Here is a 144179-nt window from a genome sequence, read left to right as displayed (position 1 = left end):
TTTTTCACATCTGTAGGATTACATGTAACAGCCACAATCTCCGTAATTTTCAATGTGACACAGACACAGACTTGATTGCTTCAAGTTTAAGTAAATAAGTTTGGTTTAAATTAGTTCCTTTTGTTCAGAATGTTTTTTCATTTAATCTTAAGTCCAAGAAATGGATATTTTTCTAAGATACTTGTTCATCAGTCAAACATAAGTTATTCCTACTTATGAAATAATCACTGATGAATATTTATTTGTTTTTCTTTTATAAGTACTACTATCCCAGAAGAAAAAAATTCCACATCCATATAAAAAATGTTGAATTGTTAACATTAACCAGACTGTTTTTGTTTTCTACTAATGCATGCTATGAGAAGAAGGGCAGGGTTGGACAGTTAAACTTCTAAAATGTGACAGAATTAAATTATTACATCATGTGGTGTATTATAAATGTTCAAGACTATATAACCAAACAATTTTATTTATTTTTTAGGAATCGGGCAACTTAAATTTATGTGTTTTCAAACATGAATCATGTCTTGGCAATGTGTTTCATTAAATTGATAATTCGTACAAATTTGTCCTACCATGTTCCTATAAGATGCAGCGAAACAACTGTCCAATACTCCCAAAGAATGATAGATGAATGAAATTACTAGCGTGAAACAAAGCAATAAGAGTTGTTAATAACAGATAATTTATGATTTACTGGTTCTAAAACTGCAGAAAAATGTTTAACATTAATGAAAGCTCAGGATTCTGCAACCCTTGTATTTTCTTAAAGTATTTTTACTAAACTTTGCAAATGAACAAACTTAATTTTACTAGTTAAAAATACAAGTACTCGCATATTGTAATGCAAGAAATTGAATGCATCATTACTAATTTCAGAAAAAATAAAGAGGCAGGCTGATCTGAAAAATAAATACATGGAAGATGTAGAATATGCTAAATCTTTGAGTAAAAACAAACCGGCACCATCCCATACCTTGAGTTCACAGAGCCCTTCAGCTTGTGAAGAGGTACCTACCACAAGTGATAAGCCGGAACAAGAGAGGACACCACCCCACACCTTGAGTTCACAGAGCCCTTCAGCTTCATGTGAAGAGAAGCCTACCACTAGTGATAAGCCGGAAGAAGAGAGGGTACCACCCCACACCTTGAGTTTGCAGAACCCTCCAGCTTCATGTGAAGAGAAGCCTACCACAAGTTATAAGCCGGAACAAGAGAGGGTACCACCCAATACCTTGACTTTACAGAGCCCTTCAGCTTCATGTGAAGAGAAGCCTACCACAAGTGATAAGCCAGAACAAGAGAGGGCACCACCCTACACCTTGAGTTTACAGAACCCTCCAGCTTCATGTGAAGAGGTGCCTACCACACGTGATAAGCCGGAACAAGAGAGAAAACCTACCCACACCTTTAGTTCACAGAACCCTCCAGCTTCATTCGAAGAGGAGCCTACCACTAGTGATAAGCCAGAACAAGAGAGGGCACCACCCCATACCTTGAGTTCACAGAGCCCTTCAGCTTCATGTGAAGAGAAGCCTATTACAAGTGATAAGCCAGGACAAGAGAGGGCACCATCCCATACCTTGAGTTCACAGAGCCCTTCAGCTTCATTCGAAGAGGAGCCTACCAAGAATTTCAAAAAGGGGTCGACACTGACTGAGGCAGTACTTATTACCTATAACCGACGGCGTCCAGGGGAAATTCAAGCAATGAGGTATTTTTAAGGCTATTAATCAAATTTATAAATGTACAATTATAATACAATATGGATATACTCCTTGAATTTAGGTGAAAATATTATGTTTTGATAGACATTATCTTCATATCAGTATTTTTAAGCTTCACATGGGAATAGAAGTCCTTGTTACTTTTCTAGAGGTCAGATTGCTGGAAAGGATGTGTAACTGGTTCCCTTGCTTTTCTGGAGGGATATGATATTAATATTTTTTGTAATATTATTAAATTGTGTTGACATAATCATTGATTTTACAGGTTGGTTGATTACCACAACAGGAAGACTGGAATAGATCCTGGTGTTGGAGAAGAAATAGTGAAATCACTGTCAGAATTTGAAAGAAAACTTGTAGAAGAACAAGATGTGATTGAAATAAGGGGAAAGGTTAGCAACTTTTACATGCATATGTAAGCTGTAACTGAATTTTTTTTAGCATTTAAAAGTATATTGTGTATAAAACAATTATTTTGTGTATGTGTTTTTAATTTTTGCTGTTAATTGTACTGTTGTAGCTGTAGACACATACATGTACATTAAGACATCATTCTTTTGGAAGTAAATGCACTTAAAATATGTATCATGCAATCTTGTGCATTTAATTTTGATCTTTTTATTTTCTAACAGTGTGGAAAATGTGTACCAGTGATCATTCCTAAGCATGTACGGGGGATTCTGGCACATCTATGTAATCAACGTGTAAGAGCAGCTGCAGGAATACCAAGCTCAAGTGTCCATATCTTTGCAACAAACAGTGAGTTTTAACAAATTACAGTTGATCTGGCTTTATCTATATATTTTCAATTGATCTGGTATTCTCTTTATATAATTTGTATACTACACAATTACAGACCTGTTTATTCTTATGATTTTCGGTGTATTTTGTACTGATTTTAAGTCCAAAATACATCTCATGGTTTGCTGAAGTGAAAATAAAGAAATCTGTTTTGATTTTAACAGCTAGTTTTCATTATGATCCGTCTCTGTTTGACACTTTCTGATCGCTAAAACAAGAGATAGTTTTCAAACACTTAAGTGATGTCAGTTGGCCAAAATGCAGTGGTTTAAAAAGATGAGAAATGTAGTTGTTCTTTAGTGATATATAAAAAATCGATGTAAATTGTAATCTTTCTTGCAAATGCCAAATCTTGCTGACAAATCTAATAAAAAATACTGAGAGACAGCAATACAGGTAAACAGGTCTGTAATACCGTATTTTTCCGACGATTAGTCGGTATTTTTTTCCTCTGAAGCAGAGCACCCGACTAATCGTCTTGTTCGACTTGTCGTAGGCTCGAAGTCAGAAAATTTTTAAAAATAGCATTAAAAATCTTGGTTTTAATCATCTTGAGTTGGCTGTGTGATTGAAAATTACGTTGTTGAATTCACTGTTCATCTTTAATAATTATCATTTTCACTCATCTGTCAACACTTAAATACATAATAATAACAACAGTTTAATATTAAAAAATGTTACCTTGTCTTTAATCAATTAAAAGTTTTACCGTTCCGTTTTTATAAACACATCGTCACATGGTTCTATGTATCACTAGTAGGAAGATAACATTGCGCAGTAAAATTGAAACCAAGTTTGAATGGAAGAAAATATTGCAGTAGGTCCGGGGATGTTTTTTTTAAATTTAATTATTTTATTTGTAAAGAGTTGTTAGTGGAAAGTATAAATCAGAAATATTTAATGGTCAAATTCAATCTTAAAATACGTAATCGGCAAATATCAATACTACTGTTTATACAATAGGCTGACACCGGTTGTGTTAATAATCTTGCCCTAAGGCTGAGATCTTTACGGCAATTTCACTCCCTGTGTATATAAAGAGTACCGTTATAAGAGTGATTATAGTTCATTGATTAATTATTGTCCAATTCTTTGATTATTGTTAGATAATTTTTTTTAGGAAACGTATGTATGTCGTATATCGTCATTATCAAGTCGTACAAATGATCGATCTATTTCTAACAGTGTCTATGTAAAACAATAGCGTGTAACTGCATTACTGGATACAAAGTAAACAAGTTTCATCAAATCATAGTTATTGCTAAGCTTTCTGCACTTGAGATCCCCCTTTGAAGTCCGACACGAGACAGGTGCATGCCTATGACACCGGAAATTGTTAAACAAACATTGACCACGCGCTAAGTCAACAGGTGGCTGGTTACGTAATGGCGAATACACTGGCGATAGTCAGAGTGGATACTTATTTTAATGCTTGGGAATAAAATATTTCTGACAAAGTAAGTTTAGTTTTGCATAACACGCGATATCGGGAATTGTTTAAAATGCAAGCGACTTTGTAGAAGTTGCCGGTGTTTGAAAATTTGATGCATAAGTATAAAGCGTAATTGTTTAAATGTTAATCATTAATAATAATTGGTAGAAATATCGGTGACATCGTGGCATCATACACTGATAATATTACTGCAGTTTTATAGGCCATTTTGAAGTGATAAGATCGACGTATGGTCTGAGATCGACGTATCATAGGATTTTGTTAAAATTTTGGCTAAAAATGGGCAATTCGACGAGTCGTCCGCATCGACGAGTCGTCGGGAAAATACGGTAATCATAACCTCATTTCAACTAGAAACTAAAGGAGTTAAATTTTAGTATTCAAAATATAACTTTGCATTATGAAAAAAATTGTGGCAAAGATGGGGAAAAGAGTTTTGGGGAAAGATGCCTTAAATTTGCTTTCAATCTCTACTGCAGATGACAGTTAATGCTTTTGATTCTGTTATAATTGTCAAAGAAAAAAAAATGGAAACAAAATACTGAAACATTCATTCCTGATTATGCCATCATTGAAATTGATGAAAAATAAATATTGTTTGTAGGGGCAGGTGTTTTTAGGGGATATGATTCTGTACAATTTGTGACACAGAATGCTGATCTTCAATTTCCGGAACGCATAAGAGGAACAAACATGAGACGTCTCATGGCAACTTTATGCCAGGTAAGTTTAGTTTTTATCCTTTTAAACATACAGTGAAATTTAACTTTTGTTTAAACGCCCTACTTAAACCATGTTTTGTGCTAAAGACTGTAAACCCCTTCCCTGCAGTCCCGCATTTTAATGCATATGCCATTTCCTATTTCTAATGCGAAATCACGCATATACTGTTTCCTGCAATCACACATTTTCACGCACTTTAAAAAGTTCATTTAATCTTCACTTTATTGCCAAAGTCCTTTTATTTTATACCTAATAAAATCTAATAAAAGAAGAAAATTTATTTTCTTATTGAAATGTTACGTCATAATATTATTTACACTAAACTTAGAGAAACTTGTACCAGGCTATAAAGTGCTTGTGGGGAAACAGTAACGTCATATTCTATTACGTGACATTAAATGTATGTTGCATAACAATTCAAGTTGTAAAGAGTTAAACTTAAGTCTCAGAATTGTATACCGCTCTGCAATTATAATCAGTTTCTCTCTTGTAAAGGTTTAAATACAGATTTTAAGTATCTTTTTCTTTAGGCCTTGGATGTGACACCACAGCAGCAAAAGTGGATCATCGATCACATGGGCCATACTCTAGATGTGCACAACATTCACTATAGATGTACATCAGATATCATAGAGAGATCAGACATTGCAAAATTATTAATGCTCATGGACAGGAAGCAGGTTGGATATTTCAAAAATAAAAGATTGGAAGAAATTAGCTTGGAAGGTAAGTGCTTAGCAAATGTTTTATATTATTCATAAAACTATAAAAAATTATCCCATACATGTAGTCAAATGAATACCAACTATACATAAAACATATTTCTTATTTCATTATTGCTAACTCTTATTAAATAAGGAATCATTCTTTGAGTATTATGAGGTGATAATTTGGTCGGGGCGTGATCAAATCCAATAAAGCCCGAAGGGCTTTATGTTAGATTTGATCACACCCCGACCGAAATTATCATCTCATAATATTCAAAGAATGATTCCTTATTACTTATATTTATATAATTTTAAGCCATCGTACCATTATACATTTAAATGATAGATTAGCAAACACCGCTGGCGCCTCGATTTGGCGTCATTTGTATTATGGGTTATATAGTACAAAATCGATATGTAGTGTTATCACAGGCGAAGACACTGGAAAATGTAAATATAATAGGATAATGTTCAAAATGATATGACCAAACATTTTTATTTAATAAATGCAATAAAATCATTCTTTTTAATCATAGAATTAATTGAAGAACCAGACGAAACAATGATGTTGATGAGAATGATGACAGATTCTTGGACAGAGATGAAGTGTTCATCCCAAACCTGTTAGAAGATGAAGAGGAAGAAATTCTAGTCAGTAAGTAATATGAATCCATGGTGAGAAATATTTGGCCAAAAAATTATTTTTTTTTATTAATACAGTAGTTGTTTTTCAAGACTGGTACAAATTTGGAAGAATTTGAAAAAAAAAAAAATTTATTAGTTGAATGAATTTAGCCAACCATCATATAATTCATCTTAAAAAGCAGCATAAATAATGTGAGATTTCAACAATCTTTGAAAGGGGGACTTTTTTTTTTTATATATGTTTTCAATCTTGTGGGGTGGGGTGGGGGGTAGTATTACTTTAACATTTACAAATTTATTTCACATGTGCTTTATCAGATAACTGTTAATCCCATTGGTCTCACGATTTTCTTGCTGGTAATCACTGTATGCAAATTGTTTTCCATCAATATCTTTTTCTTATACACTGTTCTGTGAAATGGTAATGATTGAAGTATTTCTTACAGAGACAAGCAAGAAGAAAAAGGCCAGTTTTACGAGGAAGAAATGGACAGTAGCAGAAGAAGAAGAAATAAAGAAGAGGTTTGCAGGTTTTCTTGCCCGGGACAAGTGTCCTAGGCAAAAAGACGTTGAGAAAGTGATGGCCCAAAGCAAGAAATATGGGGGTCTACTGCATACAAGACCAAGGGACAACATTAAGAAGAAAGTCAGTTGTATGCTGGTTAAAGCTAGAAAAAATAATAATGATTTGTAATGACATAATTGAATCATTCCGAAAAATGCCTCATATTGCAAGTGAATAGAGTTTTAAGAGCTATTATATACTAATATACTAAGATACTTAAAACTTATTTGTTTTTTTTTGTTACCAAAAGTTAAGGTCATTGTATATTCATTTTTCAAGGGTTGTATTAGATTTTTTGTAAAAACGAAAGAAGTCTATCTAGACTTTAATTGACAAAAATAACTGGAAGTTTCAATTCAATATTAGCATTAAAAAATCGATAATAAAGTCCCCATTATTTCAAGTACATGTAAAATGCGAAACATAGTTAGTTTGATATGTTTTGTTAAATTAATGATCAATTGTTTTGACCCACCTTTTAGTATGATCACCTACAAGTACAAACTAACTTTCGCTAATATTAGAAATAGAGAAAGTCCACTTTTCCTTTCAATTCAACATGGATGAAAATATAGTGAATATTTTTTTTTCACTTTTTGTTGACCAGTTGACTACTTGATTTTTTACTTTTGCTCACTGATTCCTGAAGTTAGTAGCACTGGTGATGATTATTGCACATCCTGTTCATTACATATTTTTGCTGTGTAGGTTTTGTACATGTACAAAAGCATCATTTCTGAAAGATGGTATTATTAAATGTGAAAGTGATGTTTATCACAAGTTTTAAAATATTTCATCTTAACTTTTTGTCTTGCACTTTCTTTTGTCAGATAATTGAATTTTTTCAATTGTCTATATTTAGAATAATACAACGAAAACTTGGTTTAAGGTAATTCAAGGAAATACCCTTACATAAGGGCTTTAAAAATAGATTTTTTTTTAAGAATTAGGCTGTGGAATAGTTGATAGAAAGCAGTGCAGTATTGCCACATGTACACTTTTTTTCATGTGTTCATGACTTTCCTTTTCATGTGCTCTCTTAAAAAGATGTTACATTATCTGCTGTCACCACTTGAAACATGTTCAATTTATGCTACATTTATTGATGTTTTGGGAAGAAAATTTTGTTTATAGATTAGAACGAGAGTACACAAATATTTTATTCAATAATTGGTTTAAATATTAAAGATGTGAATAATGGTTGAAAAGAGTATTTACTAAAAAAAAACCTGTGGTCTTTGTAGACCTTGATAATGTAACCCTTTAAATATTTTATTTTTTAACCAAAGAACAGTTTTTCTGTAATAATGATTAATGTTCAATGTGCTTTCATCAAAGGCATGAGAAAGTGTTAAGCTCATTGTGTTACATGTATGCTTGCATGCATTATTTGTAGAGATATACATTTAACTATTAAATTATGTGAAAATTATGTATTGTTGTGTGTCAAATATGTGGCTGACATATTCTTTTCATCTAAAGGATAGAGGGACAATAAATAGGAGACTTAACATGGAGTCAATTTCCATTGCTGTTAACTTCTTCATGGACATATAGTAGGATAAATAATACGAAAAAAATCACTGTTTTGCACAAAGTCGAAATATACCAATTTAAAAGAAGAATATAAAAAGGGAGAATTCATAGTGAAGTGTATTGCACTGGTGTTGGATCAGTTTTTTCTACATATTGAAATCAAAGAAAATAACTTGATGGAGTAACACTTAGAACTAGAACTATCAAAGTCTGCAAGCATAGTACTGTTATACTTGAATCATGTGATTCTCACCCACTGTGGTTTGGAGCCAGAATGGTTACCCAAAATCTGAGTAAATAAACAAAATACTGATTTTGAATGAAAACTGTAGATCACAAGGTTACTGAAGTTGCAAAATGAACATCCATTCTTTCCATTGTCAGTACTAAGGGGACTTGGCAACCCCCTTTTTTGCAAAGTTAGACTTGCATGTAATTACCAGGAAGTAGCTTGTTTGTGTTAGTTTAACCCCCTCCCCCCACATTCATTCAATTTGCTTCCGACGCACATGCTATTGATATTTGCTACATTTTAAAGGAAAGTTACGAAATCACATTAGCGTCAAAAGCAAATTAAATGTAAGGGGTGTGGGGAGGGGTGACTGTCGAAGGGAAAAAAATATTCAAACCTGAAAGAAACTTGTCAAGCTAAAGAAAAAAAGATGAAACTATGTCTATTGTACAACAACGAAAATCCTATTGGGGGAGGGGGGGTCGGAACTTCTTTCAGTACAAAATTTTTCTTTCATACACTACCAATTACACTTCCTCGACTTCACTGCAACGTGCCTGTTGAAAGAGGAGTGGGGGGGGGGGGGGGGCTAAACCTACACCCCAATGTTGGATACCTAAATGATGTCTATTTTGCAAAAACATGGGGGGGGGGGTGGCTAAGCCTCCCTTAGCACCCACAGTTCTGACGCCTATGAATCTAATTAACTTGATAGTTTCATTTAAATTCCCCATAGTACAGACACAACGACGGACATTTCATTTGTACCTATGAATGTGGTACCCACTGTGAACAGACAAGAAATTTTCATAATGACTAATTATACCAACAGAAAAATTAATACCCATACTGATTTTTTGTACCAATCATTCATTCCCCACAAAGTACAGACACCAAAAATCACACAATGTACCTTACGTTGGTACGTCCGTCTGTCTGTCTGTCCGTCTGTCTGTAGACGCAACTTTGTCCCCCCTATAGAATTTTTTATTACTGCATGGAACAGTTTGAAAATTTGTACATATGTTGAACACCATCTGAAGATGTGCACCTGCAATTTTTTTTAAGATCAGACAAGATTTAATGATTTTATGACAGTATTCATTTTCCTTATTCTATATATTGTACACTAATGTTGAAAAGTAAGGGAGGTTATCCTTACAGATTTTATTAATTAATTAATAGAAAACACTCTAAAATATATTTATATAAATACATCCAGATGGAGTTTTTTGTCTTTATGTCTTAATAAAAAAAAAATTATTTTTTATAAGTATTCTATCAACTGACAATGCAAAGTTTTTGTTTGTCAATGATAAATTCTTAGGAGCTAATGAGAACATCAAAGACAAGTGTGGCTGAATTCATTTGTCCTAAGGGAGCCATTATCTGAGCCATGGCTCAGAAGGAGCATGTGTTTAGGGGAAATTGATAATCTGTAAAATGGGTGATGGTTTTGGGGCTATTTTAAAACTGTTTCATGTAAACCAAAAGGTCTATCATTATAAGGAAATAAATAATATAATTATTAATAAAGAAGTTAAACTATTTTTAGAGGTTGTTTAAATTTATTTGTCAAGTAATTTGATGAAGTGACCCTATTGGGCATTAATTTAAATGAAATTCAAAATTACTGATATGATTGTAGTGTTTTGGCAATTTTAAAATTGTTTGTAATATTAAATTTTCTTTTTTACATATTTTTACATAGTATGGTAATTATGGTAATGTTTTGGGAGTTTATTAAATTTAACAAGCTCATCAAAGCAAATCATAGTCCTATGGGATCAATTTTCTGATATGGAGTTCAATTGTGCCATAGGAGAAAGTGAGGAAAATTTGAAACAACTAATTGCATCTGTCAAGACTCTTATTAGAAAGATATTGAAAGTTTTATCAACAGAAGAGCATTGCTTGGCTACCGGTATTTCTATTCACTGCAAAGGGAGGGGTTATTGTCATTTTGTTGGTTTTTCTTTAAATCAATTAAATTAAAAAAAGATATCATCAAATACATACATTTGTAAATGTATTACTGTTATAGATATGTATTTACAGTGAAATTCTGACAATTTTGATTTTAATTTTTCTTTGTTAACTATTTTTTTTTTTTTTACAATTCTAGAATTTTTTTTTTGTATGTGTTCCAAACCTTAATTATTATTCAATTCAATTATTTGTCCCATTTGAAATTAGCCTAGCGGGGGTATTAGTCCCATTAGGACAGTTCTAGTTTAGCATTGTATTGAAACCTGATAAGCTAGCAGGGGCGTTTTGACTGAGAAATCTTGGAAATTTTTCATACTTTTGAATGAACATCGTTTGGATCCTGAGGTATTTATAAATATTAAACAATTAAGCCAAACGTGAATCCAAAATATCTTGGGACAGAGTATAGCCCTGTCTAGGGCATGTGTCCCATAATTGTCTGTGTCCAGTTCATTTTGTGATCAGGCAGGTCGATTTCCAGACAGACTTGTCTGATTAGCAAGAGAATCTTTTTACCTTCGAAGAATATTGTGAATATAATTTTTTAAAAATTAATATAGCCACTAGCTGTCATGCCCGTACCAAACATTCTAACAAATGCTCATGAACAGCTCATGAGAAGCACGAGAATCTAGTAAGAAATGTATGCAAATTAGGTAGGAATTCATTTTGTTCATGTGCAGATTGTTAGTCTCTGTTAGGGAGGAAAATACTAAGCTAAATGCACATGTACAAAAATTTGCTCTCCTGATTGCTCATGAGCAAAATTCTATTCGAATTGCTCGCGTAAGCAACCGGCTATACAGATACATTGACAGTAGATTTTTTTTCTAAGTTCAACTTTCTCACATGAGCAAGAGGTTAGGAAACTGGACTTATTCAGTATATGCAGTATCAAAGTTAAATCAAAATGAAAAAAAAAATTACGTCCTATTTCCTCACGTAAGCAATTGCAAAATTCTGTTGACAAGTACATTTTGACACCCCCTCCCCCACTCCGTTTTTTTTTTCGTGAGCAAACTTTTTTGGGGGTTTTTTTGGGTAATGTAATATTCTTTTTTTTCCTAAATTCAATTATCACTCAACTTACTATTTAGATATGAGTATCTGACAAAACCGCTTGATATTTCAATTTTTCGTAAGCTGTTTGTGTCTACTTTTACTTTTGTTTTAATGTAAAGTTACCTGATAGTCTGGTTCTCGCTCCCGCCCAAAACGTCTAGTTTTGAAATGATGCCATCAGGGTTCAAAAGGGTTTAGTATCATTTCACTATAGATATTGTTAATTGACAATGGTGATCAAGAGTAAGTTGCAGACAGTAATACTGCGTTTGCCAATTGTTTAGTAAAAGCATTTTGATTACGGTAGCTAATGCACTAATGTTTTTAAGGAGTTAAACAAGCATTAACAAGAGTGAAAGCTTTTGATTGTACGTGTCATAAAAAAAATAAAGACGCTAAAACACAAACTTTATTGACATATATTTCTTATAAAAGAAATTTAACAAAAGAAGGTGTTAACATCAAACAATATGCATCATTTGCACTAAAGATAGAATCTAAAATATCTGTTTTATCGGCTCCACTTGCCGATAAAACTCGGTTTGCGACTGTTAAATCAACATTAATGGTTGAAAATAGTAAATGAGAAGACTTTATTCCCCAATTGTTTTGAGTTACAAATTAATGTTGAATAATATTATCGATATATCTTTCAGCTCTTCAAAATTCTTTATATTTGTTCAGATTTGGGCAAGTTAATTAGAAATTCTGACAAATAACATTAATGGGGTTGGAAACTAGATGGATGGACAAGTGGATATATTCACTTATCAGTTACTGGTAATATTGAGGACTGATGAAATTTTTTCCTCTCAAAAGTAGATAATGAAAATGTTGGGTCTTGAATATATTGCTGTTGGGTCTAAGACTCTTGGATATATGTGTATGTAGCACAGTATTATTGGGTCATAAACATGTGACAGGAAGTGGCATGGAAAAGAAAATGGAAGAAGAAAATCTCCTTGTAACTCTCCTTATAACGGAAATAATATCATCCATTTTCTTGCTTTTCATTTGTGTAGTTATCTTCTATGTTAGTGTGAGGTGGACAAGGTTATTCCTTTCATGGAATACAGACATGCAGTAAAGAAAGGTATATGTATCACTATTAAATGTCTTAGTATTCTATCTATGCATTTGAATGCTTTTCCATGCCCTAATGTTCATCTGATGTATGTAAATTTTTCACATAATTGCCTAGAGCATCAGGCAAGTTAAGGATAACCTTTTCTATAGTGTGAAACTAAAGATTGAAAGCTAGGCAACTAAATTTAGTGTGTGCAGATTATTATCTGCATTTTAACAACAGTTAGCAGAAACAATTTTACTGACATATCCGTGTTACCTTTTTTCCTATTTTTTTTTTTACACTATTGGATCAGTCTGTCTCCAACAAAAGGTGTGACACAATCATTTCATGCCAAATTTGTGTGCCTTTTCCTTGAAATGTTCTATTGAATGGTTGTTAACTTGTTGATTGTTAAAAATTACCATAAGAAAAATATAATAGTTGTTGCGGATGAAATTTTAAAAGACGGGTGCATTAAATGACATGAATAACATTTCGGAAGGGTATAACATTGACACAAACAACTCAACAGGCAGAAAATTATCATGAAATTCCATTGACATGAATCCTAGAAGACTGAAAAGATTGAATGTCAGAATCTCAACCTTACTTTTCACAATCTAATAACTAATTTTGTCTTAAAACCAAAGTGAAGGAAGTTATTACTGTATTTCTTCATTTAGCAGTATACTCACTGAATACCATGCCTTATCATAACTTGAACATGTAGTCATAACAGAGCAGAGACATAGTTGTTGTATAATTATAATCACTAAAACAATGTCTATAATATTAAAAAATTCAATAAACTTTCATAGTTCTTCACATTGCCTGAAAAAAAGATGTTGAGTTTGATATTCTAATTCAACATGAACATGTTCGATGGTGTCTAGTCAATTTGAACCCTGCTCCATTTAGACAATAGCATAAGGCCCCTCAACAGTGTTCAATGTAATTTTGACATTTTGATTAAAACTAAAAAAAATTATTAGGTCACCTGAGACACTCAGTTGCTATCTTCAAAATTCAAACTCAAAATGATCTTTTGAAATTGTTTTTTCATGTTCAATGCCATTGAAGACTTTCAGGCTTGTGATTTTTCCTTATCTGAAAATACATGTATTAAGCACACCATCTTTCACTTTCATTTGGCTGATGATATCACATTTGGAATTATCCTGTTTATTGATTTTAAAAATTCCTGTCCTTGAAACTCATTGAAATAAAAACAAAAAACAAGCTAATTCAAAGAATCTGTGTCCCCTGCTTATGGAAAAGAAGAGCATGTACAGATCATTGGGTGTTTGGGGGGGGGGGGGGGGGGGGGGGCTTTAAGAAGGGTGGGCAGGGCCATAGGGAGTTATGGTATAAAACTCCAAAGCTTTTTGAGAAATTGCTGGAAATGAAAGTTACACATAAGACAGTATGAATTTGATAGGGGTCTTCCTTAGGCCATAGGGAGTTGTTGTGTAAAATATTATTGCAAAAACTGAGAGGCTTCTCAAGATGTCAAGTGGAAACACTTAACAGGAAGTGTCACAGACAGACAGAAATATGGACAGATGGATGGACAGACAGACAGACCGTAATCCAAACTTTTATTGGGGGACAAAGGACTTAATTTCTTACGACATACACATTTTCCAGTAGGATCAATTTTAATATCAGCATTTAACTCAATGTTACTTAGTGTGTATATGCAAGTTTTCTTTCTCAGGATTGATGCCTCGGAAGATGACGGCTCCATGGCAAGACTTATAAATGATGAACATATAAGTCCAAATGCTAATATAAAGGTGCTTCATGAGGGGTTTGCAGAGCCCCATCTTTGCAGTTTTGCTGTTAATGACATAAAAGCTGGTGAAGAAATCAGATACAACTATGGAAAGAACGTTGACTTTTCTTGGCGAAAAAAGGTAGTTAAAATTTATTCTTCATAACCAAATTAGGCTCCAAAAAGTCACATATATTTAAATGAAGTCAAACACATTTTTAAGTATGCTCATTTATTTAGATTTCTCATCTTAGCTTCATGAATGTAAAAGGAAACTTTTAGCATAATCATAAATGTCTCAAACCAGGATGTTTTAAACAGAATCTTGTAGCAGATAAGAATTCAGAGAAACATAATTTACACAGTAGATGCAAGAATACATGATATATTTAGGTTTTACTCAATAGTGTTTGAATATTTTTTAGAGATTTTTAAGATCAGGTAAAGGTAAAGACTTGTATTTTGTTGTTGAAATTTTGGTTTAGTTCGTTATAGCTTCGCAAAAATGCAAAATGTCTGAAAGCTTGAACTTTGGAAAAGACAAGTGAGATATTTTTTAAACATGTAGTTTTGCATCTTGTTAGATATACTCTTTTCTTGTCCAGTTCCATTGCAGATACAGTTATCTAAAAAAAGCATTAAGTAATAAAGAAATCCTTGATATTTTATAGTTAAGGCAGCCTCCTTAGACAAAGAAGAAACAATTTTTAGAAATACATGTAATTGTTTTGAAAACAAATTCAAAAAGCAGTGACCAACACAGTTGCCAAATGAAATTTACTAGCTGTTTATCTTTTATGATTACTTGTAATCATTTATAGCATTATATATGAAAAATTTATCAATTATTATTTTAGATTTTTTATTTATACTTGAGTACTTAATATCGTGAAATGGCCCCTAGACGCCTAGCCGCAAGAACGATAATTTGTGAGTAGATGGTTTATGTAATGCTTTTACGTGGATTTCAGGGCCATTAAATTAAAAGCAAGTAATTTAATTAAAGGAGTAGAGATTCTCGTGATATAACAATACATAGTATTTATTTTCAAAAAGTTAGTCAATGATCTATTATCTCGACAATAAGAAGGCTTTCAATACATTTGCATTTTTATGGCAAATGAAATAATTTACAAAGGGTTGTTCTGTTTAAATTTGAAATTTATTTGTTTATGTGTGGTGAAGGTTTCTTAAGATTTTAAAAACTTGAGGTTTAAAAGCATGCTAAGAAATTTAAAATGTAGAATATAACTTTTTATCTAGTGCATAAATGATAATTGATGAAACACAAGTGGATAGCTATAGTGTTCTCGTTCAGTGCCTTAAGAACCAGATCCATTTTTTAAAGCGCTAAGCATAGCTCAGCGCTTTATTGTCGTTAGACAACTACTTCCGGTGCAACGAATAACTGCCCCCTATGAGCAGAAGTTTACATCATTTAAACTGGTTAGGGAACCAGTTTCAGGAGTTTGTGCACATAACTGCACGGGCTAGTACGAGCTATTGTGAATTTATTGTACGGGGCTTACATACATCATTGCAGGGGCTGCCACGCAGTGATGAGGAAATATATTACGCATACAGAAGCTGAAATGTTATATACATATATCTTTTATACTAGTATACAAACAGAAGCTTGGTTAGCGCTTTTCAGTACTATCAGTACTTTGATTTACTTTTGGTGACTAACAATGATTCAATCCATATTGTAGAAATGAGATCTGATGAAACACAGGGTGACCGAGGGGTTTTCAGCATCAGTGAGGAAAACCAAAGGTATATATTGGCAACCTGCACAGGAGAGACTGGGCTCTACACAGAGAAAGATAGTCATGGCTCTAGGACACCCAGTGAAACACTTGCAGAGGATTCCAACAAAGGTGATATATTTAATACATTTGTATGTAATAATACATTTTGAACACGAAAAATTTAATGATGTACTGACCACATACTTGCTCATTCTTTAACCCAAAACCTTTGGTGTGGTTTGACATGTGTGACCCAATAGTTCAGATACATGTTCTAGACTCTTTTTTATTGCAAAACTTGACTCATTTTGTTTTAACTTTCTGACAGTGTATCTAGATATAGGATATGATTACGTATTGTAGAAATGAGAACTGATGAAACACAGGGTAACCAAGGAGTTTTCAGCATCAGAGAGAAAAACCAAAGATATGTATCAGCAACCTGCATAGGAATGTCTGGGCTCTACACAGAGAGGGATAGTTATGGCTCTAGGATAACCAATGAAACACTCATTGAGGATCTTGGCAATGGTAATGTATTTGATACATTCATATGATTCACAATATTGATTAACTATTAGGCCCATGTTTCTCAGCAAAATTGTCCACATGTTGATGCTTAGCAATGGGTTTGTCTTAAATATTACCCCATATTATAGGGTCAATGTTCTTAACAGGTTAGATTAGTATTGGTAATTGATACATGTAAATGTAGGCCCTATAGTGTGGTCTGACATGTGTGACCCAATAGTTAAGATACATGTTCTAGACCTTTTTTCATTGCAAACCATTACTTATTTTGTTTAACTTTCTGACAGAAAATCTCTATTTGGAATATGATTATATATTGTAGAAATAAGAACTGATGAAACAGAGGGTGACCAAGGAGTTTTCAGCATCGGTGAGGAAAACCAAAGAGATGTATCAGCAACCTGCATAGGAATGTCTGAGCTCTACACAGAGAAAGATAGTCATGATTCTAGGATAACCAATGAAATGCTCCTTGAGGATTTTGGCAATGGTAATATATTTGATACATTCATATGATTCACAATATTGATTAACTATTGGGCCCATGTTTCTCAGCAAAATTGTCCACATGTTGGTGCTGAGCAATTGGTTTGTCTTAAGTGTTACCCCATATTATAGGGTCCATGTTCTTAACAGGTTAGATTAGTATTGGTAATTGATACATGTAAATGTAGGCCCAATAGTTTGGTCTGACATGTGTGACCCAATAGTTCAGATACATGTTCTTGCCTCTATTTTATCACACGACTTGACTCATTTTGTTTTAACTTTCTGACAGTGTATATGTATTTTGAATATGAATACTATTGTAGAAATGAGAACTGATGAAATTCAGGATGACCAAGGAGTTTTCAACATCAGTGAGAAAAACCAAAGATATGTATTAGCAACCTGCATAGAAAAGCCTGGGCTCTACACAGAGAAAGATAGTCATGGCTCTAGGATAACCAATGAAATGCTCATTGAGGATCTTGGCAATGGTAATGTATTTGATACATTCATGTAATGTATTTGATACATTCATATGATTCACAATATTGTCTAACTAATAGGACATTATTTTCAGCGAAAATTTCCAAATCTGGATGCTTAGAAATTGGTTTTGTCTTAAATGTATTGGTAATATATTTGATACTTTCATAAGATTCACAATATTGTTTAACTATTAGGCCCATGTTTCTCAGCAAAAATGTCCACATGTTGATGCTTAGCAATATTGGTTTGTCTTAAATGTAACCCCATATTATAGGGTCCATGTTCTTGACAGATTAGAACAGAATTGGTATTTGATGAATATAGGCCCAATGATGTGGTCTGACATGTGTGACCCAATAGTTCAGATACATGTTCTAGACTCTTTTATTGCAAAACTTGACTTATTTTGTTTAAACTTTCTGACAGTTATTTGTATTTGGGACATGATTGTGTATTGTAGAAATGAGAACTGATGTAACACAGGGTGACCAAGGAGTTTTCAGCATCAGTGAGGAAAATCAAAGATATGTGTCAGCAACCTGCATAGAAAAGCCTGGGATCTACACAGAGAGGAATAGTCATGGCTCTAGTACAACCAAGGAAACACTCATTGAGGATCTTGGCAATGGTAATGTATTTGATACATTTGTATGATTCACAATATTGTCAAACTATAAGGCCCATGTTTTCAGCAAAAATGTCTACATGTTGATGATTAGCATTTGGTTTGTCTTAAATGTAACCCCATAGTATAGGGTCCATGGTTTTAGCAGGTTAGAATAGTATTGGTAATTGATACATGTAAATGTAGGCCCTTTAGTGTGGTCTGACATGTGTGACCCAATAATTCAGATACATGTTCTAGACCTTTTTTCATCGCTAAACATTACTCATTGATGCTGTGGTTCCTCAGGGTTCAGTACTTGGTCCTTTCCTATTCCTGCTTTACATTAATGACATTACTAAAGGCATTTCAAACAATATTAGATTATTTGCAGATGATACTTCTCTATTTGCTATTATTGATGATGATGTCATACAACAAACTTTATCAATTACTCTGTGAGACCCAATAGTTCAGATACATGTTCAAGACCTTTTTTCATCGCAAAACATTACTCATAGATGCTGGGGTTCCTCAGGGTTCAGTGCTTGGTCCTTTCCTATTCCTGCTTTACTCTAATGACATTACTAATGGCATTTCAAACAATATTAGATTATTTGCAGATGATACTTCTCTATTTGCTATTATTGATGATGTTGGCATACAACAAACTTTATCAATTACTAATGACCTTGACATAATAAAAAAATGGTCCAACACATGGGCTGTAGATTTTAATGCAAATAAAACTGTAAATGTTGACTTTACGAGAAAAAATATAAACTATCCTGCAATTCTGTTTGGATATAATGGTGAAATCATAAACAATAAAAAAAAAGTCATGTACATTTAGGCTTGTATCTACAGTCTGATGGTGGTTGGTTCAATCATGTTAATGGTATTGATGAAAAAGCATGCAAAAGGTTGAATATATTAAGATTGCTCAAGCATACAATTGATAGAGAAACACTGGTTAAAATATATATGGCTTTTATCAGACCTATACTGGAATATGGTGATGTTGTGTGGGGCAACTGTACCAAAGAAAACTCTGAATTGCTTGAAAAAGTACAAATTGAAGCAGCCAGAATAATAACAGGGTTGAGAGTTAGAAGTATCTTATGTAGCGAACTTGGCTGGGAAACCCTTCAATCTCGAAGGGATAAACATAAGCTTATTCTTTTCTAGAAAATAATTCATGGTTTAGCACCGCAGTACTTGTCAGACTTAATTCAACCATACTTTCCAACTAAACATGCATATAATCTTAGGTCTAATGGCAATTTTTACTCTCTGCCACTATGTCGGACTACTTCTTATTACAACAGCTTTATTCCGGCTACAATTAAATTATGGAATAATCGTGATGCAGAAATAAAACATTCGTCATCTTTGTCTATTTTTAAGTCAAAACTCAAAAACCAAAATATACCCAAAACTTGCAAACACTACAGCTTTGGCAATAGGAAAGAAAATATTATTTTATGTCAATTAAGGAATAAAGCTAGCAATTTAAATGCTCATTTATTTAAGGATTTCTTAATTTCTGATAGTCGATGTACAAACTGTGGGTCTGAATCTGAAGGTAATATACATTTTTTTCTTGAGTGTCCAAGATACACTCAACAAAGAGTTAAACTGTTTAATCAATTTAATGACATTAGTGTACCTTTTCATATTAACTATATTCTAAATGGTAGTTCTGATTTTTCATACAACTTAAAATGTAAAATTGTTTCTTATGTTCATAGTTATATTATAGCTTCTAAACTGTTTTGATTTTTTTTTTTTTTTGTATATGATTCACAATATTGTTTAACTATTAGGCCCATGTTTCTCAGCAAAATGTCCACATGTTGTTGCTTAGCAGTTGGTGTTGTATTAAATGTCACCCCATTTTATAGGGTCCATGTTCTTGACAGGTTTGAAAAGTATTGGTAGTTGATGCACGTAAATGTAGGCCCAATAGTTTGGTCTGACATGTGTGACCCAATAGTTCAGATACATTTTCTAGACTCTTTTTTTATTGCAAAACCTGACTTATTTTGTTTAAACTTTTACAGTTATTTGTATTTGGGACATGATTGTGTATTGTAGAAATGAGAACTGATGAAACACAGGGTGACCAAGGAGTTTTCAGCTTCACGGAGGAAAACCAAAGATATGTGTCAGCAACCTGCATAGGAAAGACTGGGCTCTACACAGAGAAAGATAGTCATGGCTCTAGTACAACCAAAGAAACACTCATTGAGGATCTTGGCAATGGTAATGTATTTGATACATTTGTATGATTCACAATATTGTCAAACTATTAGACCCATGATTCTCAGCAAAAATGTCCACACGTTGTTGCTTAGCAGTTGGTGGTGTATTAAATGTTACCCCATTTTATAGGGTCCATGTTCTTGACAGGTTTGAAAAGTATTGGTTATTGATACATGTTAATGTAGGCCCAATAGTTTGGTCTGAAATGTGTGACCCAATAGTTCAGATACATGTTCTAGACTCTTTTTTATTGCAAAATTATTTCATTTTGTTTTAACTTTCTGACAGAATATCTGTATTTGGAATATGATTATGTATTGCAGAAATGAGAACTGATGAAACACAGGGTGGCCAAGGAGTTTTCAGCATCAGTGAGGAAAACCAAAGAGATGTAATAGCAACCTGCATAGAAAAGCCTGGGCTCTACACAGAGAAAGATAGTCATGGCTCTAGGATAACCAATGAAATGCTCATTGAGGATCTTGGCAATGGTAATGTATTTGATACATTCATATGATTCACAATATTGTCTAACTAATAGGACATTATTTTCAGCGAAAATTTCCAAATCTGGATGCTTAGAGATTGGTTTTGTCTTAAATGTATTGGTAATATATTTGATACATTCATAAGATTCATAATATTGTTTAACTATAAGCCATTATTTTCAGCAAAAATGTCTACATGTTGATGCTTAGCAATTGGTTTGTCTTAAATGTAACCCCATATTATAGGGTCTATGTTCTTGACAGGTTAGAACAGAATTGGTATTTGATAAATATAGGCCCAATAATGTGGTCTGACATGTGTGACCCAATAGTTCAGATACATGTTCTAGACTCTTTTATTGCAAAACCTGACTCATTTTGTTTAAACTTTCTGACAGTTATTTGTATTTGGGACATGATTGTGTATTGTAGAAATGAGAAGTGATGAAACACAGGGTGACCAAGGAGTTTTCAGCATCAGAGAGGAAAATCAAAGATATGTGTCAGCAACCTGCACCGGAGAGCCTGGGATCTACACAGAGAAAGATAGTCTAAATTCTAAGACAACCAATGAAATGCTCATTGAGGATCTTGGCAATGGTAATGTATTTGATACATTCATATGATTTACAATATTGTTTAACTAATAGGCCATAATTTTCAGCAAAATTGTCCACATGTTGATGCTTAGCAATTGGTTTTGTCTTAAATGTAACCCCATATTACAGGGTCCATGATCTAAACAGGTTAGAATAGTATTGGTAATTGATACATGTTAATGTAGGCCCAATAGTTTGGTCTGAAATGTGTGACCCAATAGTTCAGATACATGTTCTAGACTCTTTTTTATTGCAAAACCTGACTCATTTTATTTAAACTTTCTGACAGAATATCTGTATTTGGAATATGATTATGTATTGTAGAAATGAGAACTGATGAAACACAGGGTGACCAAGGAGTTTTCAGCATCAGTGAGGAAAACCAAAGAGATGTATCAGCAACCTGCACAGAAAAGCCTGGGCTCTACAGAGAGAAAGATAGTCATGGCTGTAGGATAACCAATGAAACGCTCATTGAGGGTCTTGTCAATGGTAATTTTTTGGATACATTTGTATGATTCACAATATTGTCTTACTAATAGGACATTATTTTCAGCGAAAATTTCCAAATCTGGATGCTTAGAAATTGGTTTTGTCTTAAATGTATTGGTAATATATTTGATACATTCATAAGATTCATAATATTGTTTAACTATAAGCCATTATTTTCAGCAAAAATGTCTACATGTTGATGCTTAGCAATTGGTTTGTCTTAAATGTAACCCCATATTATAGGGTCTATGTTCTTGACAGGTTAGAACAGAATTGGTATTTGATAAATATAGGCCCAATAATGTGGTCTGACATGTGTGACCCAATAGTTCAGATACATGTTCTAGACTCTTTTATTGCAAAACCTGACTCATTTTGTTTAAACTTTCTGACAGTTATTTGTATTTGGGACATGATTGTGTATTGTAGAAATGAGAAGTGATGAAACACAGGGTGACCAAGGAGTTTTCAGCATCAGAGAGGAAAATCAAAGATATGTGTCAGCAACCTGCACCGGAGAGCCTGGGATCTACACAGAGAAAGATAGTCTAAATTCTAAGACAACCAATGAAATGCTCATTGAGGATCTTGGCAATGGTAATGTATTTGATACATTCATATGATTTACAATATTGTCTAACTAATAGGCCATAATTTTCAGCAAAATTGTCCACATGTTGATGCTTAGCAATTGGTTTTGTCTTAAATGTAACCCCATATTACAGGGTCCATGATCTAAACAGGTTAGAATAGTATTGGTAATTGATACATGTTAATGTAGGCCCAATAGTTTGGTCTGAAATGTGTGACCCAATAGTTCAGATACATGTTCTAGACTCTTTTTTATTGCAAAACCTGACTCATTTTATTTAAACTTTCTGACAGAATATCTGTATTTGGAATATGATTATGTATTGTAGAAATGAGAACTGATGAAACACAGGGTGACCAAGGAGTTTTCAGCATCAGTGGGGAAAACCAAAGAGATGTATCAGCAACCTGCACAGAAAAGCCTGGGCTCTACAGAGAGAAAGATAGTCATGGCTGTAGGATAACCAATGAAACGCTCATTGAGGGTCTTGTCAATGGTAATTTTTTGGATACATTTGTATGATTCACAATAGTGTTTAACTACAAGGCCATAATTTTATAGCAAAAATATCCACATACTGTGGAATCATTTAAATTTGTGCGGGCCAATTTTCGTGGACTGTGACTATTTTGTTCATTTGCGGGAATGTAATTTCGTGGATGCGTCAGTTACTGTTTCAGTAACGAAGATAACTCGTTCTAAAATTGTTTTCGTTGAGGATTTAAATTCGTGGGGGAGGGCCACCCACGAATTCCACGAAAATTGAGCCCCCACGAATTTTAATGATTCCACAGTATTGATGCTTAGCAATTGGCCTTTGTCTTTATTTAACCTCATATTATAAGGTCCATGTTCTTGATAGGTTAAAATAGTATTGGTATTTGATAAATATAGGCCCAATAATGTGGTCTGACACGTGTGACCCAATAGTTCAGATACATGTTCTAGACTATTTTTTATTGCAAAACCTGACTCATTTTGTTTAAACTTTCTGACAGTATATCTGTATTTGGGATATGATTACGTATTGTAGAAATGAGAACTGATGAAACTCAGGGTGACCAAGGAGTTTTCAGCATCAGTGAGGAAAACCAAAGATATGTATCAGCAACCTGCATAGAAAAGCCTGGGCTCTACAGAGAGAAAGATAGTCATGGCTCTAGGATAACCAATGAAACGCTCATTGAGGAAACTCAACATTCTAGGTCTATTGGCTTTGTGTCAACAAGAAAATACTGTATATATGACGAAGTTAATGCCTTTTGTTATGCAAAAAGGATTGATTCTATGCCAGTGTATGATGATTATGAAGGAGTTTTTCGAATTTATTTATTCTCATCGAAGAAAGCTTTGCAGACCATTGAATTTATTGAAAGAAGAAATTTAAATGCAATGTTTGTAAATTTTGTATAATTTAGCCCAACATGAAGGTATTAAACTAATTAGATTGATAAAACTATTTTTCTGAATATGTTTTGGAATTTTACTGCTATTTCTGTCACAGTTTCTTGATTTTTTTTACTTTTAAATCAATCATCAGTGAGTGAAGATCTTTTTTATTGGGCTCATGCTTTAATTATTATGCTACAATATGGTGTGCAACATGTAACACTTACATGACATACTAGAAGTTTATCAGAAAAACATTGACAATGAAGACCACAGGAATGATGTGTTTGTCAACAAATGAGAAATAAACATGATATTTTGAATGCTAGGTTAAATTGATGAATATTCAATCGAATGCATATAGAACTTAAATAAAATGGAATTGAGAGAAGGGTAAACTTAAACAATTTATTAATTAATACAATATATTAATTTTGTTTCAGGTATCCAAAAAAATTACTGTATACATACAGAACTTTACAAAAAGGTTTTTTTTTTTTCATTTATCAGATTTGTTGATTTTTTTTGAATTTGTGCCTATGCACTTTGACTTTCTATGGAAACCATTATGACATACATGTAGCTACAATTTTAGAAGCTGACCTGGATTTTCATGTACTTTACTGTACAATGTAACATTTTTTTGAATGCATATTGGATTTTGTGATATACACTATTGAAATATTGATTTTTTTAAATTAAGTTTTCTGCTTATACATATTAGTTTAAGTTTTCCTTTTATGCACCAAGTAGTAATAAATGAAATTATCTTTCATGTTGTTATTTTCGATTAAGACGACAGGCAGATAATCCAGATACCCCCCCCCCTTTTCTTAACAAAAATGTCTGTGTAACATGTGCCTGCAGTGCACAGGGAATACTACATGTATGAGAGACAAGTGACCAGAAATGAATAATTTCTGAATTGTTTGACTGTACACTTTTGGAATAATATTTTGCTATTAATAGTACTGGCCATGGAACTGAAGAGTTCGTGTTATTCTAAAGTGTCCATTTGACTATGTAAAACATTTTTTAATTGATGATTTCTCATGTACACCAATAGCATATTGTTGCAGCCCAGTTCAAAGTATTTCGTTGTGGAGGTCTCATCTTATCGACGTAATCTTACCTCGACGTGTTACTCGGTTGCGATGAAATTATCAAATTTTAGACAGTTTTTGCAAGCCAAGAGAATGTAGATATTGCATTAGACTTTCCCTACGGTACCAACAATTTGACCTTCGAGTTTGACCTACTTTTGAAAAATTTACCCTTGGCCATAACTTTAGAACGGTTGGTACTTAAGGGTTTTCATATTTCGCATGTATATTCCTTAATTGTGATAGGTCAGGTACACGACCTTTTATGGAAAGCATTTTTCAACACATGACAATGTTTTCGTCGAACCCATTCTCCAATCAATTGAATGAATCGCAAAGCATGGCGGTCTACTACGTGTTTACGACTAATAGCGACATGTGATTCTCGTTGGTTTACTGCATAATATTAACGTGGTCCCCGGAAAAACCGTACAGCTTCTTTATTTTATAAGGCTGACATTGAAAGTAATAATTGCGCACCTTATATGTTTTTAAAGTAATGCACAGTTTCTTTTTTTAGCTAATATATTTTTTATAATTGGGTCAACGACACAAAACTATGATCTAAATGCAAAACCATATAAACAGTAACTGTTGTAAATTAATTTATTTTTAAATAATATAATGATAGCTTTCAAGAATGGCAGAAATTAACGGAAATACAAGTATAAATCGATCATAATTGATTAGACCCAACAACTTATTTTGGAATATATATACAATTTTCAACAATAGGGTCCAAGACCCACTTCTACAGTTTAAATGCAATAGGCATATATACAGTTGGTTAACAATTTAGTCTCGTTTTTATGCTATACATAGCTTCCTGACGTGAATTTGGATATTATCATTCTGATCCCGTCTTCGCATAACTACAGACAACATTTGGCCCAATAATTCATAAATACAGGGCAGACCCAATAAATAAGGAAGTTTGAGTATATATATATATATATATATATATATATATATATATATATATATATATATATATATATATATATATATATATATATATATATATATATATATATATATATATATATACTATGCCAAAACTATTCATCCCATTAATAGATTATGAAAATCAAACAAATACATAAAATATTAATTACACAGCGATTTCTTTAAAAGTTTTATATCTGTATGAGATGTAGCGGGTTTGAAGTAGTAAAATTACAGAAAAATATTTGAGTTATCCGTGTAGTGCAATTACCATATCTTCTTAGTCCTTTTAAAAAAGCAAAAAAGCATTTTGCTCCATAAATCTGCATCAATGAATAAACTGTCAAAGAATTTGAGAATTTTTGAATTATCAGTATCATTAAAAAGCCCATAATTCAGAGGGATTACTAGTTCCAGTTTTCGATGTACATTCATGTATGAGGGGGTCTGCAACATCTACTGATGTCTCTCTCTGACAAAATACATATCTAGAGAAAGGTAATCTTCCATTAAATCTCCCGTACCTGCAAATTTATTTGCAAACAACATTTTAGCGATATATATGAAATAAATGCATATGTCGATTTAACATGATCATTAGAAATACATTCCTTAAGCATTGTAAATGATCAAATCAGTAAAATTGAATTTGACCAAAATCGTGACCATGTCCCTTTAACTTGTGATTTGAAAGTACTCTGTTAATCAAAAGAATGTAATATACATATGTTTTAGACATGTTTTATTGTTATTATATACTAAAAGGAATAACCAATTCATAAAACTTCTTTTTTCAACATTATAAGATAAAAGGAGAAAATATTTATTTACAAAAATCAAATCAATTGAAGCTTATATTTCAGAAAGAAACGGCTTACTTTTATTATTTTGATATTTTTTCCTGTTCACTGTCAAGGTCTTTTATGTTTAACAATAGTCAATTTATTTCTCTATTTGTATAGTGTTTGGTGTTTAAAATATCATACTATTGAACAATTCCCTTGTCATTGAAAAAAAAAATAATGTAATTCATTATCATAAACTTCATAAGAACTTTAATTTGTGTTCTGTAAATTCAAAGTCTGTGATTAACATTTAATTATCTTAAAACTATGTTCGTAGAAACTTGATATAAACATACATCGTATATGGGTTTCTCTATTATCATTTCGTCAATATGCCCTTATTTCGTAATTTTTATTTAGAAATGGTGAAATTCACTACATATATTTTCTACAAAACCGTATAGGTACTAGCATTTGGTTTGTACATTGTAATACTTTTTTTCTAACAAACAATTACAATTAAACGTTTATATCTTTTTCATGCAAATAGTTTGTATTGTACTGATGTGCGTTTACATGATTAAAATCAATATCTAGTAATTGATCAGTTTTGTTGCTACTTGTTATTTCTAATTAACAAAAACAGAGTATAAAAGATAATCGAAGAATGAGTTTTATACAAATCAAGATAGAAATTTTGACATACTAGAACTATAGAAAATCATACATTATAGCAATAACATGATTTTTTTCTTATTTATTTTTAAGAAGTATTCAAATTAACTAAGCGGACTCTGGAATTATAATTAAAGTTCATCTCACTCTAGCTTAAGCTCTCGCCAGTACAATCAGACTGAAACTAAGAAGTTATTTAGAAACAATAGAATTTGTTCGGCTCAATTTTCATAAATTTTGTGGAATTCTTCATACACGTATTTAAATATCCAACGAATTATAAAAATAGAATTAATTTAGTTATCATACAAGTTTTTTCACATAAATTTGTTCGAATAAATAACCTTATTTGTAATGGATTCCAAAGCTTCACAAAAGTCCTTACGAACAGAGATATATAGCAGGTTCCAATAAATGTTCTACCAAACCTCTCTCTTCACTCCTTACTAAACTTCTTGTAGTAGTGAAGGAGAAACTTCAAGAGTATTGTACCACAATTTACTCCAGAAGTGGTGTGAATCAAATACTAACGCTATGTATTTTTGAGATGGTGGACAGTTTGTTTTTGTCATTTTTTTTTATCTATTTAAAAATTGCAAACTTTGCGAAAATTGGCATCCCAAATTTCAATCCATAAAAAAAGAAATTCAAACATTCGAATGGCCATAATGTAGTGTATGCATTTGAAATTAGTGGCGGTAGTCTTGAGAGGTCCTACCTCATTTTACATTTTAAATGAGGGATGGGTTGTTATCCAAAAAGATTTTAACCTCTTTGTGTACGTCGAGTATACACCCGCATGAAATCATAATAATGCAAAAATGCAACGCTGATGAAGTATCTCCAACTAGTTCTTAAAATTCATGATAATCATGAAAAATTCTCTGTTATCCTTTTTTAAGTGTTACTAAAATGTATCATATGTACATGTACCTTACTATTATTTAAATACATGCATTGTTTTTTAATTACAAAAAACAGCCTATGCCATAAGATGTATGTCTTGTGCCAAAAAGAATGATAGTCAAAAGAACAATTCTAAATTTGAAAAGATATTATTCAATATGGGCTTTTACTCATTTATGCCATCTGATTTTCCCATCCTCTTTGTATACAGACTTTCATCCTTTTTTAAAAATAATTTTAGAGAATCTCCACCTGTCATTGGATAATATATGCTGGTTTCTTAATCATTATTAAACATCACACAAGGGTTCTTTTAGTTTAATAAAATTTCTCTTATATATTTGATTTAAAGATAAAAGTAAATGGTCGCCATATTACTTGCCAGATTACTTGCGTTCGCTCCTCAATTGGTACTGGTATATATGCTGGTCGTGAAAGTTACGGTCGGTTGAGTTCCGATCGATGCATTTAAATTGCACAAACTTCTAAATATATAAACTACACTTTGAGGTAATATGAAAAAAGGAAATACAAGAAACAACAATCAATATAAATTAAAAGAGTGCACATTTTCTTCAAAAGAATCGCCAAGGAATCCGCATTATTATGCAGATAATGATATTTTTCTTCGCGTCCACATCGAACAAGTGTTTTCAAAATATATATGCTGGCTTCTTGATCATTATTTAACATCACAAAAGGGTTCTTTTAAGATTAACAAAATCTCTCTCTTAAATGTCTGACTTACAGACGAACTTATTTGGTCGCCATATTATTTTCGATTCTTCCTACAAAATGTATAACATCTGCATCATATTGTAAAGATAACCCTGGTTGTATTCCCTTTTTATTGATACGCACACAGGTGCCAAGCCTGTTTTGGTATTGATTTTAATGTAACCATATTCATTTATGGTTACAATAAAATTAATGCCAAAACAGGCTTAGCTCCTGTGATTACGCATGCATGTCTTGTGTAGTTTTTATAGTTGTAGTGTTCAGTTGAAGCGTTGTCGGTGCATAAGAAGAAAAAAGGAGAAAAAACAGAAGCTCCACATTTTCAGTTAATGCCTGCGCTCCCAATTCGGAGACGGTTAGTCTCTCCAAACATCTTTACATTTCACGCTATAGTTATCGGCCTTTCCTAAACTTGACCATTGGCTTACCAAAATGTTATTACACTGACCGTAACCACATGTTACGCATTTTGTTTATCTTTATTAAAATATATATCACACTCTGGTTTTCACCGTCGTGATGTTTGGGGAATAGCTCAGCAGATTTGTGGCTATGTGAGGAACTCACGTTCACAATACCTGAGGAATCAAAACCAAAATCCGTAGAAATTAATTAAAAGATGTTTATTTCGATGAGCCGCATTTGGAAAGTGGTTTCAAATCACAAATATAAAAATATAAAGTTGTACAATTTCAAAGATTAAAAGCATTATCTAAAACACAAATGATGATGTAAACAAACATGTAAACACGAGTGAAAATAACGTACAGTACACATAAAAAGAAATCAAAACAAGATCAAGCACACGGCTTACCTATAAAATGTTTCCTTTGTAATAACATAATGGATCGAAAATGAATTATCGAAAGAATAAAATAATTACTTAAGATTTTGACATGTTTTAGAATTTAGCGGATAAAATTTCTATTTTCGTTTTGCATAGGTTAACTTGTTTATCTCTTAGCACAGAAGAGTTCTTTTAATTTAGCGCGGTAAAATTTAAAGTTGAAATATGAAAAATTCGTGAAACTAATTAATTTATTAAGGATAACGAATTACTTACGTTATTTAGTTCAATAACAAAATTAATATAAGTTGAACAGAATCTTTATAGTTAGATTTGATAATTCAAGAATTGTCATGATTTATTAATCAAATTCCTTTACAAGTAAATAATAATAAAAAAAACTTTTCAAAATAGTCTTAAAATAAGATTTCCTAAATAATAAATATTATTAAAAAGTACTTAGAAATAATTTTGAGCTTACCTGAGGAATCAAAATCAAAATCCGTAGAAATTAATTAAAAGATGTTTATTTCGATGAGCCGCATTTGGAAAGTGATTTCGTAAAAATCACTTACCAACGCGGTCACTCTACGGACTTGAAATTGACCAATCAGGTAACTCATTTTAAAAAGGTTAACGCCCAATTTCGGCAAAATTTCTTTGATGCTTGACACTGTTAACTAAGCCAAAAAGGTGTTACAACAATTACTCGCATTTCCGCAAAGAAGACCTGTAACAAAGACAGGATTAACTTGAAGCCGAAACAAAATAAATAAGTTTATCTACGTGGAATTTCGAAGTGTCAAGCTAATGCGCCAAAGAATTTATTTCCAAAGAAACCGAAAAACGAAATGTTTACATTACTACCTAACAGCCTGTCAAAAATTCTTTAATGTAAAATGACATTCTATGTGTTACATAAGATGTGCTAGTAAACCCTGGGAGTGAAAATTAGTCTAAATAAGATTTATGTAAGAATACCATTTTAGGTTAAAAGAATGTACAAGATATTTCATCGCACTAAACAAAATAAATTAATTAAACTAATTTCAATTATCAAATTTTGATACGTAATTAAAGGTCATAAATACACGAATTTCTATTTCAAATAACAACATTTTTCAATTAATTGAACAGTTAAATATCATGAATTGCTGATTCATGTAATTGATAAATTTTAAACTTTTAATGTAACATATACACTGAAGTTTTTTTGATTTGATTAAAAAGGTGTTGCAAAACAGTGGGACTATTCCCTAACGTGGTAAGGGCCTTTAACTATCCGTATCGCTTGAGAGCCACATCTAAATATAGACACATTACGTAGACGACTATATTTGCATAGCGGGTATGTTCCCTACGGAGGCAAAATAAACAAACATTTTACGCGCATTTCTATCGAACACGGCAGCCAACAAATACAGTTAGAAAGATAACCATATACATGTTTTCTGTATTCGAATGTTAACATATCTCAATTTGATATCTACTGTCCAGCGTGTTTAAAATATCATTCTTGAGATACATAAATAAATCTTATTCTGGCTCTTCAAAACCGTCAGAGTTGTAATTATAATCATCCTATGTTTCTATAGTATCTAAATAAATGCTAAGTCTAGTAAAAAAGTACAATTTTCCGTCCATATTTTCAGTAACCTATTGCTTCATCACCGATTCAAACTTTCTAAAATGATTTTGTTTGCTTTTAACAACCTGTGCATGTATAACTTTGAAATCAGCATATCCGTTTATTTCATAAAAAGGGTGAAAAATCAACTTTCTACATTGATGCATACTAAGTACATTGTTTTAAAATCTTTTGTTCAGAAGAAAATGATTTTCAAGTTTATGACGGGGACTTCACACAGTAATGTTGAAAATAAGCTGACATGCACATTATTACATTGACACGCGTTTAAATAACTTTATTCTGACATTCTTAAATTATCTCTACACATTGCCTTTCCATGCGATTAAGAGAAATAAAATCTTTAAAAAATTCCAACTTTTTCGGGATTCGAACCCAGTCAAAAATATAAGACACGGTTAAAGTCTATTCTAACTGCGTTACAACTCGACTATCCTAGACATGAATTAAGAAGGGAAAATTTAATAATCGTTTTTAGATTTCAAAGATATTAATGATTTTTTTTCTTCCAAAAGTCAGATTTATTAAAGATATGCCTCTTTGAAACAAAAATCGGAAATGGCAGTTTTCAAGAAAATGTCTTACTCCAAACGTTAAGATTAAATTAATTTTGTTTCAAGGAGGCATTTTTTCACAATAATGAGGATTCCCCTTTTATATAGCGTGAATTCTGCCACATTTGTCTGTGTAACCATTTTCAAATTTATTTCATGGTCTTAAAATAAGTTGGTACAAACTTTCCAAATAAAATTCTACACTGCTTTATGTACACCGTTGCATGAAAAAAAGATTTACATCGAATTCTGTAACTTTGATTTCTCTATTTTATCTGCAACTCCTTTAGGGAAAATTAGCATAGGGATTGCAACACCTTCTTTCATAATTTCAGTAATAAAATCCTTTTCTTGTCACCAAATGGCATGACAGTGGGATGGTAACATCGTCCCCAGATGTACGTGGATTGCTTCTATAATACTTTTCCAAACGTTGTAATCTTTTCTTTGATATAGCATATTGAGTTTTTATACCTATTTTTGAAAATTTCAAAGATATATTTTTATCCTGAGTTTCTAAGTAACAATTAAACTTTTTTCCGTTAAGAACGTCAAAATCAATGCGTGCACATAATTCCACAGCAGCCTCTATGAATCTGGTAAAGCCGTACTTTTCCCCTGCCAATATGTAGTCAAGCAGTGTATTGACGGTCAGCCTTTTGTCTGGTTTACACATTGCTATCATGAAGTCTTCACAGTCTGTCACCAGAGAAGACTGGTACTCGTGTGCTATAGGTAGTACCTGCAGTACATTTTCCGCTGAAAAAAGGAGAACTTTAATTTTAAGCTGACATTTCAATCATGTGTACGTTTGGTCGTGTATTTGTTGTTTTCTTCTTTTTAAAGTTCCTTAATATCAGAATTAATATTTTAAATTAGTTCCCTTGGAATTTCACTTTATATACTGTTAATATGTATTTCTCTCGAAAAGTTCTTTTATCACTTTCTTATACAAAACAATTTTTTAAAACAATTTTGTCCTAAATGTTTCCATAAGCACACAGTGCATGTATGACTGATTATTTTGTTTTGCATACGTGTAAACTGATTTCTCTCTAAAAAAAAAAAATTAGTATATTTTAACGGATTTAAGGTACAAATTTAATCTTAGATACCTTTTACAGGATGCTTCATTTTAGGATAGAAACAACTTAAAAATTCAACAACATCATCTGCCTTCTTGTCCTCCAATGGAATCTCTTTTGCAGTACTTTCCTTGAACTGACTTTTAAACATGGTATCAAATACAGGTGAATGCTCAGAAAGGACTGATTTGTTGACATGGATCTTCTGACCCTCTACCACCAGAGTAAGGTCGGTTTCTGGAAAAGCTAGATTTTCTGTCAGCTTGGTCATCTCTTTCTCCATCCTTTGACGTGCCTTTGAGTATAACAATATATTTACATTCAGTGTATATTACCTATTATGTTTGCATTGGAAATCTGCGACGTTCAATTTTCTATGAAAACACTTTTCTAATTCAAGCAGAATTTTTCTAATTCAAGCAGAAATATAAACGTCTTTCAGGTGTTTTGAGTATATTCATTTTTGTAAGATGAAATGAAACGTTCAATCTTACATAACCAATTTGATATGTACTTTTGAAATAAAATTTTTAAATCATCTGTATTCCATAATTAAAAGAATTTTTCTCTACAAAGTTTCTGGCACTATATTTTAGTCGCGGACGCGAACTAGATAACATGATATTATGGCTGGTCCATGGTTGTTTCATATCCCTGACTGAGAGCGTATATAATGGCTTTACAGCGACAATACACATATATTTCATACAAAAAGACATCAGTTTGAATATACATATATTAGGCATTCAATGCTTAAATAAAGGAAACAAAATCTGTGAACCGAAACGTCATTTATACACTTTTTTTATACAAGGATCAGAAAATGTTCAACTTTAGATACACTTTGTAAAGGTTCGAATAGAAATAACAAGTTTTTATTTCATTTTATGAAAAATATTTTACAAATATTCTATCCTTATCAGTATTGATATAAATCATATACCATACCAATCACGTTTCATTAAAGTTCATTTTCCTTACCTTTTTGGGTTAACCTAAAGTAAACAGTATGTTTTTGAATGAAGGAGCTTTAATATATTTACTACCGTGTTTCTTTTAATTGTGTAATCGCTCAAATGGATGATGAGTTTCTAACAAAAGACAAATAGTATAATCTAATATAGTATAATTCCAAGAAAAGAATTTAAAAGGCGACAAAAGACAACCAAAAATCTTATCTTAAAATCAAAGTACATCAATCAATTCAATTTTTAAATATAGCCATTTCCTTCAAAATAGGGTAAAATCTGAAAATGATTTATTTTTCTTAAGTGTGGTAGGTAAATTATCGAACCAGTACCAAATTCGAACTTACCCGCATTTTCTTTCTTTTCTTTTTTTCAGATTTGAAGTTCGAAATATTAAACTAAAGACTTATTACATTGACATAATTTGTTAATTTCAAGCGGAAATATATATGTTAAGATTCATTATAACTTAAAGGATGAATAAAATATCACTATATAAATAGATTTCGTGTTTGTTACAAAGTGGTAACTAAGGTGGCCATCTTGAATTCGATGCTTAGCATAAAATATTTAGGCTACGAATATCTACCTAGCGGCTAGGCTAGCTTACCGTTCAACAACGTAGCCCTACCTAGCCGCTACGATCTTGAACGCAGCCCTGGGCTTAATTATGGCTGATGCAATGCAAAATCCCCATAGACTTTCTATTTCGGGATGTGTATTGAAAAATGAAGCGGTAGAGGGGGGCGTTTCAAAACAGATAATCTGGACATTTTTCATATTAGTGGATGAACGTAGTTTAAGAACAAAGGTATTTATTATTATCGAAATATCAAGCGAAAAATGGCGGAAGCAAAAACTCGGGACAGAGTTTAATAAAAAAAAAAAAAAAAAAACATTGAGAATATGTTAAAAATTATGCAATTTCAACTTTACTTTAAACTTATGAACGTTACAAATCTAGTAAGCATATGTTTAAACATCAACGTTACTTACAAATTTGACACAAATCAATCATGCATTCGATGTTTTACACAGTTTGATGATCATAGTCAAAAGTCAAAATCGTCTAGTTTCAGTTTTGCGCGAAAGGAAATTATAATTGCGAAACCGAAAGAGCCGAGAAATGAATTTCCGGCTCATACAATTCAAAATTAAGATGATTTAGCAATCAACAGAAAATAAGAAAATTAATCATTGCAATATGATTGTTATTAAAAATCAGTAAACCACGGATATCATAAAAGTTTAAGCGAGTTCACACTTGGTAAATAGCATCAGTTTATTTTTACATTCAGAGTATATTTCCCCTTATGTTTACAACGAAAATCTGCGACGTTTAATTTCCTATCAATACTTTTTGCAAATCCATTCGACATGAGCACAAATATAAACGTCGTCACGTGTTTTGAGTTTATTTATTTTAGCAAGTTAAGGATGACGTTTACTCAGAATGAAAAAAAATTCCACTGATGATAATGAAAAACCAACTATTGAGTGTTATAGATCTTTTATTGTAGTGTTATTTTTCATTTTCAAAAAAGTAGGTCAATGACCTACTTTTTGAGTTAATGGCCATTGTATATTTTTGGAAAATAAAAGGAAAATCACTTAAAATTTTACACTATGATTGAGATTTTCTTAATTGTGAAAATAATACAAATTGCTCAACACTTTTGAAAATGAAATACAATTTATGAATGGCAGTTACACTAAGTTCATACAAAGCATTAAGTTTTCCTTCGCAATTTTTATAAATATTCCAGTCCGAATTTCCTCTATCACTTTTCAAATTTCTACCCATTTTTGATCCAATTTTACAAAAAATTGAATGATGATAATACAAAAACATTTATAGTATTAAACTACTTATATTGATATTATTCTGTTGGCATATAATTTATATGAGGTCAATGATCAAAATTTTGAGATATGGTGTCTTTTTCGTTTTTAAGCATATTTCAATATTTCTTAAATTCATGCCATACGGTTATTATAATGAATGAATGAGGAAAAACTACCAGAAAATATGCAAAATTATATAGACTAAAATATAAAATCTTAACTTTTAATATTAAAGTACTTCCAAAAATGTTTTAGCAGAAAACCAAATCTGCAAAATTTAGTCCGAATTTCCTCTGTTTGGCTAAAAGTCTATTTTTGTTTTGGCATAATTCCATAATATAGTAGAAATATCGAATGTTATGTCAATAATAATTCATTTCACAGATACTTTTTGTGTATAGAACAAATATTACTTATGACATTGAACTTTATAACAATCCGAATTCGAGAACTCAAACCCTGAGTAAACAACACCCTTAAATGAAATGTTCAATTTTATGTAACCAATTTGATATGTACTTTTGAAATAAAATCATTAAATTATATCTATTCCTTAATAAACAAAAAATTCTCTACAAAGTTTCTTGCGCTATTTTTTATAGTCGTGGACGAGAACTAAATATTATGTTAATATATATGGCTGCATGTTCCATGTTTCCCATGAGATTTCCTCTGATTGTGAATATGATTAAGTTGGGGAATAGCTTGGTAGGATGCCACTCGGCTTTCTACTGGTTGCTAATGGAAAACAAACTTAATATAAAAATTACTATTGAGTATAGTATTTCAAGGCTTATTTCAGTGAAACTATAATTATATCATATGGTTCTATTTATCTCTGAAATGACGTTCTGAATTGTAATGCGCAAGGTCACAATAAACGCATGACACAACGTTGCATCACCGTTTTGTCTTTTAAAAAAACCCCAATAAATTCGGATCATTAAATGGGCTGTCTCAAAAGCTCCAATATATAAATCAAATCGTATAAGATGAATAGAACAAACTACTGACAAACAAGTTGAAATAACAGGACTATCAACAGTCTCGTTTGAAGTCATCTTTTCGTAAGTTCTATTGTCATTAGTTTACAACGACCTTGTCAGCTAATACAATCTTCCACTGGGTCGCATGCTGACTGACGTTTTTCATACTAATTGTTCGACTATAATTAATCACCTAATGGTCTACGGACTTTTCGTTTTTCCCTATTACACCAAGGAGCACACGGCGGGTGTGACCGGTCAGTAGAGGATGCTTACTCCTCCTAGGCACCTGATCCTACATGTCCAGATGTCCGTGATTGCTCTGCTCTGGACTATTGATTGAATACCTAATGGTCTACGAATTTTTCTTCGTTTTTCTCGATCATGATATATTCCCCACATTACGACATTTTCCCCGATAATGACATTTTTACCGATAAGACAAAGAGCACACGGCGGGTGTGACCGTTCAGCAGAGGGTGCTTACTCCTCCTAGGCTCCTGATCCTACAACTTTAACAATCATATTGGTATATAGTGTGTTTAGAACTTTAACAATTTTATTTTATTCTGACAACTCAAATAAACAACATCCTTATTTAAGGTTTTTATATACAGAACGTGTCAGATATAGCAAATATCATATGTTATATGTTAGTTGTTATCATTTCGTTAATTATTTTAACAGTTTTAAACGAAGAAGTAGCTTACACAGCATCGATTTTTTAGATTACAGACATTGATGACATTGACCCAAAATTTGACTCTGATTAATTTATTTTTAATATTACCGAGGTAAGAACAAAGTGAAACTAGTTTTAATTAATAACATGAAAACAATGTATGCTTCTTTATCTGGATTATCCTTCGTATAACCAAACTTGGTTCCAAGAAGAACAATGGTATTGACAATATTCCATGATATTCCCTTGTGACCCGTCCACCAATACACGCCACAGACAGAGATACAGGGGTTGGTAGACAGGAAGTATACTATAGATTTTAAGGTCTGTAAAGAGATATACTTTGGATATCACATGTTGGCAATATTTGAGATTTTTTAAACCTCTTATTTGATTGCAGTTTTCTTGCATGTCAACATAGTTATGTTGCATGTTGACAAAACTATCTTGCATGTCAACATCTTTATCTTGTATGTCGACATAATTAATAGTAAAATAACTTGCACACAAGGGGCAAATATATGCCACCATGGTGGCGTATCTCGGCCCCTTGTGTGCAAGTTATTTTTCTAATAAATATGTCGAAATGCAAGATGAATATGTTGACATGCAAGATAATTATGTCAACATGCAACATAACTATGCTGACATGCAAGAAAATTGCAATCAACAATGACATCCAAGATGCGAGATGCTACCTTTTTATGTCGACATGCAACTTATTTATGTTAACGTGCAAGATAAATATGCTGACAGGTAACCGATTTGTGTCAAAATGCAACTTATTCATGTCGACATGCAACTTATTGATGTCAAAATGCAACTTACTTATGTTGACATGCGAGATAAATATGTTGACATGCAACTTATAAGTTGTATGTCAACATAACTAAGTTGCATGTCGACATAAATATGTTGCATGTCAACAAATTTATCCTGAATGTCGACATAAATAAGTTGCATGTCGACATAAATAAGTTGCATGTCGACATAAAGAATTAAGTTGCAGTTTAACATCAATAAGTTGCATGTTGACATCAATAGGAAGCGTATCTAGCATCTTGGATGTCACATGTTGGCGATATTTGAGATTTTTTAAACCTCTTTTTTGATTGCAGTTTTTTTGCATGTCAACATAGTTACGTTGCATGTTGACAAAACTATCTTGCATGTCAACATCTTTATCTTGCATGTCGACATTATTAATACAAAAAAAACTTGCACACAAGGGGCAGATATATGCCACCATAGTAGAATTGTATGCAATAAACTCTAAAACATGGGACATTCAGGAGTAGATGTAAATATTACAAGAACGAAAAAGTGAAAGATATTAATTGTATGTACATGTATAAAGAAATTTATTCAATAGTATTGTTTTTTCAGTTTTCAGCTATGCGCCTTCGCTGATGGTACCTACATCTCGGAATACTAGTGTTATTTGATTATATATACGGATTTAATATAGTTTTTTCTTAGTTTTTATCGATAGTTTTATCGGTTTTTCCCTTAATTTATGACAGATATGATGTTATATTTATCAATTTAAAACCAGAAACAGTTCAATAATTCCAATATGCCAGGTCTAATTTTAGCAAAAATGTAATTCTTGTTAAAACATAAATGTAAGCAACATAATGGATAAAAGTGTTGACAAAAACCATGGAACTTAATGTATATAAGTGTATATAAACAATTTTAAAGGGTTTCTAAGGGCATTTGTGTGTTTAAAATTAATTATTTTTCGTATTTTTATTTTCAGATGACAAAAATACTAGTGGTTGCTTTGCAATCAACGATATATTAGGAAACATTTCAGTGACTTGTTCACTTGATAGAGAGCACAATAGCTATTATAAGCTTATTTTAAAGGTATATTAAAAAAAAGGATGATAAAAAGGAAATAACTCAGTATAGCAGATTGAATTATAACATGTGTTGATGCAATTAGATAATTATAAAATTCATTCAAACTGTTCTCTGTATATAAGCACTTAACTAGTGTTCTTGAGAATAACCAACAAATTACAATTATGCTGTAATAGTCAAGAAATATATCTGCATTGGAATAATCGTTAAAAAAAACCCCACAAACTTACCGTGTCAGCGTGAATTAACCACCTGGTTACTTTTTTAACTCGGAAAATATATCATAATGTTGTGTTTTGTAAATTTTATTGCAATGTGTTTGTTATTCATCTTTAATCGCTTATATTACTACTACGAATAAATGGAAATGATAAGCGATATAACTTTGATTGCAAGAGATACATCTATATATTTAGAGTAAAGAATGTCAACGAAATCTGTGTTTGGATATTGACATCAATGAAGACTTTAGAATACTGTGGAATCATTAGATTTCGTGGTGGCTCAATTTTCGTGGAATTCGTGGGTACCTTGCATCCACGAATTAACATCCTCCACGAATTAATAAATTAGGGTAATAAAGTCATATATCCTTTGTAGGTTTAAGAGAATACACGAAATTTCGTCCCCACGAACCTGTAAAACTTAAGGTATTCGATGTATAACGACCACATTTTGTACCTAATAAATGAATGGCCCGATATTCTTAATCATGATATCATTTTGAAGGTGTTATCAAATAAAAATACTCCACCAAAGGAATTTTCAAAATATTAATTATGGTCCAAGTAATTATACCTTGAATTTTGCATTGAAGTCTATGGGCAACGTATGTTTTAATGAGATATTGTAAAAAGTAACTTAAAATTTGTAAAACTCTCTTGGTTACTGCATGCATAAATGTTCTCTTTATAAAATATGAAATAAAATGAATCATTTACCACAGATATTTTGACGAAATTGAAATTTTCTTTTTTTTGACAAGGGGAGATAACTCTTTAAAAAAAAATTTAAAGTGCAAAATGACCGGTTTCGTATATAATGTCAGTCATGTGAATTTGGTTCATTTTACGTTCATTGTTATCTAGCAATACATATTTAATTGATTTAAAATGATTCAAAATTGTTCAATATCCCTTCATTATACATTGAATACCTTAAGCAATCCACGAAAATTGGCCCCCACGAAATTTAATGATTCCACAGTATAGCAAACGCTTTTGTATTTATTTTCGTCTGAGATGTTTTAAAACAATCTGTGAATATTTTGTCGACTGTCACAGATATCTTTTAAAAAAATCTTTTTTTTTTCAAAATAAGGCATCCCTATTTTTTAAATACGATAAAGTTAAATGTTTCCGCTTGAAAACTATTCTATGAAATGTGATTAAAAGCTTTCAGTTTTATCAGTTTCATTTATCATACTTGTTGTTTTAAAAAGAGATAGTTATTTTGTAGACTGTTAGGTAAACTACTCTTCAAAACTGAAGTCGATTGATAACCTAGACACGCGATGCAACAGGGCGATGAGCATTATAGTGACAATCAAAACAATATTTGATTTTAGCGAAATAATATTCTTTTAGGAGATCAGCGTCGAACAACTGTGTTTGATTGTCAGTGATGCACGAGAAAGTCATAATAAAAATAAAGTTATGCAATTCTACAAAAAAAACAGTAAAAGATGTAAATACTTTTAACACTTGGTGCGAGAAAAAAAACCGAAATACCATGCAACAACATGTTTACATGAAGATTAAAAACCAATGTTTATTATTGCTCACGATTTTTTTAACATGTCTTGAACTATTATAAATATCCCTCGATCAGTTGTACATGCCATTTACAAGATAATCAATGCGAGAATAATGTCTCCGTTGCCAAGTTTCAAACAATTTCTTGCCAAAAATGGCAACAATGGCAAGTACGAAAAAGAATCCAAAACACACTAAGGCTATCAGTCCACCGACCACGGCGGAGGATGGAGCCGTCTGTTCCTCTACGTTGTCAAGGTGACTGTTCGTAACGTTTTTCGTAACACCTGGAAACATACATATCAAATAAAATCCTTTTTGTGCGTTTTTCTTGTACAAATCTTAATTTATCTTTTAATATTTCTGAAGACACTCAAGAAATAAACGGTTTATTTTGTTTTGTTTTAGGTTGTTTTTTTTTTTATTTTATCTTATCATTTTGAAATGAATTTAATATTTTTTTTTCACAGAATATAAACTTATAGATGAAAAGATGAAAGATGAACACCAATCTGATTAAAATCAGATCTTTGATCCGCTCCGACAAATTCTGATATCGCTATCAGAATTTCGGAGCATTACAAAGATCTGATTTTAATCAGATTGGATGAACACACCTTTGTTTTTCATCGTCTTTAACAACTATTATGAAGAAAAGAATTTGCTTTCCGTACAGCAATCGATATAAAATCAAAGCGATCAAAAGTTACCTTCCGTAATATTATGTTGCTTTGTATTGTTTGATTTCATGTTGGTCACATCTGTGGATGTATTCATTAATTGCAGTCCAGACGGATTCGTCGAAATGGTCGATATTGTTGTTGCTAGCTTTATTGTTGATGTCGTTGTCATGGTTGATGATGGTGATGATGATGATGTTGATGATGTTAATGGTGGTGGTGGTGGTGATGATGTTGATGTTAATGATGGTGGTTGTGATGATGATGATGATGATGATGATGATGATGATGATGAGGGGGGCGGTGGTGGTGGAGTTTTGGATGATGTTGTTGTTGTTGTTGTTAGTGATGGTGGTGGAGTTTTTGATGATGATGATGATGATGGTGGTGGTGGTGGTGGTGGTGGTGGTGTTGATGATGATGATGATGATGATGATGATGGAGTTGAGGAAGAGAGTAAACTAACAAACGGTTGTGTTGTTGTTGGAGGGGGTTTGATTTGGAGATTATTGACTACAATGGAAGGCTCTGTGATATTTAAGAGTCGACTTATATCCTCCTCGGACAGCAATTTTGACATTGTTAAATTGGTTTCTTGACCAGCCTCCTCAGTATTGGAATCATTGCTTGGAATGTTGGGATAATCAACATTGACTGAAGCAGTTTGGTTTTGTACGTTGATATTAGAAGCATTTTGTTTCTGTACTAAACCAGATTCTGTTGGGGGTGTCAACGACTTTTGATCTGTTGAGTTTAATAAACTACTTTTGGTTGTTGTCAAAAATACACTTGACGAAAGAGAGGGTGTTGTTGTCGTTGATGTTTTGTGACCATTTGATGAAGGCGAAGCAACTGTTGATGATGCATTTGTCAACGATGACGCCAAAGTCCCTGCTTTTATTAGCCTTGCATTCTGTGCTGCAGTTGTTGTTGTTGTTGTTGTTGTTGTTGTTGTTGTTGTTTGTGATGCAACAGCAGAAGGTGCTGGCAAAGCAGCGCTTCCTTGTTTGTCTGTAACACTGGGTAACGGTGTGACGGTAGTTTTAGCAGCTGTTGTCCCATTCTGATCAGTGTCATCGTGGTTTTTATCGATGATATAAGCCACCTTGTCGTCTTTATCCTCAAATACACATTTCTGATCCGACAAACATGCCAGAAGGACGCAGTTCGTGCTCGATTGATTTATCTTTGCATCATATATCACCACGGTACATGCGTCTGAAGGTAAAATAATTTAAAAAGGCATGATCTTATCTCAAAATAATTTCATTTTATGAAGTAACATATGTGGGTTTTTTATGCTAATATTTTTCTTATCATTCACTTACGCATCAATATAGGATTTACACATGAACTGATTGAGAATAATACCTCAACATTATGATGATTTACTTTTACCATTTTCCCATTACTATGATATTAAAATTAAAATATTCAAGAGTACGTGTAATTCTTTTTTACAATTGACATAAAATCAAATGCCTTTTAATTACATATATCATAATATGAAGTAATAGAATATAATGTGTAAAATCTATGATTGATTGCACAATAATGCAATTTCAAAAACCAGTAGGAACAATCACAATTTTCTAAATATTTTAGGAATTTGCTGACACAGTCCATCGATCCATGCATTGCTATTTTTTCTATGAACGTGAGCCCCCTTAGTGTCTTCGAATAACGAAAATCATACGCCAAAAGTTTCCTTAAAACGAGAGTTCTTACCCTTTAGACAACACGCTTTCTGGCAGTCTTCCTGGCTACTAACTTGAGTCTCTGACAGATACCTTGGGTCGTGGTCATTTTTCATTTGGTCCACGTTGACCCATTGGTTATTCAGAGTGTCTGTGACGTCACAATGATTGGCCATTGCAAGGCTGATGAAGGCGGTAACGGCCAATATGACACCGTATAGTGACGTCATAATGTTAAATGTGGTGTTGGCATTTGATTAATTTCTAACTTGAAACTTTATCTTACTCCTGTTAAAATGTAAAAATAATGTAAATGTAAAGATAAAATAATAAATTTCATTAACATATAACATTAACATATAACATATACTGTGTAGAAACAAAATCAATACGTGGGGCAAACACAAAACAATTCAAGTAAACAAACCTTATCTGAAAAATATGCCTTTCTATAATTTATAGCGAACATATGTGCAGGAAATCACAGAGCATAAAATTGATTGAATAGCCAGAGCTAATAAAAAAAAACTTAAAACATCTCGCTGTCATTAAATGTAAAGAAAAGGGGAAATCAATGAAAGTCGATAGATGTCAGATTATGAAGATACACGATGGGGCTTTCATGTTGATTAGAGAGTCATGACTCAGATACATTTACATTTGTACGGGATAACATATAATGCACATTTCATATTTCTATTATTTACTGTCGCCATATTCGAAAATATAGGTAGCTAATAGTTGGCCGAAAATAGTTCTCGCTTCGCGCTTATGTTTGCCAAGGGTGGGGTAAATGGCCTTGATGGTGCCCGTTGTCCGCAACAATTTTTTTTTTGGCAAATACCTTATTAAATTGTAGCAAAGTTTTATGACATTGTCATATTATATGTTGACATATATATCAATACATGATTGTTTTACTTTGCCGACATTAAAGGCACTAGGTCTTGAGGAAACGTGGCTGCAGAACTGTAGCTCTCATCCCACCCCACCCCCCTCCCCCCACCGAGAGGCACAGGTATGTATTGAACGCTGATTTGGTATTTTTGAGATAACTTGTGAAATTTAAACAATCCGGCTGGATTATCTATATAGTTATCGGTCACGAAAATCTTTTTTTCTGTTTAACTTACTGTTAAAATGCATGAATGTCATTGCCACAAACGATTAATGAAATATATTTACATCTACCAAGTATTATTCCCTCTATTTCTTACGGAAACTTATAGTTAATTCATAGCTCTATAGAAACAGCCAGATTGAAATCTACACGCCCCGTTTATTGATTGGTCGAAATCTACAGCGGCTGAAACTGACAAGAAAGTGACTGGACCAAACTTGACATGCCCAGTTTATCGATTGGTCGAGACCTACAACTACCTAGGAAAAATCACGGACTGCACGAAATAATCATGACGACGTCAGACTCAAAGTCTCACAGGAGACGATTTGGCTGTTTCTTTTAGTTAACGTACTTACGTACATTAGCAGTAATTTAGTAAATTTTACTTACTTCTCATAATCAATTTATCAATTGGCTAAAAGAAAGATGTTAGTATAAACAATAAAATGCTTTCTTTGATGGTTCATTCGGGTAATGAAGGTAGCGATCATTGCAGAAAAAAATTACATAACCATCTAACGCGGGTTATGTATTTTTTCTGCAATGTCTCTACCTTCATATCCCGAATGAATCACCAAAGAAAGCATTTTATTGTTTAATTAAGTATGCCACACGTTAGCAGCAAAATTTGCTGCAAATCAGCAGCAGGGTTTCCATATTTGGAAAATGAAATGTTTGTTGCAAACTTGCAACAAACATCAGTTGCATAGTAAAACTTTAACTCTAAGCTTCCTGCATACTTGCAACTAATGTGAAGACTCTGTCATGTTGTAAGTTTTGAATTTACCAGTTTAAAACATGACAACTTTGTGAAGGATGTCTCCATTCTCTATCTTCATTATCGAAAGTTTGCAGACAACTTACATCAAATATTTGCAGGAGAGCTAGTTTTAGTAATGGAAGCCTTGCACAAAATTAAAATATGTGAGAGATCTTTTTATTTTTAAAAATAGATATAAAAAAAATTAACGTTATTTCCTGACATCAAAAATCGTTTTATGATCTTAAGGGTTCTTGATTTTCTTATCAGAAAATCATTTTTTTAATCAAATACATGTACACTTGTTCCCCATATCTAAATATCAGAAAATGAATTTGTGATGTCCAAAAATGCCTTATTTGATATCAGAAAATAAGTTACCCGGCGAAAAGTTTATGCCATTCAATAAAGATATTTAAAAACATGTAAAGGTTTTGAGTGCTTTTTAATGCAAATGGCTATGCTCAGATAAAATTCCGTGATCACTGTGACGTTTAAGTTATGATATCTAAATATGGAGAAAATATACAACATCTTGCAATTTCTATTACGCATTTTTTAGTAATCATTTCATGTGATGCACACACAACACTGAGAGAGAGAGAGAGAGAGAGAGAGAGAGCTTCTATTATAAAATCATATTTAAATGAACAGAAATAAACACATTCATACTCACCATTTGCTGTCTGTCCTTTTAGTATGATAGGCAAGTTATCGACTGAAACATATACTATATATCTAAATATATAAAGCAATCGAGCATACATGTATTGAGCGGTGGGACACGAGAATAATACTGAGGCAATATAGCACAGCTGTTACCGGGCTCAGAGAAAGACCAACTCCAGGTGATGCACAATAGCCAGTTATTGGGGGTCTTCAGATAAAAATATGATTTGGTTTTTTCTTTCTGTACAAAGCTCTTGGCCTTGTGCATGTAATTAAGACTTAATGTTTGAAATGAGTCATACGTGAGGTAAATATGCTTATATGGATGTCCAATAGTCAATTCTAGATGGAAAAAAACGAATAAATTCTGAAATTGTTGTCCTTTTTTTATTGCGTAGTCAATATGGACTTCGCAATGTAAATTGCGGGTTCTATTGATCATTTTAGGTACGTTGATCTTTATTTTAGATATCATCTTTAATAGTTGCACGATTGGTTGATAGCGATTAATGGTTTTGATGCAACGTCAAATGAAACCTTCAACGCTTGATTAATATTTTTACTGTGCAGATGCATTCTTCATCATATCTTTTTAATTCCTCCAGATTTTCTTAATTTTTCGTCCGATAACCCCGGCAGGGCAAATGTCAGTTGATCAAAGCACAGAGATGCCTCTCACAACTCATATTTGTTGAACTATAATTTATACTGGGTAATGCAATATTCAGTGCAATTTTCATAGATAAAGTAATTTTTCATGGATAGCTTAAATCTTGTTGGGGGGAATGTAAAGAATTTTCTTTCTCCTCTGTATGAAACAAAACAGGGCATGTATTGCCCTTAAAATAAGGAAAGTAAATGTATAGGGGTCTTGTGCAAAATAGTTACATAGTTTGTCAACATGTCAAATTGCACAAACACTGACAAATCTAAAACTTCAGTGTCAGATTATATCATTTATTGTTACAAGTAATTTTTCAATTGATGCTTTGAATAAAGTTCATAAATGGTACAAAAAATTCCTTTTATATTTTGAAAAACAGCACATCCTCTTAATGATTAGCGGTCTTTCTAATTATCCCACATTTTAAAATTTGAATGCACATAGTAAAACAAAGGTTGAATTTATGCTTTGAATTCATTTATTCACTTATATCACTTGTACATAAACCATTTCTATTCAGAATATATCATATAATAAATATTGATAATTGACAAAAAATCAAAAATGCAATTTTCCAATGTCAAGTCCTTTACATGGAGTAGATTCACAGAATCCCAAATCCCCTACTGTCCTTTGCCAATACTCTTCTGAGAAAGATTGATCTTGTCCCCCATGCTCAAAGCCATGCCCTGCAATAAAAACACAAAATATTACATGGTTCACAATACATTAGCTGCTTTGTATTAGCCATTCTTAAATCATTTGTCTCTTTCAATTGGATTAGGACACATGTGTAGGTATGTTTTATTGATTAATAGTAAGATTTAAACCAAGACTCATGAAGTGCAAATACATGAATAATTTCATAATAATAAAATAATTCCATCATTCAACTTTCATTTTAACAGTTATCATCATTTGCACTTTTCATTTGCCATCCAAAGTTTGAATTGAAAAGTCTACGGTAACTATCAGTATCAATACAAATACACAGGCACCTGTTGTCATCATTTGTACAGACACATTCAATACATGTCAAAGGTTCTTTGTCAAAGGTTCTTCTCTAGTAGTCCAAATATTGCATGAGGAGTTTTGGGGTTGGGCTTACCTGGCTTTTGGCCCGAATACGGATGTGACCCTGCACAGGTGAGTCCTTTGACAGGTGGGCAGGCTTCTCTATACTCAGATTGGCCAGGACATTCTCCCCAAAGATGGACTTGGCGTACATGTTGGCTGCCATAAAACCACAGTCTCCCTTCAATGCCTATAAGGATGATAAACATGTACAAGGTTCATTACAGTAGAAAGAATCGAAAAATTTAATAAAGCAATACAAACTTGAACTTTTTTCATAAATGTGAATATTTCCAATACAAAATCCTTAAATAATGAAAAGTTATAAGAAAACTACAGCTTTTGAAAGCTTATGATTGGAAAGAGTAATGCTCTGCTAACAGTTGGCAAAGTAAACGAATCTTTCATTTAATTCAAAGTCTTTGCAAATCAATCTTTGCCTTCAAAGAAAGATGCATGAAAATAAGTATTCATCAGATAAGCTTTGTATTTTTATTTCCTTAACAGGAAGTGTTCTTCTCTGTTCATTACATGAACAAATAAATTCAAAACATACCTTTTCAGGAGTGAGACATCTCATGTTGGTGATCTTGATGACATGCTGCAGGAACTCGGCGAGATCCGAGACATTGGTGTTGACAGCCACCTTGTTCTCCCACTCAAACTCGGCCCACATCTGTCGGAACTCGGTGTCGTCGCAGGAGGCAGGCACTATGTAGTCCATGATATCGATGTGGATGTCGTTGAGCACCACACAGTTACGATCGCTGCCTGCTCCACTTATGTCGTACACTGCGGCAAAAGAATACAAAAACATTGTGACTACATTCACAAAAATGTCTTCTTTTTTTTTCAAAGTTCACACTTTAACCTACATAGTTATAACTTTTTTCTGTCAAATTAGCATAAATATATGCACATAATTTTCTTTAAAGATCACATAGAAAAGTTGTTATTATTCAAATAAATCCTTTCTAATAACAATTGTTCTAACAAGTAACAAAATATCTATCTTGTTCATCTTTTCCCTTTTTTACAAAGGGGTTAAATTTAAAAAAAGCTCATGATGATTTTACCTATGTTTCCAAATATAATTCCATTTTCTGTGGAGGCCACTTTGACATTGGCTTTGATATTGCAGAAATCATGTGGAGCCATGGTCATTGGTGTGGGTTTTTCCACCAGCTTCAAGTCACCTAGAATAATACACATTTCCTTCATGCAAAGACTAGATTTTGCTTAATTTATTTCTACAAGTTGTCAAAGCTAGGTAATGACAAGAAGCAGATGAAATATATAAAATTCATTACATTGTAAAATCTCAATTTGTTCAAATGAATTGCTAGGAGAATAGGAGATAGCTTTAATAGTCTTACAATTGCAATTTAAATACCAAAAAAATATTTTTGCAGCATATAATTTCAATTTGTAGAAAATTTCAAACATTGAACCAGACACTAACCTAGAGTAGCCAGCTCCACTGTCAGGTTCTGCAGTGTGTCAGATGTCTGGTTTACAACCAGGATATCCAGCACGATGTCAAACTGGTTCACATTGACATAGGCCTCCGAATACACAGGATCCGAGAAACCAGTCAGCTGGGTTACCTAGGAAACAAACAATAGACAATCCATAAAATTTTGTTTTCTTTCAGTTTGACATAATAAACTGACATGATTGTCACAGTATATCAATCATTTATTTCTCATAGAATATATTTTTTTGGGATACAGTTAATTATTTTGAAAAAAAAAAGATTTTTCTTTCATTGAACATTTTATGGAAATATTTTCTTTAAAAAAAATTTCAACATGAAAATTGCAGCTCATATTGCTTTAATGAAAGTATGTCTACCTTGTTCAGTTTAGAAGCTCCAATAGGATCGCCATCTTTCTTGCCAGACATTCCTAAAGCTTGAGACAATGTCAGTTCAAACATGTTCTGAAAAATAAAACATTGTTACAGACAAAGAAGCAAACAAAAATAAACATGTTTTCAATTATTTTGCTTGTCAATTTCAGTCCCTGAAATTTGATTCCCCCTTTTCCCCAGTTTTAGTATCTTTATTGTTTGAGATATGTACCTCAGTAGCTCCCATTTCTGCTTTGTTGACGAGCTGAGCGAATGATATAGGGTCATCAGCTTGAACCTTGACAGTTCTCTTCTCTGAAGCCTGTCAAAGTAGAAAAAATAGCATGTACACTTTACACAATATGTACATTTCATTCCCTGTTATATCTATCACCTCTAATAGCCATGAAAAGCTTTTGTTTTCAATGTACATGTATATCTAATATCATAAATCTTCAGTAATTATAAGAAATGCTTCATTTAAGAAAGAGCTTCTTTTGCCTCTCTAGTTCCCTCTGATGAGAATGGAGGAAGGAAGTAGAAAGAAGTTCTTAAAGCAAAGACAGGTTGTAACACGCATTACTGTACAAAGCCTGACGTTGAAAATACTCATAAGAACAAATAAATGTATCACTGATAAAATGCTGGCAATTTTTACCCTCTGGAGTTCCTTTTCTTCCTCCATCTTGGCTGCCAGCATCAGGGAGAGGGACTGTCTACAGTCAGTGTTGAAGATCTCGCCCATCAGCGGGGTCTTCTCGGCCAGCACCTTCAGACAGGTCGCAATCCTATCCACATCATCATCTGTGATTGGCTAATGAATACAAAGGTATGTGCATTACAGATCCCAGGTGAACTTTATTTTTGTTTTTATCATAAAATTAAAATCCATTCTAGACATTTTAAGTGATTAAAAAAATTATATTTATATAATTGAGATAAGCAGTATATGATTTAATAGTTTACTGAATTTTTTTTTTCTGAAGCACTTAACTTTGGGTTGATTTATACATGTATTGGTAAATGGCTTGTGAGCTAAAAATAGAAATTCATAACACATGTAAAGTCTTACCTTTGTGGGCAATCCAGACTTTCCAAGATGAATAATAGCAGCCATGATTAACATAGATTCAGCCACCAGAGACTGTTAATCAGAAAAGTTAGTTATACACATTATTTCTTTTAATTCTCTTCAAAAACTGTGAATATCTTTTTTCATAAAATACAATTAATTTCTCCCACAATAGAGCATCAAGCTTTTAAAAGCAAGGCTTACATTTTGCCTCTTGACATCTGGAGTGTTAGCGATGTATTTGAGGGCCAGTTTTGTCAGGGTGGTGGCCAAAGCTGCTCCCACAAAGAAATCTCCGTCCATCATGTATTGCCTCATGGGTGGTCTACAATGATTGACACAAATCTTGAATACTCATGGTCAGTTTACATGTACATCTTATGCACAAGCACATAGCAAACTTGTGTTGATTTCATGATTAAATACTTGTACCAATATTTTTTTCTTTTAATTCCTTTTATTTAAATTGCAAAGGAGATACTTCAAACATGTACTGTGATTTTATTTTTCAAAATTCTGGGATTTCGAAAAGCAAACAATTTTGTTTTTCAACTTCACTAATCATTGGGATTACTGACCAATTTAGCCCTAAAGTATGAGAAAATTAAGTTCTCAACAAATTATGTTGAATCTGTTTCTCTTTATGTCTCTCATGGATAAAATCAAACAAGAAACCATACCTCTCCTCCTTCTTTGCGGAAGATGGGGCAGAACTAAATGCACTCTGTGTGGCATAGGTTCCGTCAGCTGTCACCAACTTCTGTACCTGTCCACCGGACTGCATCTCTGTAATTCATAATTAAAATCAATCATCAGGTATAAAATATCATTTCATCTCTTCTTCATTTTGTATTTTGTTTCAAAAAATTATCACATAAAAAATTATTTTTGGCTCTGTAATTTTAAATATAAATTCATGTTGAAATTTTTGTCATCTTGAAATCTTATACACTTATATAAGATGCATACATTGTTTGTAGTTTAATTCTCAGCCAATTTACAATGTACATTGCCAGAACATTTGCTACACTGATGAAACAAAGTCCACTTACCATCATCAGCCACTTCTCCAGCAGCTTTCTTTATTTCATCATCCACAATTGGAATCTACCAAACAACAAAAACTCCAGTGTCCAAAATCAAAGGCAAAGAAATATTCCCTTATAAATGTACATTGACATTGCATTTCCCTAAAACTTATTATCTCAATGAACTATTTATAAAACTATTTACTTCCATATGCTTCTGTATGTAACAAATATCATGCAGCATATTCATAAAAGTTTTGTACATGAGAGCCTTTTTCTTACCTCTCCCAATGCTTGTCGGATCATGGTCATGACATTCTGGATGTCATCATTGGTTTCGCAATATTCTCCTAGAATCCACAATGCAGCTCTGTGGATCCTGCAGAAATAAAAATTGTGCATTTAATTCAATGTATATTAACATCCTACAAAAAATACTGTAGACGTATTATATTTTGCGAGTACAATGTATTGATATTTGCCGGAAAGAGGTTTTTGAACAAATTGGCGTGGATTTGATTTAGCGTATTCCTGAATGTTCCTATTAATTTACATGTGTGCATGACATTTAGCGATGTACTTGATTTAGCAAAGCTGTATTCCGCCAGAATATGTTAACAGTAAACAGCATGTTATTATATGAATTAAACTAAGAAGTCTAAGAAAGGATTACAGTGATCGTTTTTCAATAAATCATGAAACACTAAGTTTTTAGATTAAGCATGCATTTTTGAAATACAGGGCACCATAAAAAGTATAAATTGTGAATAAGGAACTCTACAATGATTTCCAAAAGCTGTATAAAATGGAGACCTTAAAACCATTTATATTTTGGCTCTATGCCTCTGGCGGCCGTATCAGCCAGTGCAGTACAATCTGGACTTACTTCATGGCTTTGATGGAGGGGAAGATTTCCTGCAGTTTGCTGATGATGAGTCCCCTCAGTGACTCGAACCTCTGGATGGCCTCCCTCACAAACACCAACACGTCCAGTGCTGCCAGCTCGTTCTGGTCTCCCAGAAACTCGATCAGCTGCAAAACAAACAAAAAATTATTTATTGAATGTTTTAAGATAGAACATTTCGACAATCCTGTTGAAAACCTTAGTAGCTCTCTGGGCTAGAGTCTCCCAACTAGAAACACTCCTTTTTTTTTAAACTATCAAAATGTACACATGTCAATAGAATTTGCATGGTAGAAAATATATCCTATGGAAATTTTTTTAACCATGTTATAGGAAATGCAATTCTTATCAGGACACTTAAGATTTTCTTTCAGTGTCGTTACACATACCACAGGGATGATGGTGGCAGCAATGTCCTGGAACTTGATACAGCACTGATGCAGTGTGCGGACCAGCAGCTGGCGGTATTTCCCAGTGTCCTCATGTTCTACGTTGTTGGTCTTAACCACTTCTTTTTTCAACACCAATACCATCTGCGTTCAAAAAAGCAAACTTTTGAATACAAGCTTACCAGTTTTTTTTCTTCTTTCTATACAGAGGAGAATCATATAAACAAGAGGTTTTCTTAATGTGATTTTTTATCATCAAGATTTCATAATATTACCTGATTTTATTATATTCTCTCTACATCTGTCAAATTAAATCTAGATCTGAAGACGTCTTACCTCTTCAATGTTTCTGGAGGAGACAAGGTCAAGAGCCAAGGTCAAGGTCTTTTTCCTCACTTCTAAATCTGGAGCACTCAACACTCTCAAAATGTCCATCACCAAATCCTGGAAAAGAACAATATAATCACTTTTCATTTTCAGATCATCTTGACATATCAAGTGTGTAAATCTAAAGTAATTTGACTCATATTGTAACCCAGAGTAAATGCAAACTAGGCAACTCTCTGTCAATATAATTTTAAGTTCAGAAAGAATTCTTACCTGTAAAACCTTCTCATGAGCTGGCACCTCCTTCAGAGCTATCAGACGGTCTAGTACGATCAGTTTGACATTGTTGTCACTTTCTTTGATGATCAGCTCTATGTAACAGCTAGCGGCAGCCTAAAAAGTAGGAAAAATAGGAACTCAATCAATCATTAAGACAACTTTGGTCTTAGAGCACAAGATAAAATTTTGCAGAAAAGCAGTAAATCTGTACTGAGTTTTTAATTTGGCAAGTCATTCTTGCATTTTTAACTCTTTTATTATACACATAATAGCTGACATCATTATGAATGATATATTTTCTGCAATCTAAAAATGATTGTAAAAATGGTCAGACATTGATAATTGCAGTAGGGAGACGGTTATATGGTTTGTACCTTGACTGCGGTAGGAGCACTAGACAGAGTGACTAGGGTACCAGCTGCCTCATAGCGGACCGCGGGACTCTGGGAGTTCAGGAGGTTGTAAATACAACGGATAAATCGAGCCCTCTCTGATGGGTTGTTGTGGCATACCTGAGGAATAAAATAAAAATAATAAAGATTTAGATTCTAATGTTTTCTATAGGTGAAAATTTCTACATGCTTGAGACCAATCAGAGTTAAAATTTTAGCACATTTATATATACTCCAGTCATGTATGTTGAACATGAATAATTTTTAGGAACACTAATCTAATTAATCTGCTACTGCTTCTTCAAGGTACAGTGTGTAAATGTATATCCACAGAACATCTAATTCTAATTAGGTTGCTCTAATTATAGCTGAAGGTAAAAATTTCCTAACGTATTGCAAAGAGACAGTTTTTTGGTATTTAATTTGAGTTTAATCAACTGTAAGTAGGTAAATCAGGCAGAAGTGTACTTGTATCATTATAAAGCTACATTTTGTTTTCACATCAACAATAACTCACCTTGTAGATCAGCTCCACAATGACCAGCTGTAGGATGTCTCCGAATGAGTTGACCTGGTCTATGCAGCTACTCAGGTAGTTCAGGGCTCTCTCCTGGAAAAAGAAGTATATCAAAAATCAAGTTCTTTCATCTTTTACACAAACTGTACACAAGAAATTTACTCTGCTTCTCCATTTGGTAGAACACATTTAACAAATAGCTGATCTTTATGTTACTTTTACAGTGATTCTTAATCCAACTGAATTTCTACCACAAAACATGCATCATGCTGGCTGTGACTTGAATTTTTACCTGATCAGCATGAATCAGCATCATGAAGGCATTTCTCTTGCAGGACATGTCCTGTTCTCCCTCCAGGAACTTGGCAATCAACTCCGGAGCATCAGGGATCAGGGAGTCATGGTTTCTGTTTATTATAAACAAATTTCATTACTAATAAAATGAAATTATGAAATAATTCTCACACAGACCCAATACACATTTATTCTAACTAGAGAGCAAACTAGACATGACTGAGATGGTGTCCATCTCAAGGGGCCCTGCTTAAATAAAGGACATTAAGATGTAAAGTATACAGAGGATCTTGCTCTGACCTTAACCTTTGACTTAGGAATTCAGTTAAAGGCCAATGCACATCCTTTTACCAAAGGCACTCTCTGAGGGAAGTATGGGGCAGATTGGACAGAGAAGAGAAAATATGGTTCAGACAAGTGACGCTGGACAGACAGAATGTTCACTAACACAGCATAGTGGGCCCTTATATAATTCTTCAATATTTGTGATCTCAAAAACGAAATAAACCTTTGAACACAATTTTGTCAACCTAACCTATGCAGTCCTATTTTTTGTACCTGTAAATGGTTTAGATTGTGAATGTTGATGTAAACACTTATACACTGTACCTGTAGATGGTGTAGATGGCCAGGACAGCGTTGCGTCTAACATAGGAGTGTCTGTGTTCAAGACACTGCCTGATGGCGGGCATCAGTGGCTCTAACAGCTCGGCCTCCTTCAGCTTACAAAGGAACCGCAGAGTGGAGCCCCGGATAAACTCATTGGGGTGCTGCAGATCCTGTTAAGTTTAAATATTTTAATAAATAACTAGAACAAAATGATCTCAAACAAATTTAGACCCTTTTACTGTAATTTCACTCAGAGCTCAACCCCATTACCAGAATCTTACTTTGTAGAAAAATAACCATTAACACAAGATGAAGATTAACATTTATTTTCCCTCTTTTCTTTTTGCTATGTTAAGAGATTGGTAGAAGCCATACCTTTCTGTACGCGTCGCACACAAGAATCATTTCGTGCAACATCTTGCCGTCGGGGGTGTACTTGGGCACCACCTCCCAGAAGATGAGCAGCAGCTTCTTGATCATGTGATCTTGGATGGGCATGACGAATCGGATGATGGTCATCAGGAGAGTGGGCAGCTTCTCTCCATTCAGAATCTGCTGGATGGTCTTCTTCAGGGCCTCAGTCTTTGTCTTAATGTCTCCCTTTTCTAAAAATATGATGCAAGATGAAGTTGAAAGAAGTTATCCTACTGGCAAAGTGAAACCAGATAGTGCATAAATGTATTTTGAAGCATTATGCTCAGTATGACATTGAACTTGATGGACTTTACTTGAACCTTACTTGTGAGCTTGACTTTTAAAGTAGAATTTATTTTCAGTCTTATTTCTTACTAATATTTTGTTGGAAACTTAAAACAAATTTAGGGGAAAGAATGCTGATTTTCTTTTATAGGAAATGTGGTCTAGAAGTCAGACCCAACATGAAATGTGAAAATCCTCAACTTAAAAATCACTGTCATATACAGATGAAATAACTCCCAAACACTGACCTAGATCCTGTCGGAGCTGGAGTTCTGTGGGAGGTTCTGCGTCAGAGGGGATGTTGATCAGGGTGTAACACGGCTGTTCTGCCAAAGTAGCCATCTTGTCCTCTTTTGTCTATAATTAGTATTACACATACACTAAAGATCACATCATGACATGATCATCTCAATATCATTTGACATATATGATTCAAAAAAATCTGTGAGGAGACTGAAATGTAATTCATGATTTCTGGCTGTCATGTTATATTACCATATATAGGCAAATTATATAATAATGATGAACATGATGAAAGTACTAAAGTGTATCACTGAATAAAGCATAATATCATCAGAGTAAATGTACTTTTTAATAAAAAGATTCATTTTCACTTCCACCAGGTAAATATGTTCTACTTATCATGCTAATTTAACAGTTAAAAAATGGTCGCAGAAAATGGTGAATGCAGAATTCTGCTTTCATTAAACAAGAGTACTCCGCAATGAGGAAACAACTGCTAAACAAAATCAAAATATAAACTAGCATTGAACTAATGACAGGGTTATTTTCTAAGGGAAGCCTTTGAAACAAAACTAAATAGTTGAAAAAATGGTGTATACATCAAGTCCTAAATTAAAATATTGGAAAACACATATTTAGTTAAAAATCATAAATGTCAATATATTGTCAAAACGATGTCATTGACGAATGATAGCAAAATTTAGTGATTTTGAAAGTCTAGTTTTAAATAATTTATAACCAATGATAGTGGGGTTTTTTTCTTCAGAAATTGAGGTTTTTAACTTTTAATCATATTATACAACACCATCTTAAAATGAGCTGCTCTACAAGATGAATAAAAACTACAATATACATGTAATAAGTTTTCAAAGATGCTATTTTCCCCATCACTTACCATCATTTCCATTCCTTGCTTGCCATGAACAATTTGTGATTAATGATGAAAATAATGATGGTTTGGATTTAACCATTGCCAGATATTTAGCATTTGAGAGAGAGAGAGAGAGAGAGAGAGAGAGAGAGAGAGAGAGAGAGAGAGAGAGAGAGAGAGAGAGATATCAGATAAATTCCGAAAACTATAGAGAGGTTCTCATAAACCATCAAATCAAATCAATCAGAGTATGATTTTATTTCTAAGTATTACGTTATTCTTTACAAAATTGAACATAATTGAATATGCTATGACCAGTTACTCAGTGATACTCTTTTCGCCGGCAACAGGGCAAAATTCCTAACGCCACCATTGCAGTTTACTTAGAATACTTATCCTATCCTACGTACCACATCTGTATGATATATAACAATATGATACTTGATATCGAATTACATCTATCTTAAATGTTAAAAAGAACATAGGCTATATCAAAACGCTTACTTGTTCAGTTGTCGGCAATTTTTTCTTCAATATTATATTATATTGACGTGGCCGACCCACTTGCTATGACGTCACAAAAATTAGTTAAGATTTTACGAAATGTCAAACCCGATAACAAATTGAACAAAATTAAGAGATATACATGTATTATATTTTTGCAAGCTCATAATTCTGTGTTCAATTATTATTTGCTTTTTAGAATTTGTCTTTACAACTGTGTTTTTTGTTTGTTTTTGTTGAAAGTAAACTGGAGCTTTTCCATGATTTCTGAGTGATGTCCCCTTTTTTGGACAATCTTCAATGTTGAGAAGGCTAAAATCTCGAAAGTCATGGCTGCTCTCAGAAGGACAACTAGATTATTGAGACATGTTTTATGCAATTCACGGACCACAACAGTGGTACAGACACGAACAATAGGAGAAATATGGGTCGATGGGAGCTGCATCAACCGTACGTTTTGAACGTTTACTGTAAACATGTTACACGTTTTGAACGGTCCAGTACCATCTCTTGATTTAGCAATATCAGTATATGGCTTGAAAAAACTATATAGCTTTATAAAGCTATTCAAAATAGCTTGATAAAACTATTTATATGCAGTTTTTGAAGAAAACATTTATTGTAAGAAATAGACAAAAATCACAATTAACTTGCTAATCATATTTGCACCATATCTTGACCATTAAACTTAACCCAAATTATAAAGATAGTTTTAACACTGCAGCTTTTAAACATTTTTAAGCAAAAAATATCTTTCCATTGTTAGGGTATCTGTTCACCACCTGCACTGTGCAATGAGGCGTGAATAAGTATGATTCCCCCTCATTGTGATAATTATTATCAAAACACAAAATACTACAGTAAAGTGCTTATATTTTTAATGGTGTATACTTCACATGTAATAAGATTCATTGTATGATTGTTGATACATCATTAGTTATGAAGATAAAATCCTCTGTTGTCGTTATTTCTATAAAGTTGACCTGCACCTAAGATTGGACATTTTGATTTTTTATGTCTTCCAACTAACAGTCCATAAATTAATTAAGATCTCATATAATTTTCAGGCTTTTGATTCTGTAAATTAATGGCTGCAATAATATAAATGCTTCTCAATTTCAATTTTTTTATTCTCTCAAACCATTAAAATACACATGAACAAGAACAATTCTTGATTCCCACATGGCCAACATTTTGATTTACACACCTGAGTGATCAGAAGTCTATAGTACGGCTCTAAAAATGAAATCCACTTAGCCAACACAAATCTACCTCTATTTTACCTATATTTTTTCAAAATGTTGGCTAAGTGGGAAGACACCATCCCCAGGGATTGACAGGTTAACTTCTTCTAACAGGTTGGGACCAATCGCCCAAATGGGACATATTATTTTGTACACAGATTCTGAACATATCGATCTACATCCCAGATTTCATGAATATGCAATGACTCATTTAATCACTGGTAATACTGTACCAATCATTTCCTTTTAGCTGCACTGGGATTAACAGAAGAACAAAAACAGATTCAAAAAGTTGCTACTGATTATGCTAAAAATGAGCTTTTCCCAAACATGGCAAAGTGGGATGAAGAGGTAAATTAATATACTAATTAATTTATATCTGCAAAAGAATAAAAGCTTGCACTTTTAGCAGCTAGCAGAGCCCTAAGCTGCATGATTAGGAGTACCGGTAAGTAATATATTTATTATAGAATTTTTTTTCTGTTTTTTCATACATAAGTCATTTTCCAGACTTAAAATGTTCTTCTCTTTTTAGACGGAGGCTCTATGAGCCTCCTCTATTGCTACCGGTCAGCTCACATGTGACGTCGATAGTGGATTTGACGGACACCACCTAGCGGCAAAAATTGCAATATTTGTTTGGGATTCATATTTCAATATAATTATTGAAATAAATATCTTGTTTGCAATTACAATAAATAGAACTATACATATTGCGATCAATAAACATAATTTCTCTCGAAAATTTTTGTCCATGAGTCATGAGTTTAAGAATAGGAATGGTGTGTAGTCGTTTAGTGGCTATTTATACTTTTTATACAGCTTCGTGTCCGTGACGGCAAATAATGAGGATTCCTCAAGAACCATCTTGTGTTGACCGAAATATTGAATAATCATGAGATTCAATGGATAAACACGACGTGGTTCTTAGTCTGTATCGCATATTACTTGCGCATTATCAATTAATCTCCTGCGGAGATATATCTTTCTATGTATAGTACACTCCCGCCCCCGACATCGATCCAATAAAATGATTATTCAACAAGTTGAACCACTGCTATATGAACTTTAGTATTCCCCCAATTTAGTACAGACAATCGTGATCGTAGCATGGCACATTTTAGTTAAGTTTTACTTGGCATGCATACTAAACCTACTATAAGGATAGTGAAACAAATAAATTAAACATCCAGATTACACCCTTTAACGCACTCCCCCCCCCCCTTCCACACACACATTCAGTGTGTGCACAGGTAGAGTACCCAGGCCACATGCTGTGAAGCTTGATTAATCCTGCATTGTCTGGCCAGCGCTGTCAATTTCAAAGTAGGTTGGGAAGTCAGTGTGTTTTTGCAAGCTGATAAGAGAATTTGCGTGAAAAAAGTGTAAAAACATTTGACAGAATGTACATATTTTCTTTTAAAAGTGAAGTACGGGGTATTACAAGATCCGCCGCGGTATATTATTTAAAATTTAGCTTTAAAGAGATGTTACAGCGAATTCTCTTCATCTTGGATATTTTTAAATATAGTTAGATAAAAGAATAGATCTTGGATATTTTTAAATATAGTTAGATAAAAGAATAGAAGTTGTGCATATACTGAAAGATTGAATCTTTTTACAGCAAAAAAAAAAACTTGCAATTGCGTGTTAAATATTTTTCCGAAATTCTTAATTTATATCTCTAAACTTTTGTTTACACCAGAAGTAAAATCTGTATAAATTCGTGATATTTTCATCCCTTGCAGAAAGTCACGATGAAATGTTTACAGTTGATGCGCAAAGCTGTTGATCAAAAGGCTGAGCTAGCAATATTTACTTATTGGACCGCCTGAAATGATTAAATCAACGGTAATTTTGAGCAAAATTAAGCAAAATGAGCTTTAGCGCGTTTCTTATATATAAATATTTCATCTCCATAACTTTTTGAAACGCTTAGAAATATATTTGATCACTCTCTACAATTGAAACGTACATTCTGCAAAAGAAAAAGAACAACAACTATGCGAGATTAAGATCATGCACGTATTACCTACATGTAACATTAGGGGTTTTTAAGGATGAACGATTTTTTTTCATATGAAAAAAGTTCACTGTTCAAAAGTTTTGATTGATTATGTATCATAAATTTTAGTATATATTGTGAATCATTAGGTATAGTTCTAACTTACAAAATATTTTTTTGTTTGTAATTTGTTGTGGCATATTCCATAAAAGAGCATAGATATGTTATATTTAGTATTGCAAACTCTTAATTGATACTCTACACCTTCTATACCTTAAAATTTGAAGAAGAAAAAACCATTATTATTTTTGGGAGTTGATTTTTATCAACTCTCCTATGCAGTTACTCTGGCAAACCGGAAGTGAAACTGTGTTTGGACCTAACCACAGATCATCGCCAGGGGCGTAGCTAAGGTTTAAGGTTTGTTTGTTATGGAAGCATATTAAGACAGGGAGAAGCCCTGTTGGGGGCCCAAGGGGCGAAGCCCACGGAAGCTGACGAGTTTTCAGCATTTCAGACACTTAATTTTGAGTATCCAGAAAAAGGAGTTCCATCAAAATAACCCTGGTTTTAAATGTGTAAAATTCTATATCTTACTTCATCATCATAATAACATTAACGATAAAGAAGAAAAAGTAGTGTCTGATTTATGATGAGATTAATTTAATTTTATATATAACAAGTACCCCGTCCTTCTCTAAAATAGTAATAAAAAAATTGCTCACACCTCGTAATATCCGCATATTTTCTGAAGGTGGTGCGAAAACAGATTTCACTAGCGCTGAGGGCTGACATTTACATGTATTGTAGTTTATTTCATTTGGTTTCTACTCATTAATTAATTAAGTTCGTTATTGTTATTTTACATTCAAAATTTAAAAAAAAATGAAAATATCAATAGAAATTCAAATGATCAGAAATTGTTTTAAATAGTTATATGTTAAGAACTTGATTTTTTTTTTTACAAAACAATGTGGAAGCACCTACTTCCGCGCTTCAATGGAAGCTACGCCACTGATCGCCGCTGACAAGACCTTGTTCTCGAAAATAATCGATAAATTCGATGTAATGCATTATGAAGCATTAAATATTATTATATTTAAATATTGCTTGAATCCATAAAATTTTTCAGAAATATTTACATTACTGATACATAGTTTGATGGAATTTATTCTATCTTAAAATATTACGCAACATGATTCATATGATGTTTTCCCAGAATTCTTAAAATTGTCGGAAAAGCCCGAAAATTCATATTATGAAAATATGCGTTATTCAATTACGGATAAGAAACTACTTGGCATGCAAAATTACATATCGTTGATTTTAAGATAAATATCAATCGATTAAATCAACTCCCGTTGGTACTTCAATACTTGGAATTATTAGATTAATCTCCTCCGCAATGATGCCTCCGTCTCTCAGTACTTTCAGTACTTTGATTAGATTTATGAACTTAATTGTTATATGTATACTTTGTGCATGCATGGATTAAGAAATAATCATTTCTACGTTTTTTGGCCAAAACTATGGAGTGGCGAATATATGTAACAGAGTTATAGTTAAAGACTTTTGGGTGTCAATTATTCTTTTACTAGCTCTAATGTGGAAGTGAGAGCTTTGATCTGACTGGCAATGTTAAATTCTAGTTGGCAGAAATCTTTCATATCATTTTTTCTTAAATTCTTTTTTTTAACACTTAAATACCATGTATATTCATTAAAAATTTTCTCATTTCAGGAAATATTTCCTGTTGATACCTTGAAGAAAGCTGGAGAACTGGGATTTGGAGCAATATACTGCAGGGAAGAAAGCGGAGGGACGGGTTTGAACCGCCAGGATGCCTCAGTAATCTTTGAAGCATTATCTCAGGGATGTGTCAGCACCACAGCATACATAAGCATTCACAAGTAGGTATCATAGTACATTTTCCAGAAGTTACTGTAAACATACTAATTTGGCTGTGTATTCTTTTAGCGTTTGTGGTGGAATGCGGCTTCCGCTAAATGCTATGCATATATGTACAAGAATAGTCACATTCAGGAATACGCTAATTCAAATCCATACTATTTTGCTCAAAAACAATTTTCTGCCATATATTGTACACACCAAATATAATTCATTTACAGTACTACATATACCACAAACTGAAGATACACATGTACTATCTAAATCTTTTGATTCATGTCCTAATCATTTTGAGTAACTAAAATTATAAATGTATCACGAAACAATTTTTCTTGTGATCTTACATCAGCTAGTATATACATGTAAATGTCCCACTCATTTTACTAATAGCTGTTATGGTTACATGCATGATTTGATTTACATTTCGTTTTATTTGTAAAAAAAAAATTACTTTAGATATTTGTAATATTTTTAAATTCCCTTGTTATCTTCATTTGTTTAAACTTTTTAACATCTATAAACATTGAGGTACCTTTCATACAGTAAAAACGCTAGTTTAAATCTGTTAGAATAATTTAGCATACCAGTAAAGAGTAGATCAATGCCTCCTTCACTGTCCAATAGAAACTCAATGATGTTATTTATAAAGTATATAAATAGATTGATATTCTGTGATAGCATGTGTGCCTGGATGATCGATGAGTTTGGGAACAAAGAGCTGTCTCAGAAATGGATTCCTCAGCTCAGCACCATGGAGAAACTCGCCTCCTACTGCCTGACCGAGCCAAACCACGGGAGTGACGCCGCAAACCTCAGCACCACCGCCAAACAAGTGGGAGACAAGTTTATACTGAACGGATCAAAGGTTAGATAAAAATACTGGTATATGATTATATTTAAAGGCAAAAAAAAATGGTTTTTTTTCTCAGGCACTGCTAAATAAGGTCCAATTCTGTCTCACTAATTATGTTTTTATTTGCTTTATTGAAAAGGAATAACTGAATTTTTTATTTTAGATTTGAAATTGAAAAAAAAAAAATGAAAAATTGAGTTTAAAATGAATTATTCCCCTTTTCAAATCTTGCAATGAAATCGACAAAACAAATAAATAATGATTGCCCAGAGTATTATATTTTAGAATGTTTGCTCTAAGAAAGGAAAGATTTATTTTGTAATTATGTATGAGTATCCATGTTTGCGTATATGAGCATGTCATGTATTACTTGGGTACATCCATATTCGCTAGCCTAGGGTCTAAGATCTGCTTCTGTCGTACAATCATGGACTCTTTGCTATAGTGAAGATGGTGTACATCTTATCTACCGGGTATGCATAATTTGAATGGTTAATTTTTTTTGGACAAAAAATGTTCTGAATGTTAAACGTTGTTGACAGGCTTTTATCAGTGGAGGGGGAGACACAGACGTATACGTCGTGATGTGTAGGACGGGGGAGCAGGGCCCTAAAGGAATCTCCTGTATGCTGGTGGAAAAGGGGTCTCCTGGATTAGCTTTTGGCAAGAAGGAGAAAAAGGTTTGGTGTCTGGATGTTAGAAATAATTCCTCTTTGTGAAAACTGAACAGATTGCTTAAGGGAGACAACTCTTTATGATGATGTGTTTTGAGTGGGTGTTTCTCGAAATTCATTTTATACTTGGTGAAGTAAAAATGTGTTTTCAAAATTCTTAGGCCTAAATAATTTAAAATGACAAAATTCATTAAAAAAAAAAATTCTTGTAGAATTTTTTCAAAGTATTCAATTTTTTTTTTAATTGTCTGAAGGTTGGATGGAACTCCCAGCCCACTCGAGCTGTTATATTTGAAGACTGTGAAGTTCCAGCCTCTAATCTGATAGGGGAGCTGGGGGATGGTTTCAAAATTGCCATGAGAGGACTGAATGGAGGAAGAATTAATATAGGTGGGTTCAGGAAAAGAATGCATTTGTGTATCTACATGTGTGTATCTACATGTAACAATTTTTTCGTGGAAAGCTGTTTTATTTTTTCATTAATTTGAAATATATGTACATTTAATTGAACTTCGATATATTGAACCCTGATATCTCGCATACAATGGATATGTCAAATTTATTTGTAAGTCCCAACCACTTATTCCTTAAATATTTTACCCTCGATATTTCGAATACTGGAATACCTCGAAGTTTTTGAACAGTCCCATCTAGTTTAAGATAACGAAGTTTGACTGTATTCATTTATATATTCAGTACTTCAGCGTGAAAGAAACAATAAATTATATACATGTAGGATTCCAAAAGATTGACTTAAAGTCAGTCTTTTAGAATATAAAAGTCCATATAATGCTCAGCTCTTTCATTCAAAATAATCCATAGTGAATTTTAAATATGTTACATGTACCTCTTTGTTTAGAAAAAAAAGGAAGTTGAACAAGTTTATTTTCTGTTAATAGCTTCCTGTTCATTAGGAGCAGCACAATCCAGTATTGAACTCGCAAGGGATCATCTCAAAGTTCGAAAACAGTTTGGAAAAACATTGGATAGTTTTCAGGTTATTACATTTCATGTAAATCATGGATTTTTTATTTGATTATTTTTTTTTGGGGGGGGGGGGGGGGGGGGGGCTTAATTGAAGGTTAATAAGCTACATTAATATATGGATAAAAACGATAAATGTTGGCAATGCAAACTTAATAGGCCTGCCAGTTAATAAATTGGTGTTTAGTATATATAACCATATTTCTATTTTTTAAAGCTATAACCAAAGAGGTTCTTTTTCTTTGTAGCATCTTCAATTTACCCTAGCAGACATGGCTACCAAACTAGTGACCTCTCGTAACATTGTCAGAATGGCAGCCCGAGCCCTGGATGAGGACTGGTCAGAGAAAGTGGCCCTGTGCTCCATGGCCAAGTACTTTGCAACTGAAGAATGCTCTAAAGTAGGTCCAGATTTTGAGAACATTTTTGCCCCGTTTTCCTATTTACTGTAGTTTCCGTATTTTTCGTGAGTACTTAGTTCTGCAATACAACAGTCTGGCATCAAAACGCTAGAATATAAAATCGCAAATGCCAAATTTTTATCAAAGTTTTCTTTAGCTTGCGTCTGTCTGAAATATAAAAGTGAGATTTTAGAGATATGCTACTCGTGATTTCACGCAGATATTAATCGTATTTAATTAGGAATCTACAGTACATATCATCATTGATATCTCTTTCATACATATTTGAACTTTATTTTGTAGATCTGTAATGACGCCCTTCAACTCCACGGCGGGTATGGCTACCTCAAAGACTATGCTGTACAGCAGTACGTCCGGGACATCAGAGTCCATCAAATCTTAGAAGGTGACTAACTGTACATTGTATATGAAAAATATTCCAAGTTGTTCACATATGTATACAGATTGAATGTAGTATTTATTGAATTATGATAACTTTGTTTAGTCAATCAATGCAGATATTTTTATTCTAAATTGATCTGGATTAATTGACATATCTTAGTCAAGAGTCATGAGAGGAAAAGAAGAGAGAGAGAGAGAGAGAGACAGAGACAGAGAGAGAGAGAGAGATTATAACAAACTCTGAATATGTAATGCCAATTAATTGTTCTTCTTTTCATTTCAGGAACAAATGAAATCATGAGACTTTTGATATCCAGAGATTTATTAACAGATGGGGAAAGGAAATACTCTTGATGATGTCTTAATATTCTGTTGTTTTTTTATGCCAACATGGTTTTCTACTGAAATGAAATTATCTTCTAAATATCTTTCAAACTGGAACATTGTAAGAAACTAGAGTGTGGAACTTATGAATATGGTAATTAATGCTTGAATAAGCCCACATGCACGATATTTGACACTTTTTTTTTGGCAAAACAGTAGCATATACCTGGTACCTTTATTAAAACTTATTACATGTTCATTTTCAATGGCTTTATTTTTTAATATAAAAGTCCATTCACAGTATTATTACAAGTGTACATGTATGTACTTGAAATTGGGTATTTTTTCTTCACCCAGTCACAACTGTTGTACATGTTGTTTTTTATTCAAAGAAAGTTCATGTTTTGTCGCTGGAAATTTGTTTATAGATTTTTGTTTACTCCCACTAGTCTCATTGCTGCTATGAAGTTTTAGAAAAAGTTTTTATTGAAATTTTTGAATTCTGTGTAATAAATTATTTATGCACTGTTTAATGTCCCTTCAATTCATAGTTGTTATTTTTTGTTAATAAACATTTTTATTTTTATTACTGACTGATTAAGTATGAAAATGCAAACAGTAACTAAATGGAAAGTTAAAATATTTTATTTTGCTAAACATCTTAATACATATGTGACTGTGATATTGAATAAATGTAAAACAAATTGATTTTTGTGTTTTTCTTTAATTAAGGAATATTGCTGAAGCGTCTAGAATGTCTTTGACATCGTAAGAATATAGATATATGTTCAGGCCCCATTATCACCAACTTTCCTCAAGTCAATACTCAACCTCAAGTCTAAGTTTTGACCTCAAATTCATGCACTGTTTCTTTAAGGATTTGAGTTGAGGACTGAGTTGAGTGATTAAAAAATGTTGGTGGCGGCGGGACCTGATTTTCTAAAAATCATTATTCAAAAAGAATTATTAAGCCTTCATTAAAATGGGTTCTCATCTTTATACAGATTATATATTCCTAAATGAAATAGGATATTTTGTTTTATTTGTGTTATCTATCTTAAGAAAAAAACATTTAATTCAACAACAACAATTCATGTGCGCCGAGAATAATACACGGAAATAAAACGTTCATCTGGTTTCAACTTTAGACTTTAGCTTTAGGTCAAACAGACGTTTGAACGTCGAAATCTGTGTTATGAAAAACACTCAAGTGATCATCGTGACGTCACAAGATCCGTTGAGGTACAACTGGGCCGTGTAGTCTCGTCAAAACGCTGAGTTGCAGTGACTAGAGGTGATCTTGTGATCTTACGAACAAAACAGATCAAAGGTAAATGAGCAGATCAACAAAATTGTTTTAGCGTTTTAGAAATTCATTTCATTAGTGGTTAACATTGATGCTCTTCACCGACAACCACTTGACATAGAAAGGACTCGTCTGCTTCATGGAAATGTTACATGAAGAAGACGATCTTTGAATCTTTCACTGGATTGATCTGTAGTGATCTGTTACTCTCTAAGTTTGATCGATTAGTGAAATACATACTTTTCTCGCTAAGTAAGATATATATGGCAATGCATATCATTCAGTCATTGCGCTTGCTGTGGGCCAGCCGGCTGGTTTACACTGCAAAGTCAAAGTTGTAGGAAAGCATGTTTAGTGATGGAAAGGAGATTTTTAGAAGGTATTTAACATTGGGAAGACATCTTAAGAGGCAGATAACGAAGTCAATTGTAAAGGGGGAGAGACTGAATGAAGGGGGGGGGGGGTTACAACCACTCCCCCCTTTCAGTTTTTAGAGGAGATATTGTTTAAAATGGTTTCAAATTTATTTTCAAGCATTTGAAGGGGTCTGACATTTGGTGTTTTTTTTTTATTTTATGTTTTAAGGTTCTCCGACCCTCATGTGCAGCCTCAAAATATTTTTTATCTTAAGAATGTTATTCGTAATTCAAACTTTACAAATGAAATGAAATACATTTTGGTGGTATCCATGCATTTTACAAAGTTATCGCAAATTTGCCCATGATAAATATAGTGGAATTGATATAAAATTTTTAACAGGTACTATATTCGTGCATCCGCCATCGGTGGCTCGAATTTTCTTTACCTATATGTGGTTACTGTTGATCTCTTGGACCCACTAATCCAAGCATTTCATTGAATAAATGATCGTAATATTAACACAAGAAGGCTAATTAAAATTTTCTCTGTTTAACAGTTAAAGGCAAATTTATCATGTTTATGGTACAAATAAAAAAATCCAGATACTAGAATAGAGTTATCCAACATGCATGGCAGAGGATCGGAGATTGTTAAAAGTATTGAAGATACTAGATAGCAAGATACAGTGTAACCTGGACTTAGGGAAAGAAAGTGAGAGAGAGAGAGAGAGAGAAGGAATGAATTATATCCATTTAGGGTGTCATATGCAACAGATACATCCTTCAACAAGTTTATTACAGAAATTATTACAGATTTATTTGTAATCAGTCAGGTGTGCTTACGGAGTTGTCACATTAGATATATATGAAATCAATAATTTCACGCGTCGTACAGTTTCATGTATCTGTAAATGTAATGCCCTTGTATGAACATATTAAATGTTATTTCATTTTGATGTTTTCTTGATCCTTCTAGTACTGCATGTACATAACATAATCTTGTATATTATGGGCATAAAAAAAAAAAGTTCATGTAATTTGTACCTATTACATGTAGATGAATATGCATACCTGTATTGTTTATTTAAACTTAGTGTATATTTGTTGACTGTCTGTCAGTGTGACTGACATGTCTACCAGTACAGTATCTGGTGAACGATATATAATGGACAGATATAAAGTGTTTTCTGAACAGTTAAGGTAAATAACACACCTGGAAAAAGTGATTCAAATGAACAGTTAATTATTTGATTATTAAAGTTATGATGATAAATAAATTGTACATATATCAAATAAGTGAAAAATTTGCAGTTTGGAAATACAAAATGAATATCTAAAAATTACAATTCAGTAAGTAACAACAAAAGCCACTGCAGGATTCGAACTAGAGATGTATGAATCACAAGCCCGATACTTTATCCACTCGACTAAGGAGTAAGTTATATGTTTGCCGTCGATAAAATCCTTTTAATATAACAAAATGTCGTTTCGATCAGAGGTCTACCATTTTGAGATGATGTGTTATTCCACCTTAGAGTTATGCATATAAATATTAAGCAGTATGTATTCACAAGGCTGATGCACAATTCTATAGGTCTTGTAGACCTGTTGATCCTTTTGGTGCTTGCTGGTGGCTTGCTAACTTAGACCATCACTTTAAATTAAGTTGATTGTTACCATTTATTAAAAAGTAGAAAGGAGGGTTTTTTGTTTGTTGTGTGATGTAAAAGGATGTCATACACAAAATGTAGTTTCTGTTAACTTATGTCAATTTTTAAAAAAAAAAATCAAACTTTAAACCTTTCTAATGGAACAATAACATTTTTTCTCTTTGGCTCAATATTATATATTACAAGTTCATTGATATTGATCCGTATGATTAAGAAAGAGGCACTAAAAAAGTTAATGAGAGTAAATTTATTCTGCTCTAATTTGAAAACTGCTTTGCTGGTTTAGTTTTTAAATAGTGTACATACCGGTACTTGTAATAAATGAATGCCTCGATCTTAAAAAGTAATTTATGTACATGTATTGTCAACTTTGTTTGAGACTTGAAAAGTCACCATAGGTTGACTGTAAATATTTGAAATTACGAAATACTTCATAAGATAAGCTAAATTTAAATACATATACTAGAATTGGTAAGTTTAATGCATGTAGTGGGATTTAAATCCCTGAAGGTTGATCGTTATATTTGAATAATTCCCCCATGGGGCACCCCTCTCAGGTGTAATGTGTTGGACTTTGGACCCTTACCTTTTAGTGCTGTGCTAAGTTAGTAAGTTTTGATCAGTTGGCATGCAGCTACAGCCAGTGTATACATAATCTCGTGCAGAGGACAACAATAACAAACTCACGTTCCTTTGATGCAGTGAAATTAATTAACTGTATGTATGAAATATTGATTATATAGTTATTTTAATTTTGTCTTTTATTAATTCCTACACTTTTATAGGTTTTTGATGGGTTGTTTTTTTTTTTAATGCAATATGAAAAATCAATTTGATAAAATTTCTTACAATGTTGAACTGATATTCAAATTTGCTAAAATTGACAAGTGCCAAAATTTAACAAAAAATTATAAGAGTCAATATGAATGAATACTTCTTGGAACCTAGGTTATCTGATGTTATACCACATTTATTATCTTAACTTTGCTACATGAAATTTATTCTGCTGTGTGACTTTAAAAGTTGATCTTTTGTATATTAAGTAACACTGCTGTATATTAAGTAGTACTGATTATTATAATTAGACAAAATATAGGTCAAATGATCATGTACTTGACTTGTTACCGTGTCATAAATGTTTACCATACAAAGCAGTCACGCTTAACAAAGCATGTCATGTTGATCAGCTGTTTATGTTTGACCTACTTATTGCCCGTCCCGTGGGGCCCCAGCTCTCCCAGCTGACTCTATCCAGGTGTAAACAAAGGGACTAAAAGTGTTTGCCTTGCTTTATTGGAGGTGTGTAATATTTTTGAAGTAAGAACAATTAAGAGAGTGGACCATGTATGACATTGGGTCTTGTGTTGTTTCATTTGTGGTTATTATTGACTTAAAATTCATTTCATTTAATGGGGCACATGCAGGCAATTTTAATACTTTTTTAAAGAATTTGAAAATACAAATGAAATACTGTTAGTGTAGCTAGAGGTAGGAGAGAGAATCTGTTCATCTATTATAATACAACATTTTTCTGACCAAATAATGGCAGTCCTAAACAATTAATTCATTTTAATTACATGCTTATAAATGATTTTAATTAGTACTTATTCTTAAAGCTGTATGGGTTACAGTATTTAAAAATTGTGGACTTTTTCTCTTGATTAATAGCTATTGCAGCCTGACTTAAACTTTTGATATCCTTAGCTAAATCTTGTAGTTACACGTATTTTAGGACCAAACTATGCTCAAAGTGGTAATAAATGATAAATGTGGAAGAGTAAACCATTTAGATAAAATCTTCTTGACTGCATGATTGCTGTTGGAAACTGTGTTGAAAAGCAGGAATGATTTCTCTGAGAGAGAGAGAATTTAAAACTTTTTTGATGTTTGAGAAAGGGGGCTGTTAGATTGATCAGGTTATTTAGGAAATAATGCACTGGAGGATGCATTAGTTCTGTTGAATTATGCTCACAGTTTGAATGCTTGAGATTGTCCTAGTATGGTTGAATGCATATGAATAAGTGCTCTGTTAATGACGTACATCCCGGATTTTCTAATTTTAGACATTTGTTGTAGGAGTTCATTTACCGCTACTCTATTTGGTTTACATGTTGCTATATACATTGATGTCGTAAGGAATGTATGGTTAGCCCCTTTAGTCTAAAACTTCATGACTTGGTCATTGTAAGTAAAGAAATGAGATGGATTGAGGTTTTCTCATGTTTACCAGTACTGGATGTCAAAAGATCAAATATTGGAAACTGTCTACATGATGATTGCATGCATAGTCAAAATATACCAGTAATTAGAATTTTCATTCATTAACTTGTGTGATTAATATTGTAGGATTTTCTGAGTCTTTCACGTTGAGTGCTTCATTGCATGCATAAATGTAAAACTAGTAGTTTATCAATTTGAAAATGTTTTAAATTTTCTTTCTCAGGAGGATGTACCGGTATGTAGACTGCCCTGTAGCTACTGGTCAGTCAGGCCCTCTGGCTACCGGTAGTTCCCATTGTAATATGTAATATACAAGGTTCACGTATATAGTGGTATTGACTGATACATTTATCGCACGTGTTGAATTAGTGTGCTCCTTTAATGTCTAATATTGGAAAACAAAGTGATGTTTAAACTTTGTAAACAGTAAGTTCTTGTCCTATACAATCTTATCTAAAATGTTTAAATTAACTAAATTATTGCAAAATCAGGTGATCTTGAAGATTTTGTAATGGCCTTGCTTAATTGTTTATTATACTGAGCAGTACACTGTTAATTGATTAGATGGAAAAAATATATTAACTTGTAATTAGCAAAAATATTCAATTTAAAAAAAAAAGAGTAGGATAATTATTTAAAAGAAAAAGTGCTCAGTGATTATATACCGGTACTTATGAAAGTTGAAATTAAGTGAACGTTGTGAGTCCTAGGAGTGTTGACAACAAACTATATATACAACTATATTTACAAGTGCTTTGAGGAGAAATACCTACTTTTATCCATGTGTAGTGATATGAAATTAAATATATACCTGCAATGCTGCATGGGTGAATACTGATGAACATTAAATGCTGATAGACATTATTCATTCGTTTGCAACCCACTGATGTGTCACATGCATTACCGACCTGTACCATACTTTAATATTATGACATCATGTGTATACATTACAGGTGTACATGACCAAAATTACCTATACATGTAATTATGTATTGAATTACAGGTGATAGTACCAGAGATCCCTTGCTGTCACTACTATGGCTGAAGCCCACTCGGCCGTGGCCTTCACCTTCTCGGTCACTCATGAGGGGGTCAACGTGGACGTCAACCATGAGGCCCTCAAGGCCGTCTTCAAGAGTGGTCTACGGTCCATCAAGAAGTCCATGGGGAGGATCAAGGTACTTTATTTATTTAAAAACCTGTGCGGGTAACATTCAGTGGTTGTCATGACCTTAATATTGATTAGTTTAAATCAGTAGACACTGTTATCACCAGCATTGTAAAATTACTCAAGTCAACACAGTTCTCAACCGAAAAACCGAAGACAAATGCTGGGCATAAATGAACTCAGAGAATTTGGGATGAAAGTTTGGGCCAGAAGAACATTTAGATCTTTTATGTTTGTGTTGTTTTATCCACAAATTAATGAAATAACCCCTCCAGTAATATCTTGAAAATTGTTATGTGCCATGCTAAAAAAAAATTTACATAAATATTTTTGAGTAGTCTGTGTTTAGCTTATTTATTTTCCCTGCATGGCCAAACATTTGAAATCCTAAACTGCTTAGCAGTATATGGCAGTTTGTTTAACCAGGAAGTTATTTTTTTGCACAATTAACCAGTTTTAAACACTCAGAGACACAATAGAGATGCAAAAACAAGTAGAGCAGCTGCAGATGTATAAATGTAGCATATAATGAAAAATATTAGGAAAAGTAAATCAAGTTAAAATCATTAAAAAAGAAACGTTCAAACAATTTCAATTTTTTAAAACCCCAAATTCACATTTCCCCCATCCCCACACCAATCACCATATAAATCCATTGGTATGGGGACTTGAGAGCCGTGATCCTAATGTGAGCTTTGTTTGATGTGTATTAAACAGAACCAGATGAAGAATGGTGTGTACCCTGCATCCCCCATGAGCTGGCTGTTTGTGCTGACATTCGTGCTGGCCTTCATCCTGGCTGGAGTGGACCCTTCTTTTGGGGTGATTGGCTGGATCAAGACCCACTTCCCCTGGTATGTACTCACTGGTACCAAAGTCAACGCAGGACTTGGGGGTTTTAAATCCATGGTTACTGGTACATGTATATTCATTAGCTTGACCTTCTATAAACTTTAACAACCAGACATATTTCCGCAGAGAGTCAGTATCAAACCTCGTAAGTCTTTTGTTCTGTCAATAACAAGAACATTCCCTTTGTAAATTTTTTGAAGAAAAAATTTCATCCAATGAAAAAAAGATGTTAGGGCTGCCATGTTGCTGTCTGTAAGTTGCTGCATGCTCACCATCTACAGACATAGAAGCAGGAATCATATTTTAGCCAATGACAGCACATCATTTTAATTAAGTCTCAGGCAAATCAAATAGACCAAGTCAGAATTCATTATGAGTGAAATGACAGCAATGCAACATTCTTTCTCATTGGAGTTTCTATTGCATACTTTGTAAAGATAAATGGTTGCCTGTCAGCAAATTTTCCTGCATTGATTTTTTTTGTCAGCTCAGATAATGTATAGTTACAAAGAAATTACTCTGGAAAACAAAATTATGTCTTAAGTAAATCAGTATCATTTATCTACCTGAATATACTGAATTGATGATCAATCAAAATTAATCTGAAAAGAGGAGGGGGGTAATTCATCTTCATTTGAATGTGCATATGTACTCTTGTATAAATTGAACATATAAGAAAAAGATGAGGTCCAAAGAAGGTTACATTCCATGAAGAGTTTTTATCTGTGGTATTCAGGTTGAGTAGTGCCTCTCCATTGGTGTCCTATTATGGGAGCTGCATCGTGTTTGCTACACTGGTCTGGCTGGCCAAGGCCTTTATCTGGAAGTACACCCTACGCCTGCTCCTCAACTATCACAGCTGGATGTACGAGAGTCGCGGACCGATGTCACTCAAAACCAAACTCTGGCTGGTGGGTTTCCCATCTGAATTGTACATGTATATGCATTTCTGGTCTGTTAGGAAATATTAGATAGACTCATCTAAAACTTCACAACAGAAAAACAAATTGTATGATCATTGTGAATTAATGTGTAGTGTATATGAAAAGTTTTACTGTTGAAAAAATTAAAAATGTACCTACATGTTTATTGTTTTGAACTCAACTCTAGCTGGTTCACTGATTGAAATTAGATTTTAATTAATGAGGGTCTTTTTATATGTGCTCAAAATTGTAAAACAAAATAAAGCTGTGGAAACTATGCAAATAGCATGTACAGAGGTTTGTTCAACAGAGCAACCATTTGCCAAAGATTTCTGTAAATATAATGTACATGTATACATCAATTAATGTTTAAACATATTTTTCTGTCAATGTTTTTCTTTTTTTCATCTATTTATAGGTAACTGTTAAACTGATGGGTGGTAGAAAACCCATGTTGATGAGTTACCAGTTCTCTCTGCCAAAGCTGTCTGTGCCAAGTATTCATGACACCATGAACAGGGTATGCATGCAGCATCTTCTTACTCAATCAGAATTCTTTAACTTGCTCTTTGATAAGCATTGTATTATTGATGAAGGACATTTGTTGGATTTCATATTCATGCATGTAAATCTTCTTTGTTTGGATTGTGATATTGACTTTATGAAATGAAAATAATTTTTCTGTAATCTGAAAAGATTAACATGCTTCAGAATGAATGAAGTTAATGCAGACTTGACCTCATTTTCAGTACCTGACCTCAGTCCAACCGTTATTGGACGAGGAGAAATATTCCAGAATGGAGAAGCTGGCTAGAGAGTTTGAGGATGGCATTGGCAAAAAACTGCAGCGTTACCTGGTGTTGAAGTCGTACTGGGCCACAAACTACGTGTCTGATTGGTGGGAGGACTACGTCTACCTCAGTGGCCGGTCTCCCCTCATGATCAACAGCAACTTCTATGCAGTGGTACGCTGTCCATATTAAGAATACAATTATAGACTAAGATAGAGTGCATAGGCATTCAAAAATTATCCATTAGCCCCTATTATATATATACTTCCAAACTTTAATTTTTGGGGTGAAATTTTTACATAATATGGTTGTAGTAATTTTTGTAGGAAACTTTAGTTTTTAAGGAAGTGCTAAAACAGCAACAACTTTTTAAAAAAAATTCAAAGAGGATCATGCAGAAAGAGTTTGGTTATTTTGCTCTGAATTCAAGGACAACTTTTTGTTGTAGCTTAGAGAAATTGAAGTCAAAATAACAACTTTTTTTTCTATAAAATAATTATCATGATCTTGAACAATTCAACATTTTTTTTGGTCAAATTGTTAGATTTGCTTAATTGTAATATTTTTATGATTCTACGTGACAGTTGGAAAAGCTTTTGTAAACAGAGTCAAAGTAATATACTACATATGTAAGTCTGCTGTTATGAGTTTGTGAAGTAAATGGCATGGAGTAAAAATGTTACTTTGTGTATTATAGAGAGTTTGTCATCTGTTTTGCAGGATGCTGTCTTCATCAACCCCACCTCCAGACAGGCGTCACGAGCAGCCAACATCATATACGCCATGTTGTTGTACAGGCGGGAGCTGGAGAGGGAGGAACTCAACCCAGTGAGTGCTTAAATAAAACTGCAAACAGTAACAGAGCAGTCAGCCTCATTATCATGCAGTATATAATTAAGAAAGTTTCTCATCTTGATTTTATCTGAAGCATTATTATACCCCCGCTCCGAAGGAGAGGGGGTATACTGTTTTACCCTTGTGTGTCTGTCTGTCTGTCCGTCTGTCCGTCCGTCTGTCCGTCTGTCTGTCTGTCTGTCCGTCCGTAACAAAAATTTCTGTCGCATTTATCTCAGCAACTATTTATCGCAGATGCTTGAAATTTTAACACAGTGTTTGTTAAGGCATGCCATATCGTGGGATATATTTTTGTACCAATCGGACGTCAACTTCCTGTTAAATGACGACTTTGCTTATTTTTTAACCAAAATTTTCAAACAAATTTTCGTCAAAGATTTCTCAGCAACTGTTTATTGCAGATGCTTGAAATTTTTACACAGTGTTTGTATAGGCATGCTTTATCGTGGGATGTATTTTTGTACCAATCAAATGTCAACTTCCTGTTAAATGACGACTTCGTTTATTTTTTGCTAAAATTTTCAAACAAATTTCCGTCAAAGAATTCTCAGCAGCTATTTATCGCAGATGCTTGAAATTTTAATACACTGTTTGTTTAGGCATGCCATATTGTGGGATATATTTTTGTATGAATCGGACGTCAACTTCCTGTTAAATGACGACTTTGCTTATTTTTTAACCAAAATTTTCAAACAAATTTTCGTCAAAGATTTCTCAGCAACTGTTTATTGCAGATGCTTGAAATTTTTACAGAGTGTTTGTTAAGGCATGCCATATCGTGGGATATATTTTTGTACCAATCGGACGTCAACTTCCTGTTAAATGACGACTTTGCTTATTTTTTAACCAAAATTTTCAAACAAATTTTCGTCAAAGATTTCTCAGCAACTGTTTATCGCAGATGCTTGAAATTTTTACACAGTATTTGTATAGGCATGCTATATCGTGGGATGTATTTTTGTACCAATCAAACGTCAACTTCCTGTTAAATGACGACTTCGTTTATTTTTAGCCAAAATTTTCAAACAAATTTTCGTCAAAGGTTTCTCAGCAGCTAGTTTTCGCAGATGCTTGAAATTTTAACACACTATTTGTTTTGGCATGCCATATCGTGGGATATATTTTTGTATCTATCAGACGTCAACATCCTGTTAAAAAATGACTTTGTTTATTTTTTGCCAAAATTTTCAAACAAATTTTCGTCAAAGATTTCTCAGCAGCTATTTATCGGAGATGCTTGAAATTTTTACACAGTGTTTGTTAAGGCATGCCATATTGTTGGATATATTTTTGTACCAATCGGACGTCATCTTCCTGTTAAATGAGTACTTTGTTTATTTTAGCCAAAATTTTCAAACAAATTTTCGTCAAAGATTTCTCAGCAGCTGTTTATCGCAGATGCTTGAAATTTTAACACACTATTTGTTTAGGCATGCCATATTGTTGGATATATTTCTGTACCAATCGGATGCCAGCTTTCTGTTAAATGTCGACTTTGCTTATTTTGCATATTCACATCAGAGCGGGGGTATCACTAGTGAGCATTGGCTCACAGATATCTTGTTTTGTAAAACAATGATATATGAGCAGGGTTGTCTCTAAAATTTGAAGTAGAAGGAAGAAATAAAAAAGTACCGGTACAAGGGGGTCTGGGGGTCTTGCTTATAGCTACATTGTGTTTGAAATGCAATAATAGCCAGGTAATTAAGGCATTATAGGTGAGAGAATTCCCGGGGTCTTGGAGACAACCCTGTATGAATGATGGGAAAAAGATGTGTAACTTCCTTACTATATAACTGAAATTAGTCTCTGAGATTGCCTCATTTATAATTTGCAATGTATAAGTGAGCTTCATGGTGGACTGCCTTAAAATTGAGATTGCCTTATTTGTTGACTCACATTGTACAGTGATTGTTTGAATTTGTAGATTTTATTGAACAAAACTGTACCACTGTGCTCAGCTCAATATGAACGTCAATTCCAAACCACGCGTGTTCCTGGACTCGAGAAAGGTAATGGCTTTCTTTACTTCTATATACTGTATACAGGGAAATTATCATTCCTGTTTTTTTAATTTAAGCCCCCTTCGCCCTTGCTGTCAGCAGGCAAATTTAAGACTGGGCGAATTCAAATGTTTCTAATTGTCTCTCTTTACACACAACTTTTCTGGGCAAATTTAAGATGGGGCGAAACTGTTTGCAATTGTAAAAGGGCGAAAATTACAAGGGGCAAAAATAATCCTGTATACAGAAATTAATATACACCTTTTATTTAGTATATTTTGAAACATAGTCTTTAAGTCCTATAAATGAAATATTTTAAATTGAATGAAGAACATGTAGTTGTAAACATTTAATTTCATGGAGGCCATTTTTTGTGGATTGTTCATGGGGATGTAATTTTGTGGATGCCTCTGTTTTCAGTTTCATTAAGAAAGATAACTTTGTTTATTAAGGTGTAAATTTGTGGGGGAGGGCTACTCACAAATACCACAAAAATTAACCCACCACAAATTCTAATGATTCTACAGTAATACCCACTTGTGACTTCTGCTTGGGAATCTTGTTATACATATAGTTTATTGCATGTGTACATGTATAACGTGTGTTTTTACACCAATACTTGTGTTGTGTTGTAGACAAGCTTGTACACTATAAGGACAGCAATCACATTGCGGTGTACCACAAAGGCAGATATTTCAAGGTGTACATCTACTTCAGAGGACAACTGTTGAAACCTGTGGAAATTGAAAAGTAAATTTACTTCATTGTCATTTTTACATTGTAACAACTTTGTTTTAAGAGTCATTTATAGGTTAGAGCAACTCATCAGCCAATATTCAGAAAGAAAATTACATGTAGTAGCTACCAATTCTATTGATTTAGTAATGACTGGGGTTTGGGGTTAATTGTGCTGTTGTGTATTTCAAATGCATTCATTAAATTCACAAATAGGATGATCAGATATGTCTGATCTATACGAAAAATGCTTGAGATTTGACCAAAAAAATTAAGTATGGTATGAGGTAGATTAGATTGTTAAGTCCAATCAATTTACATGTACATGTAACAAGCAGAATTCATTTGTTATTCAATGACTGCTCCTCCGTGTAGGACAATCCAGCAGATCTTAGACGATGACTCAGAGCCCGCCCCCGGGGAGGAGCATCTGGCTGCCCTGACCGCTGGGGACAGAGTTCCCTGGTACCACGCCAGAGAGGAGTACTTCAGGAAGGGCAAGAACAAGGCTTCCCTGGACGCTGTAGAAAAGGTCAGAACAGTCGGCCATCTTATTTTGGGGGTTTCATTATTTAGATAAAATAGAATTATTATAAGAAAGGGTAAAAATAAATATTGAAATACACCTTGATATACCATGTGCATTGATTCATGTCAGTAATGTGTTCATTTTTTGCCACAAATCAATAACCAACATGGACAATATTGGAAAAGTAGCACACACTTTGTCATACAAGCTTAATACATGTATATAGGGTTTTTTCTGAAATAGATTTGTACTACTGGAATCATTGATTTTCATGGGGGCCAATTTTCGTGGATGGTCTAAATTTTACAGGTTTGTGGGGATGTTATTTCGTGTATTCTCATATATCTACAAAGGAAATATGACTTTAATACCCTAATTTATCATTTCGTGGAGGATGTTATTTCGTGGATGATAGGTACCCATGAATTCCACGAAAATTCAGCCAACGCAAAATTTAATGATTCCACAGTACATGTATATTATTTCCAATTTGTTACTTTAAAATTGATTTTATTCTTTATTTCAGGCAGCCTTCTTTGTGGCCCTTGATGATGAACCCCAGAACTATGACAAAGTTAGTACACTAGCACATCAACTGTACATGAACTGTTGCTGCTAAACTTTGTATGAAAAAAGGATAAAACTTAATTTTTAATGTACTACATGTACATTTCTTGTAATTTTATCTCATAATTAAAATATATGTATTGAATGCAATTACATTTATTATTGGTAAGAAAAAAAAAGCAAAAATTGAATGAAATTATACAGAAATGTACACTGCTGTCTTTTTAGAATGATCCTTCTAAACTCAGCCAGTTTGGAAATGCCATGCTTCATGGGAAAGGATATGACCGATGGTTTGATAAATCCTTCACACTTGTTGTCACATCCAATGGCAGAGTGAGTGATGCCCCACTGAGATTGATTCAGTTCTATAAATTTCAGAGTCTTTTGATACTGGGGTTAATTTAAACTGTGCAGAAATGAGCATGTGGACTTGGTGTATGAGATGTGAGTTTTATAAACTTGTTGAATTATTTTTGGCAGGTTGGCTTCAACGCGGAACACTCATGGTAAGTTTGAAATTAAATTTCTGCAATTTAACAATTTTACATGTGTATGTTTAGAGAGGATGGAAACAAGATTAATGTTTACTTTATACATACATGTACTACATTGTATGTTAAAATATTTAAGCATTTTCAATAAATTAAAAAGTGTCATTTTTAAATAACGAACATACATGTATGTACATAATGTATTGCCTTTGGTTTCATCTTTTATGAACATAAACATGTTACCTGAAAGTATCAATGCCAGGGATCAAATGAAATGAATATGGAGAAATCTTTATTTTATCTCCATACTAAATTTTACAAGCATTAAATACTGGTAAAAGATTATAATTCGTTTTGATCTTTAAAAATAAATTCAGAAATGGGCTTCATTTATGTACAAAAAAAACGATGGTTTTGTGTATCATGCAGCAAAGTGAAATGTTGGAAATTAAGTTACATGAAATAACTCCTGAGTAGAATGAATCTTACAGAGTCCTTTTTAAATAACATTCAGAATGAAAATGCACTTTCAATAAGAACCATGATGGTCGTCTTTTTTATACAGTCATATACTTGTTACCATAAATGCAAAAAAAGGTACATTTCTTATTTATTTTGATCCCTGAAATTGATTGGCGAGCAAAAATTTAATATTGTATATGGTACAGACTTTCCTACCTTTAAGAATGTGTAATCATTTGATTAGTGAATGGAATTAATTGATATTCATGTACTTGAGGTGAACTTTTTGTTCAGTGAACAATTTATGCTACATTGTGATTTATTGAAATTTTTTTCCCAAAAGTCAGATATGCATAATTAAAAAAAAAAAGAAGAAGAACTTTTGGTTTATAATGATTGTAAATGCAGTACATAAAATGTAGTTGACAGGAATTTCATCTCATCATTGTTTTGACATAATAATTTTGATTTGATGCCCCCACCTTAAGATAAGACCTAAAGTGATTTAAAAAAAATCTGAATAGTACACTTAAAAACTTGCAAATCTTGGCAATCAAAGGCAAATAACGAAGTGGTTTTTGATGCTTTAAAGAGATGCTTTTGGAAATCTTTCTTCTCTTTTTTGTTCAATGTCATAGTACCAACGTGTATCAAAGCTATACAATATTGACAGGCAATATTTGCTCTGTCAGTTTAGAGTAGGAAATGATTTTAGGTGGGGGTTTTATAATTGCTATTAGTTTATTGGTCTTTAATCTTTGCAACTTGAGTGAAAAGATAAATTAAGGTGGAATAACACATCGTCACAAAATGGCTGACCTCTGATCAAAACGATATTTCATTATATTAAAAAGATTTTATCGACGACTAAATGTAACTTACTTCATAGCTGAGTGGTTAAAGTGTTGGGCTTGTAATCCGTACATTCCGAGTTCAAATCCATTGGGGGCTTTTGTTGTTACTTACTGCATTGAATTTTTTAGATATTCATTTTTTATCCCCGAACTGCAAATTTTTTGCTTATTTGACATTTGTAGAGTTTATTTATCATAATATTTTTCATAATCAAATAATTTTCTGTTAATTCGAGTGACTTTTACCAGGTGTGTTATTCCACCTTAAGCTGTTTGAATGATATGAAAAATGTTTTCATACTGATAATTTTGTTTTTCCATTACTTCATGTTGTGAACCTTTGTGTGTTTGACAAGACTATATTGATTTCTGCTTTCTGACACTGTTAATTTCTGATATTTATCTAATAATCTGTGTGATGCATAGACAGTTATATGCCCATGAAAAAACTTGGCCTAAAAAAATATATCTTTGAGTTTCACAGTGAACCCTTAAGCTAATTAAGCATATTTTGTATACATTTTATTAAATTGAACTTTAATTAATTTCCATTAAATGTATCAAGTGAATACATTCAATATAGAAAACTGACCATTTAAAATATATTAAGTTTCCAGTATTTGTTTATCAAATTAAAATATAATTATTCAAAATAATATGCAGATCGATGCAGCAGAAAATTACAGTAAATAGATTTTATATAAATATTGACTGCATGAGGGTGACATTTTTTAAAACGTTTTATATTTTAATGAAATTTAGTAATTTCTAAATGCATTTGAATTTTTTTTTTTGAAAATTGCATGTGCAATGGGTTGTTCAGATCTTAAAAAAAAAAAAAAAATTTTAAAAATGAGATTTTGATTAAAATAATTAGATATAACTTAAGGGTATGAATTGGTTTTATCGATAATGGTGTATAGGGTTTTTTTAATGTTTTCTTGAATTAAATTTTAGTTCAAAAATTAAATTAACGAAAAATAGTTTGTTTAAAAATAAATGATACAAATTACAATAAAAAAAAAAAAAAAGGGCATGTTACAACAAACTGATTTTCCAAAAAAAAAAGAAAAAAATCAAAAGTAATACATATATTTATTTTATCCTATTTACTATTAGTTAAATGTTTTTGGACTATTTACAAAAATTAACAACTTTCCTACATTTCATACTAATATCTTTCATTTTAGAAAAATTAGAAAAAGAGAAGAAAAAGTACATTGTATATATGTAAAAAGTAATTCTCAGATCAATCTGCTAAGAGTAATTTGAATATTGAATAAATGATCGATGATTTTGATCCAATGGTTAATGTGTTTGTATACACAGGGCTGATGCCCCTATCATGGCCCATCTTTGGGAGTACAGCATGTTCGAGGACTTTTTCGTACAAGGGTATGGCCAGGAATCGTGTATCGTACGGCCTTGTCAGCTGCTACTGCTGGGCTCATACGCGGTCTCCTTGTTATGTTCTAATAACAATTAACAATATTTTCAGTTTTGGACAAAGTATATTTCTGTAATATAATCTTATATATAATCTTACATAATATAATTTGTCCTGAAATCAAATTTCTTTAAAAAAAAATTAATAAAAACTTTAAAAATTTTTTGGCAATGTTATATGAATGAATACATAATCATTAATACAATATTAATGATGATTTATTATTTTTTTTTAAAAATTATTTATGAAAAGTACTAACTGATATTTTTTACACAGACACAAAAAAGTGCAAATATTATTTTCTATCAGGTTACAGAAATATTCTTATCTCCCTTTTACTTACAGTAATATTATTTTTTGTATTGTGGGTATCGTATTAGTTTGCTTCTTGTATTTAGTTAATTTTTTGTTTGCCTACTTTAACATAGGATGGCATTTTGACATATGAGTGTTTACTATAAAATAAAGCCTTAACGAGAGCTAGTTATCTGTAGTGAAGCTCTTTTTTTTTTTAAATTTTGTTGCATCAGAATGCCATCTGCCATGGTTTTATTATTAGCATGTGATTCAGTATTCCCTCTGTTGTATGGCTAACACTAACATCTCCTTGTTTCATCTCTCCAACACAAAATCATGACCCTCGGCTGTCAGTATGCAATGGAATGGGCCATATTTCTAAACAGTACTTACATGCATTGAAACCTAAACATCCAAAATTGGAGGGAAAAAAAAGAACGATTTCTCAGTCAATAAATTTTCAAATGCATGTAGTTATGATAAAAGGTGTATGTCCTATTCTTTTTTATTGTGTCAGTTTCATTACACTAGCAATGGTGGGCTTGCTTAATGAATGAGAGCCCATCATCTGCAATGCATGCAGTACTTGGAGTTTTTTTTCTGTACACTTGTTATAATCATCATCGTCATATGTGAACAGGGCGGACGCACCCATAATGGGACATTTGTGGGAAGTGGCAACGGCAGATGATCGTACCATTGGGTAATGTCTTTTGACCCCACCCCCCTCTCTTCTCTTAAAGCCTCACTATCATAGCGTAGGTGACAGCTAGGGGTGCAAGAAGGTGGGTATGGATCAAGAAATTTTTTTTTTTAATTTAAGTCCTGAGCTTTTTCATGTAGATATGGTGGGTTAATTTTATTATTTTTTTTTTTTGCCTATTGAACCAGAAATGGAAAATGAGCTTAAAGGTGCATAAACCAGTATTAACCAAACTTTCCTGACTCAATATGAATATATGAATTGTGTTTTGTAATGAGTCCTTCTAATACAGTGACAACATCAGCAAGAGCATTCATTTAATTACGTTTTTCATTCAGAACTCCTAAAATATGCAAGCAATATAATAATTTAAAATTTTTTTCAAAGTTCTTTTAAATGATGGTGCAATCATGAAAATAAATACATGTAGTATGATTTCTGTCAAAAGATATATTCAAATCTAACAGTACATAGAATTAGGTTCTGCATGCATGATCTTAGGGAACTGTGGGTTGTAAGACTGTAGTTATAAATTATCTAGAGAATTATTATGACTTGTTCAGATTATGTATGAAGTAGCTACCATTTACTTCGCACCTTGAAGCTCTAATGAAGTTTTCCATTAATTAGCTTCACAATTATCCGGCGCTCAAAACATTGGGTTTTCATATATCACCTCTGTTCAATAATGTTTTCCTAAATCTTGTTATTGTTTTCATATATGTTATAGTTTCCTTGTATAGAGCAACAGTAGTTTGCATTCAAGTTGTTATTAAAATGAAAGAACAGAGAAGATGCATAAAGTTTATCTAAATTTAAAGTAAAATTATTTTCATTTAAAGATTTAATATGTTGATTTTTTTTTTAAATTTTTGAACCTTTATTCACATTCTAAACACAATGAAAGGAATTTACTGTTACTTTCTTTTTGAATACTACTTTTTTATACAACAAACATATTTTGAATGCTGAATGTTTTACATTGTAGATACACAAAGGAGGGATTCTGCAAAGGGGAGATAACTACTCCTCCACCCAACCCCATCAGGCTGGAGTGGGATCTACCTAAACCTGTAAGTGTTTGGATTGCTACACATGTTGCTGAGGGTGAAAGAATTTGTAGTTAAATCATGTTGGCATAACATGACACTGGAGATTTCAATATTGAAATGTAGGCAAGGAAGATAGAAAAGATTTATCATACTTTATTATCAGCTATTTCAAGGGAAATGAAACAATACTGTTGATTCCTAATTGAATAAAATGGCAGGAAGCAGCCTTAGCGAATCTAAAATCTTGCTTTTATTTTTCATGCAGTTTTGAACTATATAAAATTATTTTCTCGTGATTTGATACAAAAGAGCGGAATCACTGTATTAATTACTCACATAAAAAAAAAATGTACGGTATGTCACATATTTGAAGAACAATGATGATAAGGATTCAATTTCTTTTGTACTTTAGTTGAGCTGTGAAATTAATGGTATATTGGCTTTCTTTTAGTGTCTACAGGTGATTGAGAACAGCCTGGAGGCGGCCAAGCAGCTGATAGCGGACGTAGACCTGCAGCTACTGGTCCACAATCAGTACGGCAAGGGCTTCATGAAGGTCTGCCGCGTCAGTCCCGACGCCTACATACAGCTGGCCCTACAGCTAGCCTACTACAGGGTATGTGTTTATTGATAGAAAAATTACAAACTTTAAAACACAAGTATAATGGACTACTTAAGGGCAGGTGTTCATATGTTATCTACAATATATATAGAGCAGTTACACATACTTGCATTCTAAGATTTTGTTACTGTAATAAAAGAGAATGCTTTGTTCAGTGGGGATTTTTTCTTTCTTTGGGGTGGGGGGGGGAATGGTTTTCTTACAAAGGGAAAATAAACCAGAGGAAGAATTTTTAAGATACCTTAAACAACGTAAACAAAAGTGATGTTAAGATTTTGAGCATTGGCATTGGGTTAAGTACACGTACATTATATTTGATTTAACCTCTGCAGATGCACAAGAAGTTCTGCCTGACGTACGAATCCTCCATGACACGTCTGTTCAGAGAAGGTAGAACAGAGACAGTCCGGTCCTGTACCCCCGACTCGTGTGACTTTGTCAAGGCCATGGACAATCCAGAGAAAAAGGTATGCCGAATCAAAGTATTGACTCCACTCTAGCATCTTTTTAAAAGTTACATGACTATGTATTTCAGCCAATTCAATGCGTTTATATCGATTAGTATCTTATAAGTGTATCTAGAAATATTTATCACATATTTTGTTTTCAAATAAACAAAAATAAATTCTTAAGAATCTATAGAACTTGCAAGTACATGATGCATTTTTTTTTTCAATCCAAAAAACCCCCACATTTTAGATATATGTTCTAGACAATTTAGAAATAAAACTATGAATGCCTTAATAATCAACAGAGAGAAGAGTGCATTGGTCTGATGAAGAAAGCTGCTGACGTCCATCAAATAAACTGCCGCAACGCTATGACTGGGAAAGGCATCGACCGCCATCTTTTCTGTCTCTACGTGGTGTCCAAGTATCTCGAGGTCGACTCACCATTTTTATCCGAAGTCCTTAGTGAGCCATGGAGACTCTCAACCAGTCAGGTATTGGAAAGTGCACAGATAGAAAAAATGCATAGTCTTGTGTCAGAACATTTTACATGTATTGAAATTTTGTATGTATTTTCTTTGATTGACTCATTTGTAGAACTTTTCCTGAAAGCATGGAGAAAATATGAGTGTTTTTAAGGGTTTAATGGCAAATCTACTTGCAAAGAAGCCAATTTTTTCAAAGAGGATGAACATTACTGTAGATTCCTAATTAAACGCGAGGAATTAATATCCGTGTAAAATCGCGAGAAGCACCCTCCGCAGATTTTAAAAAATTGCAATTATTATCTGAGAGTTGAGAACCAAAAGAGAAAGAGAAAAAATGTCCATGTTCGTGATTTTATATTCCGACGATTTGATACAAACTGGCGGGATCGTGGAATTAAGTACTCGCATAATATAAGGAATGTACAGTATATTAGAAACAAATGATAAAACATGAAATGTTTCATAAAATTTTCCTTATTTGACAGACTCCTCATCAACAGACCAACAAGTTAGACTTGGCCAAGCACCCTGAGCACATATCAGCGGGGGGTGGGTTTGGACCAGTAGCGGATGACGGTTACGGAGTGTCTTACATCATCGCTGGAGAGGACTGTGTGTTCTTCCATATCTCCTGTAAAAACTCCTGCCCAACCACTGTAAGTCTCCTTGACCTTGCATATATAAGGGAGGGGGTGTGGGTGTGAATGTAGTCAATATAAAGTATCACTTGTTCTATATGACCAAACTAGATGTAAACTATAAGGAAATATGATATACTAAAACCAAATTCAGTAAAAATAGATATTTTCGGTGATTTTTAAAGACAGAAATACAGCCTATGTGTTAGATGGTTTCCCCTGCCAAAAATAAGCAATTTTTTCTGAATTAGAACATTGTTTTCCCTAATAAAAATCAAGATAATTATTTCTTTTCAAGAATCCTGAATTGTTTGGCATATCATCCTCCTCTTAGTCCTGGCAAATCTTAGTTAAACTTCAGCTCAAAGTACATGAATATAGTGTAGCTTTCTTTGTGATAGCAAAACTAGATATAAAGTGTTTTTTCCCAATTTGTCACTGATTTACGAAAAGCAAAGAAATTCGCTTACTGTGGAATTATAATTTTTGTGGGGGCGAATTTTTGTGGATTGCCTAAATTTTACAGGTTTGTGGGAACGTATTTTTGTGTATTCGCTTAAACCTATAAAAGAAATATGACATTATTACCCTTATTTATTAATTCGTGGAGGGTGTTAATTCGTGGATGAGAGGTACCCACGAATTCCACGAAAATTGAGCCACCACGAAATCTAATGATTCCACAGTATTGAAAGGAAATGCTACAGATGTTGCATTTGATACAGTATTGTTTACTGGTACAGGTAATGCAGATTTGAACTTTGTCAAATCAAATTTTTGACACTTGATGAATGAAATAATCTCTGAAATTATCCTAGTATAAAATGGACTGAATTGATGTATTTCAGAGTTCATCAAAGATGGTAGATTCCATAGTCAAGGCATTGGCAGACATAAAGACCATGTTTGAACAACATTAATGCCGGTGACGATTAGTGATACAGAACTGTGTGGAATCTTTATTTATTTTGATTTATTTGAGGATCCTTTTTCTTCATCTAGACTGTGTTCATCAATATACTATGTCCGACCATTATTTTCCCGAAAAACAAAAAAGCCTAGCTACGATCAGTAACTTGATATCATGTATTTGTTATCTGTATTTACCAGGAGAAGTACATGTATTTTGTACTCAGGATTTGTACAAATTTATGATACAGGGAATTCATAAAATGACATTTTACTTATTTTTTTTTTCAAAATGGCACTGGCATTTTTTTTTCTTGGTACTATTGAAGTCCATGTTTTTAAATGAGACATGTTTTAATTATTTTAATAAATCAGAAAAAAGTAAAAATGTGTAAAACGGTAAAAAAGGGATGTAAAGATAAATTCATCTGTATGTACATTATATTTTGCATTTTGAAAACGGCATTCATATGTTAATGATTTCATCTATATACCGATAAAAATATCACTTTTCATAATTCAGGTATAACTGTATGTTTACATTTGTGGCCATGCGTACTGTTGCCTATGATATACATTGTACTTTGTTTTATGTTATTTTAATGTGTTATAGACCACAGTGTATGGAGGCATTGCCAGGTATTCTAATGAGCTATTGGAGCAGAAAATGATATTCTTTAAAACCTAACATGTTAGAATGTTTTCTTCAGGAGTTTTTTTTTTTCTTTTTTGTGTTTTTTTTTTTTTTCAGTTCATTCAAGTTCAGTAATTTTTTTTTTCTTCAGTTCTCTTGATTGAACTGATTTTTCATAGAATATTTTGTAGTTTTACTGAAGTCAGCACAATCAATGCAACTCTAATAGTTTTAATGGTCCATTTGTCTTTATTCACAAGCAAAATGAACAATGATTGGTGTGGTCTTTGTTGAGTTTCATGTAGATATTAAATGTTGGAATCAAGACTCTTATTAGTTTTAAAATATGTAATTCCAAAATGAAATTTTTTTTTAAATAAACATTTTTTAGTGCATGCTTTTCCTCAAAAATTTTTAAATTATATTTTGTATATATACTGTGATGATTTTAAACCCTCACATACCGGTATGTTTGTTTCACTTTCTGTTTTCCCTCAATTCACACAACACTAAAATGTTGTGTACAATTTGTCCTTCGATGGCAAAAGTTTGCAATTATCAATGCAGATTTTTTTTTTGTTTCATTATTATTAGATTATTTTTTTGTTTTTATTTTCTTTTGGTTATGAATGATGAACATGTGTACTTGGCTTCTCACAAGAACAGTGATAGGTCATGTTTACACATGTATAGACTTCGAAACTCTTTCCTGGTGACCCTCCGAAAGTTAATACTAAACGTCTGTCTCTATTATAAAGTGCAATGCCCCAAAGAAATTTTGGAAAAAAATAAAGCCAGTGAGAATACTGTAAACATATCATATTTGACATGTACAATATTTAGTGGAAATTAATTTTTCAACAAGTTGGTGTGGATTTGAATGAGTGTATTTCTGGATGCACCAATTTATTTATATCCATTTCATTTAGCCACGTACATGTACTTGATTTGATAACCCGCTTTCTGTCAAAAACACCAAATAGAATACACAGCTAAATGTAATATGTTTTACAGTATACAGAAGTGTGATATAGATTTATAGTTAATGTGTAATTAGTATCGCAGTTTATATCAATTTAGAAGTGACCAACACAATTTTTATCAAACATAGATATTTGTGATATTATTTGTATTAATGTGTGATAACCATTGTTTTCTCCACAATTAATATTGAATATGTATCTGATTTTTTTTGCTAATGTTAGGGACCTTATGTTTTTAGTTTTAGACATTTTTTTAACAGCATTGTTGAAATGTGTGCCATTTTTCATGTCCACTCTCACTTCGAAAGATTGTAACGTTTTAAATATTTCTTATTTTCCCTTCCTGTACTATAGTATATTTTTTTAAGAACTTGAGATCTAAAACATTTGACAAATATTGATAATCTAGAACTTTTTAATTTGCTGTGTATATTGACTAAAAATTAATTGTCGCTGATGAGATGTAAATATCGCACAAAATGTGTACAACAGAAAAAAAATACATTTTTTGATTCAATTCCTACAATAAATTGTAAATGAGGTCATTTTGAAAAGATGTTTTAATTCAACTATAATTCTGTCAAACTTGTGAACAATAATTCTTTTGGGGGTTTTGTTGAAATATTAGTACTTTATGAGCCGTCATATTTTTCTGGAAGGGGTGGGTGGGGTTAAAAGAAATCTCATTTTCCTCTACACCTGTTGAATTCTATGTACAGTTGATAAGCTTTTGCTCCATGTGTGTATCATTACATTAACAGAAGCTGGTGATTTTAACAAGATGTTGATTAGATAGACATTTTAAAATGCAATTCATTTAACTTTGCATTTCATTTTCCTTTTGTGTTGCATTATGTAATATGTTGAAACTGCTTTCTGTATATTACGTTGATGTTTGAAAACAATAGATAAATTTGCTCTATAAAAGTTTCAGCATGCTTTATTTTATTTCTAAAAATTATGTTACAAATGAAAAAGCAAATGAAAATGCTTTTCAAAGAGTCAGATTTGTGTTTCTTAAGAAAAAAAAATCAGGCCTTTGGTTCATGTGATTCCTCGTGGGGTGCCAAAAGTTTGACCCCCGATGGACCCACTCCCCAGATTTCTGTTGCGTATTCCGTTATGGTACGGTCGCTGGAGAATTTACCGGAAGCTGCGATATTGCGCAGACACATACGCGCCCATTCCATGGGATTCTGGTACAGCTCACTGACTCGGCGCTGACATTCTATATACGAACTGTAATCTTTCAGCAAACAGTATCTGAAGTCGAGAACAGGAGTTATCAAAGATAGATACATCTAATAAGCCTATTACCACGATTACACACGGACTGCTCACATAAATAACTCGCGTTCGATTATTTCTCGTATCATATTGCATTTGCTACATGTATCTTGTCGCGATTACATTCAAATTTACTAGTATATGAAAAATGTTACTCTCGGATCACGCATAGCAAATTAACTATCATCAAATGTAGTTGGAAATCGGACATGAATTGCATCTGCGTACACTCTTATGAATTAAATTAATTGCAATTTAAAAAAAAAAAAAGGTTTGGGGGTATGCAAACGCATGCTGACTGTAACTAATCAAGACTTCACTAACCTGTCATTGTGCATCAATGTATTAAAGATATCCCGGAATAGCGTAGGATCCTCCGGAGAGAAGAAGCCGCTATTAATTTGGTCGATCGCTTCCCTAAGGTTGGCATTTTCCTCATAAAACTTCCTGGGGTAGTAGCCGTCTTGCCAGAGTTTCTCCACCTCCTCAACAGTCATTCCAAACAAGAAAAAATTGTCCGCACCAACCTCTTCCCGCATTTCTACGTTAGCACCATCTAGTGTCCCAATAGTAAGAGCTCCGTTCAACATGAACTTCATATTTCCGGTTCCGGACGCCTCAGTTCCGGCCAGCGAGATCTGCTCGCTAAGGTCAGCTGCTGGAACAATCTTCTCGGCCAGGCTAACTCTGTAGTTCTCCAGGAAGACAACCTTCAATTTATCCCCAACGTCAGGATCGTTGTTGACGATATTTGCAATGCTGTTGACCAGCTTGATGATGAGCTTAGCCATGTAATAACCAGGGGCGGCTTTTCCTCCTATCATCACGGTACGAGGAACAAAGTTGTTCGGGTTGTTTTTCTTGATCTCATTGTACATAGTAATGATATGGAGACAGTTCAACAGTTGTCGTTTGTATTCGTGAATTCGCTTGACTTGCACGTCAAACATGGAAGCGGGGTTGACGGAAACCTTGAATTCCTTTTCGATATAGCAGGCCAACTTTTGTTTGTTCTCCTGTTTGACCCGGATCAAGCTTCTTAGAAAAGCTTCATCCGAGGTCAACGGTTCAAGGTTTCTTAAAAAATCTAGGTGTGTGACCCAATGTCCCTGAATCCTCTCTGTTATAAGAGCAGCTAAACTTGGATTACACATCAACAGCCATCGACGCGGGGTAATTCCATTAGTCTTGTTTTGGAATCTTTCGGGATACATCTCGTAGAAATCTTTGAAGGTGCTGGTCTTTAGTATTTCTGAATGTATTTTTGCTACACCGTTCACAGCGTGAGATCCTACAATGCACAGATGGGCCATGTTGATGGATTTTTCATTACCCTCTTCAACCATGGACATCCTTCTTTTTCGATCCATGTCTCCAGGCCATTTCTTTTCCACGTCGTTCAAGAAGATATGATTGATCATAAAAATGATTTGAAGATGCCTAGGAAGAAGCTTCTCCAACAATGAAACCGGCCACCTCTCAAGAGCCTCTGGAAGAACAGTGTGATTGGTATAGGCACAAGTATCAATCACTATCTTCCATGCCTCTTCCCAAACAAGCCCTTCATCATCCACTAGGATCCTCATCAACTCTGGTATTGCTAGTGCAGGGTGAGTGTCATTCAACTGAATAGCAGCCTTATCAGAAAAGGCGGTAAAAGACACCCTCTGGTAATCAAAGTTCTTCCCGCCTTTGTATCTTCTGATGATGTCCTGGAGAGATGCCGATACCAAGAAATACTCTTGTTTTAGCCTCAACTCACGGCCCTCAAACATAGAATCGTTGGGATACAAAACTCGTGTGATGTTTTCCGCCAGGTATCTGTCGTGTACAGCTTGGAGATAGGAACCGTTGTTAAAGAATTTCAGGTTGAAGCTATTTGGGGCTTTCGCCGACCACAGCCTCATGATATTGATGGTGTTGTTACCATATCCCGGTATCGGCGTATCATAAGGCAAAGCACAGACGGTCTGATAGTCCACCCACTTCACGCCGTTCTCATTCTGTTCAATTCTCCCGTAAAATTGGACATGTAAAACGTACTCGGGACGAGGCTGTTCCCAGGGGTTTCCATAGCGCAGCCATTCGTCCGGTTCTTCCACCTGCCAACCCCCGCGGACTCTCTGTTCAAAAATCCCGTAGTCGTACCTTATACCATAACCGTACGCCGGCATACCCAGAGTGGCCATGGAATCCAGAAAGCACGCTGCTAGTCTCCCCAGCCCTCCGTTGCCCAACCCCGCGTCTTCCTCCATGCTTTCTAACTCTTCCATATCTAGCCCAAGCTGGTACATGGCCTCCTCACATTCGTTGTTTATCCCTATGTTCACCATTGTGTTGGTCAATGCCCTACCCATGTAGAACTCCATAGACAGGTAGTAGATTTTCTTGGAGTCCGTTTTATGGTAGTGTTGATGGGTGCGGATCCATCGCCCGCACACCTGGTCCTTGACAGTGTGAGCAAGGGCAAAGAAGTAATCCCGCATCGTCGCATTCTGGCGATCTTTGACCAGCGTGAAGTGAAGATGTTTGTTGAAGTTGTTCTTGATGTTATTCACGCACTCTAATGGAGCGATACCTCGGATGCTGATCTGTCTCTGTTTTATCTGAATTTCCTCGTCGTTAGTTGCCATCTTTTTAAACGTGTAGCTTATCAAAATTATATCAGACTAAGTAAGTACTACAAACTCAAGAGACGCATTGGGAATGCATGTGTACATGTATCCAATAGACGGAGTAGCGATGACGTCACAATCGACTTTGAAAGTATTGTGACGTCACATCCACGATATTAACGTATTTCTCTCTCTCTCTCTCTCTCTCTCTCTCTCTCTCTCTCTCTCTCTCTCTCTCTCTCTCTCTAACAATTAAGACGAGTAAGAAGTTTGTTACCATTGCGACATTTTGTAAAACAATAGAGTTATCTTTAAATAGACGTCTAAGAATTTCGTCTTGTGTTGGTATAAGTACATTAGTGGACAGGGCTCATGTTAATGATGTAAGAGTTTACATGAACATGTAATTCGAATGTGAGTATGACGTTCCACCTCGTATATTTAAAAGTTAATTTTCATATACCTTTTATTTGATTAATAGTACATGTCCTCGACACTTTAAAATAAACTTGCTCTAAGTCGGACGATTTTATTAGGACATAATAACAGTGTACAAACGCTGATATCTGATACTCCGTCGGTTTTGTGAATTTTGAAGGGAAAATCAGAAACAAAAACATATCCCATTTCATACTATCTAATGCATATAAACATATGTAATAAACACTTTTTTTTTAAATTTAAAGATGTTCCAGTTATGTTGGCTTTTTCTAGGAAGTTTGATATATTTTCATTTATTGTTTTTGTTGACAGTTCTATGCATAAATAAATATGTCACAAATCTTATCTGCCCCATACACAGCCGTTAAAGATGAATGGTGGCGCAGAGGGGGGTTTTCGGTTGATGAAACTGTAATGGATTCTCTAGCATTCTGATTTGTTTGCTTTCGTGATCCAAAATTAATAATTCACGTCCCTGTTTTTCTCTACTGTCGTCAGAGTCCATGGCAGACGACAAAAACGCCATTCAGCGAGTTTCCTCTCGGTTGTAATGGGACCGTTTTGCATCATTGATGATGATTAAAGGTTTTCCGTTGACTCCAGTTAGATGGTAGCACAACGGCCATTTGTTTAGTGGAGTTTCATTGGCGAGTGTCAAAATTGGATTTTATAGGAGAACATTTGTTGGTGGTTCTAATTAAAAAGGTAATTATTGTTGAAAATATATGTATTTAAGTGTCTTTATGTATTTGAGTTTAAATTAATTTAAGAAGAGGGAAAGAAAGTATTAATCGAGCGCTTAAAATTAGAAACATCTTTAAACGTAAGCTTCCTAAAATTTAATAACTTTGAAATTTAAAAACCTATAAATCTTATCTAACTAATTAAAATCAAAGATTGCTGCAGAAGATAGAGTAACAATAAAGTTTGGAATATATTACATGTATTCATCTTGGCGAGAAATTTACCAAAAAATCTATTATACCTACACGTAACAATTTGATTTATTATGCGCGTAAACGAAAGCTTATTAAAAACTTTAAAGTGTTAAAAGGTAAATTTCTCATTACATGTACATACCGGGATATCTACATGACCGTAAATTATAATGAACATTGTTATACTATACACCGCGGCGTGCTAGCCCTTGTAATCTAAGCCTAGTGTTTACATTTGGTTCTGTCCGATAAAACAATTGAAGAGTCCTCCACATATACCGGCCCAACCTGTTTATATATCATTGTCTAAACGGACTTTTACCCTGTGCGCATAAACATTCAATTTTGGACGACTCGGACGCTTACATGTGTATGTTGTTTAATTAGTGCAGGGTTCATTTGTGTGAAGAATTTAAATGAGTATAGCATGTGAAAAAGGTAAGGAAAAAATGTTAACCTATTTTGCGAACTTTATTTCACTTAAACTGTACAGTACAACATAAGTCTCTGATATATGTATATATTTGATAAATTGTGAATCAGTCTCGATATGTTGTGAGTAACTGCAATTAAGAAAGTTCATATGAAAAAATTATTTTTTTTTCAATTTTTATTTTTCCATCGATTCTCTGCCTCGTGCAATATTTTAATACAATACTTTCGTTATCTAACACAATGGAATTTTGTAACATTTTCATGCATAATTCATCTTTAGAAAATCATGCAACGAAAGATTGTTTATAAACATCGTAATTAGATAATCGATTTAGAACAATAGCACATTCATTAATTCTCACAGCAATAGTCTGTTAACTTATAAGTCTGTTGACTTTATATATACATGTTGTACAATCGCTTGAACCCTTAATCCATAGGATTAATTATCAAACAGAACATCATTACACTGTTAGTAAATACCGTGATTTGCTAAATTAATCAGTAAAATATAACATCAATTAATCAGTACATTTTTATCATTGATCAAAGCACGATCAATTAATTTATATAGAATTGCACTGATACAAAAATAAAAATCCCAAACAACTTGATAATGAATTACAAATTGAAGGAGGATGAAAAGCTGCAACAGTATCTATTGCTCTCTGCCGATATATAAGGTGTTTTAAGCGTTAACAAAATGTTCACAGAAAATTTCTAAATTTACAACACCAATTATAGAGCGACCCCGCCTGTTTTTCCAAGTCGTCCTCAAGAGCTATAATTGTCAACACTGTAAATGTTCTGTGGTGATTGCGATTAAATTTAACTCTTTTTGACGTCACAGCGCACAAATCTGAAATTAATTTTTGCCCTCCGGCTCTCTTTGCTTTCATCATTTGAAGAGACTGATTTCATAATCGGAAAGTGCATTAATTCATTGCACAGCGATTGAATGGGGGAAAGTACAATATCAAAGGAAACTTGTTTACCCAGATATTTTATACGAGAACAGGGTCTAAAAATTGTTTTGCCGTTTTGTCCTGTTATTTTTAGATTTACGCATTTACGTGTAATGTCTGTCGTTTATTTTAATGAAGTTTATATTCATATTCTTCACACCTCCATGTTTTATCTAGGTTTAATGTACAATTGCACAAGAAGTAATTTTGTTTCAACAGAGAGAGAGAGAGAGAGAGAGAGAGAGAGTTATTTTAAAAATAATAAAGAACAACGCCCTTATTTCTATACTATGTATGTATCATGTACTCATTTCACCCTTTAGCTGCACTGAAGTGCAGTGCGACATTTTTTTAAAAGTTCGAGCAAATATAAACCGACCATTGTATTACTCTGTTATCGTCAAGAAAATATATAGATTTAACTTTCAGTGTGAAAAAAACAAACACTTGCTCTGTCTTTCAAGTTGAAGTACGTTGACGAACAAATACACATAAACTAATAAATCAATGCGGCATATTGGGCTAGGAAGACTTGGGAGTTTACATAAACTGTGGGTGACTCGTAAATGAAAAGTACAAGAACTTTTGTGGATTTGTTTTTTTTTTTGTTATTAAATGTCATAATGAACCTTTGCAAAACTTTAAAAAAATCTCTTTCCTAGAAAGTTAGACATGCAAGCAAGAAATGATATGTTATTTAAGGTGCAGGCATGGTTTTGTTTGATTGGTGAAAAATGTGATACAATAACGCACAAACATCACAATCTATCAAAAAATATATCAAAACTATACATATGTACATGTACATGTATATGTATTAATTTTGAATTCACTCGTTAATCAATAGAATTTAACATAGAGGTAGAATTACAATATATTTTACAACATATTTGGATTATATTTTACAGAATGCCAACTTCCAGTCAAGCTTTGATCATTCTTGCTGTTGACGGTCGTCTGCCGAAGAAGACCCCGCGTCAAACATATCCGGTGATGTCAGTTCCTTATCCGCTCAGAGACTATAACATGACGGAAGCCTGCATGACTCTAGAAAATTGCAACGAAGACGATGCAGATGACGTAATAAAATTATTAAAACAGGATAGACGACTTAAAGATTCTGATATGTCAGATACTCTTTCAGATGTTTTAAGAATATCAAGCTTTAAGGGAGCCTTGACCTTTGACCCCGTGTCAAGACTTCTGCGATGGCAAATTAATACTGAAATTCCGCAAAGTGTCCGGAATGAATATACGAGCCATTTTGAAAACCGACTACAATTTCCAAACATATACGAAAAAGAAAATATGTTCCCACAAAAGAACCAGGGGTATGCAAAATCGTCTTACATTGAAAAAGGACAGTGGTCCAACATTAATGCCCAACCAGACACTTTACACAGTCAACAAAACCTACAAACGTATAGCGAACAAAGGGCTTTTACTTTAAGAAAGTCAGTAGGAGAATATCCTAATCATCAAATGCAGGGAGATAACATGGAAACAGGCAAAGAAATGGCTGAAGATGCAGATATGTTTTCAGAAAAGGAGAGATTGTATGGTAAAATGGATGCAAACACAAATAGAGGCGAAAACAACATGAAAAGAACCGTTTCGCTTCCGAGTTTATTCAAGGCAAGGATAAACAAAGATTTGTATCAGAAACTTTGTTCGTTGGGATTCCGAAAACCAAAGGAGATGAAAGAAGAAGAGAAAAGAAATGTGCTTCATCGACACAAACCAACAAGTGACCCAACTCACGCAAAAGCATGGGACAATGAAACCGTTACGGAAGATGTAGAGAATTTAGAAGACAAAGACTTCCGACTAGAAGATCTTTCATTGAAGACAGACAATCTTCATGCAGTGAACGAAGGTGGCCAAAGTATGGCAGCAAAGTTGGTGCATTTGTTCCCAAACAACCAAGAATATCAGAAATATCTTAAAGAAAGGGACGCATTTTACGAAAAATTCGACAATTACGAGTCATATGCTTCAACTGGAACTGCAAACATTACTCCAAGGAGAAAAGATGACGAGTTTTTAACAGGTTATCAGCGCCTTCCTGATATTCAACAAGACAAATCAAGGTTGGTGGATATTTAGCTCAGTTCTGAATATAACATAAAACCTGTAGGAAAGTTTAGCACTGACGTACAATATATTTTTTATGTATAGATAATTATCTCGAGTTTATTGTTTTTAGATGTGACGTAGTAGAAGATACTACCGATTACAGTAAAACCAAAGGAGGAAAAGAGACAAAAAAGTCGTTATTGGAAGAAGTGAAGGAGAAATCCAACTACAGCAAATGGAAGAAAAGGAGACTGACAACAGTGCGCATGCGGAAAGAGATACCTCCCTCCGACCCGCTCTGTGTTTGCTTTAATTTACCAGACAACGCCATGAGTCATGGGGAAGTCAAAGCGTTAGTTGAGGACAGTTGCGGGGGAAGTGTTAGCGAGGTCCAATTTGATCCCGTGAACGTTGTTGCTATTGACAATGATGCGCCATCCCGATGGATTGTACGCATGCGCGATATGAAAAGTCGGGATAAGTTTCTACAAACTGGGCTAATTGTTGATGGAGAAAGACGGGAGGTCAAGCTTCTAGATCTTCTTCACCAAGAGGAAGTGGATGCATATAGATTTTATGAACTAGTCCAGAAAGGAAAAGCGAAACTGCCAGGAAGTGACGCAAGTACAAAGCGGAAGAAATCAAAGGCCAGCTACTAAATCGAATCCAACATACACTATATGTGCAATATATCTAAAGCCCGAACACAGCTGAATAATTTATTCAATACATCTTGTTAGTTTACTTACATGACCGTATATATGTACACGATGTATGCAATTTGCGCAAACCGACTGTAATACTATCATCATCTTAACCCAATGTAAATGCTTATATGCTGCACCTTTGTTGTTTAACTTCTGTGCAAGATCATTCTAACACGTTTCCGAGATGTTGCCGATGCCGGTTTAGCATACCAAGTTAATGCTTGCGTAAAAGCTAGTCACAACGCATGAAAACGTGGTATAAACGTTGCATGATCTATATATGACCAACAACTTTCACTTGCCTAGCAAGAGGCAACCGGTTTATGTTTTCGCACTGGACTTGATCCTGTTCACGTCATACTATCTATAAACAGTATTCTGACTAAATTGTGACGTACTACAGTACTTTTGTGCCATACTTGAATCTGGAATTCATAAAAAAAAATGTACACTCCTGTCAATATATCACATCTTTATTCAATACATTTACAAATTCATACCTGTTCTGGATTTTTATTACAAATAAGTTACACTTTGCTGCAACAAATCGCTAAGTACCGTATTTGTCCTAATTTCATACGAAAGACGCCTCCTACCCCGGACATAAATTTTACATTCATTGAAAAAAAAGTTCAAAATGTTACTAAATTATTCTTTTGATAATTAAATGAACAATACATTTCTTAGCAGAAATGAGGTCAACTGGGTTCTAAAATGCAGAGTAGTGGTAAATAGGACATCTACGGTATTTTTTTTTTTTTACTTCTGTTTATTATTCAGTCGGTCTGTTTCATCTTTGGTGCATGTAGCAAACTCTTTAATAAATTATAATGTGGACAAAATGTCAATGTGAATCTGAAAATTAAATATTGATGGTAATTCCCTGAAAAGAAAGCTGGCATAAAAAGATGTGGCCAACTTTGAAGTCTGCAATTGATTTTTCAAGAAGTCCCCTTTTGTGTGTTGTGAAAATGGAACTTCCAAAAAAAAATACCGTAATTATCAGACTAATGAGTTTATTTGGCAGTTACATATTGGGGATTTTTTTTCATGTCAAAATAAATCATTGATGACTTTAAAGATGAGTTTCTCATTTGCAAATGACAAGTATACAAGATTTTTTTTTTAACTTCATGAACATGAACAAAAAATGGTGTTTTGAACTTCAAATGTACAACGTTCAAATTACACAGTCAAACATTTCAGTAATGTATCACAATTTCCATTTATGAACACCTCATCAAATTTCATTAACAATGATAAAGCAATTACATGTCTAAAGAAAAAAACCCATCCCTGCTTTCGTTGGTTTCTACTTAAAAAAAAAGGACATCTCATTTCAGAAGATAATTCAGGAATGGAAGAGACGGGAAAACCAGAACCATTGAAAACAAATGTAGCCATGAAAAATCATCAACATTTCAAGACAGAATACTTCCACAGTACTTTAAATGAAATTGAGGCTAGCGAGACTGATCTTTAAATGCTATAAAAACAGTTCAGTATAAAAGGATGTCTGCCATTAAAGGAACATAGAACTTCCAGGCCTGAATATTGATTTCTCATTAGTTGCAATCAGCAGGTCATTTCTATTTTGCAAGATTGCTACATGATGAGCATTTAACTAAATAAGAAAAAAAAAACCCTTAAAAATAAAGCTTAAAAAAAGATGCTATGGAAATTCATATCACTTCTTGGTGAGATCCATATATATATAAAATATTTTTCTGAGAGATCTGAATTACTGGTGATGTATTATAAAGAAGGCTGATTTGAAGTGCTGGAAATGATATTTTTGGTGAAAAAATATTTTATTCAGTCTGTCCTTTTTAATTGAGAAGAAACAACTTGATGACCTGTGATATTTATCTCTAAAGTCTTTAAATTTTCTAAGTACAGGAAGGGGTGGGCTCAGGTATTAAATTATTTCTTTCTTCTTTTTTTTTGGGGGGGGGGGGGGGGGTTGTGATGGGGTCGGGTCAGGGATGGGGGGTATAATAATAAGATCATGAAAATACAATTGGAGATACAAACTCTAACAAAAAGCAAAATAAACAAAACATGAAGCATGAACAAATGTATACATTAATTTTTTTTAACCAAAACTTAAAGTACGGAACATATATGTAACATGGGTCAAGACTCATATTTTCAAGATCTGACTTGTTTGGGGTAAAAAACTAGCAATGTCAACAACTTATCAGTTAGAAATTGAAAAGAGACAGTATTTATGTAAAATGGATACAAAACCTTTTATGAAAGAGTAACATTTTTAAAGGCAAATAATTCATTACAAAGATGAAATGTTAGAAACCAACTTTTGATATGTTTGTTAGAAATTCTTTAAAATCACAGAATTCTGATCGTTTATTTATCAGAATGTCTTTTAAAAAATAATATTGTCCATGACAGATTGAAATATTATCATATTTACCTTAGAACATTGATAAACAAAAAAGAAATTATTACATACCGGTATAAGAAAATTGTTTAGTGTGGAAAAATACCAGTATATGCACAGTGCCATATTTAAAGTACTAGCATACAGTTGAAAAACAACCACCCATACAATACTACTGCAATGGAGATGACAAAACAATCTAATAAACATTGTCATCATCATCATCATCATCATCATCATCATCATCAACTACAACTAACAGCTCAACATCAAAACAATGGCGGATGAAAGAAACGTTTTGTGAACAGCATCCCTCTATGCTGTAAGGTTCATGAACATAAGATGAGTATGGAATCATATCAGACACACCTCTCTCGATCATCCGTCAGCACTATGAGATAAACTATGGACAGCTACATAGAAACACACATCGCGCATGCACAACTGTACTATCGTTTTTCCGCCTTCGGTTTAGGAGGTCGGAATGTTCCTTTGGCTTTCTTGCCGCCACTTTTCCAACTTCTCCAGCTGTCCACCCGGTCTGATCTGCTCTCCTGTGAATATATAAAGATAAAGATTTTCATTCCACATATATTTATATGTTCCGTGTACTGAAAGCTGAACAACCAAACCACAGATGGTCAAAGGTAAAAGCATTATTTTGATGTCACAAACGTTGATTCTACCTCATATTGGCGAAAATCAAAATTCATTGTCAGTGGCTCTTCCATTAATTTTAACTTACCCCTATGGGTAATTAATTGCATTTGCAGAACAAATTTAGAAGGTAAAAAAAAATTGTAAAAATAAGCTTTGATGTTATTATCTATTGAAAGATGTAGTTATACACGAATAACTACAACAGTGCATGAGTACCAACAAAATTTTTCATACCAGGCTTAAGTCTGTCCCAAGATATTTATACTGCACATTTGGACAATTTTTAATAATAATACACATACCTGTGAAAGAAGCGCAATTAATATCAATGAAAGAAAAAATTTCCAAGATAACTTCATATTTACATTATCATTTTCCTTCGTAAAAATTCACAGGAACAAAAACAGAATTCTGTGGAGACTTATAATGGGGAATGTTGACATCTTTTCTCCATTTGGAAGTCACTCAGAATACTTCGCACAATTTTTCAACTAATCATTTGAGTTTAATTATGACTGATGCAATGCGAAATCCTCGTAGACTTTCTATTTTTTAGCTGTGTATTGAAACCTGACAAGCTAGAGGGGGCGTTTCAAAAGGAAAATCTTGGGATTTTTTCGTACTATTGAATGAACATCGTCTGAATCAAGAGGTATTTATAAATATTGAATAATTTAAGAAAGTATGCAGAAAAAATATCTTGGGACAGACTATAACAAGTTGCTCAATTTGTTTAATGCACTGTCAATGATAGTTTATAGCTTAACAAATCAAATCTAATAATTCAAGGAATATCTAATGTGTAATCTACTTACCACCCCCAGCTTCCTTAACAAAAAAAATATAAAACATTGAAGCTGGCAAAACGATTCTAACCTCAAAGTTCTTCTTCCACTCCACTTCCTTCTTCTTTGCTTCCTCTTCATTGGCCTCTGCTTCTGCCTTGCGTTTCCTGAATGTATGCAGAACCAAAGTTTCTACTGTTTTATATGTATTTGTACTGTATACAGGGAAATATTCATTGTGCCTTTTTGCCCTTGTTGTCAGCAATATTCTCCCCAATTTTAATGTTGTCCCTTTCACCCTCATTGTCAGCGAGTGAATTTAAGACTGGGTGCATTTAAAACAAACTCTGTGTAACAATGTTAATTAGAAAGTGAACTCTATCTATAATTCTAACTGATTGGTCATGTTCAATAAGGGGCAAAACTTTTTGAAAGTATAGAGATATGCGAGGCCAAAAAAAAAAAAAAAAAAATGGGGAGAAATAACCTTGAATGCAGTATGTGCTTGTATTTCATTATATGTGAACTTTAAAAGCTCTTGGATATGAATAACAAATAAAAATCCAAGTCCACTTTATCACATAGACAAAAAGTAAAAAATTTACGAAAATATAAATAAAATAATCTAATTAAATCCTGTAAAGAGAAGTACTTCGATATTATAACAAGTGGTTACCATTCATTACACTTGATGTTATAAGGCTTAATTAACACAAAGAACTGTCTACCTCGACCAGGTCCTAATCATTTCTGACTGTACAAAATATTCATGCAACGTTAGTGTAAATTTCATCATATTTTTGGATTTTTTTTATTACATGTGTATTAATAACACTCACCGCTCGTGCATATCTTTCATTTCCCTCTCTTGTCTTAATCTTTCCAAGTCTGCGAACAGTTTACATGTCTGCACATACACTGCATGCTTTTTCTATGAAGTAAAATACAATAATACACTGTAGTTCTGAAAATATCAGTTCTTTTAAAATATTTAAGGGATTAAAAGCCCCTGGGCCCCCTAATATTTCACTGTTGAAAATATAATAGAAATTGTAAAACAACAATAGATATATAACTGTACATATACTGGTACCTGTTAAACCAGCTTTTATTCTTGACTTTATTTTGCGATTAACTTCCGATTGACTGATTCATAATAACTAATGTTTGCAACCAAGCCCTATCCAGACCAGTGTTGTTATAACAACCATATGACATGGACTGGTTTGTAGCAAGAAATATTGGCGACCACAAAGCTTGTGCTAAGCTCAAGAAAATTTCTCGCACGTGAATAAAAGTTGATTTACAGTACTGTAAATTCCTTATATTACGTAAGTACTTATTTCTGTGATCCCACTAGCACTGCTATCTATCAAATCGCGAACGCGGAACATTTATCCATATTTCTTATAGGTCCCAACTCTCAGAAAATAATGGCAAGATTTTAAAATCTTCGAGAGGTGCTTCTTGCGATTTTATGCAGATACAAATCCCTAAATTAAGAATTTACAGTACTGTATGCCTAAAACACTGATTCGTTGATTGGTTTACAAACCTTGTCTGGGTCATCCTCTGGGACGTCTGTACTCTTTCCTTCCTTTTTTAACTGCTTCTTTTTTGTTTTCATCTAATGAATGGGTGAATTAAACAAATAATGAAAATCATACATAGATCAATAAAATGGTACCTTTTCAATTATAGTTACTGTACTAGTGTACAGTAAGTGAGTACTTTTAATTTGACTATTATATTTTATGTTCTCTTTCAACTGACTTCCAACAAATCTTACCAACAAATCTCACCACTTACTGTGGTTTCATTAATATTCAAGGGTATCAATTTTCATGGATAAAGTAAAAATCACAATTTCAAGGATACGTTAATTCGTGGCCAATGACCCTATCAATGCAAAATGTTAATAGAAATTGCACTTCAATGAACATTTAATCTCGTGGATCAACTTAATAACGAAATCCACGAAAATTGGTATTCAACGAATATTGATGAAACCACAGTACTCTACTTTGTCATCCTTTTTATGCAGCTCAATTTATTTTTTACCACATTAGTCCTAATTTTTATACTACAGTATTAAGGGTCAATAACTTCAACATTGTAAAAAATTCCTGTAACAAACTGTTTGCCAAGAAATATTACTTGGACAAAAGGAATATTACATGCATATTTTGATTTTCTTACCAATAGTTAGTGTCTGACACACTAACAATTGTTGATTGTTTCTGCAATAAAAGTTTACCTAAAGCATTGTTACTGTATACAAAGTTAATTAATTTTGCAGCGTATAATTTTTTGCCTTTCTTCACTTGCAAGCCATTTTTTCCCATCGTAAATTCGCTCCGACAAAACTATTTTAAAGAGAGATAATTTCGGTCATTGGAATTCACCAAATTATAAATTTGCCTGCTGACAACGACAGCAAAAGGGACGAAAATAAAATGGGGCGTATATTTCTCTGTATACAGTATCATATACTATAAGGTGAAATTTTATCACAGAAACAAGCTCCTGTGCTCTAACATATTCTTTAATATGTCATAATTTTAAAGAATTTTTCATCAATCATATTTCTAAGTTTTTATAATCTTACCATTTCATCCACTCGAGCTTTGGCCTCCTCTATTATTTCCTGACACCTCTTCATTCCTTCATCGTTGACTAATACTTTGTAGGCTTTGTTCACAGCTACATGTCACAAAATGGAGAAAATCTTAGAGGTATAATGTAAAATATCAGATGCCCAAAATACTCCACTTTGCAAGTATATGGAAAGTTTGCTTCCATTTTAATTTTACCAAATTTGATCACTCTTATTTCTTTAAAAGAGAATTTTTTTTATTTGGGGATACATTTATTTCTCAATTCTGTAAACATGGTAAAAAAACTAACCATCAAATGCTTTTTGTGCTCGTATCAAATCATCCTGATTTTTATCTGGATGGACCAATATTGACATCTAATAAAAAAAAATGTACATCCAAAAGCATAAATATTGTTTATCAAACAATGTCTTATTCCATTCTGGTGAAATCAATGGCCAATATGATCCACATAATCATTGTGTTGAACTTGATTCAGATTTGATTTTTTTATAATCTGTAGACTGTTGACTTCATTACATTAATTTGAATTGCATTAATTTTTTTTTTTTTACTTCGTTAAATTATCTGCACAGTACCACAAAAACTTTCTCACAAGAAACCAAAATTTAAATTTGTGATGGTACATGCATTGTATGTAACATTAAAATCACCTGTCTGTATTTCTTCTTGATCTCTGCTATAGGAACGTCAGGATCAATATTTAGTACCTAAAAACATACACAAATAAACATGTACAGTTGTATACACACTAACCTGTGAGTGCACAATATTCAGCATCTGAATATCGAGGAATGGAGTGAAGTTATACATACTAGGTTAAACTATCGTAATGTTGCAGTCTTTAAAAAAGAATAACATTGCCATTACAGCTGCATTGTAAACTGATAGCTAAATTAAGGTCCTAAAATCAACAGGGTCCAAATTTCGATGGTGGTCATTTTTTGTCTACATATCGTTCGTTGTCGCGGAAACATGAGCAGTTTTGCAAGCAATGATTAAAATTAACGATAAACATCTTAAATTTCAAAATTATTGTTCATTCGTAAAGTACGACACCCTATACTCTGTCCCAAGATATTTTGGATTCACGTTTGGACGATTTTTAATAGAAATACACTTACCTGTGAAAGAAGTGCATTTGAAATAGTTGAAAGGGATATTTTCCAAGATAATTTCATTGACACATTATCATCTTTCACTCGGAAAAATTCACAGGAACGAAAACAGATTCCTTACGGAGATTTGTAATGGGGAATGTTTACATCTTTTCTCCATTCGGAATACACTCGGAATACATCGCGCAATATTTCAACGTTATCATCCGGGCTTACTGCAACGCAAAATCTCCGTAGACATCATATTTTTTAGCATTGTATTGAAACCTGATAAGCTAGCAGGGGCGTTTTGTCTGAGAAATCTTGGAAATTTTTCATAATTTTGAATGAACATCGTTTGGATCCTGAGGTATTTATAAATATTAAACAATTAAGCCAAACGTGAATCCAAAATATCTTGGGACAGAGTATAGATTAAAACTGTTGAAATAAAACAAGGAAAGGTCTTGATATTCTTCATCATCTGCATGGCAATTGAAACCTCATAACACAATTTTGACTCGACAGAAAGTACTTACATCAAATGGGTTTAAGTTGAAGTAAGTGGAACCTGGTCTGTTAAGTTTGTCTATTTGCTGTTTTGAAGTTAAAACTGAATCTCTGTGTTCAATAGCTTTGACCTAAACAAAACATTTTTAAAAACTATGTCATGATAATATTACGCAAGATACTGTCAATGATAAATGTTTGAACCCCTCTAGAGGAAAAAAGCACCAATGATGTTTTCCTTTGAGAAAGAAACATATTATTTTATTTTTTCTATTTAGAGGAAATTCGAGTTTGCATTTACTTGCAAAAAACATATTTTTTTAGTTCAATAGGATGATTTACCTCCTGGTAAAAAGAATCGAATGCGTCCCCCGATCCACCCGCCTCCTCTTTAGTTTTTTCCGTTGTCTGAGTTTCAGTTGAAGTGTCAGTTGCCATTTTCTCAGATTTTTTCGGAAAAATAGACAAACGAAGGGACAATTTTATCTCCCAATACAGGAGAGCACTGAACTGCTGAAAGCTTGCCGAAAACCGACCAAAACCCAAAAAGCCCACAATGTCGGTTATCTTGGAAACTTCTCTTGGCGAAATTACAATTGATTTATTTACTGACGAACGACCACGTTGTAAGTAATATGGATACTTAGATAAAACGATCATTTTAAAGCGAATTTTAATCATGTTTTCGAATTTCCTCTGCTAATGGTACAAAAGCTAAAAACGCTAATTTAATATCATGTTCCCATGAATAATTCGAAGACAGTAATGATGAAAGACTAATCAACATTGTTGTTGAAACGAAATTAATTTTGATATTTATTTTTTTCAGCATGTTTGAATTTCTTGAAGCTGTGTAAAATCAAGTACTACAATTTCTCTTTGTTTTACTCTGTGCAGGTAAGATAATCATTTAATTGAACCGTTAATTGTTGTCCCTCATGTGCACTTCCATACCGTTGTGTTTTTGCTTTTCTTATTTTTGTACCATGTTTTGATTTAAATAGAGATAGCCAATGAGATTTATTCATTATATAACAAAAAACTTCAACAACATTGTACATGTATTTTATCGTAAAGATTTTCAATCAAGATTTTTGAAAATTTACCGATGTGCATGTGTTGATAATGCATTAAAAGTGCTTAGATATTACAGTATGGCTATGCATCTGACATTGCATTGTGTATTCAGATGATCAATGAAAAATGGGGGCTGACTATATATATACCGGTATTAAACAACAGAATCCGAAAAATCACACAAAAATGAATTTGACAATATTGCTCACTTTTATAGAGAAACCTTGTTGCCCAGACTGGTGATCCTACAGGAACTGGCAAGGGAGGAGAGTCCATTTATGGGTGAAGACATTAATGAAATCAATGAAATAAAATAGGTTCCTGTTTCAAAAAAGAAACTGTAGTAACTGTTCTTTGTGAGCACTATGTCTAATTAGACATCGAAAAAATATAATTGAATTTTTTACACTACATGTAAATAAAAACTTTTTAAAATAATTTCCATGATTTCATTATAAATGTTTTATCATTCATTGATGTCCTTTGAATTAATAAGATAATTATTCAGATAATTTTAATTTTGGAGGATCAATTATGCACATTGCAAAACATTTTTCACAGATCTGATTTTGACTTCAGTCACTTGAAATTTGATTGCAAGAGTTTAACAAAAATGTCATACTTGTATGTTACATACACTGGATATAACAAAGGTTTTTTTCAAAGTAAATGTTATGTGCAGTTCTTTAAACTTATCTATTTTATTTATCATTCTTTTGAATCTTGTTTAGAAAGCTATATGGAGAACAAGCAAAGTTCTTTGAGATGGAGCAAGCACCAAGAATGAAGCATTCCCGCGCTGGTCTAGTTTCCATGGTAAATAATGGACAGAATATGCATGGATCCCAGGTAAAAAATAAAATATGGGCAACATTAACAAAATTTAAAAAAAATGTAAATGGCCTAGCTACCGTAGAATAATCTAATTAAAATTTACATAAAAAAGAAATAAAAAGGAAACAAGTGATCTTGTTAAAAAAAATCAATCTGTTACTAGTTGTAAAATTTTTTGCATTTGAAGATAAAGTTCTAATGTCAAGATTTAAATGCTGCAATCAACTGCCTTTTTCTCTTGGCAAAATACCAGTATATCACTTAATCTTCAAGTTTGAAATAAATTATTAAGAGCTGTATTAGAGTGTGTATTGAGAAATTAGAAAGAAACTTTTTGTGGTGAGTTGAAAAAAAAAAATTCTGTTTGTTCCAGTTCTTCATAACATTGGCAGACAATCTGGATTACTTGGATGGTAAGCACACAGTGTTTGGAGAGGTGGCTGAAGGGATGGATGTGTTGATGGAAATTAATGAAGCATACTGTGACGAGGACAACAGACCGTACAAAGATATCAGGTGGGTGTCTGTAATACACGCTCAGCGAATGAGATATCAGAATACTGTGGTTTCATTAATATTCAAGGGTATCAATTTTCGTGGATAAAGTGAAAATCACAGTTTCATGGATACGTAAATTCGTGGCCTGCAATGACCCTATCAATACAAGATGTTAATAGAAATTGCACTTCAATGAACATTTAATTTTGTGGATCAACTTAATAACGAAATCTACGAAAATTGGTATTCAACGAATATTGATGAAACCACAGTAGAACAGAGGGTTGTCTCTAAGACTTGGGGGCGGGGATTTCCCCCGCCTATAATGCCTTAATTACCCAGCTATTGTTGCACTTCAAACACAATGTAGCTATAAGCAAGACCCCCAGACCCCCTTCTACTTTTTTATTTCTTCCTTCTACTTCATATTTTTAGAGACAACCCTGAAAACATATAAAGGTGGTAAGAATACGAAATTAAAAACTGTTTTGATTATTGCATTGGTGTACAGGCATAAAATTTAAGTTTAAGTATTAAACCATTTTTGTTTAATATAAAGAACTGTTGAATAACTAATTTTGGGAAGCTGAACAGTAACTGCATGTCAAACAACTCGTAAAAATCACTTGCATCCTGTCAATTTACTTTTGATTAGAAATATTCTCTGCATGTTTTCATTTTGGTAGGATATACCACACTATAGTACTTGATGATCCATATGATGATCCGGATGGACTTGAAGTTCCAGACAAGTCCCCAGAACCCACCAAAGAACAATTAGATGTAAGTCCATCAGACTGAAGTGAACTTATATAGATACATGTATAGTCCATCTCCTGCAGAAATGATATCCAAAACTTGGCGACATGTATGATGTCAGAATACGAGAAAACTCTAACATGATGATTGTACATGTATGTATATTTTCAGACTGTCAGAATTGGTGCTGATGAGGAGGTGGATGATTTCAAAGGGATGACAGAGGAAGAAGTCAGGGAGATACTGGAGGAGAAGGAAGCCAAAGCAAACGCCCAGATTCTGGAAATGGTGAGAATGTTTGAAGAGATTTTTATTTCAAATCTTATCTATCTGTAACTGGGTATGGTTTTGGAGCAATCTGATTAAAATCAGCTGTTCTGATACACTACCGCTCTCGAACAATTACTGTGTACTTGAGTAAAAAAGAGTTTGTTGAATGGGGTAGCGTATCAGAACAGCTGATTTTAATCAGATTGGGTTTTGGAGAGACCTAAATTCTGAAACATAACATATACCAGTGAGAATAAACTTTATTTGTAGTGAGTGAATGTTTTTAATATAATTCTTTTGAATTAATTTTGTTGAACAGTGTAAAGGCAGTAACTCTTCATTTGACATGTCAGAACTACATGTAGAACCATTTTAACAAGAGCTTGGACTTTGGGTAGTTGTGTCAAACAGCAATGTGACGTAGGCATGTCTATTTCACTGCTGGCCACTCAGCGATTGCTCTTTGAAATCAACAGGATTTGTCTGGCTTATGAGCTAAGACTACGCAATCGGTGTATATTTCGCTTGAAACCGCGTCATTTTTAACTTGTTTTGACGCAAGAAATAGAGAGCTTAAACCTCCAGAAAGTCCAAGGCCTTGTTAAAATGGTTCTAAATACAAAGTTAGCAATCATTGTTTTACATTAAAATTAGCTGGAGGCATATGAGACATGGTGTCTGTTTTGTGTTCAAGTCTTTAAACTTCTACCTAATTTGAACTTACACCTCATTCAGACTGTGAATGTGAAATATGTTCAATGGGTCCTAGAGAATTTTTGTAATTTGCACCCCCATACATCTGAATTTATTGGACTGTAAAGTACAAAACAGATATGAAGTGTTATCACATGCAAAGACATTGAAAAATGTAAATATTTAAGAAGTAAATTCATGCCAATATATTATTATGAGAATATTGTTTAAATGTTCATGTAAGTTATAAATGTCCCTGTTTACAGTATCAAGAGGTGTTTGTTTTTACAGTACTGTATTCACAGTTGTCTGTGTTTGTCTGACAGGTTGGGGACCTCCCTGATGCCGAGGTGAAGCCCGAGGACAATGTCCTGTTTGTCTGTAAGCTGAATCCTGTCACAACCGATGAAGACCTGGAGGTCATTTTCTCCAGATTTGGAACCATTAAAAGGTTTTTCATAGCTTCAGAGTTTTCTTTTGTTAAGAATTACCATTGCTTTACCTATGTAGGGCTAAAAACATCACAATATCCTATACTCTATCTCAAAAACTCAAACAAACACACAATTTGTAAGGGAGATGGAGAGAAAAATGCATTTTGTAAGAGAGAGACAGAGAGACAGAGATAGACAGAGAGAGAGAGAGAGAGAGAGAGAGAGAGAGAGAGAGAGACAGAAAGAGAAAAAAATTAATATTGTAAATAGGCACTGATGCAAATAATTCTCTTTGGGCATTTTTTTAATTACATATTATGTATGAACATTTTGTATACTAGACTGAAAAAGAAAACATCATGGTTGAAGTGAAATTGATAAGACTTTTAGTGTTTAATTTGACAAACTTTGTATTCATCAGCATAGTGTGTTTTATTCAATTTTTCTTCTTTTTTTTTAGCTGTGAAGTGATCAGGGACCACAAAACCAAAGAATCCTTGCAATATGCTTTCATCGAGTTCGAAAAGGTGAGTTTACACATTATACACCATTTTGTATAATAAGAAAATCAATAATAACACTTAGTCTAATATAATCATTTTAGAAATCTATATATTCATGTACATGTACTTGGAAAAGTAAGTGTGTAGTTCTGACGTTAATATATTTAAAAAAAAAAAGGGTGAAGTTTTATACAAATGTACATGTTATTTATGATAAACATGCTTATTTGTAAGAGCACACTCACTTGTTGTTTTTATACACACACATACACTTGACATATTGTATTTTGTAAAAATAAATACACTGCTGTTTTGAATGCATTGTTGTTTTTTTGACTGTACACAGAATGAGGACTGTGAGAGTGCCTATTTCAAGATGGACAACGTACTGATAGACGACCGCAGGATACACGTCGACTTCAGCCAGTCCGTCGCCAAGCTCCACGGCAAAGGTTAGTCACAGAAACATAAGGTAGTAATGGATTACAAATGGAATGCACTTGTAGCTAAGCTTCATGGGAAAGTTAATCATCAATAAGGTTACCTTTAACATTTAATGGTTACAAATGGACTGCAGGGGTAAACGTCAGGATTAATTCTTGTAAATATGTCCTTTAACACCAATCAGTGATTTGAGGATGTCTATGTTTAAAATACTTATGATAAAGGATTATTCATGGTTTGTGATTTAGTACCTGACAATGTGTGACTTTTGTACACAATTTTTGTATTTTCTTTTTCATTACAAATATGTTGAACAAATGTCAGAACACTGAAAATTCCATTAAAATTATTGAAGATCTTATATATGAATCTACTAAATAGCATGTTCTTATCATGGGATATGGTCTCTTATTTTTTGTCAGGCAAAGATGAGAAAAAATCAGATGAAGCAAAGGAGAAATATGTGATCCGGGATCGGCTGACGCGACAAGACAAGTATCCTTTCTCTATGAACTCAGGATCACCGAGTTCTGTGAAGTGTAATTTGTGTCAAAATATAAAGTGATAATATTTGTCAATACTAATCCTATTGCATGTTATATAGTTGCAATTTTAAATAAGTGAAATGAAAAAAAAAAAAACATCCAAAATTTCATCAAAAACTAGAAAAAAAAAACATACACTGTATGCAGGGTTATTTTTTGCCCATTGTGATTTTCACCCCTCTACACTTGCTAATGGTTTTGCCCCATATTGAATTCGCCCATAGGCAGTTGTCCTATAAAGAAGATAATATAAAAAATATGAATTTGCTCAGTCTTTAATTCACCTGCTGACAACGAGGGCTAAAGGGGCAAAAATAAAATGGGGGCAAATATTTCCCTGTATACAGGAGCTCTTGATGTACTAATTCACAGCCCAATGTCTATACAATAATCAAAGTACTGAAGTACTGACGGGAGTTGATTTTATCGATTATCTTTTATTCAAAATCAACGATATGTGATTTTGCATGTCAAGTAGTATCAGTAATCGAAATATTCTGAGAAATTGTATGGATCCAGGCAAGATTGAACTCTTGTCTTGTTCAACCAAACGCTCGGCTGTCTCCGTTTATCTCCGACAAGCAAGAGAGACTCTGTTTTGTCAGATAGTAACGGAGACAGCCAAGTGTCTGGTTGAACGAGACTACATTGAACTCTAGCGTAGGAATACATACGACTTTAAAAAATATCTAAACTGTTTGTACAATTTAAAATCTTATTATTTTGATGGTATTAAAAAATAGGTTTTCTTGAAAAACAATGCTTCAGAATACATTGCATCGAATTTATCGATTATTTTCAAGAACTAAGTGTTGTCAGCGGTATTGATTTGTGCTTAGGTCCAAACACTGTTTCACTTTCGCTTTGCCTGAGTAAGTGCATAGGAGAGTTGATTAAAATCAACTCCCAAAAAACATGTTTTTGGAAGGAAATATATATAATGAAAGAAAAAATATGCAATATGTGTCACTTTGTGGGACAAGATACAGCTTTTGATTTTAAACATGTAAGTGTATTCAAAACATATGATGGAAATAAAAAAAAAATTAATTTAATAAAATATAATTATGAAACAATTTAACCTATTTACATTGTAGAGACATAGTATGTTATACCCAGTAATTACTTTAATTACTATATTATAGCTTTACACTTAAAAGCTGAACACCGCTCGTAAATAGGCACTGTCTGCCATATTTATCTTTCATCACTGCTGTCCCTACAACCCTTATATAAAGGACAGACCTCTAAACAGTTTATAAAGTACTTCGCTGTAGAGGTCTCACCTGTGTGGATGTACATCTTGCCTCGCCGTGTTACTCGGTCGCGATAAAATTATCATTATTTTACGCACTTTTTTCAAGCCAGGAGAATACTAACGAGATAAAGTGGTCAATGCATTATTTTCAAACATACCAGGTCCCTGTGTGATGGTGCCTATTTACGAGCGGTGTTCAGCTTTAAGCATAAAGTAACATAGGATCAATATGATCATGCACATACCTAAAGGGGTCTTGACCCATCCCTGGAAACTAAAAAAACTTTTTTATTTCACTTAGTAAGTTTGTGAAAACTAGATTAATTTTTAAATTAGCATTAATGATTTCTGTGCACTTTTATTTTATCTTAAATTCAATTTTACACATGTACTAAATGCTATTCTTAAGTATGCATTGAGAAAAAATTCTCATTTATGCAGAATTGAAGTGTTATGTTTTCTTAACCTTGTGAAAGTCGATATGATTTAGTGTTTGATGATGATGACGACGATGACAAGAAAAAGAAACCAAAGAAGAAAAAGAAACACAAAGAAAGAAAGCAAAGTGAAAGTGAAAGTGATGATGAGTCATATAAGAAGAAGAAGGTGTGTGGCATCTGTTATTTTGTTTACAGCAACTGTGTGTGAAAGAGATGGTAAAGCATATAAAAAGGAAACGTTTTAAACTTCGAATTCAAGATATTTTGAAATTAATAAAAAAGTGACATTTGTTATTTTGTTATTAAGCATAAAATAGCTAAACCATTGAAATCTATTTATATTTCTGTAGAGAATTTTTATGTACCGGTAAATAGCAAGTGTCCATTCATCAATTTTGATATCGTTGATCCCTTATTTTATGCTATTCAAGTACTTAATTCTATGATTTAAACAATTTGTATTGGAGCACAAATATTTAGAGTTAGGAACATTGTTCACTGTATGATTTCATTCACATTAATTTAGTTTAAAACAACAGTTAGAGAAATTATAGCAAGATTTTATTAAATTATTGATTCCCCTTATCTAATCAGGACTAATCAATAGTAATATTTTGAGTAATTAAATTTATTTTATAAGCATACTCATAAGCACTCATTATTCTCATATTGGTTTTCCAGAGGGGCAATAGTAGATCAAGTAGCCCTAGAAGAAAAGACAGACGATCGAGTCGATCACGGAGTCCAGTACACAGAGCTCAATCTCCACGGAGAACACGCAGGGAAGAGGAGGATCATGGGAATTCCTGGCAGAAAAAGTCAAAACATCACGACAACAGAAATAGGCGGGACAGATACAGTTCATCACCAGAGAGGTCAAAGTTGAAAAGGTCATCAGAAAGGTCATACGAGGATAGAGAAAGGAGGAGTGATAGAGACAGTAGAGATAGAAGGAGTGATAGAGACAGTTATAGGGAATCTGAGGAGAGAAATAGAGACCGAAGGAGGAGTAGAGAAAGAGAGAAGGACAGGCATAGAGATAGAGATGGGGATAGAGACAGATATAGGGATAAAAGACGATGAGGCCATACTTCTATTGAAATGTTTTGTAAAAAAAAAATTTGGTTAAAAAAAAAAAATCTTTAACTTCTTTGTATTTATTGTTTTTTTACAGAACAGTCAACACTCATAAACAACTTGCTTAAAAATTATCACATTGAATCTTTGTGGATCATGATGGAAGTAATCAGGAGTCTGAGTTATTCGAGTTTGTTATATGTTCAGATTTATTAATATCGACTTTGATGAAATTTTATCTGCTTACTTCAACCTTGGGATGCTGTTACTTGCAGTACTAGTTTCACTGCAGTTACATGTATGTGTATGTATAGCTGATGTTACAGAGAACTTTTTAGTCTTGAATTGACTGTCCCTTGTTTATTGTGCACACTATACCAAGTCCTGAATTTAGTTTGTATTAATAATTATAACGATAATACGAGTCTTCTTTCATTTTGTACATTGTTTTGGTTTTGGGGAGTTTGGAAGTTAACGATTTCAAATGGGAACAGTTTTAAATTCTCAATTATTAATAGGTACAATGTAGGATGCTAAATTTTCATTTGTGATAATTCAAAAATATGTTAACCATGACATTAAAAAAAAACCCCAAAACAACCCAAAAACAACCCAGTATTGATTTGGGGTTTGGATAAAAAAGAACTATCGAAAGACTCAAGAGTTTGATAAGTATAATGGATATATGTTGAAAATGTTTTGTCCGTCAGATTTGGCCAATGAACCATTATTAAATTTAACTGTAGTCCACTAACTAGATATCAGCTAATGACCAATCGCTCTCGATCTACAGTATACGCAGTTCTAAGGTACATATTGTCAATTGAAAAAAAAATAGCAGGCTGTCTTAGATCATTATGATATGCTGATATACAGTAGTTCCAAAAGTGCAAAGCAAGCTCATGGTGTGGCATGTGCGCCCATCTTGTCGCATAGCCAATAGTATTCTCTTTTGAGAAGTGGACAGGCATAGCCTGTGGATGTAGGCTATGCCTGTCCACTTCTCAAAACAGAATAAGCCAATAGGCCATAAAACTAAGACGTGTTTACTTTTAAAATAAGTATCACATATACCATCAAAGTTTTTATTCATTTTCTACTAACCAATGAACAACGGAAACAAAACTGTTCAAAACAGCGCAACTAATCATACCACCCAAGGGATCATTTTGTCAAAAAAAAATAAAAATCCCAGCAAATCATATTCGCTGCTGTTGACAGGGAGTAAGCTGAATTGATGCCTGACATGTTGAGATAATTTTGCGATAGTGGCTGCGACATCTTTTAAAGTATCATATGTTACTGAACTCTGTTCTGAATCAATGAAATGGTTAATTTGAAGGGACTTTGACACGATTTTAGATCAATATTTTCTTTTTCGAATCCTTTTTTATGTATGAAATGGTTTATTTGCTCATTTGAATGATTGACCGAAAATTGAGTGTTAAAAGTCAAGTTACAAGAGAAATACAGAGGAAAAAAATCATTGTAATGTAAACAAAGCTCGAGTCTTATATTTGTTTACAAATACATGTAATATAAAGTATGGCATTACCATTTTTTTAGCAAATGACTCGTGGCAAACAAGGTAAACTGATTCAATGCGTTCATAGATAGTATGATAAACAGAAAAAAGCAACATTTGATTGAGACTTATACCAATAAAACACACATGTAAACCATAACAAAACTCGGGCTTTGTTTACAAAACAAAGATTTTCAAGCTCTGTATCTTGCTTATAACTCAATGGTTGACTTTCAAATTTTGCCAAAGCATTAAAAGTACCCATATTAACCATTCTAAACATTAAAATTGGAAAATTAAAATGGTAAATCATGAGCTCCAGTCGTGTCCAAGTCCCTTTAAGCAAGTTCTGGGTATGATAAATGAGTTCACAAAATGACCCGCGACCCTACCTAATTTAATTTCATTTGCAATTTTGTGTTCTGCAACTGTGTAACGGCTACATAGACTTAAACATCTTCGAAACTTAGGATCCTAGGACCAAATATTGCAATTTAAACCCATGTTGTAAACCCTCTTTTAAGAACTGAAAGTCAAAATAATTTTGTGCATACGAAACTTTCCAAACTGATAGGGTTTACGTCCATTTCGTTGACTTAGCGGAACAAATGGTGGTTGGGTGTCTCCGCACCTATTGCAGATGTGCTTGAACCTTGTTCGCGTTTTTGGCAACCGCTGAAGTGCTGGATATGTTTAAACTTACCATTTTAGCTAGCTTGAAAATTCAAAGAACTGGAACCTGTGACATGCAGGATCCAACATATCTGATTTATTACACTCCAAGAGGATTCTGTGCCAGCTATTAGGTTCATGTACACGATATTGCTCTTAAAATTTACTTAAACAACATCTGAGACATCGAAGCTGATGTTCTATATGTTTCCCATGTATTTGAGAATCTTTTGTGTCGTTGTACGATATATCTCAAGCATGACACCCATGTTAACCATGGACGCATGTGTACATTTCATTATTGTCAGTTATGTACAGGGACTTGATTTTTAAAACGAGGCAGAATTTGCGATTTACCCAGCTTGATCCTCAATTACATTGTTATTTCCATGGCAGACTTCAAAACCATGGTTAAATTAATAAATTGGTCGTTCTTAATCTTTCGCTTAATTTTCATTAAAATGTACTGTCAAACATTATCAAAACAGCTAATTTACGGTGCTGTAGTGATTTTAAAAATACTAGTATTAAATTAATCCCTAGTGAAAAATTTGTGTTTTCAACATAGTTATCATGGCTTGAAGACCCAAAACTCGCCCAAATCTATTGTCATGATCAATATATGTATTACCTTCCTGATTGTTGATCGATGGGGGTTGATCTTTCTCCCTTGGCCCCCGGCCTTTGGTGACTGATGGTCCTTGGGTGTTTTCTTGTTTTATGACTTACTGTATTTTTTCTTTATAGTTTTTAGGTGATGATGTGGCGAGCGAACAAGCGTTATCATATTCTGTTCCTGTGTAAAAAAATAACCCTGCAGTCTCTGTCATTTTATTTGGTACCTGAACTTTAGATAGAGCTGTGAACATACACGTATTATAGCAAATGAAGATGTACATGTAGTTTATATTTCTGTACTTTTATTTCTTCTAAAGCACATGGTAAGGATATTAATAACGGAAACTCTGTACGTACCATTTTTTATAATTTAATTCATGCTCCGTAATAAACCTAAGCTTTTTTCCCTTTACCAATTACCTGAGATTATAACTTTTTTTGCATTTCAAAGATTATCAATAAATGATTTAGTGTGGACTGTTATGATATTAATTGGATAAACGTTTAAATATCAAACTATGAGTTTTTTTTAATAACTAAACATTGGTACCAAGACTTGGACTATGGGATTTGACCTTTTTATAGTATCTGCTACTTTTACGAATACGTTGGTAGCTATAGGTTGTGACTCAGAACAAACAAAATTAATTATGATCTGTAAAAAGCAAATTTCAAGACAATTATTTTTTCATTCGTAACAATGAGTATCCTCACAATAACATTAATTTAACTGTTGTTTTTTCTGTATTCAAGGTTAAAAGTGAATTTAACCACTATTCTATTGTCTGTTCTGCCTATTGATTTATGAAAAAACCCGACGATTTATTAATGACTTACTGTATATGTACATTGGTGCATTATTGCATACTGCAGCTAACATTCATTCATTCATTCAATATTTTATTCCTCTTTTTTCAGAGAGTACATGAGATGTATGTTAGTCTAACTAAATGTATAACGAAGGTCTCAACTCATTGAAATACTGAAAACTAATTTGAATTCGTGATGAATTTATTCCTACATTAAACACTTATAGACTGATTTATGAACGTTTTATATTTAGTTAATTGAAGCTTTTTCTGTGAAATTGGCGGATGTCGGAAAAGAGCAATTAGATTAAATAGTACTTTCCTATATGTATATATATATATATATATATATATATATATATATATATATATATATATATATATATATATATATATATATATATAAATTATTTAATTAATTAATTAATTAATTAGTCGTGTATGTTTGCGATATCATGAAGAAGAACACTATCATTTTGCGTTAGTCAGAGAAAGAGTAATACATCTCAACTCCTTTTTGTTGTCAATTCTAAGTACAAGTTGACAACAAAGAGAAAACTACACTCATGTAAACGCGAAACAACTATGGATATATACAGGATTGTTTTAAGCCAGTGAATATGTGGAAAATGCAGATACATGTACTTATTATGATTATGAATTCATATCCGATTTTAGCGAAGGCAAAATTTTGTGGAATGTAAGATACCATGATTTGATTTGATTTAAAAAAAGAAAAATCGTCATTAAAATTATTTTATTTTCAGATTTATTGTTAAAAACTAACATTTTGACAATAAACTGTTTCAGACCACCGATGTGCTGTGCAGGTTACAAGTGGAAAAGCGAGACTAAAAGCTGCTTTGGTAATTATTCATCAACATTATTTTTACGCGCAGTCAAGATTAAGTACAATCGAATGTATTTATTATGGTTTAAAATATACACTGACTCTTGGTAAACTGTAAACATGCGTTATAAATCGATGAAATATGAACGTGATTATAAAAGATTAATAAGATTTATATATACAAATATTATGTACTTGCATTACTAGTTTCCATTTTTAATTTTTATTGAAAAATATTTTATGCCAACCATGACATCCTGAAGCTTCCACAAAGTTGGCATGGCATACAAAGTTTTAAAGTCATATGTTTAAACGTTGAACGGTGTGATTATTTGTGTTATGTTGTAAATTCTGTATTTATTGCCAATATTTACAACATGACAGCTTCATGAAATAATTTCTTTGGAATGAAAACGTTTTTACCATTTGGAAATTTGATAAAAAAAAAATTAAAATGTAAGAACAGTATCAAAATTGCAAATTGTATTGCAATATTTTGTATTATCTGTTTTCATATAAACATGTTGTATATGTATTTAAACCTCATTATCGGCGTTAAAAATGCTTTTATTCAATTTATTTTAAATAGCTTGTGAACCTGGATATTATGGGATCAACTGTAATAACAAATGTATATTTCCAAGCTACGGAATTCGATGCCAATTAGAATGTCGATGTAAAAAGTCAATCTGCCACCACAGTACTGGATGTGGACTATTTGGTAATTTGTTTACAAATGCAAACTATTATTCTTATGAACTTTGCATGAAAAAAAAATTTCAAAAATCTATACCACCATAAATAAAAAAAATACTCAAAACATTGCAATTATTTTTTTTTTACCTTCTACCCTTGTTAAAAAATATTGTTTCAGGAGTTTCAACAGCATCATTAACGAGAATACTAGAATCATCAACTACTTCAGGAACAAAAGAAATGAAAAAAGAACAGAAGGCAAATAAAAAAGGTTTTAAGATTTTTTAATATTCAATGTTACGGTTTTCCGATCCTCAAAGTATTTTTTCCCTCCTAAAACTGTTATTTATCCTTCAAACTTTATAAATCAGATAAAATAAAAATGAGTTTTTTATGGTATCTATGCATTTGACGAAATAATTGCATTTTGGCCACAATGGATACTGGAATAAATAAGGTATACAAATTGAGATCAAAGTAGAGAAAAAAGGTTATACCGGTGCATCGGTAGTTCGATCCCCGTTACCTTTAGGTAGTAGATCTCCTTGAAACCACTAAGCCAAGCAGTTAGTTAAATGACTTTGCGTGATATTAACACTACGAGACTAATTGAATTTGTATATATAAAAGGCAGATTTATGTACGAATAAAAAAAAACATCCGGATAATTTAGAGTTATCGAATAATGCTGAGGATCGGAGATCGTTAAAATACATAACATTGCATGTAAAAGGTCAATTTACTTTTTGAAAAATAAAGAATACAATTATATAAATTGTGTTCAAACTGTTTTTGACATCAAATGTGGCTTTAATTAAATTATGGTTTTGAAAACTATGGCCTAATCTGTACTTTCTTATGGCGCTGTCACAGCTATGGGATTAAATACCAGTTTGTATGTTTGTGAAAAGTCGACTATAAGCAAAGAACGCGGACCTTAAAATAATGCATTATTTTCTTTTGATACCATTGTTTTTGTTTTTTTTAAAATTATAATTAACTTTCAATTTTTTTAGTTTTATTATCAGAAACAAGGAATATATCAAATATATCGACGACAACTGCAGCAAACAATTCAGAAAACACAGCAATTGGAGAAGAAAAGAAAACAAACAGTTAAGTCATGCAACTTATAAATGGTGGTTACAGACAAATAATATTGTTGATTTTTTTCACTTCAGACGACTTTTGTTAAGCTCTCTTATTAGAAAATTGTTTGATCAAATGAGTCTAAACTAATTATTCCATATACATGTAAACCAACCTAGAACCTAAAATAGAAATTTAAAATTATGTCCTCATTAATTAGACATTAATTTGAGTAACCCAATTGATAGCAAATGGTGTCTGATATGCGTGTATGTATACGTTTCCTTGTATTATAAGAATGTAAATGAACAATATATATTTATCAAATAAAATATACAACATGACTACTTTTCTCCTTAAGCGCATGATATAATAGCAAGAACTCTTTGATGTTTAAAGAAATATGTCCGGCTGGTGTCGAAATTCATTCGCTAAACATCAGACTATGGAGAAACGGATAGTTCATCGTGCTCCGTGACAATTTTCCATACAAAATATGTTTAATTTTTTTAGCATAAAATTATATTTTAAACCCAATAAAATGAAAAATAATTGAGTTGTTTACAGAGTATTTTCTGAACAACCATCGTAATGTTTTAATTATGTGTTGATTTTCTTTTATCATAGAAGAGTACCTATCCAGACAAGAGAAAAAATCAAGGCGAAAGAACATGACAATTTTTCTTAGCACAATAGGATTTTCAGCTATTGCAGTGACGTTGGCGTGTATTCATATTGCATTATGTTTTGTTGATGTTGATGTTTGCAGGCGAAAACCTGGAGATTTAGATCTTTAAGACAATTACAACTTACTGTAAATGTGACTCTTCTTTTTTTGTACCAACACACCAATATATGTGTTACATCCTTACATGTATAGAATTAATATTCTTCAATATAGATGTTTAACGATAGTTTAAGAGGGCGTCGCCATTTTTGGATTGTATTAGTCTCCATAAAGAGAAGAGGTCTGTATTAATACATGAATATGGGGAAATTTTTCGATTTAATGTTAAAATATATGGATTTTTTTTTATTCAGTAATAGTTTATAGCTAAAGAAATCATGTCTAAAAATATAAGGAAGATCTGATGGTTAAGTTGTTGACCACCCAGCCTGAGACCTTAACCGGTCGAACAAAGGTCTGCCTGTCCAACTTTAAGAGAAAAAAATTTCCGTCATGGCTGCTTGATATTTGAAGAACGTATTGAGCTTACCAGCGAATAATTCATCCTACCAGCAGTGCTTACTCGGAGTTTAACTGCTTATCTTTACGAGTATGGATTAATCGAACACCTTGTTATCTGTTCTCGCCAATAAACGTATACATCTCTCAAGTTTTAGTTTTCTCTTTATTTTTATGCCACTTCTTACTATTTTATCGTATATTTTGTCCTTGATAAAACAAATTTGATACATTGAGTGTTTTTCGAATTCGTTTAACTGTTGACCATTTTGTCTACACTAAAAAATCAAGTACATGCGTAAAGCTTTTATAAACTCGGCGTGGAATTATATGTTTTAGGAAAGGAGTTGAATTGAAAATCATTATATGAAGGAAGGATGTAGAAACATTGTTTTCACTTAGTACATTCTTTTAGAAATATTTCTGTTAAATACAGGCACGTAGCATCGTTTTTGAAAGTGGGGGGGGGGGGGGGGGGGGGGCCAGACCAATCCAAAAAATCTTGGCAAGCAAAAAAAAAAGAAAAAAAAAAGGAAATTTAAAAGTTTCCAAAAATCTTCAAAATCCTAATTCGTGGCGGGGGGGGGGGGGGGGGGGGGGGGGTAGGCTCTAATCTATACTTTAAAACAAAAAATTTTACCCTACCAAAAATTGTTTCCCTCCAAATCATGAAATTCCTTATCCGTGGGGGGGGGGGGGGGGGGAATAACTTCAATTTGACTCTTCATTTCCTTATTTTCATATCCAAAAAAGTGGGGGGCCAACTCCGTTATAATTCATTTTTTTATAGGTAAATTTTAAAAAATTGGTTGCTGCGAGAAAAAGTGGGGGGGCCAGGCCCCCCTGGCCCCCCTGATGCTACGTGCCTGAAATAATCATATAATGGATAACAGAACAAATATATTAAGTATTTACCCAAGTATTTCCGTAAATAAATCTGTACATATGATTGATTCACTTTGGAAAGCTCTCCAACCAAAATGGATTCGAGAATATTGTTAACATCATGTTTCTATGTTTCAATGGTATTGCTTTTATCACTATCAAATGTTGGATGCTTCGACATATTTAGGTCAGTATATGTTTTTCAGGCAAATCTTATCATAAATAAACCTATTAACGGGACAAAAGATACCGATTTAAGACAAGATGAATGTGATTTTAAGTTAGCAGAAACAACCATACACTTCAAAAGCATAAACCATTGCTTTGCTTTCAGCTACCTTAAAAAGTACATGTATACGAAACAGCCAGATACTTGTGATACGACCAGCAACATTCCCAACAGTAAGTGACTATATTAACATCCACAAACAGAAGATTAATGAGGTATCAAAAAGGCTACGACCATCTGACCGACGTAAATTCCTTCAATCAGTTCGGATCAAATGATTTGGAAGACACAGTATCTTTCATACAGACCTAGAATCGTTTTATGTGACAGTCAACCGTTAAATGCTGTTATAAACTAATCTCAAAGCGAATATAACGGACATGCAGTCAAATTCATTAATTACACAGTATGTCTAGTAATGATTTGAAGGCAAACTTATTAATTTGGGTGTTAATGTTGCAAACTTTTTTTGGCTTTGATAGTTGCACCATGCTAGTTATATAACATTTCGGTTAATAACTAGCTCTCATTTTTTGCCCTTTTACTTTAAGATTTTTTTTAACATACATGCATCTTGGCAGATGTATGTAGTATCTGGTGTTAAGCCATGATATGTGAAAAGAAAAGATACCATCTACATTTGACATCATCAAATCATTTTGATAAATGGACAATGAGATTATCTCTTTGCCGTGGCTTCCTTCGAAAATCTCTGAAACGCGAGATTCTATTTATTTACCAATATCTGTATAACCAACTGGAAAGTATGTAAAACGGAAAAGACAAAAAGCAAAAAAAAAACCAAAAACCCCAAAACCCCCCCAAAACAAACAGACAAAAAAACACATACAAAAACCCACTGAATATGTAATATATTTTCTTACTTTTATTGAATTCTTTTCTATTTGCAAATTGTGCATTTTACTTTTTAGCTCACCTGAGCCAAAGGCTCAAGTGAGCTTTTCTGATCACAATTTGTCCGTTGTCTGTCGTCGTTGTTGTCGTCGTTGTAAAATTTTCACATTTTCATCTTCTTCTCAAGAGCCACTGGGCAGATTTCAACCAAATTTGGCACAAAGTACCACTAGGTGAAGGGGATTCAAGTTTGGTCAAATGAAGGGCCACGCCCTCTTTAAAGGGGAGATAATTGAGAATTATTGAACATTTGATGGTGTTTTTCAAAAATGTTCTTCTCAAATACTATTCGGCCTGAAAAGCTTAAACTTGTATGGAGGCATCCTCAGGTAGTGTAGATTCAAGTTTGTTCAAATCATGGTCCCCGGGGGTAGGGAGGGGCCACAAGAGGGGGATAAAGTTCTACAAAGGAATATATAGAGAAAATCTTTAAAAATCTTCTAAAAACTATTACGCCAGGAAAGCTCAAATTAAAATGGAAGCATCCTCAGTTAGTGTAGATTCAAGTTTGTTCAAATCATGGTCCCCGGGGGTAGGAAGGGGCCACAAGAGGGGGATAAAGTTTTACATAGGAATATATAGAGAAAATCTTTAAAAATCTTCTTCTAAAAAACTTTTAGGCCAGGAAAGCTCAAATTAAAATGTAGCATCCTCAGTTAGTGTAGATTCAAGTTTGTTCAAATCATGGTCCCTGTGGGTAGGGTGGGGCCACAAGAGGGGGATCAAGTTTTACATAGGAATATATAGAGAAAATCTTTAAAAATATTCTTCTCAAAAATTTTAGGCCACGAAGCCCAAATTTGAGTGGAAGCATCCCCAGATCGTATAGATTCAAGTTTGTTTAAATAATAGTCCAGGGGTAGGGTGGGGCCACAATTGGGGAATCAAGTTTTACATAAGAATATATAGAAAAAAATCTTTAAAAATCTTCTTCTCAAAAACTATATATTAGGCCAGGAAAGCTCAATTTGGCGTGTAACCATCCTCAGATAATGTAGATTCAAGTTTAATCAAATCATGGTCCCTGGTGGTAGGGTGGGGCCACAATGGGGGATGAATTTTTATATATAGAGAAAATCTTTAAAAATATTCTTCTCAAAACTATTAGGCCAGGAAGCCCAAATTTGAGTGGAAGCATCCCCAGATCGTATAGATTCAAGTTTGTTTAAATAATAGTCCAGGGGTAGGGTAAGGCCACAATGGGGGATGAATTTTTACATAGGAATATATAGAGAAAATCTTTAAAAATCTTCTTTTTAAAGACTACTTGGCCAGAAAAGCTTAAACTTGTGTAGAAGCATCCTCGAGTAGTGTTAATTCAAGTTTGCAAAATCACAGTCCCTAGTGGTAGGGCGGGGCCGTGATGGCGGTTTGAATTTTTACATAGGATTATATAGAGAAAAACTTTAAAAATATTCTGGAAAAGTTTTTGGTCCAAAACTCAGTACTTAGTGTGAAAGCACAGGTTATGCAGATTTAAGTTTGATGAAACCATGATTCCTTAGGGGCCACGAAATGGGGGGGGGGGGTACATAGGAATAGAGACAAATCTTCTTACAGGTACAACAACAAAAGGGGCTTGGTATTTACCCCAAAAAAAAGAGGTGGATAAAAATTGGCAGTTTTTCAATTTTTTTTTAGCAAGATCTACTGTACCTAGTTGTCAAGATATTTTGATACTGTAATGCTAATTTGATCAGAATCAAGGCAATTGTTGTTCAGGTGAGCGATGTGGCCCCTTGGCCTCTTGTTTTTATATATCTGATAAGCTTTTGCTTCAATTCATTTTCTTTCCAATGGAATAGTTTCACACAGGAACAATGTTTTTTCATGGTTAGCCGATACATAGTTCTTATTTTTTAATAACTAGTGTCTGAAATAGTTTGATGTAAATTATAAATTTTTATCTATAATACATATCTAATCATTGAATAACAAAAAAATAAATTTGGCATAGGCATTAGGAAGTCTCACTTTAGATTCACAAATCAACGAAACATTGCAGAAAAAGCATGCAAATTTATCTGAATTTTACTCTAGTCTCCTCACCATCTACAGAAGATGTATCTCACTCATTGACTACAGAAGAAATGCATCAAGACCAGCCACTTTTATCAAACCAAACCACAACAAGCTCAGCAAAAACAAGACTGGAAACAGAACAGACGACAAATGCAGAAGGTACACTATAATACTAGTTACACATATTCAGTACCAACTGAGTACCAACTTCTTTTGTTTGTACAGTTTATCGTTTTATTAGGAATCAGAAAATTAACAAAATCGCCAGTTCTGATTGTACAAAATAATTTTCATATATTAAAGAACGTGTAAAATGTTTTGAAATATACAAGTTTTAACAGTTAATTTCCATATACTCAATTAAGTTGTAGGATTTTTTTTTTAAATTATCGATGACATTAACATTCATAGCAAATATTTATTTTCCGTGTTTTCAAATTTTAGAAATGCACTTTTCAAGTCAAGAGAACACACCATGGGAAAAGAACAGGGTTTTAGTTCTTTGGATCATAGGACTCTCCTGTATTACTGTTGTTATGGCTTGTCTCCATATTGGATGGTGTGTTGTTGATGTTTTATTTATGTATTGACATAGGCCTACTGTAAATTTTGATGGATAACTACGAAGCATTGTTTACGTGTAAATCACTTTCCACATTCGATTGCATTTTGTTTCAGAGCAAGTACAAATAAATGATTCCCCCCTTTAAGCGCTGAAAATAGCAGCTGTCGTAGCACATTTTGTTCATCCTTGTTCGATTGTTTAAATAATATAACATTAATTTCCTGTTGTTTTTTTCTGCAAGTTTATAAAAGTGAAGGTCAATTCCGTCATTTATGTTTTTATATTTGCATTTCCATTGTTCTTTCCGACTGTAAGCCCATACGGAGGAGCTGCAATTATTTCTCTATAATCGCAATTGCTCTGTCAGTATACTATGACGTCATAAGGTGTAACGTTATAATATACTTTTCCATGACGTTATAGATTTAAACCACTATACGATACATCATGTGTTTTTCTCTAACCCCATTAAAATTGACGTATTTACATGTAACATTAAAACATGTTTTTGATAACATTTTAAAGGAATTACTGTTATAACATATCATTGATTCTGTTAACAAATCTATGTGAATTAAAAAGATACATTACAGTCTGAATGTTTACTTTTGATGTAATAGCTAAATGTCAAGTCTAGGCTAATACAGGGTATTTGCGAGTGGTAAAAGGCAAATATAAGTAATAAACAACGATTACTTAGTGAACATGGCGTTATGAATAGCAACTGCTCTGCTGGCATATTTTCCATGATGCGCTAGCGCGCATCATGGAATATGCCAACAGAGCAATTGCTATTCATAACGCCATGTTCACTAAATAACGTTTTTTATTTCTTAAATATTGTTTATGAAGAAGGCAACCATAGATTAATTATGCAGCATGGCTGTGCGGCTTTGATGCCGCCAACAAAACGTTACAAAATAGAACCCTTCAAGATAACTGCGGTACTGCTATCTTGCAGGGCAAAATGATATACTTTGCCGAAATTTCAGTACATAGATAATTAAATGACGTAAATGAAACAATTGACGTTACGTCATATTTCACCAAACTATGTCATTTTGCCCTGCAAAAGAGCAGTACCGCAATTACCGTGAAGGGGTTAATAGAAATAAATAATTTTATTTTTATAATATAATAAACATAACTATAATATATTTTAAACTTGAATGTTGTTCAAGCCAGAAAATAAACTCAATGTCATATTATTTTCGTTGATCTTATTCTATAATATTTTTCTTTGTCCATACAAAATGAGTAAATTAAATGGATAACTGAAAACTAAATTTAATTCATGACAACTTTATTCCGCATGTAAATTTTCCCAATGAAAAAACTTCCGAAACGTTTACGTATAAATATTTGTTATCAGTAAGTTATATTTCCAAAGGGAGGATCTCACAAACCTTTCTAATCTACTCATTTGCAAATTGCTTGTTTCAGTTATCACAATATCTGACCTTAGATAGTGTTTTTAAATAAGTACCTTCTTATTGCATTTTATGGAGAAACTTGCTTAGATTTCTTAGAGTCACAAAATTTACCATCAATTCATTATAATCAATTATTACCAAAGCATATAAATAAAACTATATTATAGTAATGATTTTAAAGCGTCCATAAAATAGGTTATATAATCAGATAAGAGAATTGCGATAGTCTGTGATTTGTTCCAATAAACAGTTTATTTTCATTAAACATAAAATCTTTATTTTTTTCTTATAAACATTAAGATGAAACAAAACAAAAATGAGTGGACAACGAATGATCAAAAGTATTTTGCGAATAGCTCTAAAAAATAAAAGTCAAGGAAAATGTCTGAAATGTCTGAAATGAAATTTGGCATATTTGTTTAAAATTACAAGTCAACATACGAATGAATTTCTTGCTATTTTGAGATCCAGGAAAAATAACTGGCTTCTTCAACAATTTTGTTGTATATTATATAGTTTATATATATAAACTTTTTTTTTGTATTTTTCCCCCGGAAAAATATCAAATATCAACATTTTGCAAATGATTGTATTTTAAATAAATGAATAAAAAATTGTGACGGTCAGATCGGTTCGAATATCGGCGTCAGATAGCTCAGTCGGTAGAGCACCTGACGGCACCAAATGTAACGGGATAGGAGAAATAATGACGGACCAGACCGGGATTCGAACCTAGGCCCCCTGCTCCAGTCAGGTGCTTTACCAACTGAGCTATCTGGCGCCGGTATTCGAACCGGTCCGACCGTCACATTATCATACATGAATCGTGTGATATTGAATTGAGGATACTGATTGTCCATGTGGAAATAGGGTAGTCTCTGCCCTCGCCAAGCTTATATAAACCAGAGGCCTGTTCAACAGAGCGGGTGCTCGCGAGCGCTCGCCAAAATTCCCTATACCCGCAACAAAAATTTTGGTGAGCGCTTGCGGGCGCTCTCTCTGCTGAACACGCCTTTGATGGTCTATATACACTCTGGTTTTTTTTTGATATTTTGAATTCTAAAACTAAAAAGAAAAGAAATTTTACTGTAATTTTAGTTTTATATATCCAATCGATCACGATTGTTTCATTTCTTCGACCAACAAAATAACTAACTAAATTGTTAAACTTTTTCCTTTCTTACCTCAAGTCTAAAAGTATTAAGATAAGATGGCCCGATGATAATGAAGCTGTATTGTACTAAGTCAGAATTTGTACACAGTATATAAATCATAATACATGTATATCAAAATAATGTTATTTAGGATTATTGCCAGGTCATGTCAATACCTACCTATTTCAACTCTCAAACCATGATTAATAAGTGTTTGGTAAATGACTGAAGTTCTAAATTCAGTCTAAAATCTTTAAAGATCCTGATTCTTAACTTAATAAATAATTACCATCAATAAAAGTATCATTGCGGTTAAGAAAATAAACAACATTTTACATTAAATAAAAAAAAAAATATATGCATTGTTATATGTGATGTGTATGTAAAACATTTACCTATATTATATGTACTGTTGTTTTAATTCAAATGTTATAATAAAAATGCAAAAACTGCATATTTAGATTTAAACCGCTAAATTACAATATTTCTAATGAACAAGGCAGAAACTTCCTTGTTGGATTGTGCTATCGCTAAAAAGGTTTTTTCGGTACAGTAAGAAGAAATCAAATTTTAATATCCTGTATTTCTTGATCAACATTTTCCTTATACACAGAAAAATACGGGAAATTAATGTTTGACATAAATACCAATAAAACCGTATTTCAATACACAAATGTAGAAGAAATAACTATGCTTGTGTGCTTTGCTTGGTGATGTTGGAATATGAGTTTTGCTATGAAGAACTTGTTGAGAGTGCATATTGTATTTACATCTATTTACTTGAAAACAAAGACGAATTGTGAAGAACGTAAGTGATTTTTTGGACTTGTTTTGGTGTTGCTGAATAGCATTTACACTCAGTTTCTAAAAATTAGTATAATATCCTATTAATATGCAGAAAAAGAATGATTGGTTAAAAAAAAAGATATGTTCACAAACTGCTACAGATATCCATTGTGTTGTCCATGGATTCAGTTGAATAGCAGAAAGAGCAGGCATTGTGCATTGAATGAATTTAAAATCATGAATTTTCATATAATAAAATGATCACTAGTGCCCCGTACGTACTTCACAGCAAACTTGTTTGTCTATAGTCAAAAATTATTGTGGAAATTATTAGATATATCTCCCATTAACAATCTTTACTACTGTGGTTTCATCAATATTCGTGGAATACCAATCTTCGTGGATTTCGTTATTGATCCTTGAAATAAAATTTTCATTGAAGTGCAATTTCTTTTAACATTTTGTTTTGATAGGGTCATTGGCCACAAATTCACGTATCCATGAAACTGTGATTTTCACTTCATCCACGAAAAATAATACCCTTGAATATTAATAAAACCACAGTGTTTACATATAATGACACACAAAGCGATAAAGTAGTCAGAGATATCGTTTGCAGTTTTAAGTGTGATTGAAGTAGTGAAATGCTTTTTTTTTTTACTAGTCTGTCCTTCTGGATATTATGGTCCAAAGTGCACCTTAACATGCCGGCCTCCAAGTTATGGAATTAAATGCCAATTAGAATGCGAATGCCGAGAGCAAGATTGCGATCATGTTTTGGGATGCACACAATTTAGTATGTACTTTATTATTTTTTTTACGACGTTCTAAAATATGACTGCTATGAAATTACAAGGTTTTCCGTTTAAATGCAAGTCGTAGCATAAATAGAAGTAAAAAGTATTTTAAAATTCCTGCGATCAAATCGTCACCAACAAATATCAACGACAAAAAATATCGTAATGTATTCATGAAATGTTCAATAAATTGGTCGGCGTTGTAATCGATATATGATAACGTAGACAACATTCTGAAAAAATTGCTATTGAAAAATCATTCATTGTGTATACTAGTATATGAAATGATTTTTTATTGATTTGTGGTTGTTATCAACAAATGAGTTTTTAAAAATATAAATAGATTGAAAATAAATCTTATAAAGCTTAAAACTTTCTAAAATGTTAAAAGAACTAAAACATACTTGAAAAAATGTTTCCCGTTGCTGATTACAATGTATATTGATAGATTCACTTACTATTACATTTTCTTAAAGATTGTACTACTGGCTTTCATGGTCCAAATTGCGGCCAGACATGTCGTTATCCAAGCTATGGCATTAAATGCCAGTCAAAGTGTTCCTGTGAAGAACAACAATGCAGTCATATCACGGGATGCAGAGCATTAAGTAATAATTTCCTTGAGCTAAAACGTTTACAGTTACATTTGTTGATATTCAGCAAGTTAGCAAGAGTTCATGTGTAATCTAATGTAAAATATAAATATTATGCCACTCTGGTTAACAAATATTGGTTTATTTTAAACACATATATCTATTGATTGTCTGCTCCCTTTTGATTCAGATGGGACTAATGATACACCTCTAACTGATCTACCCTGTCAAGGTCAGAATCAAACAACATGTTTAGTACTTGTGAATGACACGTCAAACGTAGGTAAGGAGTTTTTCTAAACTTTCGGTTGTCAGATTTGAGCGTTCATTAGAATGTATACTTGTGCATCTAAAATGTTCTACACATAATTATCATTTATACTACAGATACAGGTACCATTTCTTTCAAGAAGAGAAATAAATATGAACTAGCTACAGCACATCTTATCAAATATGTATATATATATATATATATATATATATATATATATATATATATATATATATATATATATATATATATATATATATATATATATATATGACGCTTGCCCTTTAATGAAATAGCGATTTTCAAAATATTGCGATGCAAATCTCTATGAAAGTCAATTTTGCGATTTCAATCATTTGCTAACATAATATCCTAAATGATGCCTGCATGTTTTTTTGCGATAAAAAACTTTAAAAAAAAGAAAAAAATCCTTTCGCAATGAGGAAACAAAATGAAAACGCTGTTGCCATCGAAACCATAACATAATTTTTAGTTTTTAATGTATATTTTTCATTCCCTCGCACATCTTGTTGTTAGGGAAATGTAACATAGCAGTGTACATTTTGGTGTTGTTGTAAACTCTTCAGCATCTGAAATTGTCATATTGTAACACACGATTTTGTAACGACATTCAGATAAAAGAATATTTATGTCGATTTCGTACAATAATTCGAGTCAACGAATACCTCTGATTATCTTTCTTCTCTCAAATGCAAACCGCATGTGTTTACCCTTTCAACGTCCATTTTCTGAAATTTGCACTGACAAGCGGTCAACAGTACCGGTCTAATTAGGACGTTAGACAAACATATTTTGGTGGGAACACACCTGGTTTGCCAATATCATGATCAACATTAGGACAGTTCCATAGACATGGAGAATCCCAATTACATCGAGACAGTAATTTGTCGGATTTCACAAATGTTTACTACTTAGAAAAACAGACTACAAGGCATCATGGGTAATTCAACAACGTTAAAATCACAGCGAAACACTAGGACAGTCTATCACATTAAATAAAAGGTTGGAAGAAAAAGATTTATTGTTGTAAACATTTTTAAACCTTGTCAATTCAGACTTTGCTATGATGGCAAAAGCTTAAGAAGTTTAGCAATTTAAAAAAAAATACTTTAAGAGAATCAATGAATTGCATCCATGTATTTTCGTCAGCAAAAAGATAGCATTTGATCATTACTATTTTGTTTTAGTGAATTTATTTATCATGAATTTCTCATATAGATAGATGTCCTGGTTCCTTGAGATACAAATTTTACTTCCACGAGCGTTAGATTTTAAAACCTATACAACGCATAAACAGAAATGGTCATATTGATAAGTATTCAAGGAAATAAATGTGGTGTATGTTTAGTAATAACTATATTGAAGTGGCCATCGTACTTTCATTTTCAATTAAAGATAGAATTCTTGTCCCATTTATAATTCCGAGCAAAAATCCAACTGCCGTAGAGTTTTTATATTTGAAAAAAAAACTACATCAGTTTAACACTGTTTTTACTGAATTGTAATCTTTCTCCTTATTACATGGAAGCTGCCTGACTGTATCATTTTTCTAAAAATGATACTTTAACTCTTCATTTTTTTATTTTTTTTTTTTTTAATTTTAGATTTTTTAGACTAGCTTTAAAGCATTAAGTTGAGAGGATTCATTAAAGACAATTCCGAAGAATTTATCATTTGAAAATTCAAATTTAACAAGTATATTACTATTATTTTAATAAAGATTATTATTGGCTATCAACTTGCACCTTTGTAGCATTGCTAAAATACATATTTGCCAACTGGACGTACATCCACCAATCTGGTGAAAATCTACATCAATTAGTTTTGTCATGTTCATAATTTTTACGTAAAATTGATTAAGGGAAGATAACAACAAAGAAGGAAATAAATACATTTTCACTAATACGCATAACATATCACGGATAGTTTTTTTTATAGTTTAAATCAGATAGAGGGTTTTAAAAAAAAGACCTGCAATGAATCTTTGGATAATACTACTATTTATATCACTTATGGATCTAGATATGGTATCAACACAAGGTGCGTATTGCAGAACAGAAAGAATTGTATTCTTTTTTTATCGTTTAAATTTAATTACACTTATTGAAAGTAAAATATTCTACTTATATGATAGAAAAAAAAATCACAACATTTGTTTTGTACACTTCTTCCAATTTGCGTGTTTTTTGCATTACAATAATGATATTGTACTTAAATATTGCATTGGTAAGATCGGTAATAAACATACCATCAATTATCAGTAAACAAAAAAAAGATCACTTAAAAAAATACATTCAACGACTACTGTGGAATCATTAGAATTCGTGATAGCTCAATTTTCGTGGTATTCGTGGGTATCTACTCACGAATTAAAATCCTCAACAAAAACAATTTTAGAAAGAGTTATCTTTGTTACTGAAACAGTAACTCACACATCCACGATATTGAATCCCCACGAATGAGCAAAAAAGTCACAATCTTTGAAAATTGGCCCCCACGAATTTAAATGATTCCATAATAGCTTTGAATATGTTCTAATAATAGATTGATTACCAAAATACCACAAACCCTTCTGTGTAACAAAGCCCCCTCCCCCCCCCCATAATTGTTAAGGACTAATTCTTCACCTTTAATCGAAAAATCCAATGCAAGTGTCTTTAAAGTCAAAGCATGTTTTAAGTTTCATAGTTTCATAAGCTTGGATGTAATATTTAACATACATTCGTAATGTAACTCACTATACAAAGTATATTTTAAAGAAAAAATTGTCATTTGAGTATGTTACATTGAAATTTATCAGAGTGTTTACCGGGATATTATGGAGATCAATGTAACAAAACCTGCCGCCATCCAAACTATGGTCATGATTGCCAGTTAAAATGTACGTGTGAGGTAGACCAATGTGATCCCATCACTGGATGTAATGGAAACAGTAAGATTTGATTATATTTTAACTTTTAACTAACAATTGAGTACTATCTATCTATCTATCTATCTATCTATCTATCTATCTATCTATCTATCTATCTATCTATGATTGCATTTATTACTTTTGTTTTGATTCAGATACAACGATTGTTATGCCTGTTGAAAACACGCCTCATTTTAAACAAAATATAACATCTGCCAATAACTCTTTAGAGGAGGGTAATAATTTAACAGGTATGTTCAAATAAATCAGAAAGACGGGTATGATAAATGTTTAAAAAAACGTAGTTGATATGACATTAACTTTTGTGTTATTCATATTACACGTTGGCATTTGATAATTACAAACATACAATGATGAACTTCAATTAGTGTTCATTGTCTTCTTATCAAATGGTAATAATATTGATGGTGCATTGTTAATTCATTCTAACATAAAAAAAAACCCGTTCACCGTTTAATAATTTGTTGTTTCAGATATGCTGCTGAACTGTTCATTTCAAAAAAGCAAAGCAATGCTGATCAGTTTGTGTATTTTGGCAGCTACTTTCTTTGTCAACATGAGCATTTATCTACAGATAAACAAAAAAAACAATCATAAAATAAAATACATTCGACATTATAGAGAACAAAACGTCAATGCAAGAAATGAAAATTCGGTTCTTTGAAATGATTGAATATGTTTGAATTATCGTTTCGTAAATAAATTTGTCGTTGCTAACATATCGCTTGACTTCTTATATCGATGAATATAGGGATATAACTATAGATAAGTCACGTGATCAAATCCCATAAGGCCATCCATACTTTCTGTGTGTTGACCTAGAAAGCCGCTTCGATTATAACATGACGTAACAACAACAATGTTGCAACCATATAATTACAGAATAATTCAATATAACACTATTTGACAAGACAATACATCTGATTTATTTAAACAATGAAATGTTTTCTTTGCTGATTCATTCGGGATATATAGGTAGAGACTTTGCAGAAAAAATACATAACCCGCGTAAGCAGATTATGTAATTTTTTTCTGCAATTTTTAATGATCGCTCCTTTCATAACCCGCATGCATCATTTAAGAAATCGTTTTATTGTTTATATTAACACCTTTTTAAACTAATTTATAAATTAATCGTAAAAAGTAAGTAAAAATCATTAAATTACTGTTAATGTACATACATTAGCTTAAAGAAACAGCCAAATCGTCTCATGTGAGACTTTGAGTCTGATATCATCATGATTATTTCGTGCAGTCCGTGGTTTTTCTACGGTAGTTGTAGGTCTCGACCAATCGATGAACAGGGCGTGTCAATTTCAGTCCTGTCATTTTCTTGTCAGTTTCAGCCGCTGTAGATTTCAACCAATCGATAAATGGGGCATGTAGATTTCAGTCTGGCTGTTTCTATAGAGCTATTAATCAACTATAAGTTTTTGTAAGAAATAGGGAGAAAAATACTTGGTAAATGTAAATAAAATAATATGAAATACTTTAAACGTACAAAATTTTGCTGTGATTTCTATTTAGCGTTTTTGCTTCAACAAGACCACCGCTAAATGCCATGCATATATGTACAAGAATAATGCATTCTGAAGTACGCTTATTCAAATCTACGCTAACTTGTTGAAAAGTTAATTTTCGGCAAATATCGTACACGCTAAATTTAATACTTCTGTTGAAGTTAAAGTCACTGGGTGTTTAAAAATGTGAAAACATAGCAATTGAGACTTACATAGGAATTTTCAGAGGAATCGTACCGTATACACATATGATCAATTGGTCTTTCAATTGGTCTTTCAATGGAAATTTGATTACGGAACGAACCGAACCGAAATGCAACGTGCGTTGTTAATGGACTATTTCTAAATACAAGAAAGGTCGGTGAATTTGCATTGCAGATTTGAACGGAATTTGTAGAAAAAGAAAGACTTAATTGAATGCTTTTGCTGCTTTTGCAAATTACGGATGCAATACGGATGTTGAAGCTTCATTGACTCTTTGTTACGATGTCGACCAATAAAAATAATTGAGAAAAAACATATGAATAAAGCTTTGTGTGACAAAAACTTGTATGTGTTAAACAGAGCCTATCATATTGCGTTTTACTTGGTGTTGGTAATCGGTTATTCGTGTGCGTAGAAAAGGTAGTGACCCATTTTTTCATGCGCAACTGTGACCTCTTGACCTAGTCTTGTCGTCGTATGATTACTCAAACAGTGTCATAAAAGAAAAAATAAAACGCTGTTGTATAACTTGCACAAACTGATGGTCGTTCGTTAATAATAAATGTTTAAAGTACATGCAGTTATTTCTGTTGGCATTTCTATTCAAAATGGAGGATTTTTGTATATCAAAACAAACATTTTAAGATAATTATATATAAATGAAATTATCTTAATGTCTGCAAAACCAGGTTCAATTCCGTTACATTATTGATACATGTACATGTTGTTTCCACATTTAGACGAAAGAATTTTTTGCCAAACGAACTTTTTAACTATAATAATAAGGGAAAGGAAAGAAGACAAAGTTGATTTCGGAATTTAAAAAATAAAATATTGCATACAGAAAAGCGGCACATATGAAAGAGATGCCGAATTTCAACATTTAATATGCGAGTTAAAGATAATCTACTTACATGTATTCTTTAAAATTCAATAGCTGCAACTTTGCGTATGTTTAAATAATGTTACAAATATACTTTAGAGGAAGGTCTATATAGCATAAGTACGTATTAATCAATTCATAAATTTAGAAATCATCATTGATGAAATAGTATCGTTATATCAGTCATTACACCGACATAAAATTTATCACAAGCGTGTTTTTAAAAATTTCGACAAAGTATAAAGATATTTTTATTGTCCAATTAGAACAATCCAATAAACTTCTTCACTGGTCTATGTTATATTGTTTTAGGTATGCCACTGATCTGTTCATCTATTTTTGTAATAAATACATTCAAAATCTATTTAATCCCTTTTCATTAGTTGTTGACAGATGATTTTATCACGAGCGTTTATCAAGCGCCTCCAATAAAACAGGAAATAGAAATGAAACATTATATCGGATAGACACCTTAAAAATCACGAGGTAGTTTTTCAATAACGCCTTAAGCTATTATTTGGGTGTGAATTTCCATTCCATAGTTGACTTTATGTTTTGTTGATGTTGATTTTGCTGGCGAAAACCTGGAGATTTAGATCTTTAAGACAATTACAACTTTCTGTAAATGTGACTCTTCTTTTTTTTTTTCCCAAAAAACTAGTGTTACATCCCTACATGTATATAATCAATATTATTCAATATAGTTGTTTAACGATAGTTTAAGAGGGCTCGATGGCCGTGGCTATTTTTAGACTGTATTAATACATGAATATGGGAATTTTTTTCGATTTAATGTTTAAATATATGGATTTGTTTTTATTCAGCAATAGTTTATAGCTCAAGAAATCATGTCTAAAAATATAAGGACGATCTGATGGTTAAGTTGTTGACCACCCAGCCTCCTTAACCGGTCGAACAAATTTGTTTTGCCTGTCCAACAAGAAAATTAATAAACCACCACGTGACACGTTATAAATATTTTCTTAACCTTGTTGGAATGGAAATATCCGAAGGTCAGTGCGCCATGAATGGCTGGTTAATGCTTGAACTATTTCTTGCATCTGTTGCGAAGGGCATAACAAAACAATTACATGTACTGACTGAAATTTGGGCAACATTTGATTTTGTTGGACATTCAGACTGAAATATTGATTACGGCTTTGGCCTCGGCAACGATTGTGTATTTAGTTTACAAATCATATCTTACTAACATACTCAGTCATACAATGACTCTATGGTATTTTATTTTCATATCACAACTTTGTTTATTATTTTTATTATAACGTTTTTGTGCATGGAGGTAACAAATAAAACAGTACACAATTAACAGTTTTTTAAAGAAAAAAAATAACATCTTGTTTCTAACCCTTCAGTTTCAATTACATTGTTTTAACTTGGAATTTTTTTCCTGTTTTGGGGAACTTTCAATTTTAGCCATTTTAGTATTTAATATTAAAAATAATACTGAAACAGTTGTCAGAACAACTCCATTTAAACCACTACACATACTTTCTGAAACTTTGAAGGCTGTTTAGACACAATGTATATATGTGCATGTTGGTAAGAAATTCCGTTTCTATGATTGCCTATTCCGAACTTAAATTTTTAGCCACTGAGTATAGTAGTGGACATGTTTCAATATAACTCCCTTATATCATTGCACAGAATGTCAAGAAACTTTGTAGGTATGACATACACAATGTGCAGATGTACATAATATAAGGCAACTATGATTTCATTATTTTTCTTTGAGGTTAAGTCAATTTTGAACTTAAAGTTTCGGCTATCTATTGGAATTTGTATTTGGGCATTTGTTTAGATTAGATTTAAAGGTTTATAATTTACAGTTTTTTGTGTTTCTGGTTCCGCAGTTATCATCTTTTTAAGATCGAGAGGACTAGCTTGCAAAGATGGTACATCTGGACATACATATGGACTTGACAGACTTGGGTACTGAATCTGAGCTATAAATTTCAGATGTTGGAGGAGGAAGAGGGTTTTGGAGCAGGTTGAAGTTTTTGGAGCAAGTGCCCTTTGATAGCAATATCTAAGTAACTACTGGTTTTTGGATGGATGGTGCCTCTCATGATATGTATGCACTTGACAGGCGTGGATGCTGAATCTTAACCATAGGTGTCGGATGCTGGATGAGGTTTGATTTTTTTGAGCTGGTTTTAGTTGCCTTTGATGATATATCTAAGTCATAACTGGTCCTAACTTAACCAAACCTATGATATCTTATGGTATGTTATCTTATAATACTGATGCACCTGACAGGCTTGAATGCTGAATCTGAGCCATATGTTTTGGATGCTGGATGATGTTAAGGTTTTTGGAGCTGGTGACCTTTGATAGACATATCTTTGTTATTATTGGTTCAATCTGTTCAATCTTCAAATTTGGAAAGCTGATGCATCTTGGAATACTGATGCACTTCACACGCTTTGATTGTGTTATAGTCTTGGAGCTGGTTACAAAATGAAGTAAATTCAGTTCATTCCTAGTCAGTCCTAAAGAATTACTACAAATATAGATGTGTAGATAATGGTAGCTTCAGATACAAAGCTTGATCATGATTATCTTGATGCTGGTGGAGGTGTGAGTTGTTTGAGTGGTTAAATGCAGGTTTATATGTTGGAAGCAATGCTGTTTAGACCATCTTTCATGGATCATGTAACTTTGGATTTGAAACATAAGGCTAGCTTCATCAGATACAGTCTGATCTCCATTATCAGGGATGACCAGAAAATCTTGTCCTATCTCACTATAACTTGCTTGATAGGTGTGATGCTTCTATATGATACATCATGATCCCTATTCCTATGATATTATTATACAGTTAATGATTAATTTCAATTTCATCACACACTTGCGACAGCATATGGTCATTTGGCTTAGTTTGCAAAAGATTTTAGTCTATATCTAGGTTTAGTTGCAAACTTCATTGTTTCCATGTCATTCTTAAAGACATTCATTTCCAATGACTATTATCCGATCTATGTTCAGTTTTAACCGGACCGTGGGAAAAAATTATTTACATGACTGGTATATTGTATCTTATTGAGTTTAACTGTTTAATAATGATTAATCACAAGAGAATAACACATGTTCAAATTAAAACTTTTGATTGAATCAGGAAACAAGACAGTTCTTGAGTGTTTATTTGGGTGTAACCTGAGTTATTTGGACGAAGGACTGTGACTCATGCTTCGCACTCATCACCATCCTTCGTCCAAAGGTATACCAAAATGAAATACAATAATTGTTATTATATGAAGGAAGGATGTAAAAACATTATTCTCATCTATGTGCTTTTTGAGATATTCCTGTTTAATGACCATAACATTAATTCATAATAGTAAACATATAAGTATTTACCAAAGTATTTCCGCAAAGGAATATATAAAGAGACACACCCGAGTATCTTGAAAACATTTTATATAATTAATTCATTTTGGAAAGCGTTCCTAAATTAATATGAATCCAAGCATATTGTTTACATCATCTTTCTGTATTTCAATGGTATTACTTTTATCACTATCAAATGTAGAAGGCTTCTCTAAATTTCGGTAAGTTAATGTTTTTTCTTGCAAAATTAATCATTAACAAACTTAGCAGCAGGTAGAAAGATACCGATTTAAGACAAGATAAATGTGATTTTTAGTATAGTTGTGACAATCACACACTTTATAAGCAATGGTAATTGTTTTGCTTTCAGGATTTTTAGAATATACAGGACTACGAAAAAACCTGATACTGATAATATGACCAGCAACATTCCCAACAGTAAGTGACTGTATTATCACCCACACCTGTAGACAAATATAACGATACATTATGAAGGCTAGATAGTTAACAACTGAACCATCAGATTTACCTTAATTTTTTTAAAGCCATACACTATTATCTTGTAAAGAAAATCCCTTTTATTTTAGCTTTCAAATTTTGATCGTTTTCTTTAAAAACTTATAAAAATTTATAGATATGACAGTCAACTGCAAGAGCTCAAATGAATAAGTGTTATCATAATTAATTCCTGTTAAAACTACTTCGATATTTGCACCATGCTATTTTGGCAACAAATCGGTTTATAATTAGCTCTTAAAATAGTACAGTTTTCATCATATTTTGCCCATTTACTTTACAGAGAGATTTGTTTGAACGTACGTGTATCTTAGCAAATGGATATTTAGTCTCTATTAAGTTGATAAGAAACTAAAGTATACCATCTTCATCATGACTAAACCGCTTTAGTAAATGCATAGACAGTGACTTAGCCGTGACTTCGTTGGAAGACGCTGACGATTCCGAAAGTTAACCAATATAAAATACATTTCTAACTAGAGAGTTAGCAAAATTCTTTCACTGGCCACAAAACTGCCTTGCTGCACTAACATAATCGTATCC

General features: G+C 32.9%; 13 protein-coding genes and 1 pseudogene across 16 annotated transcripts; 9 read left to right on the top strand and 5 right to left on the bottom strand.

Moving 5' to 3' along the window:
- LOC128183408 (uncharacterized) overlaps nucleotides 1-8053 on the top strand; it is a 13926-nt pseudogene extending 5873 nt beyond the window's left edge.
- Nucleotides 8054-14300: 6247 nt separating this feature from the next.
- LOC128183407 (uncharacterized) lies at nucleotides 14301-24742 on the top strand. The gene is made up of 13 exons (XM_052852388.1): nucleotides 14301-15213; nucleotides 15996-16163; nucleotides 16398-16565; nucleotides 16888-17055; nucleotides 17378-17545; nucleotides 18001-18168; nucleotides 20242-20409; nucleotides 20733-20900; nucleotides 21330-21497; nucleotides 21821-21988; nucleotides 22418-22585; nucleotides 22909-23076; nucleotides 23614-24742. Exons 2-13 carry the CDS (start codon nucleotides 15998-16000, stop codon nucleotides 23991-23993), a joined length of 2226 nt encoding a protein of 741 aa, XP_052708348.1. The 5' UTR covers nucleotides 14301-15213; nucleotides 15996-15997; the 3' UTR covers nucleotides 23994-24742.
- Nucleotides 24743-30961: 6219 nt separating this feature from the next.
- On the bottom strand, nucleotides 30962-35259 carry LOC128182807 (uncharacterized). Its single transcript, XM_052851559.1, has 3 exons — nucleotides 35160-35259; nucleotides 33226-33490; nucleotides 30962-32869 (listed from the first exon to the last, which is right to left on the bottom strand). Exons 2-3 carry the CDS (start codon nucleotides 33476-33478, stop codon nucleotides 32442-32444), a joined length of 681 nt encoding a protein of 226 aa, XP_052707519.1. The 5' UTR covers nucleotides 33479-33490; nucleotides 35160-35259; the 3' UTR covers nucleotides 30962-32441.
- Nucleotides 35260-41101: 5842 nt separating this feature from the next.
- Nucleotides 41102-46339, bottom strand: LOC128182805 (uncharacterized protein DDB_G0271670-like). The gene is made up of 4 exons (XM_052851558.1): nucleotides 46236-46339; nucleotides 43708-43964; nucleotides 42010-43197; nucleotides 41102-41586 (listed from the first exon to the last, which is right to left on the bottom strand). The coding sequence occupies exons 2-4, from the start codon at nucleotides 43904-43906 to the stop codon at nucleotides 41372-41374; spliced, it is 1602 nt and encodes a 533-aa protein (XP_052707518.1). The 5' UTR covers nucleotides 43907-43964; nucleotides 46236-46339; the 3' UTR covers nucleotides 41102-41371.
- A 974-nt stretch (nucleotides 46340-47313) lies between these two features.
- LOC128184322 (coatomer subunit beta-like) lies at nucleotides 47314-57974 on the bottom strand. The gene is made up of 24 exons (XM_052853760.1): nucleotides 57946-57974; nucleotides 56576-56684; nucleotides 56004-56233; nucleotides 55629-55798; nucleotides 55018-55132; nucleotides 54726-54818; nucleotides 54191-54328; nucleotides 53811-53930; nucleotides 53547-53654; nucleotides 53211-53354; nucleotides 52804-52949; nucleotides 52200-52296; nucleotides 51942-51996; nucleotides 51570-51675; nucleotides 51094-51214; nucleotides 50890-50961; nucleotides 50476-50631; nucleotides 50050-50139; nucleotides 49821-49907; nucleotides 49429-49573; nucleotides 49043-49162; nucleotides 48523-48758; nucleotides 48001-48156; nucleotides 47314-47581 (listed from the first exon to the last, which is right to left on the bottom strand). The coding sequence occupies exons 2-24, from the start codon at nucleotides 56667-56669 to the stop codon at nucleotides 47516-47518; spliced, it is 2865 nt and encodes a 954-aa protein (XP_052709720.1). The 5' UTR covers nucleotides 56670-56684; nucleotides 57946-57974; the 3' UTR covers nucleotides 47314-47515.
- A 254-nt stretch (nucleotides 57975-58228) lies between these two features.
- Nucleotides 58229-67448, top strand: LOC128184328 (isobutyryl-CoA dehydrogenase, mitochondrial-like). The gene is made up of 10 exons (XM_052853769.1): nucleotides 58229-58395; nucleotides 59440-59540; nucleotides 62935-63104; nucleotides 63781-63967; nucleotides 64498-64635; nucleotides 64884-65019; nucleotides 65529-65626; nucleotides 65862-66014; nucleotides 66318-66420; nucleotides 66700-67448. Exons 1-10 carry the CDS (start codon nucleotides 58275-58277, stop codon nucleotides 66768-66770), a joined length of 1278 nt encoding a protein of 425 aa, XP_052709729.1. The 5' UTR covers nucleotides 58229-58274; the 3' UTR covers nucleotides 66771-67448.
- Nucleotides 67449-67958: 510 nt separating this feature from the next.
- Nucleotides 67959-91683, top strand: LOC128184324 (carnitine O-palmitoyltransferase 1, liver isoform-like). 3 transcript variants are annotated; one of them, XM_052853763.1, is made up of 20 exons: nucleotides 67959-68070; nucleotides 73299-73473; nucleotides 74181-74317; nucleotides 75052-75226; nucleotides 75657-75758; nucleotides 75988-76203; nucleotides 76750-76857; nucleotides 78812-78896; nucleotides 79523-79637; nucleotides 79998-80154; nucleotides 80678-80725; nucleotides 80947-81054; nucleotides 81202-81227; nucleotides 83858-83923; nucleotides 85964-86048; nucleotides 86479-86643; nucleotides 86982-87116; nucleotides 87404-87592; nucleotides 88072-88242; nucleotides 89073-91683. In XM_052853763.1, exons 2-20 carry the CDS (start codon nucleotides 73333-73335, stop codon nucleotides 89142-89144), a joined length of 2301 nt encoding a protein of 766 aa, XP_052709723.1. In that variant the 5' UTR covers nucleotides 67959-68070; nucleotides 73299-73332; the 3' UTR covers nucleotides 89145-91683. The 3 variants fall into 3 exon arrangements, with proteins under 3 accessions (XP_052709723.1, XP_052709724.1, XP_052709722.1); XM_052853764.1 differs by lacking the exons at nucleotides 67959-68070; nucleotides 83858-83923 and adding exons at nucleotides 70440-70792; nucleotides 84913-84975; XM_052853762.1 differs by lacking the exon at nucleotides 67959-68070 and adding an exon at nucleotides 70440-70792.
- On the bottom strand, nucleotides 89834-94762 carry LOC128184323 (glycogen phosphorylase, muscle form-like). The gene is made up of 2 exons (XM_052853761.1): nucleotides 92362-94762; nucleotides 89834-92013 (listed from the first exon to the last, which is right to left on the bottom strand). Exons 1-2 carry the CDS (start codon nucleotides 94668-94670, stop codon nucleotides 91782-91784), a joined length of 2541 nt encoding a protein of 846 aa, XP_052709721.1. The 5' UTR covers nucleotides 94671-94762; the 3' UTR covers nucleotides 89834-91781.
- Nucleotides 94763-95597: 835 nt separating this feature from the next.
- LOC128184326 (uncharacterized) lies at nucleotides 95598-100711 on the top strand. 2 transcript variants are annotated; one of them, XM_052853765.1, is made up of 3 exons: nucleotides 95598-95798; nucleotides 98340-99521; nucleotides 99638-100711. In XM_052853765.1, the coding sequence occupies exons 2-3, from the start codon at nucleotides 98341-98343 to the stop codon at nucleotides 100164-100166; spliced, it is 1710 nt and encodes a 569-aa protein (XP_052709725.1). In that variant the 5' UTR covers nucleotides 95598-95798; nucleotide 98340; the 3' UTR covers nucleotides 100167-100711. The 2 variants fall into 2 exon arrangements, with proteins under 2 accessions (XP_052709725.1, XP_052709726.1); XM_052853766.1 differs by lacking the exon at nucleotides 95598-95798 and adding an exon at nucleotides 96351-96469.
- LOC128184329 (dnaJ homolog subfamily C member 8-like) lies at nucleotides 100670-108792 on the bottom strand. Its single transcript, XM_052853770.1, has 9 exons — nucleotides 108628-108792; nucleotides 108315-108416; nucleotides 107332-107388; nucleotides 106968-107034; nucleotides 106669-106763; nucleotides 105616-105687; nucleotides 104900-104991; nucleotides 104152-104227; nucleotides 100670-103169 (listed from the first exon to the last, which is right to left on the bottom strand). The coding sequence occupies exons 1-9, from the start codon at nucleotides 108721-108723 to the stop codon at nucleotides 103065-103067; spliced, it is 762 nt and encodes a 253-aa protein (XP_052709730.1). The 5' UTR covers nucleotides 108724-108792; the 3' UTR covers nucleotides 100670-103064.
- Nucleotides 108761-117491, top strand: LOC128184327 (peptidyl-prolyl cis-trans isomerase-like 4). The gene is made up of 13 exons (XM_052853768.1): nucleotides 108761-108911; nucleotides 109115-109182; nucleotides 109580-109644; nucleotides 110094-110211; nucleotides 110570-110712; nucleotides 111381-111477; nucleotides 111625-111741; nucleotides 112743-112867; nucleotides 113311-113377; nucleotides 113700-113805; nucleotides 114220-114292; nucleotides 116077-116206; nucleotides 116722-117491. Exons 1-13 carry the CDS (start codon nucleotides 108842-108844, stop codon nucleotides 117121-117123), a joined length of 1581 nt encoding a protein of 526 aa, XP_052709728.1. The 5' UTR covers nucleotides 108761-108841; the 3' UTR covers nucleotides 117124-117491.
- A 3870-nt stretch (nucleotides 117492-121361) lies between these two features.
- On the top strand, nucleotides 121362-129856 carry LOC128185278 (uncharacterized). Its single transcript, XM_052854912.1, has 6 exons — nucleotides 121362-121441; nucleotides 121552-121607; nucleotides 122181-122312; nucleotides 122466-122558; nucleotides 128632-128772; nucleotides 129058-129856. The coding sequence occupies exons 1-6, from the start codon at nucleotides 121362-121364 to the stop codon at nucleotides 129201-129203; spliced, it is 648 nt and encodes a 215-aa protein (XP_052710872.1). The 3' UTR covers nucleotides 129204-129856.
- Nucleotides 129857-132444: 2588 nt separating this feature from the next.
- LOC128184332 (multiple epidermal growth factor-like domains protein 6) lies at nucleotides 132445-134369 on the top strand. The gene is made up of 4 exons (XM_052853777.1): nucleotides 132445-132573; nucleotides 133216-133347; nucleotides 133825-133956; nucleotides 134132-134369. Exons 1-4 carry the CDS (start codon nucleotides 132489-132491, stop codon nucleotides 134239-134241), a joined length of 459 nt encoding a protein of 152 aa, XP_052709737.1. The 5' UTR covers nucleotides 132445-132488; the 3' UTR covers nucleotides 134242-134369.
- Nucleotides 134370-135931: 1562 nt separating this feature from the next.
- Nucleotides 135932-137869, top strand: LOC128184331 (uncharacterized). Its single transcript, XM_052853775.1, has 4 exons — nucleotides 135932-136273; nucleotides 137034-137165; nucleotides 137300-137395; nucleotides 137639-137869. Exons 1-4 carry the CDS (start codon nucleotides 136210-136212, stop codon nucleotides 137827-137829), a joined length of 483 nt encoding a protein of 160 aa, XP_052709735.1. The 5' UTR covers nucleotides 135932-136209; the 3' UTR covers nucleotides 137830-137869.
- The last annotated feature ends 6310 nt before the right edge of the window (nucleotides 137870-144179 follow it).

Source organism: Crassostrea angulata, chromosome 5 (genome assembly GCF_025612915.1).
Source record: "Crassostrea angulata isolate pt1a10 chromosome 5, ASM2561291v2, whole genome shotgun sequence".
Lineage (NCBI taxonomy): Eukaryota > Metazoa > Mollusca > Bivalvia > Ostreida > Ostreidae > Magallana > Magallana angulata.
This window is presented reverse-complemented; position numbering and strand designations above follow the sequence as displayed.

Excerpts from the sequence above, each read along its gene's own strand:
- LOC128183407 (XM_052852388.1), top strand. The coding sequence starts at position 15,998 with ATGAGATCTGATGAAACACAGGGTGACCGAGGGGTTTTCAGCATCAGT. Across the intron at positions 17,056-17,377 it reads CCTTGAGGATTTTGGCAATG|AAATGAGAACTGATGAAATT; the intron begins GTAATATATTTG and ends ATACTATTGTAG. Across the intron at positions 23,077-23,613 it reads CATTGAGGGTCTTGTCAATG|AAATGAGAACTGATGAAACT; the intron begins GTAATTTTTTGG and ends TACGTATTGTAG.
- LOC128182807 (XM_052851559.1), bottom strand. The coding sequence starts at position 33,478 with ATGGAGAAAGAGATGACCAAGCTGACAGAAAATCTAGCTTTTCCAGAA. Across the intron at positions 32,870-33,225 it reads AATGAAGCATCCTGTAAAAG|CGGAAAATGTACTGCAGGTA; the intron begins GTATCTAAGATT and ends TCCTTTTTTCAG.
- LOC128182805 (XM_052851558.1), bottom strand. The coding sequence starts at position 43,906 with ATGACGTCACTATACGGTGTCATATTGGCCGTTACCGCCTTCATCAGC. Across the intron at positions 43,198-43,707 it reads GAAAGCGTGTTGTCTAAAGG|ACGCATGTACCGTGGTGATA; the intron begins GTAAGAACTCTC and ends TTTTACCTTCAG. Across the intron at positions 41,587-42,009 it reads GCAACATAATATTACGGAAG|GTGTTACGAAAAACGTTACG; the intron begins GTAACTTTTGAT and ends GTATGTTTCCAG.
- LOC128184322 (XM_052853760.1), bottom strand. The coding sequence starts at position 56,669 with ATGGCTACTTTGGCAGAACAGCCGTGTTACACCCTGATCAACATCCCC. Across the intron at positions 54,329-54,725 it reads TTGTGGAGCTGATCTACAAG|GTATGCCACAACAACCCATC; the intron begins GTGAGTTATTGT and ends TTTATTCCTCAG. Across the intron at positions 51,997-52,199 it reads TCCGACAAGCATTGGGAGAG|ATTCCAATTGTGGATGATGA; the intron begins GTAAGAAAAAGG and ends GTTGTTTGGTAG.
- LOC128184328 (XM_052853769.1), top strand. The coding sequence starts at position 58,275 with ATGGCTGCTCTCAGAAGGACAACTAGATTATTGAGACATGTTTTATGC. Across the intron at positions 59,541-62,934 it reads TGGCAAAGTGGGATGAAGAG|GAAATATTTCCTGTTGATAC; the intron begins GTAAATTAATAT and ends TTCTCATTTCAG. Across the intron at positions 63,105-63,780 it reads GCATACATAAGCATTCACAA|CATGTGTGCCTGGATGATCG; the intron begins GTAGGTATCATA and ends ATTCTGTGATAG.
- LOC128184324 (XM_052853763.1), top strand. The coding sequence starts at position 73,333 with ATGGCTGAAGCCCACTCGGCCGTGGCCTTCACCTTCTCGGTCACTCAT. Across the intron at positions 80,155-80,677 it reads CCCTGGACGCTGTAGAAAAG|GCAGCCTTCTTTGTGGCCCT; the intron begins GTCAGAACAGTC and ends TCTTTATTTCAG. Across the intron at positions 80,726-80,946 it reads AACCCCAGAACTATGACAAA|AATGATCCTTCTAAACTCAG; the intron begins GTTAGTACACTA and ends CTGTCTTTTTAG.
- LOC128184323 (XM_052853761.1), bottom strand. The coding sequence starts at position 94,670 with ATGGCAACTAACGACGAGGAAATTCAGATAAAACAGAGACAGATCAGC. Across the intron at positions 92,014-92,361 it reads ACATTGATGCACAATGACAG|ATACTGTTTGCTGAAAGATT; the intron begins GTTAGTGAAGTC and ends TCTCGACTTCAG.
- LOC128184326 (XM_052853765.1), top strand. The coding sequence starts at position 98,341 with ATGCCAACTTCCAGTCAAGCTTTGATCATTCTTGCTGTTGACGGTCGT. Across the intron at positions 99,522-99,637 it reads ATTCAACAAGACAAATCAAG|ATGTGACGTAGTAGAAGATA; the intron begins GTTGGTGGATAT and ends TATTGTTTTTAG.
- LOC128184329 (XM_052853770.1), bottom strand. The coding sequence starts at position 108,723 with ATGGCAACTGACACTTCAACTGAAACTCAGACAACGGAAAAAACTAAA. Across the intron at positions 104,992-105,615 it reads CAGAGGATGACCCAGACAAG|AAAAAGCATGCAGTGTATGT; the intron begins GTTTGTAAACCA and ends TTTACTTCATAG. Across the intron at positions 103,170-104,151 it reads AGTGGAAGAAGAACTTTGAG|GAGAGCAGATCAGACCGGGT; the intron begins GTTAGAATCGTT and ends ATATATTCACAG.
- LOC128184327 (XM_052853768.1), top strand. The coding sequence starts at position 108,842 with ATGTCGGTTATCTTGGAAACTTCTCTTGGCGAAATTACAATTGATTTA. Across the intron at positions 108,912-109,114 it reads TACTGACGAACGACCACGTT|CATGTTTGAATTTCTTGAAG; the intron begins GTAAGTAATATG and ends TATTTTTTTCAG. Across the intron at positions 113,806-114,219 it reads CGCCAAGCTCCACGGCAAAG|GCAAAGATGAGAAAAAATCA; the intron begins GTTAGTCACAGA and ends ATTTTTTGTCAG.
- LOC128185278 (XM_052854912.1), top strand. The coding sequence starts at position 121,362 with ATGTGGAAAATGCAGATACATGTACTTATTATGATTATGAATTCATAT. Across the intron at positions 121,442-121,551 it reads AAGGCAAAATTTTGTGGAAT|ACCACCGATGTGCTGTGCAG; the intron begins GTAAGATACCAT and ends AAACTGTTTCAG. Across the intron at positions 128,773-129,057 it reads ACAGACGACAAATGCAGAAG|AAATGCACTTTTCAAGTCAA; the intron begins GTACACTATAAT and ends TTCAAATTTTAG.
- LOC128184332 (XM_052853777.1), top strand. The coding sequence starts at position 132,489 with ATGAGTTTTGCTATGAAGAACTTGTTGAGAGTGCATATTGTATTTACA. Across the intron at positions 132,574-133,215 it reads AAAGACGAATTGTGAAGAAC|TCTGTCCTTCTGGATATTAT; the intron begins GTAAGTGATTTT and ends TTTTTTTACTAG. Across the intron at positions 133,957-134,131 it reads CACGGGATGCAGAGCATTAA|ATGGGACTAATGATACACCT; the intron begins GTAATAATTTCC and ends CTTTTGATTCAG.
- LOC128184331 (XM_052853775.1), top strand. The coding sequence starts at position 136,210 with ATGAATCTTTGGATAATACTACTATTTATATCACTTATGGATCTAGAT. Across the intron at positions 136,274-137,033 it reads AGATATGGTATCAACACAAG|AGTGTTTACCGGGATATTAT; the intron begins GTGCGTATTGCA and ends GAAATTTATCAG. Across the intron at positions 137,396-137,638 it reads GGAGGGTAATAATTTAACAG|ATATGCTGCTGAACTGTTCA; the intron begins GTATGTTCAAAT and ends TTGTTGTTTCAG.